This window comes from Neoarius graeffei, chromosome 2 (assembly GCF_027579695.1).
Source record: "Neoarius graeffei isolate fNeoGra1 chromosome 2, fNeoGra1.pri, whole genome shotgun sequence".
Lineage (NCBI taxonomy): Eukaryota > Metazoa > Chordata > Actinopteri > Siluriformes > Ariidae > Neoarius > Neoarius graeffei.
Window position 1 is genome coordinate 65,799,621 of NC_083570.1, and position 144,179 is coordinate 65,943,799.

The 144,179-nt window shown below is 42.0% G+C and overlaps 4 protein-coding genes across 5 annotated transcripts in view; 1 reads left to right on the forward strand and 3 right to left on the reverse strand.

The window, feature by feature from the left end:
• Window positions 1-1,270: 1,270 nt before the first annotated feature.
• tdrd12 (tudor domain containing 12) lies at window positions 1,271-76,515 on the reverse strand. The gene is made up of 32 exons (XM_060903159.1): window positions 76,468-76,515; window positions 76,017-76,064; window positions 71,003-71,077; window positions 62,996-63,160; window positions 62,715-62,851; window positions 60,243-60,362; window positions 60,051-60,106; window positions 59,874-59,959; window positions 48,994-49,216; window positions 48,836-48,906; window positions 48,649-48,728; window positions 30,976-31,044; window positions 30,837-30,885; window positions 30,624-30,697; window positions 26,451-26,537; window positions 26,300-26,360; window positions 25,740-25,847; window positions 25,375-25,560; window positions 24,967-25,120; window positions 24,749-24,876; window positions 24,465-24,656; window positions 20,958-21,086; window positions 17,522-17,639; window positions 17,285-17,424; window positions 16,886-17,103; window positions 14,673-14,754; window positions 14,333-14,514; window positions 13,301-13,508; window positions 5,164-5,256; window positions 4,885-5,057; window positions 1,492-1,710; window positions 1,271-1,349 (listed from the first exon to the last, which is right to left on the reverse strand). Exons 1-32 carry the CDS (start codon window positions 76,513-76,515, stop codon window positions 1,271-1,273), a joined length of 3,858 nt encoding a protein of 1,285 aa, XP_060759142.1.
• Window positions 76,516-93,478: 16,963 nt separating this feature from the next.
• Window positions 93,479-94,040, reverse strand: urahb (urate (5-hydroxyiso-) hydrolase b). The gene is made up of 3 exons (XM_060908919.1): window positions 93,919-94,040; window positions 93,672-93,807; window positions 93,479-93,577 (listed from the first exon to the last, which is right to left on the reverse strand). The coding sequence occupies exons 1-3, from the start codon at window positions 94,038-94,040 to the stop codon at window positions 93,479-93,481; spliced, it is 357 nt and encodes a 118-aa protein (XP_060764902.1).
• A 29,062-nt stretch (window positions 94,041-123,102) lies between these two features.
• On the forward strand, window positions 123,103-129,633 carry si:dkey-234i14.3 (fibulin-7-like). Its single transcript, XM_060914728.1, has 7 exons — window positions 123,103-123,258; window positions 124,276-124,450; window positions 125,329-125,499; window positions 126,932-127,114; window positions 127,433-127,570; window positions 128,028-128,163; window positions 128,327-129,633. Exons 1-7 carry the CDS (start codon window positions 123,193-123,195, stop codon window positions 128,685-128,687), a joined length of 1,230 nt encoding a protein of 409 aa, XP_060770711.1. The 5' UTR covers window positions 123,103-123,192; the 3' UTR covers window positions 128,688-129,633.
• Window positions 129,554-144,179, reverse strand: part of glg1a (golgi glycoprotein 1a) — a 68,469-nt gene continuing 53,843 nt past the window's right edge. The window contains exons 16-27 of one of the 2 annotated variants that reach the window (XM_060914724.1): window positions 143,174-143,262; window positions 141,410-141,527; window positions 141,141-141,233; window positions 139,465-139,602; window positions 139,204-139,327; window positions 138,254-138,396; window positions 138,047-138,148; window positions 137,854-137,961; window positions 137,642-137,762; window positions 137,457-137,563; window positions 132,668-132,831; window positions 129,554-130,333 (exon numbers count right to left, since the gene is read on the reverse strand). In XM_060914724.1, coding sequence (XP_060770707.1) covers window positions 130,264-130,333; window positions 132,668-132,831; window positions 137,457-137,563; window positions 137,642-137,762; window positions 137,854-137,961; window positions 138,047-138,148; window positions 138,254-138,396; window positions 139,204-139,327; window positions 139,465-139,602; window positions 141,141-141,233; window positions 141,410-141,527; window positions 143,174-143,262 — 1,377 coding nt within the window. In that variant the 3' untranslated portion in view covers window positions 129,554-130,263. Of the gene's footprint in view, window positions 130,334-131,566; window positions 132,832-137,456; window positions 137,564-137,641; window positions 137,763-137,853; window positions 137,962-138,046; window positions 138,149-138,253; window positions 138,397-139,203; window positions 139,328-139,464; window positions 139,603-141,140; window positions 141,234-141,409; window positions 141,528-143,173; window positions 143,263-144,179 lie in introns of those variants that run through there. The other variant, XM_060914725.1, reaches the window with a different exon arrangement.

A 144,179-nucleotide genomic window follows, 5' to 3' on the forward strand; every position in this document is an offset into this window, starting at 1 on the left:
GCGGATGTAAATGCAGGAAGTGTGTTTATTAGCAAGCATGATATTTACAAAAACAAAACGTGAGGCAAGGTCAGAGTAACAAAAGACAAACAAAACCAAAAGCAAAAAACAGAAAGCAAAGCCATAAACAGAGTCATATATGGCTAGAAACAAACGTGACCGTGATGATGATACTTCTTCACAAAGCCTCTGTGAAAACAGCGTCCTTGTATGCATGCGCTGACTGCACTCAAATCAACATCAGGCGTTTCCCATAACGGCTGGGTCCCAAGAGCGGGCACAACGGGGTCTGTGAGCGAGCGCGGCCACTCGAGCTACGCCAAGCTCAAGTGTGCAAAGGTGTGACAGTCAAGTGTTGGCCTGCTGTGTGACCACAACTTTTAGCTCGCCTATACATCATCACCACTGAAATGCCATATTTTCATCGATAACCTATCACAAAGCATCACGAGCTGTAGCGTGACTGTAGCTTAAAGCATTCTCTCTCAAGGAACAAAGTAAACATGGCCAACACTGGGGTAGGAAAAACCAACCTTATATTTAAGCAATGACTTCCACTCTCCTTTCTCTTTCTTCACCAATTTGATTACTGGTTCACTGCACTCCATTTTCCATGTACACTGCTCTGCGTTGACGTCATTGTGCAGCTCCAGATTGGCACAGTAAAAGTTGCTGTTAACATATGCACTGGACAGGGGTGGGTGGGGGGTTAAATAAATGATATAGATATAAAATAAATACATCATTTGTATTATTAAATTAGGCAATCTGAACACTGTATAACGGCTAAACTAAACAGAAGGCAGTACAGCAAAATATCTGTAAATAAATAAAAATATTACTTCTTTAAACCCAATACTAATTTAGGATTTAAGGTATACACTGACCTGTAAAGCACTCTGTCAGAGAAGAATTCACACTTCTGCATCATAGGGTTGGTAAGCTTTATTTTAAGAGTGACTGATTCTTCTTCTTGAAACCACTTAATCTGTGGGTGAAAACTAAAACATGCACAAAAAAAAAAAAAAAAAAGGACAATAAACGCTAAATACAAAATACATTCAGTTATACACCTTTAAATACCTGAACAGTTACAAAGTGTCTGGCATTTTAAAAATACCTTTTTGGGACAACAATCTCCTGTCTATGGCCAGTGTGCAAGACCTCACTTCTGAACTTTTGGTCATCTGTTAATTTAAAAAATATTCATGATCATCATTCATGACTGGTAATGATCTCGAACATAATGAACAACACCAAATATTCACTTCTAGACAGACTCGCCTTCATCTGAGTTGTTAGGAAGAGCAAGAGGCCAGTTCTCAGGTAAACATCTTACATCGGCAGATCTAAACGAGCACAGAATACAAAATAAAGCAAAAATCCAATGTAAAACTCGCATCAGCTCCTCAAGGCAAAATCAAAGTTGTAATTTATTAATTATATTAGCATTATTATTATGATGCTCATCAGTATTATCACTGCACTCACCTATCCATATGTTCAGGATCTATCAAGGCTTCCAAAGAGACGTTATTTTTTCCTCCATTAGGATCAGTGATCTGGTTTGTGTCTGGAAGATTCTGTAAGGGTTTACAGGGTTCAGTATCTGTACACACAACGATGTTGAGTCCAGCCTTCACCTGACTGGCCAGAGGTTCCTCAGCAGCTTGAACCTTCTGTTCCAGAGATGCCGTCTCACTTTCACGTCTGATCAGACAAATTACAGAATCAAGAACACAAAAGCTGTTAGTATTATTAAAACTTAGATGATGTAGACTCCGAAGTAGCACAACAGAAAAGCATTTTTCCTGTTGTCAGGAACTGAGAGTTTGAATCTTGGCAAAGCCACAGATATCCATGGCCAGGAGTCCAAGAGGGTAAAACTGGCTGTGCTCTCTGGGTAGGAGGGACAGGCCTTAGGAGTCGTTAGTGCTTTCACTTGGTTAGCTGACCAGTGGCACAGCATGAGCAGCAATTCAAAATGATTGGGTGGCTTCACCTGTCTTCACCAGGAAGAATGTGGCAACCCTCACGCTCCCCGGTGATTAGTAAGCCTGTGACAAAAAAACAAACTTGATGTGTCTACCATAAATGGTACCACTGAAAAGGGTTTGAAAGAAGCCTTAAAATTCTGTTTAAAATTTCTTTGTCACAAAAATGAACAAAAGTTTGGGGTCACCCAGACAATTTTGTGTTTTCCATGAAAAGTCACACTTTTATTTCCCACCATAAGTTGTAAAATGAATAGAAAATATAGTCAAGACATTTTTCTGGCCCCACAAATGTGATGCTCCAGAAACTCAATCTGCTCAAAGGAAGGTCAGTTTTATAGCTTCTCTAAAGAGCTCAACTGTTTTCAACTGTGCTAACATGATTGTACAAGGGTTTTCTAATCCTCCATTAGCCTTCTGAGGCAATGAGCAAACACATTGTACCATTAGAACACTGGAGTGAGAGTTGCTGGAAATGGGCCTCTATACACCTATGGAGATATTGCACCAAAAACCAGCAGCTAGAATAGTCATTTACCACATTAGCAATGTATAGAGTGCATTTCTGATTAGTTTAAAGTGATCTTCATTGAAAAGAACAGTGCTTTTCTTTCAAAAATAAGGACATTTCAAAGTGACCCCAAACTTTTGAACGGTAGTGTATGCCAGTTTGAACGTTGAAAAATCTGGCTAATTTCGACCAATTATTCTGCATTAAAAAAAACAAAGAAAAGCTGAAAAAGTGTGGCCACTTTCTTAGAAAGATACCCTTTTAAATGTTTGAACTTCTAAATCTTTTGACATGGCTCAATAAAATAAAAAGAAGCTACGAGGTAATTTAAAGTCCATGGAACTTATGTTAACCAATTTATTAACCACTAATTAACTAAATTAAAAACTCCGCGAAAACCAAAAATGGCCACAAATGATACTACTTGAAATTAATATTGGGTAGGCAGGATTTTGACTGTCCATCAGAATTTGATTGGTTTATGAAAAGTGGGCATTTTGACACGTGTTTCTATGACTGCTCACAGTTATCACAGTGACATAGTTACAAGTCGGGCCATTTAGAAGATGGAAAATACTGCTGCACCTGTGGCAGGTTAGGAATACTTAAGAAACTTCTCTTTTATGGGGCTATTACAGATTATTCATACCCAATCTGACCAAGGAGATGAGCCAAGTATGTGGGAAATTTAAATTCAAACCAGTGTACCACCATCTCTTACATAGTGAACAGTCCCATATGTGCACTGTAAGCTGTGGGTCAAATTGTGGGCATAAATTAACCAAAATGATGGCATTTCTTTTATTAATTTAGGGACTTGGAAATTAAATTACATGACCTAGATTTGGTAATCATGTTATTTATATAGGTACAAAATTGCAAACATGTAGATGGGTGACAAATTAAAGGGAAAACCCTGAACTGCAGAAACAAAAGACTGCTGATGCTTCACAACAGTATGACACAATTAATGGTCTGTGGCATGGATAGGAATGCTGAGCAGACCCAGGTGACCTCTATGACCAGGAGAACAGTACAGGTCGAAAAGCTACACTGAGAAGGTCCAGCGCCTATGTAAAATGCCATCTGCCCCTAGGGCGTAATTTTGGGTAGGGACGCGTCCCTACCAATATTCAGCCGCTACTGTGGAATCACGATCAATAAAACCGATGTCCTAACCTGAGCAATGATTATATGGCACACAAAGGGTTAAATGTACGACACTGCTAATAATCCCCTCTCTAACGTAGATCTCATTCTCTGATTAGCTACCTGTTTCTCGCCAACTTACATGGTTGGCTATCCCAGCTGTCACTCCATCTGCTGTAAAAGCAGCACACTTCCCACAGCAGCCGTGACTACCTGCCCATCAACCCCCCGTATCTCACACGTACACACCTGACCTACCCCACGCACCCCCCACTCTCCGTCAGCCTACAAATTGAGCTGGACTTCGATGTCCGTGCATGCTTGCCCTACGACTAGCATGCTGACTTGAGTATCATGGATGACGGCCCCCCTAACAAGAAACGAGACATTCGTTCATTCTTCTTCAAAGTCAAGGATGTAAGTGCAGGGTTTCCGTCGAGCTTTAAAAACTCAACAAAATCCTTTTGATGTACGGAAACCCTTCATAAAAGTATTGCTGCGGCTCCTTAGGCAGGTTTAGCAACGTGACAGGACGCATCAGAGCTAGGCTACTGCATAGCTGCAGAGAAAAGGAATGCTGGAGCAATGTAACTTGGTGTTGGATAATATCCTCAATGAATGAATGTTAAATTTGTAGACCTAATGGTTTTACAGAATGTAAGTAGTCAGATGTAGGCTACTGCATGGCCATGCAGATGTGCGACTTGCATTTCAGAATCAACAGCGTGACAGCTGCTGAGTCTGCTGTGTTCACCGTTTTACAGAGACCTCTTTCTACTACTACTAGGCTAGGCTAGATACAACAAATCCATGGTCCTTTACTGCCACCTTTCGGAAGCTCTGCCTTGGATCACTTTTGTGTCCCCACCAATGTCAAAATCAAAGTTACTCCCTCGATCTGCCCTTTTCCATATACATGAAGCTCCCAGGAGCCCAAAATTGGCTGATGTCACTGTAACTGACAGTAAGGAGTGGACATGCCACATCTCCCACCAGAAAATTGGTCAGAGCATGGCCAGTTTTGCTCCCCTTCACTCCCAGTCATGGATTTCTGGTGCACTGTCGTGATTCAAACTTACTGTACATTAATGCATTTTATTTTAATTGTCTTTTGTCACCCATTTGTGTAAGTTTGTGTGTGTGTAATATTTATACAGCCCTGGTTATAGGTCACACCTAATCACACAGAGACAGAAATGGAAACTGGAAGAGTGATAACGGATTCATTACCCATCACTCTCTCTGAGGTCCACTACAGCAGAGGCCTCATCTCCCTGCCACAGCAACTTCAGTAGCTCCAGATGCTGAGGGTTTGTGGTGCCCATCCCAGTAGCCATAATCTCTGCATGGACATTATACTCATTTATGAAGATCTTCAAACCTGGTAGGCGTGTCATGTATACCTGTTAACAAGTTAAAGAGAGTACAAAATAAAAAAATAAAAAAACCAAAAAAAAACCCCACCTTATTTTTACCAAAAAAAAAAAAGCTATAAATACCAAATCATACCATTGGATCAACCCATATAGTATTGCCCAGACACATCACCACCTTGGCATGGTGTATTTTTCCTTTTATTTTCTGACTGATAACTCTGGTAACCTGTTAAAAAAAAAAAAATACAGTGGAGAAACGCTTTCTATCAAAACTAAATCCTGCTTATGATCATTTTCACCTGTAAAGTAAACAATCCTAATTGTTTTAAATAATAGGAAATCATGATTTAAATGGAAAGGAAAATGGCTTTGGGATTGGACTAGCTAAATAGTAGATTGGAAATAGGGGATGCATGGATATTTGAATACCCAGTTAACTGTTTGAGGTGCCAGTCTTCAAACACAGGAATCACAATTAAATTATTTGTTATGCATAACATCCACATGAAATCCGGGGGGGGGGACCCAAAATTTACACACCCTAACAGTGCTGACCTTGCAGCAAGTTAGAGGTACAGCACCAGTGAAAATCTGACACATCCATTCATTCAAAGGTTATTCTGTATTGTGACCATTTTCTATATTGTAGAACAACAATAATAAAGTTCAATTTATATAGCACTTTTCTCACACCCAAGATTGCTTTACAATTATGGGACTCCCCCCCCAAAAAAAACCCAATACTGAAGCCATCAAAACTATGAAATAACATTTTAAACTCTTTTTAGTTTGCCACATAATTCCGTATACATTCCATATTTTAGAGTCTTCAAAGTAGCCACTGTTTACCTTGACAGCTTTGCACACCATTGCTGGGTTTCACATGATGTCACAGCCGCCTCATTAGTTATTCAAAACTTTAGCTGGTGGTCTACCAAAGCTCAGTTGAAAAAGCGTTTGTACAGAGAAGGTTCATTGCTCGCATGAAAACGCCTTACGCTTGCGTTGGTTTAGGTTGTTCGAATCGATCAAATCGTGAAACTGATCAGAGTTTCTTCAGGGTTCCCCGTGAACTAATAAAAAAAGGTGAACGAACACAGGATTTCACAAAAAGACGTCGAGAAAGGTGGCTTTTGAACCTCTCACTGAAATCGAAGGGAGCCGAGTTGAAGCACACTCGAGTTTGCAGTGATCACTTGGTGAAAGGTTTGTATCTCCCTCTCAGCTATGTCCTTAGTGTTTTCCAATTGCATTTCTTGCTATGTGTCGTTATTTTATGGTACTTTTTTTTTAATCACAAAGCGCTCAAGTCCCCAGCTGTTTCTTTGTTTACTCCTCACAAAGTCCATATGCGTGAAGGTCGCAACAAAATTCTTACCCAGCCGTACAGTTACAATGCGCTGGGATCACTTCTCCGTCTTGTTTAACTAAGATGCAGGTCTTTAAAGGGGTTTCTGATGATCTTTGTGAATGATTTACCTGAGAGATAAGAGCCAACACAAGTGAGAATCAAGCGAACTCTTTGTTTACACTTCAACTTGCAGTGCTTCGTTGTAAAGACGCGAATGAAAAGCTTAAAAAAAAAAACAAAAAACACCTAAATAGAACTCAACGCCAACGGCGTCGATGGGGATGCCTCTGCCCGGTAGACTACACGCCTTAAGTTGTGATTTGGGGATGGACATCTGACCTCACAGTAATCTTGACCTGGTGAAATTACTTGTATCAGCCTTGGAGATATTGTGTTCACAAGGTTTTCGGACAGACATTTGACCTCATAGTGACCTTGACCCTAGACCTTTTGATCTCAAAATCTAATGAGTTTATCTTTGTCCCCAAATGCACAAATGGTGAAAGTTTGGTGAAATTCCTTTGATTTGCCTTGGAGAGATTGTGTTCACAAGGTTCTCGGACAGACATTCGACCTTGCAGTGACCTTGACCTTAGACCTTTTGATCTCAAAATCTAATCAGTTCACGTTTGTCCCAAAGCGCACAAATGGTGAAAGTTTGGTGAAATTCCTTTCATTAGCCTTTGAGATATAGCATTCACAAGGTTTTGGGACGGATGCACGCATGGACAGATGGACAACCTGAAAACATAGCCTCCTGCACCTTATGGTGGCGGAGGCATTTAAAAAAAAAAAAAAAAAAAAAACATACTTAAACTGGCAGAAACAATACAGGATTCATTCGGTAGCGACTTGATACTGAGGGTCCTTTATCCAGCCACACACAAAAAAAAGTTGTAAGCCTCCGTACTCTTCCACGCCTTCATCTGTTTTGCGGTGTAGAAGGATGTCTGCAACACCAGATAGTTCGAGATGTCGGGGAACTCGACTGAAGGGTAGTTTTCGAGATCGTATGACAGATCCTTCTTTCCCAGACTGTAGGGGTCGATTCCATCACGCATAGCAATCTTCTGAATATATCTAAAGTGAACAGCGGCTTCTAGATTACGAGTATACTCTGATAAGTTATCGCTAGTTGTTTGTACTACAGCAGTCGTTCAGGCCACCAACTATTTCACTTCCGGTAAAACTGCTAAGAAAAGTCACGTGACTGAAACCCAACAATTTGTTTTATCTTAACCAGCTGGTCAAAAGTTAATTAGTGGAATTTCATGCCTTCAGAATGTGTTTGAGAGAATCAAACAGTAAATAATACAAGTACAGTAAATAGCCCTATTCCACAACTGTAGTTATCCATATTATATTGCCAATAACCAGCCAACTAGGTAAAGAGAAACGACATCCATCATTACTTTAAGACATGAAGTGTCTTAATAAAAATAAATAAATAAATAAATAAATAAACAAACAAACCCACACACAAACCAAAAGCCCACTGAATTAGGTGTACAAACTTTTGACTGGTATCAGATACTAGACTTTAAAAAAAACTGGGCAGTTTTTTCTCTCATGTGGGAAGGTGTGAGCCGTTGGATATGAAGCTTACAGGATGAAAGGGAGATAATTAATTTACTCTCATGGAGATTGTGTTTTTTCATAAATTTTTAAGTAAATCTACACATGTGCTGACTGCAAGATTATTACGAACATACATTCACACTGCTGTCAAATGAAGTTGGCCAGTTCAGTGAAGTTTCAGTCCTAAACTCTCTGGTAGTTAGAACTTGCACAAAGATTAAATTTTAACAGACATCAGAGGGCTGCTACAATCGGACTACAGGCTTAAATACGGAGCTGATATTCACTGAAGCTTTTGAGTGTGTGTAATATTTTTGCTCATTATTTCCAGTGGCGGATTTAGGTTTGGGCAACCACCCAGGACGGCATTTTGCATGGGGCACCTGCAAAAATAAATAAATAAAATCGGAATTGTGACGTTTGCGCGATCAGTTTTCTGTCGCTCATGTGCATGTCACCATGTGGGTCAGTTAACCTGTCATAGTGGGCAGGTTATTTCCTGGCCTTCCACTCAGAAGTATGAGATGAAGAGGTAGGTTGACCTCTGCTCTCCCCACCGAAAGCCCGAGGTAGGGGAAGTGGGGGGTGTCTATTAGCTCTAATTTTGTCCTGGACTAAGACAATTGGTTAGAGATGAAAGTGGAGCAAGGAAAAAAATCCTGAACTTTTGAAAGTCAGACTAAGTGTTTGATTAATAACAAACACGCAAAACCCTGCATTCTAGTGCATTTTAGGATGTATTTTCACTAAAACAAGTTATAACTTTTAAAGGTCCCATGGCATGAAATTTTCACTTTCTGAGGTTTTTTAATGTTAAAAGGAGTTCCTCTGACCTTCTTAAGTCACCCCAGTGGCTAGAAATGTCATAATGTGTAAACCAAACTATGCCCACCCTTTGTCAACATTTGAGAATGGCGTGTCAAAATGGCGCGTTGATAGGCTCTTCCCTTTACTACGTCAGCAAGGAAGATGATCCCCACGCCCCCCCTCTGGATTCCCACCCACTGTATGGATTGCCCGCCCAGCTCAAAAGTTGCCACCATAGACACGTCACTTCAATTTTGTAGTGAGGAGACCATAGAGGACACAACAACATGGCACCACCTAAGCGAGCGAAACATGGAAGTTGCGCTGTACATGGATGTGACAACACAGAAAGGAGTCCGTTTTTACTGCCGACGGGAGAGCCCCTGAAGACGCAGTGGCTTAATTTTATTTACTCCAATAATACGCCGTCGAGTCTACCTAAGACGGTGTATGTTTGTCGGAAGCATTTTCCTGAGGAATGTTTCCACAACTTGGGACAGTACAGGGCAGGTTTTGCACATCAACTGTCACTGAAGCCTGGGTCCGTACCAAGCATCCCTGCCGCATCAGCCACAAACACCGAACAAGTAAGTGTATAACTGTTAAGTCGTTTTGCCGTGTTTTAAAATCGGTGCGTTAGCCTAGCAATGGCTACATTAGCTGTGCAGCTAACCGCTTCCTGCAGGTACTCTGCGCTACAAAACCAAAAAGCATGCAGCATGCTCTGTTAAACTGAGTTTAGTCTGGAAATTGACTGTAACTTATGAGCTTATGTTTGACTATTGCTCCGCAATGCATGTCTTCTGTTGGATAAGCGATATGTTGCTGTAGTTGCTGCTTCTATCCTCTTTGGTTATGGAGTGCGTGTTCAAGCCTAGGGTATTATACGTTCGTAAACTACCACTCCGAACACTCTCACTCTCTGTTCTCTGCGTCACGTTGAGTTTACGAAAGGAGTCCGAGGGAGAACGGGGTTTTGTCTTAGCAGCGTGGCTACAGGCGCTGATAGCAGCGAGTATGTGTGCGCACAGCTTGGTCAAGCCCCTCCCCCCATGGCCCGCCCCCACCCTCTACCCTTCCCCGCCTCCATGCTTCTCATTAGCAAAACGATGCACTGGGAAAAGGGCTGAAATGGGGCTTTCTTCCAGGAGGCTATATCTACATGCCGAGGGTTCATTTCGAGAAAGGCTGCGGATATAACATCCGGAAGCCTCCACGAGCCCGTTTAAAGCATCAACAAACCACCATGCCATGGGTCCTTTAATCCTTTTTCTTTCATGTACAACCCCAATTCCAAAAAAGGTGAGACAAAGTACAAATTGTAAATAAAAATGGAATGCAATGATGTGGAAGTTTAAAAATTCCGTATTTTATTCAGAATAGAACATAGATGACATATCAAATGTTTAAACTGAGAAAATGTATCATTTAAAGAGAAAAATTAGGTGATTTTAAATTTCATGACAACAACACACCTCAAAAAAGTTGGGACAAGGTCATGTTTACCACTGTGAGACATCCCCTTTTCTCTTTACAACAGGCTGTAAACGTCTGGGGACTGAGGAGACAAGTTGCTCAAGTTTAGGAATAGGAATGTTAACCCATTCTTGTCTAATGTAGGATTCTAGTTGCTCAACTGTCTTAGGTCTTTTTTGTCGTATCTTCCGTTTTATGATGCGCCAAATGTTTTCTATGGGTGAAAGATCTGGACTGCAGGCTGGCCAGTTCAGTACCCGGACCCTTCTTCTATGCAGCCATGATGCTGTAATTGATGCAGTATGTGGTTTGGCATTGTCATGTCGGAAAATGCAAGGTCTTCCCTGAAAGAGATGTCGTCTGGATGGGAGCATATGTTGCTCTAGAACCTGGATATACCTTTCAGCATTGATGGTGTCTTTCCAGATGTGTAAGCTGCCCATGCCACACGCACTAATGCAACCCCATACCATCAGAGATGCAGGCTTCTGAACTGAGCGCTGATAACAACTCGGGTCGTCCTTCTCCTCTTTAGTCCGAATGACACAGTGTCCCTGATTTCCATAAAGAACTTCAAATTTTGATTCGTCTGACCACAGAACAGTTTTCCACTTTGCCACAGTCCATTTTAAATGAGCCTTGGCCCAGAGAAGACGTCTGCGCTTCTGGATCATGTTTAGATACGGCTTCTTCTCTGAACTATAGAGTTTTAGCTGGCAACGGCGGATGGCACGGTGAATTGTGTTCACAGATAATGTTCTCTGGAAGTATTCCTGAGCCCATTTTGTGATTTCCAATACAGAAGCATGCCTGTATGTGATGCAGTGCCGTCTAAGGGCCCGAAGGTCACGGGCACCCAGTATGGTTTTCCGGCCTTGACCCTTACGCACAGAGATTCTTCCAGATTCTCTGAATCTTTTGATGATATTATGCACTGTAGATGATGATATGTTCAAACTCTTTGCAATTTTACACTGTCGAACTCCTTTCTGATATTGCTCCACTATTTGTTGGCACAGAATTAGGGGGATTGGTGATCCTCTTCCCATCTTTACTTCTGAGAGCTGCTGCCACTCCAAGATGCTCTTTTTATACCCAGTCATGTTAATGACCTATTGCCAATTGACCTAATGAGTTGCAATTTGGTCCTCCAGCTGTTCCTTTTTTGTCCCTTTAACTTTTCCAGCCTCTTATTGCCCCTGTCCCAACTTTTTTGAGATGTGTTGCTGTCATGAAATTTCAAACGAGCCAATATTTGGCATGAAATTTCAAAATGTCTCACTTTCGACATTTGATATGTTGTCTATGTTCTATTGTGAATACAATATCAGTTTTTGAGATTTGTAAATTATTGCATTCCGTTTTTATTTACAATTTGTACTTTGTCCCAACTTTTTTGGAATTGAGGTTGTACATTAATGATTAACATGTCAAAAATATCAAATTTAATTCCCCTAGTTAATGAGTAATTTTCAGGAGTGCATTTAGAAAACGTGGTGATTTTCCTGCTACACAGTTCATTACTTTGAAAAAAATCAGACAGTTGAAGGTAAACGCCGCAAAATCCCAAAACAGTCCTTTTAAAAAGTAAAGGTCTGTTAGAGTTTCTAAAGCTTTCAGGTTTCAATGTTGGGGACAGTGAGCCTCGTTTATCAATCTTTTAGTAGAGCTGTGCGTTTGCAGAAGCTAAAGTGAACTAAACATTTCCAATTCATATTTATGCGAGTTGAAGCCAATTGTTTACATTAGTTCGTATTGTCTGTAAATTTAAACACACCAATGAATACCAAATTTCTCATGTAAATCAGGGGCGTAGCGAGGATTTTTCGTGTGTATGTCACACACTGACTGGCAGCCTGAGCGCATTATGTAACAAAAAATAAATTACCATTGCTAGTTTTAGGCAGCTTAGAAACCGGCTCTTCCATTATTGCTGTTTCTTCCACATTTTCTTGATGTGTTCTAGAAACGGCACTAAAACTTAGCTTCAAAGCCACAAACTGCAACTTTGATGGAAAAAATTATGTAATAAATTGCTGACCTCTCTTCACGTCAAAAGAAGGAAAGTTTTGCTTGTTTTGACATGGCGAATTATTAACACGAGGAAATATTTGTAATTCGCAACTAAAAAGACTGCAGCTACACTGGCAGCTAGAACATGCTTTTTAGTGCGATCGTGTTGTGCAGAACGGTGTCAGTCCTGCGCGCCTTAGCTCGTGCACCTGAAGGTGTGCCTTGGGCGCGTGCGCCTAACGAGCTCCGGCACGCGCCCCGTTAACAAAGAACACCTGCCTTTAATCAGTGAACTATGTTTGGGCTATTTAAGGACCACGCCCAGGCAAGGACGATGCGAAGTATTACGCCGCGTCTAGGAACGCGGAAAATCCGAAAAATAAATTCCTCCATGTGGAAAACCGGAGATTTAAGAGTTTTGTCAAATATCCGGATTTCCAGGTAAATCCGGAAGACTTTCATCTATAATTAGTGAAAAGTCTTGGGGATGTGCTTCAGAAGACTCAATAGAGTGATCTGACTCTCCTGTTATCAAGACAAGATCTCTGCGAAAAATTAATGCAACTCTGAATGGAAATAAATGTTGTGATGTTGCATAAAGCTGTTGAAAACAATGCACACTATAATCAAAGTTAAAGGTGGTCGAATGAAATATTAGACTATGCAACTTTTTTTTTTGGCTAGGCAGTGTACATTTCACTGTGCAACAAATGTTTTTAGGTTGTCAGACTCATATAAGCTCCTGTATTTCAATGGAAATTCAGGGTCACTTCTGAAATATTTTTGGAGCACGCTAGGAGTCTTATTTTTGTATACCCATGTCTTTATATAATTTTAAAATGTTTTGAGTATTTATTTGTGATGTGTTGTTTCAAATCTCTGAATAAAATGGTCAACGGTGCAAGCTTCCCCCCCCCTTTTGAAACAAAGCATTTTTCTCCTGCTTAAGTGAATATTAGATTATTAACTCTTTCAGGGATTTAAATATAAAAGTTTGGCAGAAGGCACATTTCTAGTCAGAATGTATGCAAGTATATAAAGTCACCTTTGGGTTCCAGTCCATCTCTCCATCAATAGGTTGGGCCCTGCACAAAATGATTTCAACAGCCTGACCCGGCAAGCTCTGGAACTCTGGGGGAAGCGGCAGTAGCTGATGTGACTTCACTTCCTGGGTACGTCCTTCATCCACAAATCGAACTTCGACACTGCTAAATAGCCGGTCTCCCTTATCTGGCACCTTGGTCACACACACCCTGACACAAACCGTCCACCTATGCTTAATTCAAGCATGTGTGTGTTTATGAAATAAAATGCTAGTTAATTATTATAATAAATATAGACAAAAAGTGCTGAAATTATACTGAGCAATATTCTTGTCAAGATTTTGGAAAGACTTTGAACTTGAGTGAAAACTTTTTAATTCTTTTGTGGGAAGAAGAGAAAAACTTGAAAAGGGCATGTTCTACTTCTTTTCGTTCTCCAGAAGAATGCTGAATATAACGCTTCAATCCTCCGGCTCCTATTAACACGCCTAATCAATGTTTAACTGTCTCTAGAACATGGGAGTGGCATTTTAATAGTCTGGCAAGTACAAGTGATAACTCTAATATGATGGCACATTTGCGCCTAGCTTTTAAGGAGACAATGCTCACAAGTCGACATGTAATACACAGAAATCCGACAGACAGCAATCTATGGGGGTTATAGCAATAGTGCACAGTACATCACTGGGGCTACTAATGCCATCGCAAGACGCTGGTAAAATACATTGCGTGGGTGTGGGCTCAATTCATGGCAAATATCCAACTGTTGTGGCCTAATTGTGTGAAATGATATTTATAATTAATAAGATTTTTCACTCAAGGAAAGTTTGAGTGGGAATGTTTATTTTAGGCTCATTTTTACGAAGGACACTGCATGTACCTGTGGTTCTACAGGCGAGTGGAGGACTGCCAGGCCACCCGAGTCACTCAACTGAAGAGAATGGCCAAAGTACACGTGTGATATAGCAGGGACCTTTTAAATACTACTTTCCATTTCAAAACCTACCAGTAAAGAGCAACAGACCACTACTTACCTATGATATACATCCTCTTCCTGCACTGCATAAAAGTCTCCTTCCACAATTTCCTTTGCACAAAGCCTCTCTTTAGCATAATGTGACTTCATCTCGGCAGCAAGCTTCTCATAGCCATTCTCTTTCTGGTCCACAATACGTCCATAGTACACATTCGCAGTCTTAATGTAAAGGGGCAACACCTTTCGGGGAAGTCAACATAAAAATATTTTACTAGTCCATCAAACTGGTAGTCCTGATAGATTAGTAATAATGTGTGATCATGGTTCTCTCTGAACTATATATACACTTTTTTTTTAAACTAGGGAACAAACCTGGTTAAAACTAGTAGGAAACTCACCAAAACAGTTCCAGAGTCTGGGTGTTGGGGACAATCAAGAAATTTATTGATTCGGTGTCTGTCCGGGCAACTTGTGCTGTCCCTATGTGCCAGAAACAAACACTAAGTAATAACACATACAATATTTTGACGTCACAGAACTACCCAGAATTAGAAGCAGAAATGGCTTTTCACTAATCTTCCTTAACAGAAACATGGACAAGAACTGGTCTTCTGAAATTAAGCTACAGCACTGCAAAAAACACCTAGGCATATTCTGAATATAGGCAAACTGACCCAATATTATTATGAGCACATTATACAACCCTGATTCCAAAAAAGTTGGGACAAAGTACAAATTGTAAATAAAAACGGAATGCAATAATTTACAAATCTCAAAAACTGATATTGTATTCACAATAGAACATAGACAACATATCAAATGTCGAAAGTGAGACATTTTGAAATTTCATGCCAAATATCGGCTCATTTGAAATTTCATGACAGCAACACATCTCAAAAAAGTTGGGACAGGGGCAATAAGAGGCTGGAAAAGTTAAAGGGACAAAAAAGGAACAGCTGGAGGACCAAATTGCAACTCATTAGGTCAATTGGCAATAGGTCATTAACATGACTGGGTATAAAAAGAGCATCTTGGAGTGGCAGCGGCTCTCAGAAGTAAAGCTGGGAAGAGGATCACCAATCCCCCTAATTCTGCACCGACAAATAGTGGAGCAATATCAGAAAGGAGTTCGACAGTGTAAAATTGCAAAGAGTTTGAACATGTCATCATCTACAGTGCATAATATCATCAAAAGATTCAGAGAATCTGGAAGAATCTCTGTGCGTAAGGGTCAAGGCCAGAAAACCATACTGGGTGCCCGTGATCTTCGGGCCCTTAGACGGCACTGCATCACATACAGGCATGCTTCTGTATTGGAAATCACAAAATGGGCTCAGGAATATTTCCAGAGAACATTATCTGTGAACACAATTCACCGTGCCATCCGCCGTTGCCAGCTAAAACTCTATAGTTCAAAGAAGAAGCCGCATCTAAACACGATCCAGAAGCGCAGACGTCTTCTCTGGGCCAAGGCTCATTTAAAATGGACTGTGGCAAAGTGGAAAACTGTTCTGTGGTCAGACGAATCAAAATTTGAAGTTCTTTATGGGAATCAGGGACGCCGTGTCATTCGGACTAAAGAGGAGAAGGACGACCTGAGTTGTTATCAGCGCTCAGTTCAGAAGCCTGCATCTCTGATGGTATGGGGTTGCATTAGTGCATGTGGCATGGGCAGCTTACACATCTGGAAAGACACCATCAATGCTGAAAGGTATATCCAGGTTCTAGAGCAACATATGCTCCCATCCAGACGACGTCTCTTTCAGGGAAGACCTTGCATTTTCCAACATGACAATGCCAAACCACATACTGCATCAATTACAGCATCATGGCTGCGTAGAAGAAGGGTCCGGGTACTGAACTGGCCAGCCTGCAGTCCAGATCTTTCACCCATAGAAAACATTTGGCGCATCATAAAACGGAAGATACGACAAAAAAGACCTAAGACAGTTGAGCAACTAGAATCCTACATTAGACAAGAATGGGTTAACATTCCTATTCCTAAACTTGAGCAGCTTGTCTCCTCAGTCCCCAGACGTTTACAGACTGTTGTAAAGAGAAAAGGGGATGTCTCACAGTGGTAAACATGGCCTTGTCCCAACTTTGAGATGTGTTGTCATGAAATTTAAAAAAAAAAAAAAAAAAAAAATCACCTAATTTTTCTCTTTAAATGATACATTTTCTCAGTTTAAACATTTGATATGTCATCTATGTTCTATTCTGAATAAAATATGGACTTTTGAAACTTCCACATCATTGCATTCCGTTTTTATTTACAATTTGTACTTTGTCCCAACTTTTTTGGAATCGGGGTTGTAAAACTACAAAAAGATTACTATGTCTATTTCTAGACCTTTTACCAACTTCATGCTTGAAATGGTCTTGTTCTACAAGCAAATACGGCATGTAATTCTACTAAATGTCAATAATAATATAAAATGTACCGGTATGTAATTTTATGTAATAAAACGTCGGTAAGGTTATTAACCCAGCCTTTTTCCAAAGTTACACTCTTACCCTAATAGTACCTGTTACATTTTAGTTCCAACATGCATTTGAAGTACAACGTTATACATCCCCCCCCACGATTGTAGAATTGTAGTATAAAGACCTGCAGAAGCCTAGGCTTTTCAGATAGTTGCAGAGAGCACTGTCAGCTTTACACTGTTCCTTTGCCTGCTGGACTCCCTGGGCAAACTGCAGGAGCTCTGATGGCAGTGGAGTGTCTGTACGCTTCAGGTAGCGCAGCACACCAGACACATGACGAGAATTCTGCTCGGACAGCAGCAAAACTGAACGCACCGTAGGAGACGAGCCCTCAGAGTGATTCTGACCCATCACAGATCACACACACACAAACATGCGCATATGCATTTGTAAACAAAGCAAAAGCACATACATCTTTACGAACACAAAAATACCATGAATATCATCTGTTCTCTAAATCACTAGAGTCAAGCCTTTTTGTCAAATCATTAAAAGTAAACAAACAAGACCATTTGATTCATACCTTGCAAGACAGATTCTGAAAGTTCTCAACCATGCAGAACATCCGGTTCCCAAACAGTTTAGGGGAGCTAGGGAAACCATAATGCACCACGCATGTAGCATCCCTGATACCAAGGGCCTTTAAGCAATCATTGGTGGTCACTGGGGTTCAAAAACAAACTGACAGTATTGAGAAAGTCTTGAAATATCAATTATAGATCAAACACCACATGGAAATTGGTTACAAAAGTACACATACCCAAGATAACCTGTGTACCTGGACCAACAGCTTTCTTCCACTGCTCCACCACAAAATCAAACTGGTAGGTAAGGCCCTCATGAACTTTGAGAGAAAATGCTGCTGTGTTGCTGAGAGCCTGAATTAATACATTACAGACTGTTAGTGCTGGAAACTCCTGGATATTTCTGTGACCCTCGAGTCATTAGTGACTATCTGCTCAGAACACACTAACAAACAATATTACTGGATATTATTTTTTCCAAGAAACCAATGCTTTCTAAAAAGGTACCTTCACACCCATTTGAACCAGAGAGAAATTCATGTTTTTGGATTTTCCCCTCGATTTTGGTTATTTGCCAATTCCCATCCACTAGTTAGGTTTCCCATATCACACATGATGTACTAACCAGGGAGCATGAAGGCTACTGCATGCGTCCTCCAAGACAATCGCTTCCTTTTTTGACCTGCCGCTTATATTACATCAGACCACACTGGAACACACTCAAAGAAAACTGCTAACTTTCCTCCTCCTCATACATAAGCTCACAGATTACCCAGGATTGGCTAGAATCATTGGATTGCCATACCTCCCACCCAGAAAGCATGCCCAGTTTTGCTCTCATGGACTGCTGAGCATGATCCCAACAATAGGGCAAACATTTTTCTGTTGTGCCACTTGGGAGCCTCCTATAAAATTCATTTTTTGGTCAGAAATCAAGATGATATTGGGGGGGGGTTTACAATACATGGACAACATTGCTTCTTCCTTTTTTTTTATTTTTTATAAAGTTGTAACATGAGCACAATGTGCTGCATCATAAAGCACACTACTTCATTACATTACAGGCATTTAGCAGATGCTCTTATCCAGAGCGATGCACGACAAGACCCTGACATACCCACAGCCGTGGGCAACCTGGGGAGCAGTTGGGGGTTATGTGCCTTGCTCAAGGGCACTTCGGCCATTCCTGCTGGTCCAGGGAATCGAACCGATGACCTTTTGGCCCCAAAGCTACTTGTCTAACCTTTAGGCCATGGCTTCCTCCATGCACTGCACTGCTCTGCTCTTATACTGCTGTACCTCAAGTGATAACATTCAACAGGGTACTGCTTTTATTAAAATAAATATACACTGACTCCACATCAGAAATGAAAGCAATTGCCTTCTGCATTGCATTTTGCCTACATTAGTGTGTTGCAGCAATGATGCACCGAAATGCAATCACAGCTCTAAGCAATACAAGAGGTGTGATTTGAAGGGCCTTAAAGTATAATTTTCCAGGAGGCATTCCCATTCATATAAGAAAATTCCCTGCATTACTAGATTAGATTCAACTTTGTCATTGCACATGTCACAGGTACAAGCCAACGAAATGCAGACTGTATCTAACCAGAAGTGCACAGCAGTAAATAAACATGTATAATATACATAAATATAAATATACAGGAATTACAGGGTATGGAATGGTATGATATTTACAGTATGTTCAAAACGTGCAATATGAATGAACTATAGTGCAATGGTATGATGTATAGATACAGTGGTGCTTGAAAGTTTGTGAACCCTTTAGAATTTTCTATATTTCTGCATAAATATGACCTAAAACATCAGATTTTCACACAAGTCCTAAAAGTAGATAAAGAGAACCCAGTTAAACAAATGAGACAAAAATATTATACTTGGACATTTATTTATTGAGGAAAATTATCCAATATTACATATCTGTAAGTGGCAAAAGTATATGAACCTCTAGGATTAGATGTTAATTTGAAGGTGAAATTAGAGTCAGGTGTTTTCAATCAATGGGATGACAATCAGGTGTGAGTGGGCACCCCGTTTTATTTAAAGAACAGGGATCTATCAAAGTCTGATCTTCACAACACATGTTTGTGGAAGTGTATCATGGCACGAACAAAGGAGATTTCTGAGGACCTCAGAAAAAGTGTTGTTGATGCTCATCAGGCTGGAAAAGGTTACAAAACCATCTCTAAAGAGTTTGGACTCCACCAATCCACAGTCAGACAGATTGTGTACAAATGGAGGAAATTCAAGACCATTGTTACCCTCCCCAGGAGTGGTCGACCAACAAAGATCACTCCAAGAGCAAGACGTGTAATAGTCGGTGAGATCACAAAGGACCCCAGGGTAACTTCTAAATAACTGAAGGCCTCTCTCACATTGGCTAATGTTAATGTTCATGAATCCAGCATCAGGAGAACACCGAACAACAATGGTGTGCATGGCAGGGTTGCAAGGAGAAGGTCACTGCTCTCCAAAAACAACATTTATGCTTGTCTGCAGTTTGCTAAAGATCACGTGGACAAGCCAGAAGGCTATTGGAAAAAATGTTTTGTGGACGGATGAGACCAAAATAGAACTTTTTGGTTTAAATGAGAAGCGTTATGTTTGGAGAAAGGAAAACACTGCATTCCAGCATAAGAACCTTATCCCATCTGTGAAACATGGTGGTGGTAGTATCATGGTTTGGGCCTGTTTTGCTGCATCTAGGCCAGGACGGCTTGCCTTCATTGATGGAACAATGAGTTCTGAATTATACCAGCGAATTCTAAAGGAAAATGTCAGGACATCTGTCCATGAACTGAATCTCAAGAGAATGTGGGTCATGCAGCAAGACAATGACCCTAAGCACACAAGTCGTTCAACCAAAGAATGGTTAAAGAAGAATAAAGTTAATGTTTTGGAATGGCCAAGTCAAAGTCCTGACCTTAATCCAATTGAAATGTTGTGGAAGAACCTGAAGCGAGCAGTTCATGTGAGGAAACCCACCAACATCCTAGAGCTGAAGCTGTTCTGTAGAGAGGAATGGGCTAAAATTCCTCCAAGCCGGTGTGCAGGACTGATCAACAGTTACCGGAAACGTTTAGTTGCAGTTATTGCTGCACAAGGGGGTCACACCAGATACTGAAAGCAAAGGTTCACATACTTTTGCCACTCACAGATATGTAATATTGGATCATTTTCCTCAATAAATAAATGACCAAGTATAATATTTTTGTCTCATTTGTTTAACTGGGTTCTCTTTATCTACTTTTAGGACTTGTGTGAAAATCTGCTGATGTTTTAGGTCATATTTATGCAGAAATATAGAAAATTCTAAAGGGTTCACAAACTTTCAAGCACCACTGTATTTGCAGTATATACAAAACACGGTATGAATAAACAGTAGTGCAAACAGTGATAGTGCAGTGAAGTCAGTTCAAGTCAATCCAGTTTGTTCGGGGGGTTGATGAGTGTGTAGGCTCATTGGTGAACCCTCACTCAGACAGCCTCAGACTGCTTGTTTTGTTCAGCACCTGCCCAAACAAACTGTAACAAGGGGTAAAATGCACCAAGGTTCAATTTATTAAAAAAAAAAAAAAAAACCCCACCCCTACATGCTCCGTGTATGACAGCACTCTAGAAGATTGTGTGTTTGGTAAGAGTTTATTGTACCTTGTACACATGCTCCACCTCTTCTGGTGAGTTAGTGATGAGAAGGGTTTTCTGGGGAACAGAGGGGCTAAAGTCCAAAGAGCTGAGCAGCACTGAGGTCTTATGGCAGTCCAGACACATCAGTATTGTCTGTAGATAACAAACAGGAATTAAAACAATCCACTATAGGAAGAAGTAGTGCATGCACAAGTGCAAATAAGAAAAAAAAAAAGCAGCTTATAAGCTTATGCAGTTTTGCAGAGATTCATCAAAACGGCAGGGAGGATACAGATCCATAGATATACACAGAATTTAAATCAATTAGACATTTAACAAAAGAGAACATCTGTTGAACATTCAGTACCTCATCCAAGCCTTGCTCCATGACCAAGACCCAGTGCAAGTTTTCTGACTGGCAGTGCACAAGTGATCTGTTATACTAGTTGTAATATACTATATGGCAAAAAAGTATATAGACACCTGACCATCACACCCATATATGCTTTTTGAACATCCCATTCAAATCAAATCAAGTTTATTTGTATAGCGCTTTTAACAATAAACATTGTCGCAAAGCAGCTTTACAGAATTTGGACGACTTAAAACATGAGCTAATTTTATCCCTAATCTATCCCCAATGAGCCAGCCTGTGGCAAGGAAAAACTCCCTCAGACGACATGAGGAAGAAACCTCGAGAGGAACCAGACTCAAAAGGGAACCCATCCTCATTTGGGCAACAACAGACAGCCTGACTATAATATTAACAGTTTTAACAGGTATAACCCTCAACTGTCCTCATGGGGCCGTCCTTCACAGGAGTGGGGCAATAAAACTCCGACCAGACACAGGACACCAGGATGGATCAAGCAGGTCCGAGGGGCAGAAGAGGCCAGCATCTCAATCCCAGGATCAACATGTAACTCAGAGGGACAGATGGGGGGGAGAGAGAGAGAGAGAGAGAAAGAAAACACGTTGTTAGGTATGCCCTAAAAATGACAAGTATTCATCCATTCAGTCTTGCTGTGAGAATATCCTCCACACTTCTTGGGAGGCTTTCCACTAGATTCTGGAGCATGACTGTGGGGATTTGCTCATTCTGCCATAAGAGCATTAGTGAAGTCAGGTGAGGAGGCCTGGGACAACATTCCAGTCGATCCCAAAGGTGCTCAATGGGGTTTAGGTCAGGTCTCCATGCAAGTCCACTCAAGTTCTTCCACACGAACATTGGCAAACCATGTCTTTATGGACCTTGCTTTGTGCACAAGCGCAACATGTTTGGCTTAGGCCCCTCGTTCCAGGATAGGGAAATCTTCATGCTATAGTATACAAAGACATCCTACACAAGTGTATGCTTCCAACTTTATCGGAGTATGTGAGCCTTCACCCAATAAACAGTTTAGGGAAGGTTCACTGTGGCAGCAGGAGCATAGTCGTGTGTCAGCTGTGGATGGAGAGTAGGCAGGCTGAACCAGCAGGTAACATGTGACAAATCTCACCTGTGCCAGACTGCCAGCTATTGATTTGTGTCTTTCGTGTGTTTGCAGAGAGAAGCCAGTAACCAGAGCAAGAGAACTGAGCAGCCCAACACCGTGTGCATGTGTGTGCAGGTATGCTTAGAGTGAAGAGAGTAATAAAATTGCTGAAAAGCATAATGACATGAAAATAAAATATGCCTTTGAATTGTCACAAGCCTGTCTCCCATTGGCCCCAAATCACAAGAGTGCTACACTGGTGCTAAAACTGAGGAAGAAGCACCATCATAGAGCCATCGCCCTCACTGAGATAGTTCACAACCTCACTAACATCCACAAAACCTACCATCAAGTCCTCGTTGTACTGTGCATGGAGCAAAAGCAGTGCTTCCAGGCTCTTCTCCAGACCCAGGAGAGGACAGGCAGGTGCTCCAGAGCCCCAGCCAGTGGGTACTCCAGCAGCAGGCTCAGAGATTCCCGTGGCCCTATCCCAGGCCACAGTCACTAAAAGGAGTCCACAAGACAAGCGTTTGTGGCGCTGCCTGAGCATGCCGCATATGAATGCGCTTAGCCACCCTTGCAGTGGATAGTCCACCTACTGCCGCTCCTGTCGGGGAAGCCTACTCACAGCCCAACAGCTCCCCATCACCAACCTGCTGAAGTACCCAGACCTCAAGCAGGCCATCTTGCAACGGGTTGGTCTCACCCCAGACCAGGATCAGGTGGTGGAGGGGTGTCTAACATTTGCAATCTCTTGTTGTGAGAGACAAAGTACAGCACGATAGAAGGAATGCCTGGCCATCAAGTGGGTGGTCCTCACCCTCCAATATGACCTACTGGGATGTGCTTTCATTCTGCTCCAATCACGCCTCACTCCAATGGTTCTACCTCATGAAGGATGCCAATGCACAGATCACTGTTTGGTATCTGGTACTTTAGCCATTTAAGTTTGAGGTGATCCACAGGCTGGGGGCACAGATGGTGGTGGCAGATTACCTCTCCCACCAGGGTGGAGTCAACTGCAAGCTGACTCATAACACATAGTAAACAATATCTGTTGTCAGATACTAGTAAACAATATCTGTTGTCATAGCAATGCGATTCTTGCTGTCGAAAAAGATCACTGTTCTCAGTGAATGAAAACAAAGCATGGTCACATAAAAATACAAGGAAAATTTTAAAACATTTTTTTGGGGGGGCGGGGGCGCAGCACAAAACCACTGCAAGTAGCCAGCAATGGAGCGTTTACAGGCAGCAGAATCACCAGCTGCTGGCAGTTATTGACAGAGCTGAACTTACCTTGGGATTGGGATCCCTCCCAAAGGGATCAATAAAGTTTTATCTAATCTAATGTGCATAAATCTGCTACTAATCTTGACACCTACTAATAATGTAGCAATGTTCATTCAATATTGGAGCGGTACAAGTTTTTGGCCATACTACACAATATGAGCTGGTTGCCCAAGATAAGATACAAGCTATACTAGACACTAAGATCCAAATTTAAACCAAAGAAGGATCAACAGGATACAGAACTTTTGGAAAACAAATATAGTTTAATCTGTTCGTCATTTTGTCTTCTGTTCTCTCTCAGGAAGGGTGGTATCTCACTGGGCTGCGACAGCCTGCAACTAGTTGGAGACAACAATTGCGATAAAATATGCGAATTTTCACTTGGAAATCACACCGAATTGATATTCGTATATTTTATCGCAATTGTTGTGTCTCCAACTAGTCGCAGGCTGTCGCAGCCCAGTGAGATACACTCGCACTTCCTGTCTCACGGAAACTGACTTGAGAAGAGTTCGTGACGGCTTTGCGACACCAGCGACACATTTGCGGCCATTTTGAGAGAAATTTTGTCGCACTAATTTTTTGAACATGTTCAAAATTTCAGCGACGAAGGAGCGACACTTTGCGACTCATGCGAGGAAACTGAGAAGCCCCGCAAATGTTTCAAGACACTTTTGAAACTCTCTTGCGAATGACGTTCGCAATTTGTCGCAAGCTGTCGCAGCCCAGTGAGATACTGGCTTAAGTGTGATCCGTCACTAACCTGTTGAACCCCACCGTATAATGCTGCCTCTTCTGGCACTGTGACGATGATGCATGGGTTAACCATGTGATTCCAGACCACAGTCTCCAGCTCCCGACACCAATGACTGCTTACAGCAACAAGTTGCCGCACACACATGGTTCTCTCCTCTCTGGACACCACTTTCTGGTAATGTTCTAAGATGGCAGTCATCTTCAAGAGAGATAAAGGGGAAAGAATTCAGGATTTTTCCTAACCATCTCGATTTGGGAACACTTTCATCGGTTTGGTTTGGTTTTTCTCACCTGCTCAGGAGCTCTTGAGAAGAGTTCATGAGCCTCATCCAGAATCAGGTGGCAGAGCCTATGAAAGAGGAAGAACTGCACCTCCAGCAACCTGGCCAGGCTAAAGGGGGTGGTAACCAGCAACTGACCTAACACACACACACACACACCACAGACTGGCTCCATGCTGGTTTCATCATGTGTTAAAGAGTAAAATTAAAACCAGCAAGGGGGCTTACAGTTGTTCTGAATCTTGGTTTCTTTGGCTTCATTCTTGCCTACTCCAACCAGCACAGCAGCAGGCTGTAGGTTCACTGCTGCCTTGCTCTCCTCTAGTAGCTCCAGCACTAACTCTACCTTTTCCCAACCTGGACAAATGATCACTGCTATGGGCTGAAAACAGGGGGGGGAAGAAAAAAAGAGAGAAAGCAATGAATGCCAAGAGCATATATACAAATCCATTAATACCGACTGATACTCAATACAGCACAAAAATGTAAAGATTAGGACTATAAGAAAAGTTGACCAAAATCCTAACAAAACATGGATTTTAACAGCTCAACAGAAAGAAGAAAAATGAGGGCGGAGGACAGATGGTAAGGTTCAGAGATTAGAAACAGGTTTAACAGTCGTCTTCTGTTTCTCACCCCAGTGTATGCAGTGAGGGCACGGAACAAAGAGGCTAACTGCAGTTGAGCCAGCAGTGGTGGGATGTAGGAGAGAGGATCTTCTCCATTGTGGCATATCAGCACTGTGTCACAACCTTGTGCCACAGAGGGCCAGCAGTAACTTTCAGCCAGGCCTGGTCCTGTATACTTTCGCCTCAACAGGAACTAACCCCACACACACACAAAAAGATATTCACATACTATTTTGCATCTAAATGACAGTAGATGGGGAAGAATTAATGCATTATAGACCTTCAATTTATGCTGACCAGTCAACAAGATATTTTGTCAATGAATATTTAAAATTACAGAAAGAAAGCCCAAACTAGCAGGATGGTGATTACTTTATGGAATTGCTCAGTGATGGGAGCCTGGCTCAGGGTTCTACAGGGGTTGATGGCAAAAGCTGAATGCACCAAAACGCCACTTTTGCTGGGTTCACAGCATGCAACCTGACACACAGACCAGACAGATCATTCACAGCAGTACATCACAGGGAATACCAAAAACGGTGATTACTGTATTTACTGCTGGAGAATTTTCCCTATTCCCCAAATAAAACCAGCAGACAAATTTTTATAGATTAAACAGTGAGAAGCTCATTTTTCCTCCGCAGAGGTAGCACACCTCAGCAATTCAGCAGCAGTGAGTTAGCATTACAGCTATACAACAGAAGTGAGCCCACAAATCACAGGACACGTAGCTCTTTTATAGTGAAGTCTAAACAACAGAACCATTTCTCATTGGTTACAAAAAAAAAAAAAGTCATAATGGTATAGAAAGGGCATAGTTTCTACATCTCTCAGGCTTCAGAAGGTGGATCCCTAGAACCCTAAGCAACTAATCTGCACAGTGATTAAAAAAAGACAATACACAGAGAAATGAATGAATGAATGACACTTACATGGTCATCAAGAGATTCTGAATCTGGATTTATTGGATCTGGGTTCAGCAACTGTAACAATCTGCATATAAATTCATACTTAGAAGCAAAACTGTGACATTTCTTTCTGAAGACAGCCAGGTGAATAACTGAATGAGAAGTGATGACCCACCTGGCACAGGCAAACTGGTCTCTGGTATTTGTTGTCTCTTGATTGAGAGCTGGTTCCTTCTGCACTGTGGGGATGACACTTGTACTACTGCAAGTTACCCACACAACCAAATCAGTAAATACTTCAGGCACACCAGTAAATATTTAAATATGCAGTTTAATATATCTGATAGACCAAGCATGCGTATGGTGGTGGGGTTTTTTTTGGTACTCAAACATCAAAATGAGTTACAGTTGTGGTCGGAAGTTTACATACAGTGACATGAATGTCATCTTGGATATGAATGTCAGGGCAATATTTGGGCTTTCAGTAATTTCTTTGAACTGTTCTTTTTCTGTGGCAGAATGTACAGCATACATCTTTAATAAAAAAAAAAAAAAACCTAGAATTTGGTGCACAAGTTATAATTTTCTTTGGGCTTTCTGAAATCAACACAGGGCCAAAAATTTACATACGCTCACTTGGATTATAAATTCAGAGGTGCTGAAACTTCCAAAATGTCTCTCATCTTGCCAAAGCCAAGGTCTCAACTTCCTGTTAGTGATCATGATTGACTACAGCTGGTAGCTTCTCTGTGCCTTCATAAAAAGGGTTTGTTTACAGCACTCATTGGATTGACCAACACAGTAAAATAGGAAAATCCAAGGAGCTCAGTGCAGATCTGAGAAAGAGGATCGCAGATATACACAACTCCGGAATGTCTCTTGGAGCCATTTCTAAACAACTGCAAATTTCAAGATCAGGTCAAACAATTGTATCCAAGTTACTGTGAGGTGTAGTCACTTTGCTAAGCCACTTTGCTTCAAGAAAACCCAAACTGTCACCCTCAGCTGAAAGGAAATTGGTTTGGATGGTCAGGAACAACCTGGGAACCACCATGGCACAGCCCTGCCATGAACTGGAAGCTGATGGATCACTGTCTACAGTTCAGATCACTATGGACCAAGCGGCTGCTATCCAAGAAATAACCCCCTGCTCCAAAATTGACACCTTCAAGTTTAACTAAAGTTTGAAGCTGACCACATGGACAAGGAAAAAAAAAAAGCCCTCTGGAGGAAAGCTGTATGGTCAGATGAGACAAAGATTGAGCTGTTTGGCTACAATGACCACCATGTACAAGAGGGACACTACCAGATGGTGGTGGTGGTGGTAGGATCATCATGCTCTGGGGCTGTTTTTCTACCAGTGGAACTGGTTCATTGCACAAAGTGGATGGAATAATGGAGGACTACCTCAGAATTCTTCAGCATAAATAATCAGAAACTTGAACATGACTTAGGAGTTACAACAGGACAGTGAACCCAAACACGCATCAGAGCTGGTTGTGGAGGATAAAGCAGGCTAACATTAAGTTTAAAACAAGCCCTGACTTCAACCCTATTGAAAATATATGGACCGTGCTTATAAATCGAGTCCATGGCAAGAAAAAAATAATTAATTGAACTCTACCAATTTTACCATGAAGAGTCGTGAAATATCCAACCAGAATTCTACCAGAAACTTGTTCATGGTAAACAAAAATGTTTAGTCAAGGTGAATCTTGCGAAGAGACATTTTACCCAAATATTAGGTGTGATGTATGCAAATTTTTGACCCCGTTTTGATTTCAGAGAACCCAAAGAAAATTAAAGCTTGTGCACCAAATTCTAGTGATTTTTTTAATTTAAGATGTATGCTGTACAATCATTCCACCACAGATAAAGAACAGTTCAAAGAAATTACTCAAAGCCCAAATATTGCCATGACATTCATATCCAAGATGACATTCATGTCTCTGTATGTAAACTTCCGACACCAACTGTAGGTGTGACAATCTACGACATCTGCTTTTTTGATGTTGGCTGTTGCCATGTACTGCTATCAGTGAACTCCCCATGCTCAGTTTTCTACTTAAGATGTTACAGCTTTTAAACAGTATCTTTAATAGAGAGCGTGATGGTGGACAAACTGAGTGCACAGAGCAGCATGAGCGCAAATGGCCATTAAAATGAGCACAAGGCAGGCTTGTCGGACTCGAGTCCAACTCGTGCCCTAATTTTAAGGACTCATGACTTGACGAACTTGAGCACTGATGACTCGGACTCGTGCATTAACTGCATTCAGACTCGTAAATTGGAGACGAGGACACGGATTTTTTTCTTTATTTTTTTGGTAACAAGCCATAACTATCTTATGCCAAATTATTATACCGACGTTAATTTTTGTACTAATTTTGTCTAAGAGTATCACACTTGTGCGCCTTGGCACGTGCATCAGATAGACTCTCGGGTGCGCTCCGGACAGCGCGTGCGCCAAGCGGACTCTTGTGCGCATGCGCCGTAAATGACTCGCACCTGCACAGGATTAAAGGAACAGTCCACCATACTTCCATAATGAAATATGCTCTTATCTGAATTGAGACGAGCTGCTCCGTACCTGTCCGAGCTTTGCGCGACCTCCCAGTCAGACGCAGTCAGACGCGCTGTCACTCCTGTTAGCAATGTAGCTAGGCTCAGCATGGCCAATGGTATTTTTTGGGGCTGTAGTTAGATGCGACCAAACTCTTCCGCGTTTTTCCTGTTTACATAGGTTTATATGACCAGTGACATGAAACAAAGTTCAGTTACACAAATCGAAACGTAGCGATTTTCTATGCTATGGAAAGTCCGCACTATAATGACAGGCGTACTAACACCTTCTGCGCGCTTCGGCAGCGCACTGATATCTGAGCTCCGTAATCAATGCGCTGCCGAAGCGCGCAGAAGGTGTTAGTACGCCTGTCATTATAGTGTGCACTTTCCATAGCATAGAAAATCGCTACGTTTCAATTTGTGTAACTGAACTTTGTTTCATGTCACTGGTCATATAAACCTATGTAAACAGGAAAAACGCGGAAGAGTTTGGTCGCATCTAACTACAGCCCCAAAAAATACCATTGGCCATACTGAGCCTAGCTACATTGTTAACAGGAGTGACAGCACGTCTGACTGCATCTGACTGACTGGGAGGTCGCGCAAAGCTTGGAGAGGTACGGAGCAGCTCGTCTCAATTCAGATAAGAGCATATTTCATTATGGAAGTATGGTGGACTGTTCCTTTAAGGTGCAATCAGTGCGCCTATATAAAAATTGTGAAAGCACACTTACTTTGTGAAGTATTGAGCTGCGTTGCAAACACATTACTAAGCCTTGTTTGGTTTCCTGATCCCTGATTTCCTGTTTCTCGTCTTTGATTCTGCCTAGCCTACGATAGCCTGTTTGTGCCTCACTCGACCTATTGCCTGTTTTACCATTTTACGATTTTGCCTGCCATTCTGGATTGTTTACCTGTCTTCACTTGTATTAATAAACACCTTCTGCACTTGCATCTGTCTCCCAACCATCTCCGACAGAATACTTTGCACTCCCTGATAAAGAGAATGCACGTTCACCTGTTCATTCGTCATGTTCAGGAACAAACTAATGTTAACGGTGCTAAAACAGCCACCGTCAAATGGTGTGGCTGGAGTGTTGGACTTGGTCTCGGCTCAAAATTTTCTTTAATGACTTGGACTTGACTCGAACTTGAACACTAGGGATTCAAGACTGGACTCGGACTTGAGGTTTAGTGACTTGACGACAACACGGGTCAAGGTTTAAATTATAGCACCTTGCACCAATGAGCAAGTTAGATGCTGGTGAAAGGAAGTGTGTATATCTTGGTGCTCGGTGCTTGCAGAACTGCTCTCATGGGTGACAGCTTTTCACTTGTTTCACAACTCCACGCTTACAAATACCTTTGCATGTGCACAAGTCACAGCACGGCACCTTGTGCTCGGTTTTTTTAATGTCTGCTGTGTGCACGGAGATCGGCTGCCCTTGCACAATCCGTTAAAGATGCTGTTTAAATGTAATAAGACCTTTTATGAGGTCAGTTACATGCTGAAGTACCTCCTCTTATGTGTTTTCAGAGCAGTTTGCTATCCGTTTTGTTTTGATCATTAATCATGAAATTGTCAAGATCTTTATCATTTCATGTCATATACGTTGTATCACGTGGCATCGGGTTTTGGTATAGGAACATTAAGAGAATGATTATGAATAAACAGGCACAGCATTGGACTGACACCTGGCCCCAGTATCAGAATCAAACGAACAGATATTTAAAGCACACAAGCAAAACAACTTGAAATTAACAAAAAGGTAGTTTTTATTACCTGACATCATTCTGCACCTCTGCGGTTTCATCAGAAATTCTTGAGGTCGTTTGATTATCTTCATTAATATTATGCTAAAACACATTTTAGCAATTGCTTAACATATCCACATTCTTCTCATAATGCTGTCCTTATATTGTGAAAGACATTAAAGGTCTGGTAGCAATGTAGACAAGACAGTTTTTAAATGTAGCATAAATGTCAAAGTCTTACTTTGGTACTCAAATTCAAATATGGGAAGGGGTTCAGAAACTTCATAAATCTGTTTTATGAGAGAAAGAGAGAGCTTCTATGATTCAGCTATCCAAGCCAAACAAACATTATTTGTCTCTGTAAAAATACATTACTGTACCTCAACAAGTTTAGTTTTTCAGACAACTGCTCTGCAAGGATACTCTCTGTATAAGATTCTTCACAGTCCCTGAAAGAGATGAATGTATTCAAGAATGTATTCAAGTATATATATGAGCCAGTAGGTATTTGCTTAACTTGACATTTGCTGAAATGAATGAGGCACCAAATCTACACTGGGGGGGGGGGATCAATCAAGAGAAACAAAATAAACCTTTAATGTGCAAAAGAGATACTGTGTGAGAGCCTGAATCCACCTAGAAGAGAGTGGAAACCAAGTGAGCGTGAGGTTCAGGTGTGGGTGTGCGCGCGTGCATGTTTGCGAGACCGAGAGACGCTGAACACTCAGACAGTCCCCTCTCAAAAGTACTGTAATGATAAGGCCAGTTGTTTTGTTTTTGCTCTACAATAAGGACATTTGGGCTCAAGATCAAAAAATGAATATCAGATGATAGATCAGAATTTCAGCTTTCGTTTGCCAACACTTACATCTAGATGTGTTAAACAGCTTAGAACATGGCAGCTTTGGTGTTAGACCACTCAATTTTTAAGTGAGCAAAGTAAATTAAAAGTAAACAACACTTATTTGGCTGCATATCTCTTGCTGGCAATAACTACATCAAGAAGGCAAGCCTGTGACATTACCAAACTGTTGCATTCTTCCCCCAATGAAGTCCTTTGCAGTAGCAGCTAGTGACTACATGAATGCGCACGCGCACACAAGCTATCCTAAGTGCATCCAACTACAGGATCAAAATGAATGAAAGCTAAAACCAGCGAATCTAAGGAAAATGGTGTGCTTGTTCAACACTTACAGAAGTCTCACCCACATACTAAACACAAATATCATTTGGCCTTTGCACCAAGGATACCATTGTTAATCAAAGCCAAAAAACTGCCGACACGAAAAAAGACAAGCATTAGATTACCCATCATAATGAAAGCACCAGCCATTAAAACCCACGCTACAATCTGAACAGGCGGCACAGTGGTGTAGTGGTTAGCGCTGTCGCCTCACAGCAAGAAGGTCCTGGGTTCGAGCCCCGGGGCCGGCGAGGGCCTTTCTGTGTGGAGTTTGCATGTTCTCCCCGTGTCCGCGTGGGTTTCCTCCGGGTGCTCCGGTTTCCCCCACAGTCCAAAGACATGCAGGTTAGGTTAACTGGTGACTCTAAATTGACCGTAGGTGTGAATGTGAGTGTGAATGGTTGTCTGTGTCTATGTGTCAGCCCTGTGATGACCTGGCGACTTGTCCAGGGTGTACCCCGCCTTTCGCCCGTAGTCAGCTGGGATAGGCTCCAGCTTGCCTGCGACCCTGTAGAAGGATAAAAGCGGCTAGAGATAATGAGATGAGACAATCTGAACACATGAAAGGCTGAAAAGCAATGCATCAGGCTATGGCAAGAAAATGTGATTGAGGGGAAAAACAAACAAACAAACATTCTAACTCACCAGTTACTTGTAGAAAGTTATTAGTCACGGACACCAACAAAAATAGTTTTTCCAGCACTGCCAAGCCTGCTAGCCATTCCACTCACAAGTAGGCTACATATACACATTGAAGCAGCATTAGCCTGCCCCTGTAGTCTTCTGAATTATGTTCAGTTTAGGAGTTGGTGGTCTTTATTTCTGTCGTTCAAATTCTAATTTCCAAAATTTATTGTCAAGGAGGTATCGCAGTACAACCCCCACCATTGTTTGGCAGTTGAACAAGCCTTAGCAGGCTGTAATTTTTGTCACTACAGTGCAATTTAAAAAAATTTGAATTGGGATTGGTTGAAAAGTATGACAAGGCCAGCCTCCATTGAGTTTTTTTTCCCCTCACCATTCTGGAACTAAAGAATTTTCCTTGATAACACGTGATGAACCCAATCCTACACACATGGCCAAATTTTGCTGGCTAGACACCCAAGTCAGAGCATCTCCAAAACGGCAGGTCTTGTGGGGTGTTCTCAGTATGCAGTACCGACCAAAAGTGGCCCAAGAAAGGACAAGCAGTGAACTGGCATCAGGGGCATTGATGCATGTGGCGAGGAAAAGCAAGCCTGTTTGGTCCAATCCCACAGAAGAGCTACTGTAGCATAAACTGCTGAAAAAGTTAATGCTGGCTATGATAGAAAGTGTGTCAGAATACACAGTGCATCACAGCTTGGTGTGTATGGGGCTGCGTAGCCACAGACATGCCTAATTTTGTACATACTACCACCTTTTTGTATAGTGCTTTATATTTTTATTATAAAGGTTCTATTTCCTAATGTTTTGGGTTTTTTTTAATAGTGTTTTATTTCCTAAACTGTTGACTCAGAGAGCCCTGCACAAAAATTCCAATGTGTCTGAACTGCTGGTTTATGTACAAATGTCTAGTCTAATCTAATCTAACCTAACCTAATCTAATCTAATCGGGGAAGCCATGACCTAACAGTTACAGAAGCAGCTTTGGGACCAAGAGGTCAGTGGTTCGAGTCACTGGACCAGCAGGGGTGGCTGAAGTGCACTTGAGCAAGTCACCTAATCCCCAAATGCTCCCCAGACTGCTCTGGGTATGTTGTACATCACTCTAGATAACAGCATCTGCTAAATGCCTGTAATGTAATCCTCAGTCATAACTCTGGTTTGCATGTAAACAAATGCCGTACATTTCACATCAAAATGGCAGCTGAACTCTTACCTTCCGACTGACCCCTCAATTGACCCAATAAAAGCTTCCAGGTCCTGTCCACAGCCTAAAATATCCAATGAGAGTCGGCGCTGAAAAGAAGTGCATTCTCCTCTTCTTTCCTGTTCAGACTGAACCAATTGGAACCAACTGGGCCGATGACTGGTATTTTGCGTAGCCAACAAAATTCTGAAGATGAGGATATGCAGCAAAGAATATACACTGCTGCAACAAGGAAGTATATTAAACGTATAAAGCACACGTAAAAATTTTAATTATTTTGCTAAGCCCACACAAAGCAGCAAATATGGTTTGTGTGTTTAGGATATAAACTCAACTGATACCCAAATGGGTAATTAGTACCATGTTCAGGCAACAGAAAGAGTTGCTTATTCACTCATCTCAGCTATATTACTCCTCCGGTGCCCACCAGGGGTATAAAGGGCCCCATGTTTCTTTTTAGATTGTGAGTCTCTCTCTCTCTCTCTCTCAGACACACACACAAATAAAATCAGGGCTTTCCCCAAAGCGCAGATACGCAGCACTCCGCTGTGCTGCACTGTCACTTGCGCGCGCGCGCACACAATCAATACCATGAATTGAATAATGCAGAGTACTTTCCATACCTAAATATTTCCTACTCCCCTCTGAAAATGAGCAATAACTCTAGAAACAGGAAGATAGTGTAATATACATATAGGTCTGAACTAGTGTTTCTCAACCACTGGGCCGCAGCCCACTAGCCATCTAGTGGGTCGCAAATTTTTTTCAAGTTTGAAGCCAAATACTAAATAGTTCAGGATGTCGTAGTGTCCCAAATCCGGTAGCTGGTTTGACATATACTTTTCAAGTGGAATAAATATATTTGTGAGTAAATTAAGAACAGGAGGTCCATTATTGTCACGTTCCTCCTTTGCATTTAACCCCCGTGCGCGCGCGCGCGCGTGCACACAGAGCGCAGTTTGCTAAATAAATAAATAAGGTTGTGGGTAAATTATATGGATCTGTGATGCCTGCTGGAAGACAAGCGCAGTGAGGATTGAGAATCGAACAGCTGTGGTTGGTTTACACCTGATACTAGAACTTCTAGCGTCTGAGCAACCATCACAAAGACGCATACAAAGCCCAGAAATTCCTCCTTACCCGGGCAAAAACGATACAAGATTTATCCTGTGGTGTTTTGATTCCCAGACCTTTAACCCAGCCACATATAAAAAGTTGTATTCCTCCATGCTCTTCCAGGTTTTCATCTGTGTGTCCATGTAGAACGATGTCTGCAGCACCAGGTAGTTTGAGATGTCAGGGAACTCAATGGATGGATAATTTTCCAACTCATAATGAATGAATGACTTTATTTAAACATGGTAAGTTGATCAGTAGAGCTGGTGGGGTTGGTGCATGTACAGATACAAATAATTACAAAATATGGAAGGCTAAAAATATACACAATCTTAAAAAAAAAAAAAAACCTTAATGTGTGGATTATCTGTTAATTATCTTCACATTAGGTTAATTAATAGTATACATAACCATCATCTTTGTATTTAGTTATGGCTACAATAGGATCAAAGTTTATTCTACTAATGTCAAATGTAGCTCATAAATTTTTCTTTCATAGGAAAAATCCTTCTTTGTTAGCTTGTAAGGCTCTATCCCGTTGAGTGGTTTCTATATCCACTTCTTTTGAGTGTATTTCTTGGTTTTAATAACTTGCTTGTTTTCTGTACACAAACATGGTAATAAGTTTGTGTTAATGGACCAGACTCCACTTTTAGATCATTAATCCCTTTTGACGGAGAATGCCCTGCATGCATGGTTGTATGTTGGCTTCTGGCACATCCATACAGTTTTAAATACAATACCTACAATTAATAACAGTGTTTTTATTGCATTTATTTAATTCCTGGGCTCCCATCCATAACAGGGAGTGATATTGCATTCCATTAATACACTTTACAATAGATTATTAGATTCTAATAGAACAGATAAGCCAAAATAATTGATCTTTTTTAATGGGCCCCAACTTGTTATAAGTATGAATAGGTGGGCCTCGAAGCAGAAAAGGTTGAGACCCCCTGGTCGAGACTATCCTGGTACTCAACTCAGAAGTGAAAATAAAGGTTTTCACTGCATACACTGACTACCACTCGCAGCCATACATAAAGCCATGTTCTAGGCACTGGTCACTAGATGGCACTGTTGCATGATTTGACCTTGATTCTGTTCCTTGCATCCTGGAACTAGAAAATGAAGAGGCATGCTACGAAGGGATTTCATTTCAAATCTAATTTTGCAGCTTGCATATTTCTCAAAGTCTCTTCCATGCCAGAATCTGGTCTTCCCAGGCAGTCTCCTGTCCCAATACTAACCAGCTCTCTAAGGTGCATGGGTGCAGAGCCCATCTCCATTTCCACAGCCCTTGGCCTCTCGCCTATACAGCTAGGATTACGGGGGGCGGGCTGATCTCCTGGTTTGACTTCCCTACTTGCATCTGTATTGCAGTGTGCCTTGCCAGATGGCAGTAGGTACCATTTTTATGATGGTCTTTGGTTATGACCTGACCACAAGTAGAACTCGTGATCTCCCAGTCGAGAGGTGGACATGCTAACCACTAGGCCAGCTCATTGTGCCTAAATCAACCCTAGATGCCACCAGAATGCACCATTTGAAGTCTCCAATTTCAAAATTTTCCAGGAGAGCATGTCCCCAGACCCCTCCTCACAGCCTTCAGGGCCCTCTGGGTTGGGTCAGCCCTTATGGGCTGGGCTTTACATCAGTCGCACCACTGATTTTTTTTTTTTTTTAAATGGGGAAAGCCCTGTGTGCACTAACTACACACACAATTTGTTTGAATAATTATAATGATTTAAATCTAATAATTTGACTTATTTGCACAAAGTTTAGTTTCAAAAGGGGAAAAGAGCCCTATAAATATGTTTATACTCCCTACAGGTATGGGACAGGTCACCTCCAAGTGTCACCTTTCATTCAAGACTAGCAGTCTTTTTTTTTTTATCCTAGGTATATGACCATGATTACCAAGGTTCCTTTGGAGTCTCCCAATGGAGATTTTTTTGAAAATCTTTGGAGACATACTGTGGCAGCGGGGGCGTGGCCAAGCAACAGTCTGTGAATGGAGGGCGGGGTCAGGGAAGGTAAGTGGCCAAGTCATTGCACCTGCTGTCAATTAATGTCTGTTTGTTACAGGGACGGAGCATAAAAGGAGAGAGAGAGCAGAGAAAAGAGGCTCCTGACTAGAATGCAAGTGTGTGTACATGCGCGTGTGGGAGTGAGGCTGAAAAGCTATACATCTCTCTTTAAAAATAAACCTTTGTAAGAACTTCAGCTCCCACCTGCCGTACTTCTGTGTCTTCCCCCCCTCAGGTGAGTGATGCCCCGAACACCGGTGCAGAGGGAAAGCCTGGGCTGGTATGCTGGCACGGCGGGGAGCCGGGGCATCTCTAGAACCAGGGTTCCGCAAGGGAGGTGGAAGCCGTGATCCGGATCCCCGATGTGCCAGAGACCGCCCCCGATCAGGCCGGGACGTATCGCATACCAGTAAGTGTTCAAGGGGATACATATCACGCTTTGGTGAATTCCGGTTGTAATCAGACCTCAATTCACCAACGCCTGGTGCAAATGCCTTTGCACCCCCTCCCTCTAATCAAGACCCAGTTTGAGCGAATTGGGATGGATCTCGTCGGGCCATTAGATCGGTTGGCACGAGGGTAATCACTTTATTCTAGTTCTGGTGGACTATGCAACGTGATATCTGGAAGCGGTGCCTCTCCGCAATATCACAGGACGCAGTATTGCGGAAGCGCTCTTCCACTTCATTTCCCGGGTCAGGATTCCAAAAGAAATCCTGACAGACCAAGGTACTTCATTTATATCACGCACACTGCATGAGCTGTATGGGTTATTGGGGATTACGTCTATCTGCACCAGTGTCTATCACCCACAAACGAATGGCTTAGTAGAGTGATTTAACCAAAAACACTCAAGAACATAATTCAGAAATTCGTAAGTGAAGATGCACGTAATTGGGATAAGTGGCTCGAGCCCCTGTTATTCGCAGCACAAGAGGTCCCGCAAGCCTCCACAGGGTTTTCTCCATTCAAATTATCATATGGGTGTAAGCTGCGTGGCATTCTGGATGTGCTACGGGAAAATTGGGAGTAGGGACCTTCGCCTAGCAAAAACGAAATCCAGTATGTTCAACTGCGCGCAAAATGCAAATACCTAATTTAATTTATCTAGAAGGTTTTTTTCCTCCATTTCTATTCTCTGTTTATCCTGTAATGATGCTACTGGAATTTTAATTTCCCTGAGGGAACCCTCCCAAAGGGATCAGTAAAAGTTCTATCTAATCTAAACTCCACACCCTCATGCACCTAACCCAGGAGAATTTGCGGCAGGCACAAGAACGTCAAATCTGGCTGTATGACAGGGGCACGCGCCTTAGAGAGTTCACACCGGGAGACAAAAGTGCTCGTATTATTGCCCACGTTGGGCTCCAATTTAGTCGCCAAGTGGCAAGGGCCCTTCGAGGTCACACGGCGAGTCGGGGACGTCAACTATGAGGTGAGGCGAACGGATAGGGGCGGGGCATTGCAATTTTACCACCACAACCTTTTAAAACACTGGAATGAGGGGGTCCCCGTGGCATTGGTAGTCCCAGAGAAGGCGGAGCTGGGGCCAGAGGTGAAAAAGATAACATCTTGGACCACTCCGGTCCCTTGCGGAGATCGCCTCTCACCGGCCCAATTCACGAAGGTGGCCAAGTTGCAAAAGGAATTTTCCGACGTGTTCTCGCCCCTTCCTGGGTCATACCCACCTCATAGAACACCACATCGAAACGCCCCCGGGGTGGTAGTGCGTAGCCGCCCTTACCGCTTGCCTAAACACAAGAAAAAGGTGGTTTGGGACAAACTCAAGGCCGTGCTCGAAATGGGCATAATCGAGGAGTCACACAATGACTGGAGCAGCCCAGTGGTCCTGGTTCCCAAGACCGACGGGTCGGTCCAGTTCTGTGTGGACTATAGAAAGGTCAACGTGGTGTCTAAATTTGATGCATACCCAATGCCTCGCATTGATGAGTTGCTTGATCGGTTAGGCGCTACTCGCTTTTATTCGACATTGGCTCTAACAAAGGGATATTGGCAGATCCCCTTGACTCCTCTATCCCGAGAGAAAACGGCTTTTTCCACACCATTTGGATTACACCAATTTGTCACACTCCCTTTTGGGTTGTTTGGGGCGCCCGCTATGTTCCAGCGGCTTATGGACAGGGTCCTCCGCCCTCACGCTGCTGCATATCTGGACGATATGATCACCTACAGCCATGATTGGCCGCGGCACATGAAACACCCGAGGGCCGTTCTAAAGTCGCTGAGGCGAGCGGGCCTCATAGCTAACCCGAAAAAGTGTGCAATTGGGCAGGTGGAAGTACGGTATCTGGGGTTCCACTTGGGTCATGGGCAGGTGTGTCCCCCAAATTAACAAGACTGCAGCGATTGCAGCCTGCCCAAGGCCCAAGACCAAAAAGGAGGTGAGACGGTTCCTGGGGCGGGCTGGCTGGCTATCATCGTAGGTTTATACTAGGGCTGAAACGATTATTCGAGTAACCTGAATAATTTGATTACAAAAAACGTTCAAGGCAAATTCTTTGCCTTGAGGCTTCGTTTAATTCATGTCACCAAAGTCCGTCTACTTTAAATGTCTCTGCTATCGTATCACTCCCGCTTTGTAGACAACTGCGCAGCTCCAGTATCATTTGTTTCACATGGACTGTAATAATTGACATGCATCAATCCCAAATACACCATTCCCTCAAGAACATATTTCACAAATATGATGGAGCAAAAGTACTCAGAAATAACAGATACAGTGCCTTAAAGTATTCATACCCCTTGAACTTTTTCCACATTTTTCCACCTTACAACCATGAACTTAAAAGTTTTTTATTGAGATTGTGATAGACCAACACAGTAGCACATAATTGTGAAGTGAAATGAAAATGATAAATGGTCTTCAAAATTTTAAACAAATAAAAATCTGAAAAATGTGGTGTGCATTAGTATTCAGCTCCCTGTACTCTGATACCTCTAAATACAATCCAGTGCAATCAATTGCCTTCAGAAGTCATCTAATTAGTTAATAGAGTCCTACTGTGTGTAATTTACTCTCAGCATAAATACACTTGTTCTGTGAAGGCCTCAGTGGTTTGTTAGAGAACACCGAAGAACAAACAGCATCATGAAGACCAAAGAACTCACCAGACAGGTCAGGGATAAAGTTCTGGAGAAGTTTAAAGCAGGGTTAGGTTATAAAAAAAAAATCCCAAGCTCTGAACATCTCAAGAAGCACTGTTCAATCAATCATTCAAAAATGGAAAAAGTATGGCACAACTGCAAACCTACCAAGACATGGCCGTCCACCTAAACTGACAGAGCGAGCAAGGAGAGCACTGGTCAGAGAAGCAGCCAAGAGGCCCATGATCACTCTGGAGGAGCTGCAGAAATCCACAGCTCAGGTGGGAGAATCTGTGCACAGGACAACTATAAGTCGTACACTCCACAAATCTGGCCTTTTTGGAAGAGTGGCAAGAAGAAAGCCATTGTTGAAAGACAGGCATAAGAAGCCATGTAGGGGACACAGCAAACATGTGGAAGAAGGTGCTTTGGTCAGATGAGACCAAAGTTGAACTTTTTGGCCTAAATGCAAAGCGCTATGTGTGGTGGAAAACTAACACTGCTCATCACCCTGCACACACCATCCCCACTGTGAAACATGGTGGTGGCAGCATCATGCTATGGGGATGCTTTTCTTCAGCAGGGACAGGGAAGCTGGTCAGAGTTGATGGGAAGAGGGATGGAGCTAAATACAGGGCAATCCTGGAAGAAAACCTGTTGGAGGCTGCAAAAGACTTGAGACTGGGAAGGAGATTCACCTTCCAGCAAGACAATGACCCTAAACATACAGCCAGAGCTACAATGGAATAGTTAAGATCAAAAAATATTCATGTGTTAGAATGGCCCAGTCAAAGTCCAGACCCAAATCCCATTGAGCATCTGTGGCAAGACTTGAAAATTGCTGTTCACAGACGCTCTCCATCCAATCTGGCTGAGCTTGAGCTATTTTGCAAAGAAGAATGGGCAAAAATTTCACTGTCTAGATGTGCAAAGCTGGTAGAGACATATCACAAAAGACTTGCAGCTGTAATTGCAGCAAAAGGTGGCTCTACAAAGTATTGACGCAGGGGGGCTGAATACTAATGCACACCACATTTTTTAGATTGTTATTTGTTTAAAGTTTTGAAGACCATTTATCATTTTCGTTTCACTTCACAATTATGTGCTACTCTGTGTTGGTCTATCACATAAAATCTCAATAAAAAACTTTTAAGTTCGTGGTTGTAAGGTGGAAAAATGTGAAAAAGTTCAAGGGTTATGAATACTTTTTCAAGGCACTGTACATTAAAGTGTGTTCTTAAGGAGACAGACTGTGTTGCACTGACAGACATTTGGACGAGTGTGGCCACAGGAGGCTTATCTGGGGGTCACATGTCATTTTTTGGGAGATGATTGGGAAATGAAGTCCCTCTCCCTTACTACAACGCCTCTAGAGGAGAGGCATACAGCCACAAACATTGCAGATTGGCTGGAGGAAGCTGCCACCAAATTTCACATTCCTTTTGAAAAAGTGAAGGCAGTTGTCTATGACAATGGGGCCAACGTAGTGGCAGCTGCCAGAATTCTGAAAGAGAGACACGGATGGGCCTCTGTTAGATGTGCAGGGCACACACTGAATTTGGTTGTGCAGAATACACTGAAAAATAACAAAACCATCTCAAGTTGTGTGGCCTCTGCAAGATGCCTGGTGGAGCACTTTTTTTTTTAAAGAAAAAGAGAGTGAACCGGCCTGCATAAAACTTAAAGAAAAGCAGCAGCAAATGGGAGTGCAACAGCACATGTTGGTACAGGATGTCAGTACTTGGTGGAACAGTACACTTCATATGCTATCCAGGCTCCTTGAACAGAGATGGCCAGTGACTGCAGCTCTTTCCGATCCTGCAGTCAACCCACGGGGAAAACATCACTATTTGGATCTGAAGCCAGAGCAGTGGATCTTGACTGAAGAGCTGACTCAGATTCTTGAACCTTTCGAGGGGGCTACAGCGTTCCTGAGTGGGGAACAATATGGGACCCTGTCTGCGCTTCCTCAGCTGGTACAGACCCTCAAGAAATCCACCATGAGTTCAGCTTTTGAAACTGCACCAGTAAGGGCATTTCAGGGTCTTGCAGCTGAACAGATCACTGACAGGTGGGAAGACCTGTTTGTATTTAAACCTGAGGACCCCAACACTGCCCTCCTTGCTGCTGCCTTGGACCCCCGGTTCAGAAAACTTAAGTTCTTGCCTTCTGAAGAATCATTTAAGGCCCAAAGCACAATTCAAACAATGGCACTAACTGTCAAAAGGCAAGACAGACAGTCCAATGAGCGGGGAAATTAATCCACCACCAACATAGACCACCCAGCTACTCAAGCCCAGGGATCATCTCTCAGTGTTCTTGGATCATCATCAGACTCCAATAGCAGTGATGAAGAGGATAAGAAGCAAAATCAAGAGGTGCAGAGGGAGGTCTTACAATATTTTGGTGAACATCCTCTCTCCAAAAAAAGAGGATCCACTGCCATGGTGGAGAGCAAATGCAGCAAGATACCCAACCCTGGCTAAGCTTGCAGTCTTTTCTGGGTATTCCAGCCACCTCAACGCCCTCAGAGCGTTTGTTCTCTGCTGCTGGGAACATTGCCTCAAAGCGTACGGCAAGCCTTACTTCTGACCATGTCAATATACTGACCTTTTTGCACTGTAACCACCATTTGCTCTTTTAAAGGCTTGCACATGCATTGCACACACATGCACCAAGACAAATTCTCTCCCTCATGCATTGCTCTAAGACAAGCACTCACTATCTTGCACAAAAACACAACATTCTACTCTACCTACCTACCTCAACTGGATACAATTGGAAACTGAACTATACTGTTTAAGTTGGATTATTAGTAATACTTGAATTATTTATTTATTGAGGCAATTTTGTACCTTTTATACTTTTATTTATTCTTAGATGGGCTATTGCAGGGGTACACCCCTTTTTTCCTTTTTTATTAAGATAAAACTAAGGACAAAAGATTGTATTTCATAGGGTTTTTTTTTTCCATGTACATCATAAATGTTTCACAGACAGGTTTATTAAATGGGCTTAGTTCTGGAGCCAATAAGCCAAAGGTTTTAAGCTTTGATCTAATAAAAGTGTTGAGTTTGAATAAAAACCTTTTTTTGGGAAGAATAACAGCCAATTGCTTGCTCATTTTAAGAGGCCTTTCATGTTTTTCATGTTGCATAACACACTATTGATATAGTTGTTTAAAAACAAGTATAATTTATCAGATTACTCGATGAATGAAAAAAAAAAAGCGACAGAATACTCGATTCCAAAAAATATTCGATAGCTGCAGCCCTAGTTTATACTTAATTATTCGGACATCACCAGCCTGCTAACCAATCTCACTAAAAAGGGGGCTCCAGATCTGGTCCAGTGGACGGAGCAGTGCCAAGAGGCCTTCTCTGAGGTAAAGGCTGCACTGTGTAGGGGGCCACTTTTACAGTCCCCTGACTTTTCTCTCCCCTTTATTTTACAGACTGATGCATCGGGCAGAGGGCTGAGGGGGCCGTTTTTGTCCCAGAAGGTGGAAGGCGAGGAGCGCCCTGTGCTGTACATCAGCCGGAAATTCTCGATGCGTGAAAGCAAGTGCAGCACCATCGAAAAAGAGTGTCTTGCCATCAAGTGGGTGGTCCTCGCCCTCCGATACTACCTGCTGGGGCACCCTTTCACTCTGTTCAGACCACGCGCCCCTCCAGTGGCTCCACCGCATGAAGGATGCTAATGCGTGGATCACCCGCTGGTATCTCGCCCTCCAGCCATTTAAGTTCGAGGTGTTCCACAGGCCGGGGGCACAGATGGTGGTGGCAGACTTCCTGTCCTGTCGGGGGGGAAGTCAGCTTCAGGCCGGACGGCTCCCCGGCCTGAGTCAGGCGGTGGGGCTATGTGGCAGCGGGGGCGTGGCTGAGCAGCAGTCTGTGAATGGAGAGTGGGGTCAGGGAAGGTAAGTGGCCAAGTCATTCCACCTGCTGTCAATTAGTGTGTGTGTGTGTTAGTTACAGGGACAGAGCATAAAAGAAGAGGGAGAGCAGAGAAAAGAGGCTCCCGACCAGAATGCATGTGTGCGCGCGTGCGTGCGTGCGGCTGAAAAGCTATATATCTCTTTAAAAATAAACATTTGTAAGAACTTCAGGTCCCGCCTGCTGTGCTTCTGCACTCCACCCACATCAGGGATTTGCTACACATACCCTTTGTAAAACATGCAAAATATTAGCGTTCTGTTATAAAAATTGATCTTGGGGTAGGTAAGGCTTCATGATGTGGTCCCATTGTATTTTCCAGCTAAAACATCCCAGCTACCATATAGTCATCTCCAGGCATCTGTTTCCACCCGGCATAGGAGTAGTGTTAGAGAAGGCCGATGCTAGCTTACCTACGACTTGGTGCTGTTAGCATGGCAATCCAGTTAGCTTCCACCCGGCGTAACAGTAGCATTAGTGAAGGCCAACGCAAGCTTATCCACGACTCTGTACTGTTAGCGCAGCAGTCCAGTTAGCATCCAGCCCGTGTAGCAATAGTGTTAGCAAAGGCCAATGCTAGCTTACCCGTGTAACCAACCATCCATCCATTATCTGGAGTCGCTTTATCCTGTACAGGGTCACAGGCAAGCTGGAGCCCATCCCAGCTGACTGGGGAAAAGGTGGGGTACACCCTGGACAAGTCTCCAGGTTATCGCAGGGCTGACAAAGACAGACAACCATTCACACTCACACCTACGGTCAATTAAGAGCCACTAATTAGCCTAACCTGCATGTCTTTGGACTGTGGGGGAAACCCATACAGACACGGGGAGAACATGCAAACTCCACACAGAAAGGCCCTCACCGGCCGCTGGGCTCGAACCAAGAACCTTCTTGCTGTGAGGCGACAGTGCTAACCACTACACCACCGTGCCGCCCTCTCGTGTAACCATCTTTGAGCCTACCTGAGCTAACTGCTAAAGCATATAACACAATCTGTGGAAAATCTGTAGTGGCACTTGTGTTTTGGAATGAAAGGGGATATACAATGCACAGAACTGTGGCAGATATCGCGTTTTACATAAAACTGATTTAGGAACTTCCAACAGTGAACAAATGGCAAACTTCTGGTGGTAACCTGGTTTTTCTAAAAATGGTGTTCATCACATTTTGAAACCAAACTCTTCAAATTATTAGAAAATGAGAAGCAAGACAAAGCATGAATCAGCTGCAGACGTCTGAAAATTTTTAGGCCGGGCCTCACGTCTGGTTGATTAAGGCCAGATCTCCATCAGGCACTTGTGTAATACAAAGGTGAAGAAAGGCATTTGGCTCACAGCTCAACCATGAACTTGACAGTGTAGATAATGATTTGCAACTATTGCTGCTATACCCGTGCACGCAGGAGACGGATCAAAAAGTGGTCTCAATCACCCAAAAGACAGCTCATTTGATGGCAACAAGATGTCAAATCACAACTTTATTAGAGGAGAGCTGTACAGCCTTCTCTTAAGCAGAACAAAATCTGGACATCTCTGTCATCCTTCAGTTCACTCACAACAGATCTGCAAGTAGTGCAGCTTAGAAGATGCATCAAAAACAGTTAAGGACACACTTGGATTTCTTCACAAATCCAATCATGAAAAAACTCAAAATGACGTGACTGTAAATTTGCCTGATAGAAGCTCTGCTATCATGTTTTTATGCTGCAATCTTACAACCATTACACAGTCTGTTTAAAGGCTATACTGGACAGCATGACATACACTGAAGCAGTCAGTCAGAGTCAAATGCCTGCACTCAATACACACCAAGGTTGTTTCACCAGCTACAGCTTCTCAATGGAGCAACTGGCACATATTTTTGATCTCTCCCACTGTTGTGATTTTAAAAAGCACCTACAAAACAACTGCTCCTTGTTTAGGATGGACTCAGGTACAAAGTTGCGCCAGACAATATTTGGATCAAAGAGATAAAGTTCTTTGCACATGAATGACTACTTCCTTATCTCAAATTCCATCTCTAGAGAACACAGAAGTGGGAAAAAAATATTCACAATCATATGCCGCTTTTCCACTACCAACGCGGCTGAGTCGGGCTGAGCCGTGCCGTGCTGAGTTGGGCTGAGTCGAGCTGAGTGGGGCTGTTGGAGTTGCATTTCGACTACAACCGCGCTGGCTGGAAGTGGGTGGACACATCGGGTGGAGTTAGCGAAAGTGGGTGGACGTCAGGTGATGTCGTTAGGCGGCGCAAACAAACAGTGACATCAGTGAGCTTTTAAGCGGTAGTCTCACGACCCGGATAGTAAACAATAAACATGGAGGACATGGAGTCGTTAGTGTTGCTGGTCTTGGTGCCGTGGCTTGTTGTCGCCGACAACGCCAACAGATACTGGCAAGAGCGTATAGATGAGGCGAGGCGCATAAGGCTTCATAATTCTCGTAATTCGTAATTCTTCTTCTTCCGGGTTTACGGTGTTTACAGATCCCAGCGTGCTCGCGGGGCGTGTGTGGGCATGTGAGGACACTCCTCCTCACCAATCAGTGCACAGGGGAGTGTCTCCTCACGCCCCTAGCCTCACTCAGCTCGGTTTGGCTCGCTTCAGCCCCACTCCAAAACCGTGCGAGTTTTAGGGGCTAAGCAGGGCTGAAGCGAGCCGAGTCGTGCTGTTCTTAGATAGTCGAAACGCGAGCCGTGTCGGGCTGAAGTGAGCTGAAAAAGGGTAGTGGAAAAGGGCCATTAGTGGAACTCTTTCAGAGAATAAGATTAGTGGGTCATGGTAAGAAAAAGTGATAAACAGACATTAGAACCAAGGTGGGAAGGTCCCGATCAGGTCCTGTTGGTTAAACATGGATACAGGTTTCCCACTGTTACACTGTACTGCCACCTCAGGAAGGAAAAGTGAGCACATCAGTGAGCATGCTCTGAGAGTATCTAATGATGCAAGTATTCAGGTGTATAAAACAGAGTGAAGCTTCCCAACACCCTCTCATGCATCTCGTGCCCCTTCCTCTCCTGATGTGTCAGGCCCAGTGGCAGGAAGGGAAAATAGCAGTCAGTCAAACAACAAAGGACACACATCCATAAACTACTGGCATGAAAGGAAAATTTTTAAAGCTGTGTCTTGAATCTATTATCAAAGAGGGACAGATAGTAGATGAAAGCAAGGAAAACCAACAATGACTGAGACGAGCACAAAAATTTTGAAAAAACACACACACACCCAATTAGCAAAAACTGCCACAGTGGGTGGAACAGTTCACTGTGTATCTTTCTTCATTCTTGTCTCTGAGCTGAAAAACCAGATGATATGATGTTACCTGTGAGATGAAACCAGGAAGGGAATTAAGTGGAGGACACCGAACGTCTAATAACCAGTAAGGATGGGACGGACCAAGGTGCTGGAGCTTATTGACTCAAGCAAAGACCTCATGGACATTCCTAAGGACTTGACTTCGCATCATTACAAAGTTGTCTTACTAGACCATGCTCCAGGATGGCTTACTCAGTCTTTCTGACACAATGTTGTTGGGATTGGTGTATTCATTGTCTCCATCAGTGGTTATTATTGTATGTCTGTTACTTAAACTGGTGATATCTTGTTCATTTCTAGTTCTAATAGTACACTGAATGAAGAGTTGATGATCTAGAATTTCATCTGGGTAGCTTTTGCTATCACCACCCTTCATGAACTTGGTTTAGGTTGACTAAGCTTGTTTTGAAATACTCCCTTAAAGTGCATATCACGGGTAAATTCAGGAGCAAGATCAATGTAATTCTCCTATTTTATATTAAACTTTGGTCAAATATCTGTCACATTTTGTGCAATTTTTTTTTACCTTGCACAATACCAGAAAAATTCAGTTGAAATCAAGCTACGGTATTTGAGGCGAATTGGTCCGCCTCTGAAAAAACTTGGCATTCGGATTTCCCGGCAAACAATGATTTTTGTGACGTCGCGTGCGGGACGCCTCCCTCTGAATCCTACGTCAGCGCTGGTTTGTTTATGAGAAAACGATCTGGTGGTTTTCTGCAAATTTCTTCAACGTTATCGTGTAATTATTAAAATGGTTAACAGATGTATCGTAGGAGGGTGTAGCAACACCAATCTTGATGGGATTAGTACTTATTGTTTTCCAAAAGACCGGACAAAGAGAGAAATGGGAGCGCTTGGTCTACACAGGCTGTGCACTGAAACCGTGCAAAGCTCTCGCAGCCTGCTGGCGCTTCCGCAGGTGACGTCACGAATCTGGCTCTAGACTCACTTGGGATTTTTCCAGACGCGTTTTATTTTATTTTTTTCTGCTGTAGACAGATGGCCTTGTGCAAAATTGCCCTTCTGGATGAGTGTGTAAAGGGACATACTTTCATATTAAAACAAAAAATGAAATTGGTCCAGGATATGCACTTTAAGGACCATCAGATGGGGAATTGAAATAGTCGCCTTTAATTATTTACTTTTAATTGTTTGCTTCTGACTCTGTGATCATTTGCTGAAGTTTCATGTTCATCTCTGACTCGATGTTAAATATGCTGAATAGGTCATATTTCTGAATGACAGCAGGAGCCTATCCATGCTTTACATTCACCAAGACAAGTGGTGGAAGGTCAGCAACCTACCCAACAAATGTAGGTGAACTCTGCTGGCCAGTGTTAATTCTGGGATGTGCACATGGGCATGTAAATCACCAACACTTCAGTTCTACCCTTTAACTACCACTTCACAAAGCAAAGCTGGTATTTAAAGAAGTAACTAATAAATGTAAAATATAAACATTATCGAGTTAAAAAAAAATTAAAAAGCTGCCAGAAAGTAGTGGCAAAACCCTCACCCAGTCTTTACTTTTCTTTCCTCAGTGCTCTTGGGGACTGCGTTTTTGTCATGTACTCCACATATCAACTGTCCATCAGGCTCCCCATTTTCTAGCTAAAAAAAGATCAAAGGCTGTTAGAGTGGCACAAACCATTGTGACACACTGCTTACTACACTCCACCTAGAGTTGTATAGTCAGTCAGTACAGAAGAACTTACAGCAGAGCTTTCTCCAGTGGGAACAAATGACTTCACTGGACTCCGAGACTTCACCCTTTCTGAACAAGAAAGGCAGAGAGCCATGAAACATGCAAATAGCAACACACCAGGATTAATGCGTGTCTGACCAGGAAAGCAGGACTTACGTGGCATGAACTCATCTGTCTCATTCTTCCTGGTTATGAAGTGTGAGGGAGCAGACCTCACTGTACAGCAGCCGTTAATTTTAAGAATATGTTGAGGATTGCTGAAAATGTCCCAGGGCAAGCTGACAGGATAGTGATCAACACACCCACTCTGATCCCACAGAGCCTTCTCACTTGAGTAACATGCAAACTTATTCACCACTAAATCATCATTTACACAGATCTGCAATGTAAAAAGAGTTAAGTGTAAAGAGTTGAAAATGACAAAAAAAGTAACATTTTTAATCAAAAGTGAAGAGTTAAAATGTGATAAAATGTCTCAAGAATGGCCATCATTTATATGTTTTGATTTTAAAGTGCATATCATGGGTAAGTTCAGGAGCAAGATCAATGTGATTCTCCTATTTTATATTAAACTTTGGTCAAATATCTGTAACATTCTGCATTCTCTGTAATTTTTTTTACCTTGCGCAATCCCAGAAAAATTCAGTTGAAATCAAGCCATTTGAGGCAAATTGGTCCGCCTCTGAAAAAACTTAGCATTTGGATTTCCCGGCAAACATTGATTTTCCTGACGTCACGTGCGGGACGCCTCCCTCTGAATCCTACGTCAGCGCTGGTTTGTTTATGAGAAAACGACCTGGTGGTTTTCTGCGAATTTCTTCGTTATCACGTAATTATTAAAATGGTTAACAGATGTATCGTAGGAGGGTGTAGCAACACCAATCTTGATGGGATTAGTATTCATCGTTTTCCAAAAGACCGGACAATGAGAGAGAAATGGGAGCACTTGGTCTACACAGGCTGTGCACTGAAACCGTGCAAGCTCTCGCAGCCTGCTGGCGCTTCCGCAGATAACGTCACGAATCTGGCTCCAGACTCCCTTGGGATTTTTCCAGACGCATTTTGTTATTTTATTTTTTTCTGCTGTAGACAGATGGCCTTGTGCAAAATTACCCTTCTGGATGAGTGTGTAAAGGGACATACTTTCATATCTCATTATCTCTAGCCGCTTTATCCTGTTCTACAGGGTCGCAGGCAAGCTGGAGCCTATCCCAGCTGACTACGGGCGAAAGGCGGGGTACACCCTGGACAAGTCGCCAGGTCATCACAGGGCTGACACATAGACACAGACAACCATTCACACTCACATTCACACCTACGGTCAATTTAGAGTCACCAGTTAACCTAATCTGCATGTCTTTGGACTGTGGGGGAAACCGGAGCACCCGGAGGAAACCCACGCGGACACGGGGAGAACATGCAAACTCCGCACAGAAAGGGCCTCGCTGGCTGCTGGGCTCGAACCCGGACCTTCTTGCTGTGAGGCGACAGCGCTAACCACTACACCACCATGCCGCCCATACATACTTTCATATATAAAAAAAAAAGCAGAAAATTGGTCCAGAATATGCACTTTAAATGTCTTTTTAAGTTAAAGGTAGATTACCTTTCAAGTTTAAGTCATAAAAAGAATTTTCCCGGACACCCAATTATTTTTGTTTAGTGGACCAAAAACTACTGAATTCAAATCATAGACTTCCAATTTTATTATTATTTTTTTTAATAAAACAATTAATTAATTTAACGCCAGGTGGTCCTAAAGTTACTGCTATTTTTTTTTTCTTGCTTCACCATGACCCAAATCAAGACGCTGTCATGCGTCTTGGTGGGCTTTCCCCATTTGCACAAGGCATTGTGGGATACAAATTTGAAACAGGAGAGGAAAATGGAGGAGACGAACGAAACGTGAAAGACCGACTACAGTAACGGAAAGCAAGAAGAAAAGATGTTATGTTGCGAAGGAAAGGAAACGCAGGACCAGACTAATAAATATTGGCAGTCAGCGAGCACCTCTGTGTGCACGGTCAAGGTAAACCTGTAGATGGCAGTAATGCAACATTGTGGATCCCAGCTGCCATAAAACCCAAAAGAAGAAAGAACGGGTAAACCTGAGCATGCACACACTGGACTTCCTCCGTCTGCTTGACTGCGTGAAGCGAGCGATTTCATGCACATTTGTGAGGGAATCTCCTCAAATTAAATAACTTCCCAACCGCAGAACAGCTTTTTTTTTTAGATATTGCAGAAATAAACATATAATCACAATGACCAAATTTCAGAGAGAACTAAATTTCACCGATTTTATGAAATCGAAAGGCCATATAGCTTTAAACAACATATTTTTGGAAATTGTAGAAACTAAAGTCCCTGATACTAGAGTTAATTTGGCATAATTACTCATCATATTCTTATTTACTCCAAGGCTGAGACTTGCCACTTTATTGCCCATCATTAATAATATCCATGAACTAGATAGATAAATCATTTTTTCCAGTATTGCGTGTTCCAATTCACTGCCTTTTAAGGCGCCGTTTACACATACCCGGGTATTTTTAAAAACGCAGACCTTTGCCTTCGTTTGTACACAAACGGAGTTTTTTCCTCTGAAAACGATTCTTTCTAAAAACCCGGCAAAAGTGGAGATTTTTTGAAAACTCCGTTTGGCGTTTGTGTGTAAAGAGACCAAAACGGAGTTTTAGGCAATCTTCGCGCCACAAAAGAGCGACCATTGTACATATGACAAGCATGGAAACACTCAGAGTAGCAGCATTTCTGTTATTAAGAGCTATATTCGCCTGTTTGCTTTTGAGAATAAAGCTCATTGACCTCGTTGGTCTCCGGTGGGTACTTGTCCAAAAATAACGACAAAATGTCAGAGTATTTCGCTTTACAGGACTCCCAATCAATATTTTGTTGTGCTTTAGTAGCCTTGTAGTCCTGCGCAACTTTAAGAAGTAACTCCACTTCGCTGTCGGTCCAAACAAATGACCCTGGCGCCATGTTTTCTTCTTTGAAAGGAACAGGAAGACGTTCGTGTCGGCGGTTCTCGATGAGGCTTCTGATTGGCTTGTGTGGAACTGTCATTCTTCTAACACTGCCACCGACAGTCTTGGCGTAGTTTAACAGCTCTTGACAGCGTATTTATGCGGATCAATATAAACGTAATTTAAAAAAAAAAAAAAAAAAACGCAGCTGTGTGCACGAAGTTATTTTGGAAAACGGAGTTTAGAAAATACGCGTTTTTAAAAATACCCGGGTATGTGTAAACGGCGCATAAGACTGCGTTTTACAGTACAAGTGAGCATCACACTCACTACAGGCACTAGCTTTTAAACAACGCTATGAAAATACCATCTGCAATGTGGCACCTTTTTGAAAAGTCAGAGGAATAGAATTCTCAGACATGGCAGCAACTCATATCAGCAAAATTTTCCCAACATTGATGGGATAACCTGGTCAGCTGACTTCATTTTATTCATATAACACTGCTGAGCCTAGATCTGATCGACTGAAGCAACCCCAGATCAGAACACCTTCTCCAGAGGCTTGTACAGGGGCCACGATGCATGAAGGCTGCATCACTTCATGTGCTTCCCTTCTTACCCTGACACGCACATTGCTCTGGAACAGGGTAAAAACCTGGGTTCGTCAGACCACATGACCTTTTTCTACTGTTCCAGAGTCCAATCTTTATTCTTCCTAGCAAAATGAAGCCTTTTCTTCCAATTAGCCTCATTAACAAGTGGTTGTCTTATGGCCACACAGCTGTTTATTCCTAATCCTTTGAGCTCTCATTGCACTGGGTGTATGGAAATGTTCTTACTTTCACGATTAAACATAGCCATTAGTTCTACTGTCGATTTTTTGTGATTCAACTTCACCAAGCATTTAAGTGCTTGATCACAGTCGGTCAAGTTTCTTTCCAACCACATTTCTTCCATAAAGAGGATGATTCATCACCATCTTTCCAAGCTTTAATGATGTGTTGGACCGTTCTTAACCCAATTTCAGTCATTTCCTCAGATGTTTTCTTTGCTTGATGCAGGCCAATAATTTGACGTGTATGAAACCCAGCAACATCTTTTCCACGACCATGGGATACTTCTTCTGACATGGTTGCTTAAGAAATGAACTCACTGCATCAGTTACGGTTAAAAGAATTGTTGCCAGCTGAAACACATTAATCACTGCAGTAATTTTCTAATCAAAGGCTCTTAAGTACAGTGGATATAAAAAGTGGACACACCCCGTTAAAACAATAGGTTTTTCTGATGTTAAAAAAAAAAAAACACGATAATTAATTTAAAAACTTTTCCCACCTTTAAATGTGACCTACAGTGGTGCTTGAAAGTTTGTGAACCCTTTAGAATCGCCTATATTTCTGCATAAATATGACCTAAAACATCATCAGATTTTCACACAAGTCCTAAAAGTAGATAAAGAGAACCCAGTTAAACAAATGAGACAAAAATATTATACTTGGTCATTTATTTATTAAGAAAATTATCCAATATTGCATAGCTGTGAGTGGCAAAAGTATGTGAACCTCTAGGATTAGCAGTTAATTTGAAGGTGAAATTAGAGTCAGGTGTTTTCAATCCATGGGATGGAAATCAGGTGTGAGTGGGCACCCTGTTTTATTTAAAGAACAGGGATCTATCAAAGTCTGATCTTCACAACACATGTTTGTGGAAGTGTATCATGGCACGAACAAAGGAGATTTCTGAGGACCTCAGAAAAAGCGTTGTTGATGCTCATCAGGCTGGAAAAGGTTACAAAACCATCTCTAAAGAGTTTGGACTCCACCAATCCACAGTCAGACAGATTGTGTACAAATGGAGGAAATTCAAGACCATTGTTACCCTCCCCAGGAGTGGTCGACCAACAAAGATCACTCCAAGAGCAAGGCGTGTAATAGTCGGCGAGGTCACAAAGGACCCCAGGGTAACAACTTTTAAGATTTTTTGGGGGGCTTTTTCCACCTTTATTGAATAGGACAGTGTAGAGACAGGAAATGAGCAGGAGAGAGACGGGGAGGGATCGGGAAATGACCTCGGGTCAGAATTGAACCCGGGTCCCTAGATTTATGGTATGGCACCTTATCCACCTGAGCCACGACGGGGTCTTGGGGTCACTGTCATGCTGAAAGATAAAATTCCTCTTCAGCTTTCTAGCAGACACCCGAAGGTTTTGGGCCAAAATTGATTGCTATTTAGAACTGTTCATAATTCCCTCCACCTTGACTAAAGCCCTTGTTCCAGCTGAAGAAAAACAACCCTAAAACATGATGCTACCACCACCATGCTTCACCGTGGATCAGACATGTGGACTCGAGTCATGTGACTTGGACTCGAGTCAGACTCGAGTCACCATTTTGATGACTTGAGACTTGAAATCCCTAGATGAGGAATGACTTGCAACTCGACTCGGACTTGCACGCTGTTGACTCGAGACTTGACTTGGACTTGACAGTTTTAGCTTGCAATGACTTGGCGTATCAGGTATAAATATTCTTCCCCCCCGATTTTGAATCCAAGTACACTCGTTATTATTTGAATGCGATGTAGCTCCTTGTCCTAGGCTACGGCAGCTCAATCCACTAGCACTAGGTGTCACTCAAGCACAATGCCGGGGTGGCCCTATATTTAGCCGGGACCATCCCCGGCCCAAACCATCAATGGTGGCCTGCTTGGAGCATGGGGAAAATAATTTTCACTAATTTTGGTCACTGATCTTATTCTTGCATTAATCATCAATTCAACTGCACTCTGCATTTTCACATGGCAGCCCAGACGCCGACAGCATCGCAGCAGATTAAATAGGCGCTACCAAATAAGGAAATTCTCCCCTCCCCTCTATTGCAGTTGGTTTGGTCCAAGACTCCTCCTCTGTATTGCGGGGAACTTAAACAACATTGGCGCGAAACAGCGCGCGTCAGTGATGGAGGGCTGAAAGAGGCCAGGTGGAACCGAAAGGGCGAAGCTTAAAAAAGGTGGCAGCAAAATGTGCCAAATTGACAGATATGTTCTCAAGACCAGCTGGTAGGTTACGAAAGATATGGAGTATGATAACCCTGTTTGTCGATTTTATCAGTCTATGCTAGGCCTATAATGTGTCGATAGTTTGCGATGTCAATTCAGCTTTTTGATGTCGTGTGAAATCTCGCAATTTACACGGTATAGATGTGGTGTATGTCTTAATTCTAAGAAGAACCGGACATTGCTTTACATCCCAGTTATTAACAATTTTAGATGAACAGGTCCCAAATGTGCTGTTGCGCGTTATTTCCTCATCCAGCCTATTTCATCTCGCTGTCACACCGTGCATTTCCACAGGCGTGCGCACATTGTGGTTATGAACACATAGGCCTAGAAGTCATAAATTTGATGTTAAATAATTGTTAAATATATAACTTAGAAGAGGTGTATGCCAATATTCTAAGCAGAATCGAACACTTGCTTTAGCCTACATTTCATTTAACCATTTTTGAGTTGCCTAATGCGCCCTCACGCTTTATCTGCCGGTTGCTGAGTACCCAGCATTGTTGATTTGCCATTATTTTCGAGGCGTATGCGGCATGTAATGCACAAGCATTGGTTCAAATGCACGCGAGATGGGTGCTTTCGTTATTTTAAGACTATGTGACTAAAAATGTGTTGTGTAATTCGTCTTAAATAACGCGAAACAATCAGCCATACTCGCTGCTTTGCTATTTGGAGTGGCAGTCAGCTGGATTTCGCCCCCGACGTAAAAGTTCATTCCCACACCCGGGCCGAAGATGCCGATTTCTGAAGATGCATGTCCTTTGGATGTGTTTTCAAATATTTTCACTAAGGAACTTTGGGATGTTGGTGACAGATAAATGCGGATTAGACACGCGGCCACACACCATCCAATTTTAAGTGGAGCCCCGTCTCATACTAGATTAAATCGTTCGTCGGTCTCTGCATTACGTTTGTGGTCATTAAACTACCGCGTAATGGAAGTTTTATTAACCCTAAAGTAAAGTAATTAACCCTAAAGTAATGCAGAGAACGACGAACAACATACATTGTCACTACCTGAATTTAAACCAAATAAAAAGCATTGTGAAAGAAGTTATTTGTTTTATCTTTCTTAATGTACTCAAATTCTTCCTCCATTTCAAAGTGGCCTGAATGTGAATTAAACTCCCGGAGTGAAAACAGGGCCCACTCCGGCCCTGCTCAAGCACTTCAACTGGTTCAAATGAAAAACCAAACGGTGATGGGCAACGAGGACGCTGAATGATGAACGGACGGATAAAAACATGATTCCCCGCGTAATTTCCTTTGGATTTAAAGAATACTCCAATACAGATGACAAACGCATTGCTACGTGCAGAACATGTGGAGCCACAATTTCGGACAGCCAGTCAACCACATCAAACTTCGCTCGTCACCTGAGGCTGCATAAGGACAAGTAAGTAACAAAGCCAGGTAGCAAGAATCTGTACAGGCTAGTTGGTGGCTAGAAGTGGAATGTGTTAATGTATTAACGCTGTCAAGGATTTGTTTTGCTTTGCTGAATATAAAATAGTGAAGATTTTTTTTTTTTATTGGATTGCTTTTGTGTTCAGTCTAGTGTTAGATTATGTGGGCTAGACTGTTAACACACATTGGGAAGGCATAGCCAGAAGGTGGTGATTTGGTCAGAGCAGAGAACGTTTACAAGATTGTTATAAAGGCTCTGGTCAGAACGACACAGACTTATGATAAGAACCGGACAGCAAAGGATAAAACTTAAATCAAATAAACAGTTACCCAGGCTGCAAACTAAGTATGTAAAACAGAAGTTCACTCTTTGCAATGGGAAAGTCAGTGCTTGTCATGAAAGGCATTTAAACCACTGAGACGAGATGACTAGCAATGCAAGTTAAACCAGGCGTTTAACTGTTTGCTACGTACTGCACCAAGTCGTGGACGCTGTGCGATGTGTGTTATTAGTGCTGGGATTACGCGTCATCAGAGACATTCAATTCTATTCTCTTCCTCTCTCTGGTGTCATGTAGGCAATGTGAATAATGGGCCATTTGGGCTATGTAAAATGTAAGCTCAGCTGACGTTTTATAGCGCAGTACATCCCGACAGATTGGAGTGTAGCCTACTCCGACGCGAAGCATTATCCCACAGTCTTTTACCCAAACGACAGGGCACACAATGCCTCTACATAGCGTGGCTTTACCAGTGCATTTATTAGTCTCTGGCGAGAAACCAAATTCGCCAAAAGCACGCAACTTGGATCTGGAGGATTCCGCTGAACATTCTGAAATTCACAACAACTGTTTATTCTACTTTATTATACGGCTCTCTAGAATGTTGCCAGGGCTTCATTCTCACATTCTGGCCAGAGCCCTAGAGGACTCTGATTCTGGCTACATCGTCACAACATTCTGTGTTTACTGAGGCTACCGGTATTTTAGCGAGTGTTTAGTGAATGCATTGTGGTCTAGCTAAACTGCTTAAGGGAACATCCTGGCTGGCTTGTATTAAACATTATACTGTGTATAAACAAATATGTTCAGATTAAATGAACTCAGACTTTGATATTGAAAATGATAAAAACATGTTAATGTCTACATGATTAAAAACAGAAAACAAGTAGGCCTACTAATTTTACATTTTTTTTTCCTTGTTTAGATTTGCAGAATATCTGAAGAACAAGATCATCCCAAGTGAGACAGAGCAGCCGTCCATTTCTGGATTCCTTACTGCAAAAGATAGACAGTACAATGCTACCCACCCACAACAAAAAGCCATCACAAATTCAATACTAACAGATTTGGTCATTGGATGCAACATCCCTCTCTCAGTAGTGGAGAACAGATATTTCCGGAATTTTTTGTCAGTTAGTTGGTCTCTCTCACACACACAAACGTACTCAAGTCACATTGTATTGTGTTAAAGGCATGTCATGTTGTATGTTGGGACAGTGCCTAACTTCAGAAGGAAAACCATTCTTTGATTCTAAAAGTACACAGATCATCTGTTAGCTTGGACTTTGAGTTTCATGTCTTAAAATGCACATGAAAAGCATTTTTATGTGAAAAATGACATGAATGAAATGAAAAGAAAATGATTGTTACACAGTACCAGTACTAGTTTTGTTTAGAATTTTGTTTTAATTTCTCACTAATTTTCCAATAAAAAATTTAAGGAAATGGTCATACTTTCACTCATTCTCACACCCTTAGCCTCAGATGTACACTGACTCACTCAAACTAAACTCACTGAAAATTTAGGATGCTTTACTAACGTTAACTAACTAATCATTGTCTCCTCTGAGATTCTTTGATTGTCTTGGGGCACAAGCTCTAAAACATTTTAAAATGGAAAAGAATGGGTGTACTGTAGTTACTTGTGCTGCCTCTATGAATCATTGACATTACATTACATTTAGCAGACATTTTTATCCAAGGTGACTGGCAAAGGAGGACATACACTGCAGTGTGGAGAGGTAATACATTTGTGATCAAAAATGTGTTGATTGCCTGTAGAATAAATGGTGACTTGTTAGGGACTTGGAAAAAAATGAGACTTGGACTTGGACTCGACTTGGCTTGGGTAGGACTTGGACTTGGACTTGACTTGGTCAAAAGTGCCTTGACTTGTGACTTGACTCGGACTTGAGTGGTAGGACTTGAGACTTACTTGTGACTTGCACATTAGTGACTTTGTCCCACCTCTGCCGTGGATATGGTGTTCTTTTGGTGATGTGCAGTGTTGTTTTTGCACCAAACATACCTTTTGGAATTGTGGCCAAAAAGTTGGCCACAACTTTTCATCAGACACATTTTCCCACATGCTTTTGGGAGAGTTTATTTTTTTTTTGCAAAATTTACCTGGGCCTGGATGTTTTTCTTTGACCCTACCTCATAGTCCAGACATATGGAGAATATGGGAGATTGTTGTCACATGTAGGACACAAACAGTACTTGCCAGAAATTCCTGCAGCTCCTTCAGTGTTGCTGTCGGCCTCTTGGCAGCCTCCCTGACCAGTTTTCATCTTGTCTTTTCATCAGTTTTGGAGGGACGTCCAGTTCTCAGTAATGTCACTGTTGTCCTATATTTTCTCCACTTCTTGATGACGGTCTTCACTGTGCTCCGTGGTATATCTAATGCTGTGGAAATCTTTTTGTAGCCTTCTCCTGACTGATACTGTTCAACAATGAGATCCCTGTGATGCTTTGTAAGCTCTCCATGAACCCTGGCTTTTGCTGGAGGATGCAACGGAGTAAATGTCTGAACTTTATTTGGGGTTAATCAGAGTCATTTTAATTGATGGCAGGTGTGAACCCAAAAAGACTGAATGCTGTAATTAAATCAAAAGGTGCTTCAACAAAGTATTAGTTTAAGGGTGTGCACACTTTTATGCAACCAGCTTATTGTACGTTTTTTATTTTTTCTCCCCAAACAGATTTTTGTTTTTCAGCTGAATTGTACAGGTTATAGGTCACATTCAAGGTGGGAAAAGTTTTGAATTATTCATTGTGGTCTCATTTTTTTTACATCAGAAAAACCCATCATTTTAATGGGGCGCGTACACTTTTTACATCCACTGTACTTGCTTATTTAAATCCAAACAGTGACCATTTTGGGGCCTGTGTGTGTAGGTGTGCGGCGGGCGGGCAGGCAGGTAGAAACAATTTTCCTGAACAGGTGCGGTAATATATACCGTTACAGACTCGGATAATATTATTCAACAATACTAATAATATTGTTCAAGTATATTATTTTTTCTTAGTTGCTTATTGTACCAATCTTAATTCTATTTATGCTTTATCATCAGTTTTATCACACAGCATTGGGATTTAAAAGTAACCAAACAAGAATGTGGATAATAACAGAAATGTAATGATCCTATATTTAAAAACTGAAAATAATTTGGGTTTCTAAGATCAAATAGCATTGGCAGATAAAAAATGTGGGTTAGGAATAATTTAGATATGAATCTAGGCTTAATCAACTGCAAACATCCATCCATGAACACAGTGATGTCTTAAGTACTATAAAAATTACCTTCACATTTCTGATGGTCAGGTACAGCTCAATGATGGTGCAATCATCATGTGTTTCACAAATAACAGCCTCAACCAGTGTAGATGCTGCAATGATTGAACATAGGGATTACAATTCCAATATGGATATGTATAAAATTAGAAAAAGCCTATGTAAATATGCTAAATAAATTCTGACCTTGTAGAAGATTGTGGAGGTATTTTGTAGCAGAGCTGTCCCAGTAAAGGGACGGACTGAAAGTGGGCACCAAAGAGAAGATCAATAAGCCAATGCTGACACAGTAATTAACAGACTGATCTATATTAGTGCACCTAATATTTATAATTTACAGTAAAAATTTAAAGCTTTCTCGTCACTGTGACATCTTACACTAGTTCTACTGTCTCACTGCAGATGTGCACTTTGAGTTTCACTGGGTGAATCCAAGCCAGTTTGAACCTGAACACCCGGAAGGGCAACCGCAGGAACTTTTCAAGAGGAGCCCTCACCCTGCAGGAAAAATGGTTCATATTATTAAAAATACACAAACTGCACGCAGTAGAGACTTGAGATGAAACTCCAACCAAACAAGAGTCCAGTCATGCACCATTTTTTAAAAATTGTATTTTAAACATTTAATAAAATAATTTTTTAATGTGGGGCGGCGTGGTGGTGTAGTGGTTAGCGCTGTCGCCTCACAGCAAGAAGGTCCGGGTTCGAGCCCCGTGGCCGGCAAGGGCCTTTCTGTGTGGAGTTTACATGTTCTCCCCGTGTCCGCGTGGGTTTCCTCTGGGTGCTCCGGTTTCCCCCACAGTCCAAAGACATGCAGGTTAGGTTAACTGGTGACTCTAAATTGAGCGTACAGTGGGGCAAAAAAGTATTTAGTCAGCCACCAATTGTGCAAGTTCTCCCACTTAAAAAGATGAGAGAGGCCTGTAATTTTCATCATAGGTACACTTCAACTATGAGAGACAGAATGGGGGGAAAGAATCCAGGAAATCACATTGTAGGATTTTTAATTAATTAATTGGTAAATTCCTCAGTAAAATAAGTATTTGGTCACCTACAAACAAGCAAGATTTCTGGCTCTCACAGACCTGTAACTTCTTCTTTAAGAGGCTCCTCTGTCCTCCACTCGTTACCTGTATTAATGGCACCTGTTTGAACTCGTTATCAGTATAAAAGACACCTGTCCACAACCTCAAACAGTCACACTCCAAACTGCACTATGGCCAAGACCAAAGAGCTGTCAAAGGACACCAGAAACAAAACTGTAGACCTGCACCAGGCTGGGAAGACTGAATCTGCAATAGGTAAGCAGCTTGGTGTGAAGAAATCAACTGTGGGAGCAATTATTAGAAAATGGAAGACATACAAGACCACTGATAATCTCCCTCGATCTGGGGCTCCACGCAAGATCTCACCCCGTGGGGTCAAAATGATCACAAGAACGGTGAGCAAAAATCCCAGAACCACATGGGGGGACCTAGTGAATGACCTGCAGAGAGCTGGGACCAAAGTAACAAAGGCTACCATCAGTAACACACTACGCCGTCAGGGACTCAAATCCTGCAGTGCCAGACGTGTCCCCCTGCTTAAGCCAGTACATGTCCAGGCCCGTCTGAAGTTTGCTAGAGAGCATTTGGATGATCCAGAAGAGGATTGGGAGAATGTCATATGGTCAGATGAAACCAAAATAGAACTTTTTGGTAAAAACTCAACTTGTCGTGTTTGGAGGAGAAAGAATGCTGAGTTGCATCCAAAGAACACCATACCTACTGTGAAGCATGGGGGTGGAAACATCATGCTTTGGGGCTGTTTTTCTGCAAAGGGACCAGAACGACTGATCTGTGTAAAGGAAAGAATGAATGGGGCCATGTATCATGAGATTTTGAGTGAAAACCTCCTTCCATCAGCAAGGGCATTGAAGATGAAACGTGGCTGGGTCTTTCAGCATGACAATGATCCCAAACACACCGCCCGGGCAACGAAGGAGTGGCTTCGTAAGAAGCATTTCAAGGTCCTGGAGTGGCCTAGCCAGTCTCCAGATCTCAACCCCATAGAAAATCTTTGGAGGGAGTTGAAAGTCCATGTTGCCCAGCGACAGCCCCAAAACATCACTGTTCTAGAGGAGATCTGCATGGAGGAATGGGCCAAAATACCAGCAACAGTGTGTGAAAACCTTGTGAAGACTTACAGAAAACGTTTGACCTCTGTCATTGCCAATAAAGGGCATATAACAAAGTATTGAGATGAACTTTTGTTATTGACCAAATACTTATTTTCCACCATAATTTGCAAATAAATTCTTTAAAAATCAGACAATGTGATTTTCTGGATTTTTTTTCTCATTTTGTCTCTCATAGTTGAGGTATACCTATGATGAAAATTACAGGCGTCTCTCATCTTTTTAAGTGGGAGAACTTGCATAATTGGTGACTGACTAAATACTTTTTTGCCCCACTGTAGGTGTGAATGGTTGTCTGTGTCTATGTGTCAGCCCTGTGATGACCTGGCGACTTGTCCAGGGTGTACCCCGCCTTTCGCCCGTAGTCAGCTGGGATAGGCTCCAGCTCGCCTGCGACCCTGTAGAACAGGATAAAGCGGCTACAGATAATAAGATGAAGTTTTTAATGATTTCAAATGAATGATTCCTTTAAAGCTTAAAAACGACTCTAAAACCATTTCAACACAGCTCACCTGTGTAATTCTGTCGTATTAATTTTTTTTCAGTTGTTTATTGCACACATTTTAGAAATACTATACCACTGAAAGCCTTATAATCAGTACAACATGTAGATTAAAATGTTCTGATATAAAATTCACCACTGAAAACCCAGAAAGACTGCAATTTCTCCATACTCATCTGTGTTGACAACAACACGCTCGCCATGGTCAACTAAGAAGCACGTGGCCTGACTCCTTGCTGATCCCAGACACAGAGACTCCACTCTGGCCCTACACCAGCTCCGTAGTACTGGCCAAAACACTACACATATCTAATAAAGCAAAACAGAGACACACAGACTGACTGATTTCAGTCATTAAAGAAGGCAAGCTGCTAAACACCGCAAACCTGAATATGTATCAAATGCAGTAGCTTTAACCTAAATTCATGCAGCATTCATTACTGTGCATCATACCTGTTCCTTCTCCAATGATGATGGCTTTACTTTCTGCACATCCAGGTTGACCTTGTGATAGAAGAGGTTCATTTTAACCTGCAGGTTCTCATAGTCTTGAGGACTCTCGGCCTTCCCACCAGGTCCTTTCACGATTCGACCCCAAATACATCCTGGATCCTCAACCTCACAGAGAAAAGGAACAAAAGCATGTGTCTATATACACTCTTGGGGGAAAATACAATACGGTACCATTTACTTAGAAACACCTGGCTTGATACACATTTGCCATTTTATCATGTAACCCATAAATGTGCAATTGTACACCATCTACTGCTCTGTAAAATTAGTAAGCCCTCCTCTAACCAATCCACCAGTCGAACAGGACCAACATAAAACAACCACTGACCATTTCAATGCCACTGCTGGGTTGAGGATGGGATAAAATATAATATACAAAATAATATTTGCTCAGCAGGGCTCCTGTGGTACTTCATTTCTACTGATGGAAATGGGGGACTGACACATAGTTCATAGCAACACACTGGCTATGGTCAGTAACTGTATAGCTACAACGTGCACCTGTATGGCAGGTAGGCATACCTGATAAAAAAGGGCCAATTATTGCCGTTAGAAGGTAACTGTACCTAAAAACTTGGCAACTGTTTGTTAGACATCTAATTTATCACAAACTAGATAGAACTCGACGCCAACAGCGTCGATGGGGATGCCTCCGCCCGGTAGACTACACACCTTATTAAGTTGTGATTTGGGGATGGACATTTGACCCCACAGTAATCTTGACCTGGTGAAATTACTTGTACCAGCCTTGGAGATATTGTGTTCACAAGGTTTTCAGACAGACATTTGACCTCACAGTGACCTTGACCTTAGACCTTTTAATCTCAAAATCTAATCAGTTTATCTTTGTCCCCAAATCCACAAATGGTGAAAGTTTAGTGAAATTCCTTTCATTCGCCTTGGAGATAGTGTTCACAAGGTTTTTGGACAGACATTTGACCTCACGGTGACCTTGACCTTAGACCTTTTGATCTCAAAATCTAATCAGTTCATGTTTGTCCCAAAGCGCACAAATGGTGAAAGTTTGGTGAAATTCCTATCATTAGCCTTTGAGATATAGTGTTCACAAGATTTCGGGACGGATGCACACACGCACAGACAGACGGACAACCTGAAAACATATGCTGCGTTCATGTGCTATGGGAAGATGATATTTTCCAGTTGGGAAGTGGTATTTACCAGTGTGTTGTGTTCACATGCTTTTGTTGTTGTTGACAAATTAAAGATGGTGGACCAGATTCAAGTTAGCAATAGTTAGTTAGCTAGCTATCGTTAGCAATAGCGTCTGCTCTGGATAGGTAAAAACAAACCATAACACATTTTTAAAGGAAACGGATTTCTAACGTATTATATTACACTTGTTAATGACGCAACATTGCATAGACACAAAAAACTACCCACTAATACTAGTAAAAAAAAAAAAAACTTTAGTAGCATACAATGCTTAACATTCAAGTGTCTTGTACCGCTCGCCGCCATGTTGAAAAGGTTAAAGTTCATCTCATCTCGGCAACTCGTGTATCAAAATTTTCTACGAGTTGCCCAGTGGAAAACACCACAAGAGGGGGCGTTCATGTGTGCTTTCCATGTCGGCGTTTGGTATTTACCATAATTCCCATAGCACATGAATGCAGCAATAATACCTCCTGCACCTTACGGTGGCGGAGGCATAAAAAAGTGCTGCCTTCTATAAGCATACAGTGAGTCCACTGGTCCTGCAGTAAAACTGCACTGCAGTTTAGAAGAGGGCTGTATGCAATATGACAATATAATGTTGATATAATTAGAAACTGTGTCTCAACACATTTTTCTGCGATATCAGGATATATTTTAAGGTAAAAATTTGGACTGAATCTTTAAAACAGGGATGAGAATGAAAAATATTTTAAAAGTCTGAAAAAACCGGGGCGGGGCAAGGCCCATGGGGCTAATTATTTTTGGCTATTTTTTTTTTTTTTACCCCAAAACCATTAATTTTATCAGCAAAAATTTGCAATTTATTTGGAAATAAATTCCCCTTCTTGGTGGACTCCCAGGTGAAAATGATTAATAAGGTACAAGAGACTTGTTTTTAATCAATTCACATTTGATGATTTCAAAAAAATCAATGCACCTTTTAATATAAACGAGCTCTACAGTATTATATTTCTGCATTTTTGTGATTCATCTTTGAATACTCCAATCCTTTAAAATGAAGTGCAAACCAGAAAAAAGTTCCATCATATAATTCTCTTAAGCTCTCTTCTGATGTTATCATGGTAGCAGGAGGTCTTGCATATTAAGCAGGCAACATTCAACACCACTTATCACTTCCCTTTCAACTGCTGTGTGTACTAACTAGGATTTAACTTGGCCAGGATGTTGTGTAATGTAATGCATATACCATATGGTCAATTTGAAGATCGAGATGGTGATTTTGAGTTAAAGAACAGGCATGTACAATGCGCATTACAAATTGGAATTTTTTTTTAAATCAAAAACTATAAGTTCATCTCGGCCTAAAAAATGTGGGCAGACGCTCCTGCGCGGCACGTGCCAGCAATTCCCCTTATGAAATGAGCAATAAGTAGGAGAGTTATACATGCTATCATACCTAAAATTTTATCAGAAATATAGATATGATACTATGATTCTCCCCAACATGCTACATTAGATAAGCTAACCCCATTAATAAAAGATACACACTTATATATGACGTGTAATTGATATATATATTTTTGGGGCGCGCGCGCTCGCTCTCTGCCATGCCGATCCTGTAGGCTGCACTGACTCAAACTCCGGTCCTCGAGAAAAGGGATAAAAGCCCACCCACACTGAAAGCTGATTGGCTTATTTTGCTGAGTAACCCAATCAAGATGCTCTTTGTCTGGCATGCGCTACATGAACAGGCACACAGGCAGTGTTGCCAGATTGGGTGCTTTTAAGTGCATTTTGGCAGGGTTTTGAACATATTTTGGGCTGGAAAACGTCAGCAGTATCTGGCAACACTGCACACAGTCTCCCTCGCGCGCGCACATTCTAAGATGTGCGCGCACGCTCTTGCTCGCTTCTATCAATATGCAGGAGACTCCCGGAACTTCCGGGAGACTTGGGATGTCTGCGTTATAAGGTGACCACAGATCGTTAATCATCCCCCCCCCAAAAAAAAAAAAAAAAAAATTCTCAACGGATTTACATCGATCTCAAAAACAATCATTTTGGTCTGAAAAAGTCGGAAATTCACCAATCGGCGGAAAATTCTCATCCCTGTTAAAATAATAAAATGAGGCTTCCAAGCAGCACGCTATCTTCAAGAGACAACATGAACGCAAGTTGAATCCCAACAGTCTCAAAGCCAACCGTGGCCAGGAGTCCAAGAGAACAAAACTGGCTGTGCTCTCCAAGTGAGAGGGATGACATGACTCTCCACGGTCAATCACAGTGGCACTAGCCAATTGTGAGCATCTGTGAATTCATATGAAGAAAATGTGTGTGCATATATACCTGAACACACTCAAAGGAAAGCACTAACTGCACACGTTTTTACATTCGGAATGGGATTAGGACACTTCGTCCAATGACCATTTCATCCAACGCCATTTCGTCCGATAGTTGAGACATTTCGTCCAAAGCCTTTTTCATACACACTATCAAAGCCTTTTTTATACACACCATCAACTATTTTCTACGTGGTGGCAATAGATTAGATAAAACTTTATTGATCCCTTTGGGAGGGTTCCCTCAGGGAAATTAAGATTCCAGCATCATTACAGATAAACAGAGAAAAGAAATGGAGAAAACTGCTAGATAAATTAAAATAAATTATTTACATATACAAATATAAAAGAATAAGATATGGGGAAGAGAGGAAGGGGGGAGAAGTGGGGTTAGGGTGTGAGAGTGTGTAGCAGGAAAGATATTGCACACTGTCTGGTATTGCTTATTGTTAGGCTAGGCTACTGCTCCTTCCCATCCTCTGTCCTCCTGTTACCCCTCCTCCCCCCCAGAGAGGAGTTGTACAGTCTGATGGCGTGAGGGACAAAGGAGTTTTTGAGTCTGTTCGTCCTGCACTTGGGAAGGAGCATTCTGTCACTGAACAGGCTCCTCTGGTTGCTGATGACGGTGTGCAGAGGGTGACTGGCATCGTCTGTGATGTTCAATAGTTTGCCCATAGACCTCTTCTCTGCCACCGTCACCAGAGAGTCCAGCTTCATGCCGACCACAGAGCCGGCCCGCCTGATCAGTTTGTCCAGCCTGGATGTGTCCTTCTTGGATGTGCTGCCCCCCCCAGCACACCACGGTGTAAAACAGGACACTGGCGACCACAGTCAAGCCAGAAAGTCTGCACACCCCTTTCACCTTCTCCACATTTTATTACGTTACAGACTTATTCTACAATAGACCGAGTTAAGTTTGTCACAAAATTCTACACAAAATAGCCCATAATGACAAAGTGAAAGCAGGTTTTTAGACATTTGTGCTAATTTATTCAAAATCAAAATGTAAAATATATGTACAAAGTGTGCACACCCTTTGATATGACACCCAAAAGTGAGCCGAGGTGCATTTTGTTTCCACTGATACTGCTAGAGATGTTTCTACAACTTAATTGGAGTCCGCCTGTGGTAAATTCAATTGATTGGACATAATTGGGGGATTGCCAGCATCTGCCTATATAAGGTCCCACAGTTGACAGTGCATGTCGGAACAAACTCCAAGCCATGGGGTCAAAGGAATTATCTGCAGAACTCAGAAACAGGATTGTGTCAAGGCATAGATCTGGAGAAGGGTACAGAAAAATTGCTGCAGCTTTACAGGTACCAAAGAGCACAGTGGCCACCATCATTCGTAAATGGAAGAAGTTTGGAACCACCAAGAATCTTCCTAGACCTGGCCGCCCAGCCAAACTGAGCAATCGGGGAAGACGGGCCTTGGCCAGGGAGGTGAGCAGGAACCAGAGGGTCACTCTGACAGAGCTCCAGCGTATCCTTGTGGTGATGGGAGAATCTTTCTGAGGATCAACCATCCAAACAGCACTCCACAAATTAGACCTTTATGGTAGAATGGCCAGACAGAAGCCATGAAGACATGACAGCCCACTTGGAGTTTGCCAAAAGGCACCTAGAGGACTCTCAAACCATGAGAAACAAGATTATCTGGTCTGATGAAACCAAAATTGAACTTTTTGGCCTGAATACCAAGCATCACATCTGGAGGAAACCAGGCACCGCTCATCACCTGGCTAATGCCATCCCTACAGTAGCAGCATCATGATGTGGGGATTTTTTCAGCAGCGGGAACAGGGTGACTAGTCCTGATAGAGGGAAAGATGAATGCAGCCAAGTACACCAAGATCCTTGAAGAAAACTTGCTCCAGAGCGTTCTGGACCTCAGACTGGGGCAAAGGTTTACCTTCCAACGTAACAACAAACCGAAGCACGCAGCCAAGAGAACAAAAGAGGGGCTTTGGAGAAAGTCTGTGAATGTCCTTGAGTGGCCCAGCCAGAGCCCAGACCTGAATCCAGTTGAACATCTGTGGAAGGAGCTGAAAATGGCTGTGCACCAATACTCCCCATCCAACCTGACCGAGCTTGCAAGGATATGCCAAGAGGAATGGGCAAAAATGTCCAGAAACAAGTGTGCCAAGCTCGTAGCTTCTTTCCCAAGACGCCTTGAAGCTGTAATTGCTGCCAAAGGTGCATCAACCAAGTATTAGGCTAAGGGTGTGTACAGATATGTTACCCCTAAATAACCTCTTATCAGTAAAATAAAATTGCATATATTCTAAAAACCTGCTTTCACTTTGTCATTATGGGCTATTTTGTGTAGAATTTTGGGACTAAAAATGAACTCAATCTATTGTAGAATAAATCTGTAACATAATAAAACTTTGAGAAGGTAAAAGGGGTGTGCAGACTTTCTGGCTTGACTGTGTGCGCGTCAAGCTCGAGATATAAACAAACCATAATTCATTTAAGGGAGTGCATTAAGCAGGTTTATGACCGCGTCTCCCTGTAATAAAACGGAAATGAACAAAAAATTAACAGCACCTGTGCGAGAGTCTGCTCGGTGTGCGCATCCGGAACATGCCCGAGAGTCCTTCAGGTGCGCACGTCAAAGCGTGCAGGACTGACACCCACATAATAGTTGGGGCCCCAAAAAAGGATATCTGGCAAGTGGGAGTATGGATTTTCTATGTAATTTGGTCTAATAAAAACAATCTCTCCCCACAAGTGGCCCCAGCCAAACGTGCCTGAAGTTGACACTTGGTGATTCCCATCATGACCGGTTTTGTTTCCATTTTGCAACGGCGGCCCCCCAACACTTCTTGGATTTTACATGAATACTAGGTAGAAACCCATTGTTTTGAAGACGCTCGCCGAGAAAGGCGAGTCTGGGGCAATCTTTACTCGCCATTAGATTTCACAACTCTCGTTTGGCGAGTGGTTAAATTACATGCTGCAAAAACGTGTTTTGCTTTGGTCATATTCCATTCAGAATTCCTCCTTCTTATGAACAAACAAATACCTGAAACATAAAATAATTGATAGTGCATATGAAAAAAGCTTGGGACGAAATGTCTTAACTATTGGACGAAATGACCTGTATCCTTCGGAATACATTCTTTCCGATCAGCCATTCTGAAGGTGCTGTTTACATAAAAGCAATCGGATAGATGTACGTGTTCATATGTATCAAGCATACAATTGGAATGGAGTTTTTATTACCACATGCCGCCATATTTCTCCCATCCATAAAGCATCACAGCGTTATGACTGCACGAAGGCATACTGAACATGTACAGAAGACAATCCAATCGAGTGTTTACATGGCTAATATTTTCCTATCCAACAGCTCATCAGGAGGTCTACACCACCACTTTCAATCCGAACCCTTTGGTGACTGACCCCTTGAAAATGGTTCCTCCAGGAACGATGACTTTTCAGTTGTCAAGACAACGGAAAAACTAAAATACAAAAACAAAGATACATCACAATGCTCTTGTGCACAAAACAAAATGCTCTTGTATTTTAGTTTTTCCGTTGTCTTGACAACTGAAACGTCATTGTTCCTGGAGGAACCATTTTCAAGGGGTCAGTCATCAAAGGGTTAAACTCTCAATCGGAATGGGGCATTTCATTCTGAACGAGCTGTTTTCATGAAGAAATTTCATTCTGATCGAGCTTGAATCCAATTATTAACAGATCATTCAGGTCCATGTAAATATAACTATCGTGTGATAATTGAGAGCTAGAGAGTGAATAGAGACTGGCGAAATGAAAAAAAAAATTCAATAGTTTTAACGTCTTTAGTATTTATCTCAGTACACATTAAATATCATCATCAGGTCTCAATTTTTTATTAACACTACTGTTTTGCCAGCATTTCAGCGTGGGAAATAAGATCGGACCAGCAGACGTTTACCAGTAATTTTCGCATTTGTCCATCTGCATTTCAAAAGCATCGGACTGGATGGCCTATAAAAAAAAAAAAATAACTCGAATGTGTCCGTATGCATTTCAAAATCATCAGACTGGATGGCTGATGAAAAATTGTAAAGATATGGGTCTAATTCACTTCTAATTTTCTTCCAAATGTTACACTGGGTGAATACATTAGGTTATAACGCGGCCTGTGAAACAGCAGCCCCCGTGGGTGCACTTCTTAAAAAAAAAATTCATAACTCTGCTACTGACAGTCCTAGCTCTGTCAAAATTTACAGGCACATCCCTCTCCCCAAGACCTTTCAAACCAGCCCAGGGACAGCCCACTACAACCCCACTTCAGCCTGTTATTTGCCCCCGAAACCCACATGTGACTGATGCTTGCCATGGCTCGAGCCAGCTTTTAAAAATTCATAACTCGGTCACCGATGGTCCTAGCTTCGTCAAAATTTACAGGCACACCCCTCTCCCCCAGATCTTTCAAACGAGCCAGGCTCAGCCCGATCCGACATCAAGAACAAGCACGTATCGCGTTAAGCTTTAGCACAAGCCCTGGTTCCAGTCGCTCACACGTGGGAGGATTTAAAAATTCATAACTCTGCCACCAAAGGTCCGAGCTCCATCAAAATTTACAGGCACCTCCCTCTCCTCGAGTGACACACTAAATAAGACAATAATAACAATCTGAGTATTCACTGTTCTTATTACACAATGCAGTTGAACTAATGTTTTAGCGTTGACAGTATCTGATTGATCCAGTTGGTTGATTAAGAGTTCAGTTTACATGAAACCTTGCAGTACAGTATTATGTTAAATGCCAAACTGCCAATCAGTGGTTATGTTATTATTATTATTATTATTATTATTATGTGCATTTTTTTTTCATTCATAATAAGAATGACAGTCATAGGCCAAGTTTACATTAGACCGTATCTGTCTCGTTTTCTTCGCGGATGCACTGTCCGTTTACATTAAAACGCCTGGAAACGCCGGGAAACGGGAATCCGCCAGGGTCCACGTATTCAATCCAGATCGTGTCTGGTCCGGTGCTGTGTAAACATTGAGAATACGCGGATACGCTGTGCTGAGCTCTAGCTGACGTCGTCATTGGACAACGTCACTGTGACATCCACCTTCCTGATTCGCTGGCGTTGGTCATGTGACGCGACTGCTGAAAAACGGCGCGGACTTCCGCCTTGTATCACCTTTCATTAAAGAGTATAAAAGTATGAAAATACTGCAAATACTGATGCAAATACTGCCCATTGTGTAGTTATGATTGTCTTTAGGCTTGCCATCCTTCCACTTGCAAGTGGTAAGTGATATGCGCTGGGATCACACACACAGCGGCTCAGTCCCGAATCACAGCTTGTTCACTTCACTCGCGCGCTCTGTGAGCTGCGCAGGGCCGGAGTGTGCACCCTCCAGAGGCCACTCGCTGTTCAGGGCGGAGTGATTTGGAGCGCAGGATGCCTGCGGAGCCGAGCGTATCCGTGTATTGGTGTTGCTGTGTGCACGCGAATCGTGTATTGGTGTTGCTGTGTGCACACTAATCGTTTTAAAAGCGTTAATCTGATGATCCGCTGATACGGTCTAATGTAAACATGGGCATAGTCATTTGCTTTGGAGGATGTAGATTTATATTTTAAACAAGTTTTTATTTTCTTCAATTTTCGAAGTTCTAGTCCAGCAGATTTTAGTCTGAATGCCAAATGATATTACCGTGTCGAGTTTTGAGTCATTTTGTTCCAGTTACTTGGAATCTCGTACTCAAAATTTTAATTCTATTATGTAAGAATTATTTACCAAATTTCTTATTAGACTTATTATAAACATAATATAAAAAAAGTCATTGTTGACAATGTTTCCTGAGTGTTATTATAGTACCTATATATGAGTACCAGTAAGTTGTAACCAACTGGAACATCCTTGGCCCCCCATACTTTTTTCTAGACATGGAACTGACCTGTGTGTGCGCTACTGTTTTCTCAGGTTCATCTTGACTCTTCTGACATTTTCTTGTAAATTATATTCAATTTGGAGTGTAATTAGCAACTAATACCTAGTGTAATTTGGACTTTGAAGATCACAAAAATGTGCCTGGAAATAGCGGAGAAGCCATTTCCAGGCATCTGAAGCCCTTCAGCTTCTGGGGCCCTAAGGCAGGCCCCGGACCCCTGGCCACATTGTTCCGTGCCTTTGACCTGTCATTCGGACAGGCTGAAATTTGGACAGACAGACAACATTTCAGACTCGTCTGTCCTGTGACAGTCTGCTTAAAAATTCCTTATTTCCCCACAATGGCATCTTGTTAGTAATCCTATATCTTGTAAAACATAACTTGTATTATCTTCAAGTATAGTGACATGATTAAAATATCCTGTCACCCAACCTTAGCTTACGGTCATATATACAGATAGACTGACAATTTTACAGTGCATGAAAAAATAAAGTGCAGCGGTACTGTAGGAAACAGGATGAACTCCATGTTCCCAGGTACTTAACAGTTATTCCACAAAATCCAGTCGTACATGAGCCGATGGCCAACGAAGCGTATAGCACCGAGTCGGCTATAAGCCATGTATGGCTTGATTTCATGGAATAACTTTTTTTCTATCCACATTCACTGGATTTTGAGAAACAGCATTTTTATTTTTTGCAAATTCAATAAATAAATAATGTTATACAAAACATCCAACAAAATCACTTCCGCTTCTTTTAATATGAAAGTATGTCCCTTTACACACTCATCCAGAAGGGTAATTTTGCACAAGGCCATCTGTCTACAGCAGAAAAAAATAAAATAACAAAACGCGTCTGGAAAAATCCCAAGGGAGTCTGGAGCCAGATTCGTGACGTTACCTGCGGAAGCGCCAGCAGGCTGTGCGAGCTTTGTACGGTTTCAGTGCACAGCCTGTGTAGACCAAGCGCTCCCATTTCTCTCTCATTGTCCGGTCTTTTGGAAAACAATGAGTACTAATCCCATCAAGATTGGTGTTGCTACACACTCCTACGATACATCTGTTAACCATTTTAATAATTACGCGATAACGTTGAAGAAATTTGCAGAAAACCACCAGATCGTTTTCTCATAAACAAACCAGCGCTGGCGTAGGATTCAGAGGGAGGCGTCCCACACGCGACGTCACGAAAATCAATGTTTGCCAGGAAATCTAAATGGCAAGTTTTTCAGAGGCGGACCAATTCGCCTCAAATGGCTTGATTTCAACTGAATTTTTCTGGTATTGCACAAGGTAAAAAAAATTGCAGAGAATGCAGAATGTTACAGATATTTGACCCAAGTTTAATATAAAATAGGAGAATCACATTGATCTTGCTCCTGAATTTACCCGTGATATATTGCACCTGAGTTAAAATGCATATGTATATAGGAATCATTGTATATACAGTCACTTCATTTTGCTTTTACTTAAGTTATTGAACTTATTTAAATTTATTTTATTTATTCTTTTTTCAGATGATTTTATCTTCTATTTTTAGACATCTTTACTACTTCTCTGATTCAGGAGCTTGGTAGCAAATTTGAATTTCCCTCTGGGTATTATTAAAGTAATTCTGATTCAATGCTTTTATTCCATATTTTGTTGCGCTTTTTGGGGGTTTTGTTTGCGAGTCGTCTTTATTTCGTCCTCAGTTAGTTCTGCAGTTCCGGGTGGCACGGTGGTGTAGTGGTTAGCACGGTCGCCTCACAGTAAGAAGGTTCTGGGTTCGAACCCAGCAAGGGCCTTTCTGTGTGGAGTTTGCATGTTCTCCCTGTGTCTGCATGGGTTTCCTCCACATGCAGTTAGGTTGACGTGGGGCAGACTTGGGCTGAGGTGCCCTTGAGCAAGGTACTTAACCCCTGACTGCTCCCCGGGCGCTCTAGTGTGGCTGCCCACTGCTCTTGGTGTGTGTGTTAAACGGGTTAGAAGAAGAAACCTTTTTGTCACTTCAAGCACAGTGAAATTCATCCTCTGCATTTAACCCATCTGAAGCAGTGAACACACGCGCACACACACACAGAGAGCAGTGGGCAGCCACACCAGAGTGCCCAGGGAGCAGTCAGGGGTTCGGTACCTCGCTCAAGGGCACCTCAGCCCAAGGCCGCCCCACATTAACCTAACTGCATGTCTTTGGATTGTGGCGGAAACCACAAGGAGAACATGCAAACTCCACACAAAAAGGCCCTCGCCGGCCGCTGGGTTCGAACCCGGAACCTTCTTGCTGTGACGCGACTGTGCTAGCCACTACACCACCATGCCACCGTTAAATGCAGAGGATGAATTTCACGGTGCTTGAAGTGTGCATGTGACAAATAAAGGTTTCTTCTTCAAACCCGTTCCGCCACTCTGTTTTTCTCTACTCACAGTATAGACCCCTTTCACTGACATCACCCGAAACCGGAAGTAAACAGACCCTGCGCCATTGTGGAAGACCAACAAACTCGTGATTAGGGGAAAATAACGGCAGCGGTATGTGAACCCACGAGAATAAAGTGGAGTGGCAAACGACTTAAACAAACAAATCTGAGCTGTTTTATTTATGATTTATTGGCCCAACAGTAGACTTGAAAGAAACCTGTGTGAGACTTGGCAAAAAACTGTGGATATAATGGATAAGTCTGTGCATGATCTGCGGACACTTTGAGGTAAGCAAACGCAAGAAATTCAGATTTAAAACATGCTAAATTGGCTCCAAGTTGATAACTGTATGAAGAGCAAGCCTCCCAGACTTCTACAATTTAATAATAATAATAATTTAGGATGGTTTGGGGCTTGCTCGCTGCTGCCAGGTTGGTTGTTGAGTAGCCTGACTGTTTTTTTTTTTTTTTTCTTGCATGTGGTATCATTGTTGATGCGAGGTTGTTTTTTGAACATGCCAATGCGGACACGATTTCCCCTGATGAGTTATGACTTCAGACACGATGCGTGTGTGGAGGTGTGGAGTCCGCGTGATATGTGCGTAAGATAGGCTTCACATGTGTTTGGAGATCCGCGCTCCGAGACAAGCGCAAGCGCACACACCCCCAAGGGAAAAAAAGGGGCCCCCCGAAAATATCGGCATAGTTTGAACACCGAGTGTAGGCACTGGGTGTAAACAACAAATAGCTTACAATGTCTGGGTAGCAAACAGATGGCAGAATTGGTGTCCGGTCCTCCTTATGTTTCTATTCTCCCTTGCCCCGAGTCTTATCATATGGGTCAAACCCATCAATCACAGCCAGTTTCTCCACATACCGTGCCCTTTCTGCAGCTGGTAATGTACTCACATAACCCGAATTATCAGCCATCGTGTCACTTTACTCTCGCTCGTACTTTGTTTTATATTGTGAGTGCATGTACTTGGTCTTCCAATATGGCGCCTAACAAAATCTCACGGCGCGGTGACGTCATGTGAAAGGGGTCTATATGAGCTGATATCCTAGTAGTACAGCAGCCAATCAGAGCACGCAATTGCTCATATCCAGTGAATGTGGATAGAATAATACATATTTTGTACAAACATAATAATACAGTTACATAGTGTTAAAACTGTACCTTGATTATTGCCAACTCTAAAATTCCTCCATCTTCCATTTTCCAAACCTGAGAAACACAACACAATAATTACAGTCGGATGTAAAATGAACCAAACCGTGCCTTCAGTAGGGAACTACCTCAACAAAACACCCCTTCAGTGACTGATCGCGCTTAATTCTTGAACATTATCGAGTAAAATAAATATTTAAGGTCGTAAACAAGTAGAAGCGCAGAGAGGTGAAGTCAGTGTGGCCGGTTTAAACATGGCGGCCGCTCAGAGCGCCTCATCCACAGTGACCCAGGGTCTGAAAGAGCCGGGGAAAACACCGAGGAGAAACCTCCGAGGTCTTTTCACCCCTGCTTTAATCGTTCTATGGGATAAAATACTGAATTTGACAAACACTGTAATGAAGAAGGGGGAAACAAACCCTGTTTAGAGGAGAAAACGCGGCGAGTTTTGCTGAGTCACTGTTGCCATGTGGGCCTGTGGTGCATGTCCGGAGTTGAGGATCTCCATGATGGCATAAAGTTTAAACTTAGGACTATTTACTTCGGCAACAGCATCAGCACATACCTTCCATTCAGGTCCACTGATCCTAGATAACCTTCTTTAAGTGTTTGGAGAAAACATGGCCGAAATCTCAGCTCTTCCAGCGGTAGCTAACCGTGATGTTAACAACACAGTTCCCTGAATTAATGGTTGCACACTGATTTACACCTTCACAAGTGTGCATTAGTCGGTGTTTATCCCGGGTTCAACACCACGAGGACCGAACTGGTGGATATGAGGCGCATATTTTTAGTTAAATACGAAGTAAATCAATACATACTCTTTCAGTTCATCATTACTGTGTTGTTGTTTTATGACTGGACGTACTGTACCTTAGTCCCAGTTGAACCTCAGTCGACTACTTAATGTGAACCCACAGTGTACAAATCCAAATAATAAAATTAGTGACTTTCTCATCTCTCTCTCTCTGTGTGAACTTCACCACACTAGTCAATCACCTGCCGCTCGCCCCGCCCACACACCCAGCTCACTAACTGTGAGTGATTTCCAGAACTTTCCCTGACAGTTAGGATACCATCCATCCATCCATCCATCCTTTATCCTGTTCTACAGGGTCGCAGGCAAGCTGGAGCCTGACACACTGAGACAAACAACCATTCATGGTCACCAGTTAACCTAACCTGCATGTCGTTGGACTGTGGGGGAAACCGGAGCACCCGGAGGAAACCCACGCGGACAACATGCAAACTCCGCGCAGAAAGGCCCTCCCCGGCAGCTGGGCTCGAACCCAGAACCTTCTTGCTGTGAGGCGACAGCGCTAACCACTACACCACCGTGCCACCTGATGTCATCGTCCATCCATTATCTCTAGCCTCTTTATCCTGTCCTACAGGGTCGCAGGCAAGCTGGAGCCTATCCCAGCTGACTACGGGTGAGAGGCGGGGTACACCCTGGACAAGTCGCCAGGTCATCACAGGGCTGACACATAGAGACATTCACAGTTAATTTAGAGCCACCAATTAGCCTAACCTGCATATCTTTGGACTGTGGGGGAAACCGGAGCACCCGGAGGAAACCCACGCGGACACGGGGAGAACATGCAAACTCCACACAGAAAGGCCCTCGCCGGCCACGGGGCTCGAACCCAGGACCTTCTTGCTGTGAGGCGACAGTGCTAACCACTACACCACCATGCCACCTGATGTCATCGTCCATCCATTATCTCTAGCCGCTTTATCCTGTTCTACAGGGTCGCAGGCAAGCTGGAGCCTATCCCAGCTGACTACGGGCGAGAGGTGGGGTACACCCTGGACAAGTCGCCAGGTCATCACAGGGCTGACACATAGACACAGACAACCATTCACACCTACGGTCAATTTAGAGCCACCAATTAGCCTAACCTGCATGTCTTTGGACTGTGGGGGAAACCGGAGCACCCAGAGGAAACCCACGCGGACACGGGGAGAACATGCAAACTCCACACAGAAAGGCCCTCGCCGGCCACGGGGCTCGAACCCAGGACCTTCTTGCTGTGAGGCGACAGTGCTAACCACTACACCACCATGCCACCTGATGTCATCGTCCATCCATTATCTCTAGCCACTTTATCCTGTCCTACAGGGTCGCAGGCAAGCTGGAGCCTATCCCAGCTGACTACGGGCGAGAGGCGGGGTACACCCTGGACAAGTCGCCAGGTCATCACAGGGCTGACACATAGACACAGACAACCATTCACACCTACAGTCAATTTAGAGCCACCAATTAACTAAACCTGCATGTCTTTGGACTGTGGGGGAAACCGGAGCACCCGGAGGAAACCCACACGGACATGGGGAGAACATGCAAACTCCGCAAAGAAAGTTGTTTGTCTCTATGTGTCAGCCCTGTGATGACCTGGCAACTTGTCCAGGGTGTACCCCGCCTCTCGCCCATAGTCAGCTGGGATAGGCTCCAGCTTGCCTATGACCCTGCACAGGATAAGCGGTTATGGATAATGGATGGAGTAAATGAAGTTGTTTTTACTTAAAAATACATTACAAATAGATTGGTTAAAACATTATATTGTTATAGACCTTTGAATCATGTATAAAATCAGAATAAAGTCTTGTTTAAATGGTTATTTTAGCTAGCTCAGTGTGGCCTTGGAAATATTGGTAGATCAATACCTGAAAGTATCTTTTTTTAAAATGACATCAGTGCCACGCTGGAAATATTGGTGGAAACAAACTTGAAACTCAGAGGGTTTATATGGCCCAATAGAAAATATTGGTGGAAACGAGGTCTAGTATGGTGAGATGTGTGAACCAATCAGAATTCATTATACTTGGTAAAACGTATCAAATTCTATGTTAGAACACTATAAAAATTAATGCTTTGTACTTTGGAGTCAGATCTCTCTGCAGACTGACTCAGCTTTTGTTAGTTGATTTAATAACGTCAAAACTTTTCTGCAAACTCTCTGAATTATTCTTGCTTGAGAGAGTTTCTACGACAGGATGATGTTTGAGATATTGTCAATCATGACAATCAAGGAACACACTGTAAGAGTTGCCAAACGAGGCAAGGAAATACAAATAACTCTGACATACTAGATTTTTCGTTGAGGTGTCATGGGGCATCCCAGAAGCCACATTGCTGTTCATCAGTTATCTCACAGTACAGTTTGTTGTTCCTGATGTTCATATCCGGGCCAGACACTGGAAATTTGTCAGCCGCAACAATATCATATCAAAATGGGGCTGAATTTTTTGTGCAGTCTGATCCTGGAATTGCTTTCAGGTTAAAGCATCCAGTCAAGTTCATCAGTGAAGAAAAAACTATCCAGGACGGTGCCAATTCGTCTTCTGCACTGACATTCTTATGCTACACAATGTGTTTAGCACTGTAGCTATCTGTGTCCTGAAGAGGGATAAGCCGCACAGGACTGCACTGTTGAACCTGAGGATGAGTGCTCTGGCCCTACCTCAGTATCATGTTTCAGTATGATGGTTATGGTTCATATAAAAGAAGGCATCTTCTTTGTCTCCTTAAAAGGCATGGACTCCAGCTAATTAAAAAAAATGAATGTGAGACAAGTTATTATGTGACCAAGAAAACCCATTTGGAAAACTGTCTTATGTTCCAGAGGGCTTGTTTTGGTTGGATTTTATCGACACTCCGCACTGCCTGTTCACTTCATCCCCATCTCAATGCCAAAGTATAAAATTAGCAAACACAGTGCAGCCAAATAATTCTTCCTGTGAACAAAAAAACACACTGTGCTTTGAAAAACTTAATGACAAGAAACTTGGAATAATTTATTACTGATGAAGGGATGAAGTTGGATGTAGAATTCGTGATGTTGCTCCTGGAATCAAGTAGATGTGCATGCTAATGCTACTTGAGCCAACATAGGTTCTGTGGGCCTACCAATAAGTTCACTTTTGCTGAGGATTACTTTTTGTTCACTGTTTTTAAGTTAGGGAGGCACAGAGGTGTAGTGGTTAGCCCTATTGCCTCACAGTTAGAAGGTTCTGGGTTTGAACCTCGTGGCCAAGTGAGCCCTTTCTGTATGGAGTTGCATGTTCTCCCTGTGCCTGCATGAGTAACCTCCAGGTGCTCTGGTTTCCTCCCACAGTCCAAAGACGTGTGGATTAGGTCACCTGGCTACTCTAAATTGCCCACTGTGAGTGTGAATGGTTGTCTGTGTCTATGTGTCAGCCCTGTGATGACCTGGCGACTTGTCCAGGGTGTACCCCGCCTTTCGCCCATAGTCAGCTGGGATAGGCTCCAGCTTGCCTGCAACCCTGAACAGGAAAAGCGGTTACGGATAATGGGTGGATGGATGGCTGGATGGAGTGTGAATGGTTGTTCGTCTCTGCGTTAGTCCTGAGATGGCTTGGTGACCTGCCTAGGGTGCACCCCACCTTTCGCCCAAAGTCAGCTGGGACTGACTCCAGTTTCTCCCCCGTAACCCTGATGGATAAACAGTATAGATGATGTATATATGTTGGATGGATGAATTTTTAAAGTTATCAGACTGTTTTTAATTTCTTTCTGCTATAATGGTAGTAAGTTGAAGTCTAACAGAGTCAGAATACTTTTATATGACCTGCACATACTTCAGTGACTATGAAATTGATCATGATTTTGCACATTATTTTATGTTACGTTTTGTGTACTTTCCCCTGTATTATTGCTTTTAATTCATTTAATCTCATGTCATTATCTCTAGCCGCTTTATCCTGTTCTACAGGGTCGCAGGCAAGCTGGAGCCTATCCCAGCTGACTACGGGCGAAAGGCGGGGTACACCCTGGACAAGTCGCCAGGTCATCACAGGGCTGACACATAGACACAGACAACCATTCACACTCACATTCACACCTACGCTCAATTTAGAGTCACCAGTTAACCTAACCTGCATGTCTTTGGACTGTGGGGGAAACCGGAGCACCCGGAGGAAACCCACGCGGACACGGGGAGAACATATGCAAACTCCGCACAGAAAGGCCCTCGCCGGCCACAGGGCTCGAACCCGGACCTTCTTGCTGTGAGGCGACAGCGCTAACCACTACACCACCGTGCTGCCCACTTTTAATTAAATTCCTTCAATTCCATTTCATCTCCTTCTTGTGCTTTTTATTCAGATGAGCATGTGAAGTCCACGGACCCTGTGGAACCTGCCTGGACATCTCTGCCTATGTCAGAGGTACAGAAAAAAAACAAGACCGAGCCATATGATGTAGAACAGTCACACAGTATTTTTACCCTTTTTCTAGATGCTGTCATTTCAGTGCTGTTGCTTGTACTATTACTTTAATTTAGAAACATTATATGATTAATCTGTGTTTGTTTTCTCCCTGACACCAGAGCCATGCAATCTCAGCAAAACTGACACAAAAGGCCATGTCTACCCCCCTTCTTTATCCCTCCCATTTTGGACATTCAGCAGAAAAAGAAAGCCAGCAGAGAAGAACGAAAACAAGACTGAGCTTGACAAAGTAGAACAGTCACGTAGTGTTTTCGCCTGTTGCTATTTACAGACACAGTGACCTTAATGTGCCATGAAGCTAAAGGCAGAATGTTACTCAATATGTACAATGTTGTTTTGATTATATTTCCAGTGATTATAGTGCGGGCGGCACGGTGGTGTAGTGGTTAGCGCTGTTGCCTCACAGCAAGAAGGTCCGGGTTCGAGCCCCGTGGCCGGCGAGGACCTTTCTGTGCGGAGTTTGCATGTTCTCCCCGTGTCCGCGTGGGTTTCCTCCGGGTGCTCCGGTTTCCCCCACAGTCCAAAGACATGCAGGTTAGGTTAACTGGTGACTCTAAATTGAGCGTAGGTGTGAATGTGAGTGTGAATGGTTGTCTGTGTCTATGTGTCAGCCCTGTGATGACCTGGCGACTTGTCCAGGGTGTACCCTGCCTTTCGCCCGTAGTCAGCTGGGATAGGCTCCAGCTTGCCTGCAACCCTGTAGAACAGGATAAAGCGTCTAGAGATGATGAGATGATTATAGTGCTGTTGCTTGGACTATTACTTTATTGTAATTTAATTTTGAAATATTATGATGAGGGGTGGCATGGTGGTGTCGCCTCACAGCAAGAAGGTCCGGGTTCGAGCCCCGTGGCCGGCGAGGGCCTTTCTGTGTGGAGTTTGCATGTTCTCCCCGTGTCCGCGTGGGTTTCCTCCGGGTGCTCTGGTTTCCCCCACAGTCCAAAGACATGCAGGTTAGGTTAACTGGTGACTCTAAATTTACCATAGGTGTGAATGTGAGTGTGAATGGTTGTTTGTCTCTGTATCAGCCCTGCGATGACCTGGAAGAAGAAAATTAAATAAATATTTATCCAGAAAACTTTACAATCATATCTCTTCCTTCTTTCAATACTGAAATCTTGCACATCAACAAAAATAACTTAGATTGTACAAGACAATGGTAACAGCCTAATGTCAAGTCAAGTTTATTTGTATAGTGCTTTTAACAACAAACACTGTCGCAAAGCAGCTTTACAGAAAATTATAGGCTTTAAACATGAGCTAATTTTATCCCTAATCTATCCCCGATGAGCAAGCCTGTGGCGACAGTGTCACGGAAAAACTCCCTCAGATGACATGAGGAAGAAACCTCAAGAGGAACCAGACTCAAAAGGGAACCCATCCTCATCTGGGTGATAACAGATAGTGTAATTATAAATAACTCACTTCTATAACAGTGTCCTATATAGTCACAAAGTAAAACTGTGAAACCAGGAAGATCATTATATACTGAACAAAAATATAAAACGCAGCACCTAAAGATTTTATTTATTTTGTACATCCGATACTGATTTTTTTTTCTGCCCACATCAAATGATAGTATAGCATACCAGTAAACATTTTTTGAAAAAAAAAAAAATGTCCCTCTACTCAAGTTCTGAGCAGTGCCCAGACTTGAGATAATCCATGATCCAGTCGGGTGTGACCATTGCAGACAAAAATTTCACTGAGTAATGCATGTCATGACCATCCTTTATGTGGGGCCAATAAAAGGCCACCCTAAAATGACAAAAACGTTCAAATGTCAAGATGCCACAGATGACCAGAATCAACCGGGAACGAGCCATTGGCATGCTGCAGGCTGGAATGTCCATCAGAGCTGTAGGGCGTCAATTGGGGGTGCTATTCCACGATAGTCCGCCTCCGACGACGATTTCAGCAGCATGGCACCACAGACAACATGCCACATGCACGCAGGCCACGTGTCACCACTCCAGCACAAGACCGACATATCTGTCTGACCCACCTACGTGATCGGTGCCGGACTGCAACACGGACCGCAGATGAGATCATGGGGAGACACAATCGCAGGGTCAGCAGTCAAACTGTGAGAAACCGACTCAGAGAAGCTGGCCTCCATGCACGTAGACCTCATCGAGGATTGGACCTGACTGCTGGGCGACGACGTTCTCGTCTGGACTGGGCTCGGGCACATAGAAAATAAAAATGAAAATGAATTTCTATCTGAACATTTGTATTTCATAAAATATGGACCGCTGCGTTTATATTTTTGTTCAGTGTAGTTTTAACATGAAGTCTGTTTTGTTGAAGTTATAAACTCTTCATTGATGGAGACTTGAGTGCAAAACTGTTCATGACAAATGCAGTCCTAAAGTTAGCAAGTCAACTGTAGTCCTCAGCCATAAAAGCATTACTGTACAGTGGGGCAAAAAAGTATTTAGTCAGTCACCAATTGTGCAAGTTCTCCCACTTAAAAAGATGAGAGAGGCCTGTAATTTTCATCATAGGTATCCCTCAACTATGAGAGACAAAATGAGAAAAAAAATCCAGAAAATCACAGTCTGATTTTTAAAGAATGTATTTGCAAATTATGGTGGGAAATAAGTATTTGGTCAATAACAAAAGTTCATCTCAATACTTTGTTATATACCCTTTGTTGGCAATGACAGAGGTCAAACGTTTTCTGTAAGTCTTCACAAGGTTTTCACACACTGTTGCTGGTATTTTGGCCCATTCCTCCATGCAGATCTCCTCTAGAGCAGTGGTGTTTTGGGGCTGTCGCTGGGCAACACGGACTTTCAACTCCCTCCAAAGATTTTCTATGGGGTTGAGATCTGGAGACTGGCTAGGCCACTCCAGGACCTTGAAATGCTTCTTACGAAGCCACTCCTTCGTTGCCCGGGCGGTGTGTTTGGGATCATTGTCATGCTGAAAGACCCAGCCACATTTCATCTTCAATGCCCTTGCTGATGGTAGGAGGTTTTCACTCAAAATCTCACGATACATGGCCCCATTCATTCTTTCCTTTACACAGATCAGTCGTCCTGGTCCCTTTGCAGAAAAACAGCCCCAAAGCATGATGTTTCCACCCCCATGCTTCACAGTAGGTATGGTGTTCTTTGGATGCAACTCAGCATTCTTTCTCCTCCAAACACGACAAGTTGAGTTTTTACCAAAAAGTTCTAGTTTGGTTTCATCTGACCATATGACATTCTCCCAATCCTCTTCTGGATCATCCAAATGCTCTCTAGCAAACTTCAGACAGGCCTGGACATGTACTGGCTTAAGCAGGGGGACACGTCTGGCACTGCAGGATTTGAGTCCCTGGCGGCATAGTGTGTTACTGATGGTAGCCTTTGTTACTTTGGTCCCAGCTCTCTGCAGGTCCTTCAGTAGGTCCCCCCGTGTGGTTCTGGGATTTTTGCTCACCGTTCTTGTGATCATTTTGACCCCACGGGGTGAGATCTTGCGTGGAGCCCCAGATCGAGGGAGATTATCAGTGGTCTTGTATGTCTTCCATTTTCTAATAATTGCTCCCACAGTTGATTTCTTCACACCAAGCTGCTTACCTATTGCAGATTCAGTCTTCCCAGCCTGGTGCAGGTCTACAGTTTTGTTTCTGGTGTCCTTTGACAGCTCTTTGGTCTTGGCCATAGTGGAGTTTGGAGTGTGACTGTTTGAGGTTGTGGACAGGTGTCTTTTATACTGATAACGAGTTCAAACAGGTGCCATTAATACAGGTAACGAGTGGAGGACAGAGGAGCCTCTTAAAGAAGTTGTTACAGGTCTGTGAGAGCCAGAAATCTTGCTTGTTTGTAGGTGACCAAATACTTATTTTACCGAGGAATTTACCAATTAATTAATTAAAAATCCTACAATGTGATTTCCTGGATTCTTTCCCCCCATTCTGTCTCTCATAGTTGAAGTGTACCTATGATGAAAATTACAGGCCTCTCTCATCTTTTTAAGTGGGAGAACTTGCACAATTGGTGGCTGACTAAATACTTTTTTGCCCCACTGTAAGTGTCCAGAGCATCTTTTAAGTGCGACTTTCGACTGTCCATATGGGGCCGTCCTCCACAGGGGCAATGTGAAGAGACTCCAGCCAGACGTAGGGCATCAGGATGGATCAGGTGGGTCTGAAGAGCAGAAGAGGTCAGCATCACTGGTGTCTTAGGATGCAACTCAACAGAGAGGGACAGATAGAGGGAAGAGACGGGGGGCGGGCGGGTTGTAAGGTATGCCCAATGTCACCTAAGGAGTAAGAACAGGATACATTTTGTGCTGAGTGCAAGCAGGGACTCTGGCAAGACTAACTATGACAGCATAACTAAAACTTATGCATTTCACTCATGTTTCTTTTTCCTTGGTACGTGTGATCCAAATTTTATGATGATTGGACAATGTTTGTAGGCATAAACCGAGAAAAACATTTTGGTTAAAACTCATAGTGGCTGACTTTCTGTTGGTAAATCACAAATTCATGACACCAAGGACATTTGGCACTTTTCAGGGAATAAAAAAAAAAAAGAAGAATCATGATTTGATATTAAATATCTCAAAAGTTATGATCGGTTTTACTAATTTGTGATTAATAGGACCCCTTAGAGGTGAATTTAGCCAAACTTTCCTGGAGTGCCTTGGTCCTGGTTCTAAACTCATGTACAGTATTTGCTCTGAATACGTTACACTGGTGCAGAGAAATTAAACTTCCTGTTTACCAACTTTGCCATCAAATCTGTATGTGTGCGAAGGATGAACTGTCCTGCATATCAAAAATCCAAGAAACAAATTTTCGGTTCAGTTTCAGGTGGCACGGTGGTGTAGTGGTTAGCACTGTCGCCTTACAGCAAGAAGGTTCTGGGTTCGAGCCCAGCGGCCTTTCTGTGTGGAGTTTGCATGTTCTGCATGGGTTCCCTCTGGGTCCGGTTTCCCCCACAGTCCAAAGACATGCAGGTTAGGTTAACTGGTGACTCTAAATTGACCGTAGGTGTGAATGTGAGTGTGAATGGTTGTTTGTCTCTATGTGTCGGCCCTGTGATGACCTGGCGACTTGTCCAGGGTGTACCCCGCCTTTCGCCCGTAGTCAGCTGGGATAGGCTCCAGCTTGCCTGCGACCCTGTACAGAATAAGCAGTTATGGATAATGGATGGAGGTTGGTTTCATCATTCTGTGATCCAAATTTCATGATTTTTGTAGGAGAAGAAACAGAAAAGCTGTCTTTGAAAAATTCAAAGTGGTGGAAAATCCAATATTCATATTCAGTAATAATTAACCGAATGGTATTCGCTGAACTCGGCATGACTCCCCAAAAATCAGAGGAATACTATGAACACAGACTTGAAATTGAGACTCTCAGGATCACCCATCAGACACAGAGTACTTAGAAGTACTTGCATTAAAATAAGAAAGTTAGCAAGGAAGTAAAGTTTATGTACAAAGCACTTTTCACAGAGACGTGTCACAAAATACTGTACAGGGAATAAATAAGAGGAAACGTAGGACAGGAGTCACAAGACACAAGAAAAGAAACAAGAAACAGCAGATACAGACAATCTATAGAGGATATTACATGGCTGTGCAAAGATATGAAGTTTATCTTCGAATGGTGAATGTATATTTCATGAGTGAATGAAGCAAATGAGTGAAATATTTTTCAGCCTGAGAAGATAAACTTCATATCTTCGTGCTACCATGTAATGGTCTTTATTTTATATGGACACATCCACCAAAAAAAAATACACAAGTTACTCAAAAGAATTTTAATTGTGAACCAGTTCGCCATTTTGACAACATGTGTCTAGTCAGCAGGAAAACACGAAGTGACGTCATCGGAGTGAAATATCGGAAAATATGTTACTCAGATCCACGATGTATTTCATATGAAAAATGCGAGTTTTTCAACACAAGATCATCAACTTCATATCTTCAAGCCAACATGTGATTTTCTTTTTATTATATAGACACATTCACAAACAAAAAGTACCCAAATTTATCAAAACAATTCATTGATTTCCTCACGAGTGAACACATTGAAAAATATGCTACTCCATGTCCTGGATGTAGTTCGGATGAAAAATACGAGTGGGATATTTCCTAGTAAAACACTCCTGTCGATATAATAAATAAAAGTCATGAAGCACAATGCATAGAAGTACAATAATACATAAAGGACAAAAACGTAACAGTTACTCAAATACCATATTGAACAAATGTTTTCAAGTCACCGCTGTTTAACAGCTGCAGCTTAGAACAATGACTTCATGAACGCAGAGGCCATCTCATCTCATCTCATTATCTGTAGCCGCTTTATCCTGTTCTACAGGGTCGCAGGCAAGCTGGAGCCTATCCCAGCTGACTACAGGCGAAAGGCGGGGTACACCCTGGACAAGTCGCCAGGTCATCACAGGGCTGACACATAGACACAGACAACCATTCACACTCACATTCACACCTACGCTCAATTTAGAGCCACCAGTTAACCTAACCTGCATGTCTTTGGACTGTGGGGGAAACCGGAGCACCCGGAGGAAACCCACGCGGACACGGGGAGAACATGCAAACTCCGCACAGAAAGGCCCTCGCCGGCCACAGGGCTCGAACCTGGACCTTCTTGCTGTGAGGCGACAGCACTAACCACTACACCACCGTGCCACCATGCAAAGACCAATGACCGTGTATATGCCACATATCATACTTAGATATAATACAGATCATTTCAATTAGCCACTTTGCACAATGTGTGAACAATATTTTTCTTGTGCTCATATTATGCAACTATAGCACTGTAGTCAGTCATCACTATCGACACATTATTTTGAGAAATGTTCTCCTAGCATGTGGTTTTCTTTTCTTTTTTTTAAATGGTGGAAATTAGTTTTCTTCACATAATCCACTATTTTAAGAAAGACAAAAAAAGTTATATACCGTGAGATATTTATTGGTTATTAAAATCATTACTCACACGCGTGTCATTAGATACAGTATATGCTACAAAAGTTCATTCATATTCATTAACTGCTTGATCCTATTATTTAAAGCTAGACGGCCTTTCGATTTCATAAAATCGGTGAAATTTAGTTCCCTCTGAAATTTGGTCATTGTGATATATGTTTATTTCTGTAATATCTCACAAAATATCAGGCCATTCTGTGGTTGGGAAGTTATTTAATTTGAGGGGATTCCCGAGCAAATAATGTGCATGAAATCGCTCGCTTCGCACAGTCAAGCAGACGGAGGAAGTCCGTGTGTGCATGCGCAGGTTTACCTGTTTCTTCTTCTTTTGGGTTTTACAGCAGCTGGCTTCCACAGTGTTGCATTACTGCCATCTACAGGTTTACCTTGACCATGCACTGACTGTTACATTATTCTGTCGCTAAACAAACAGCTGATCACACCGAGGTGCTCGCTGACCCCCGATATTTATTCGTTTGGTCCTGCGTTTCCTTTCCTTCGCAACATAATGTCTTTTCATCTTACTTTTCATTACTGTAATCGGTCTTTCATGTTTCATTCACACACTCGCGTCCTCCATTTTTCTCTCTTGTTTCAAATTTGTATCCCACAATGCCTTGCGTAAACGGGGAAAGCCCACCACGTGATGCATGACGTAGCATCTTGAATTGGGTCACGGTGAAGCAGGAAAAAATAGCGGAGAATTTAAGGCCACGTGGCCCTAAATTCATTAATTGTTCTATTTTTAAAAAAACTAATAAAATTGGAAGTCTGTGATCCGAATTCAGTAGCTTTCGGGCCACTAAACAAAAAATAATTGTGTTAGGGAAAATTCTTTTTATAACCTAAACTTGAAAAATCTGAAAGGCAGTCTACCTTTAATACTGACCTTTAGAGTACCCAATACAGCCACCTGCTTTTTTGGGAGATGGGAAAAGAAATTGAAGTGCCTAGAAGTAACCACACAAACGTGGAAAATCTGCAAAACTCCATACAGACAGAAACCAGAGTTCAGGATTGAACTCTAAAGCTGTGAGGCAGAAACAACACCACTGTGCCAGGTAGATAAGTTTGTTTATTCGTTATTTTCAGTTACTATTAGGGCTGGTACGGTTCACAAAATCTACGGTTCGTTTCGTTTCACGGTTTTCGGTTCGGTACAGTTCTTGTTATTTTTTCTTTTAATCTTTAAAACTCCAGAAATATACTTCAGCATATAGCTTAATTATCCACAATTTGGAATACAGACCATCACTGAGGAAAGCTAGGTGAGATTTTGATACAGCAAGAGGGAAGACATTAATGATTTCAACATGCTTTTCATTTATTTGGCAAAAAAGGAGAATGTGTATTGCCATTTACAGGAACTTATGTGCCTTTTTAGCATTTATCAAACTGCCAGCTATAGTGTAGCTCTTACAAAAATTGTATCCCTTAAAAGAAAAAGAGAGGAATTCTCAGCTCAGGCTTTTGAATAACCCAAGTCAGAATATGTTAAACAAAATTGCCTATAATGAGGCCATAACAAGTTAAGTTAAGTTAAGTTAAAGTCCTTCCCATGCCATGTGGCGCCGCCGCCGATCTCCGTTTCCACAGCCCTCGGCCTCTCGCCTATTACATACAGTAGCTAGGGTTACAGTGGGGGGCTAGTCCTCTGGTAACCACGAGAGTTTAACTCCCCACTCACATCTGTATTGCAGCGTGCCTTGCCAGATGGTAGTAGGTACCATTTTTATGATGGTCTTTGGTATGACCTGACCGTGAGTAGAACTCATGATCTCCCGATCGAGAGGCGGACACGCTACCACTAGGCCACTAGCCGGTGAGGCCATAACAATAGCAAAGGCTATAAACATAAAGTGGAGCATAAATTCAACCAGCTCAACACAAAAATAGTATTCCCTGAGAGTGAGATACATTTTTTCACTTGAAATTAAAGTGCAGTATTTGGAAACATATGGCTGGATTTCTTATCTAAACTTAAAGTGCCACTGTAATATTTTAAATATTAAAAACAAAAGGGCTGGCTATCAATATAAAATATTGCATAAAAATTAAACACACTGCACTTTAAAAACAAACTCCACTGTTCACTTTATTTTCATATTCTTCTGCAAGAAAATCAGTTTGTCCACATTTTCTGCCAAGAGGCAAGACCTACTTGCAGTGACTATGTCCCCTGCCGTTGAGAAAACACATTCACTTGGCACAGATGTACCTGGGACCGCTAGGTTACGTTGTGCCAACTAACTTAGCAATGTGAGGATGCTTATGCTCATTGTTCTTCCACCATGTGAGTGAGTCTTTATCCACAGAGATGCAGCCTGTGGCCTTGTATGAGGGGACCTCTTCACGAATGATGTCTGACAAAGGCTTTGTGCTCCTTTCCTCTGCTGTAAAAAAAAAAAAAATCTGCAAATACCATTGCCATGTAGGGCTGCACGATTCTGGAAAAAAATGCGAATCATGATTTTTTGCTTAGAATTGAGATCACGATTCTTTGGCACGATTTTTTATACAAAATGTTTATTGCACTGTTTATAACATCTGCATTGCTGAGCTTATTTATTTTTTATTTATCCTGTTTGTTTATTAATTTTATAGGCCTAGTTATTCTGCTGAATTTATTTTTGTCTAGATCCATGTATTTTCTTCATCTGTTATCCTGATTTTTGTGGATTTGTTAGATTGTACCCGTTTTATATACTTCAATTAAAAAAAAAAGTTAGGTTAGGCTACGATGCATAGCTGAATGTAACATGAGAAGAGAAAATGGAGAATGGATTGCGTCACTTATTTACTAGTTTATGTGTTCAGTTTCTGCACTACATTACATACATTCATATTAGTCTTACAGATACATCGACTTTTTTTTGTTTAAATAATACTTAATGAGGGCGGCACGGTGGTGTAGTGGTTAGCGCTGTCACCTCACAGCAAGAAGGTCCGGGTTAGAGCCCCGTGGCTGGCGAGGGCCTTTCTGTGCGGAGTGTGCATGTTCTCCCCGTGTCCGCGTGGGTTTCCTCCGGGTGCTCCGGTTTCCCCCACAGTCCAAAGACATGCAGGTTAGGTTAACTGGTGACTCTAAATTGAGCGTAGGTGTGAATGTGAGTGTGAATGGTTGTCTGTGTCTATGTGTCAGCCCTGTGATGACCTGGCGACTTGTCCAGGGTGTACCCCGCCTTTCGCCCGTAGTCAGCTGGGATAGGCTCCAGCTTGCCTGCGACCCTGTAGAACAGGATAAAGCGGCTAGAGATAATGAGATGAGATGAGATATTGGCTCATTTGAAATTTCATGACAGCAACACATCTCAAAAAAGTTGGGACAGGGGCAATAAGAGGCTGGAAAAGTTAAAGGTACAAAAAAGGAACAGCTGGAGGACCAAATTGCAACTCATTAGGTCAATTGGCAATAGGTCATTAACTAATTCCTTCTGGAATACTTCAATTTTTTTCAGTCACGTTTTGACGGAATACTTTTTGTGAAAATCACCAATTTAATAGGTACATTCAGTTAAACGTCTCTATCTCCATAACAAATTATTTTAGAGGTAGAAAAGTATACATTTACCGAATCCTTGAAACCTAGCCTTTCTAAATATGGAATTATTTTTCTATAATTCTGAAGTAGGTAGGTTTCACAAGCATCAGTCATAATATTATATTATAATATTATAATACTATAATAATATTATAGCAGTCTATCCCTGCCCTAGGCGTGACTTCTGGGGTTTTCCGCTAATTATAATATCCAAATGTGGTCTATGACTCTGATTGGTCAAATTCACATGTACTGCTTTATTATGGGAGTTTCCGAGGGAATTCCGTATGACGTCACCAAAGCTGATAGTACCGGCTTTACGTGGGAATGGGAAAATTTGCCAAGCCACTGTCAGCGGCTTGCCGTAGGGAATGAGTCAACATGACTGGGTATAAAAAGAGCATCTTGGAGTGGCAGCGGCTCTCAGAAGTAAAGATGGGAAGAGGATCACCAATCCCCCTAATTCTGCGCCGACAAATAGTGGAGCAATATCAGAAAGGAGTTCGACAGTGTAAAATTGCAAAGAGTTTGAACATATCATCATCATGCCATCATCAGGGTCAAGGCCGGAAAACCATACTGGGTGCCCATGATCTTCAGGCCCTTAGACGGCACTGCATCACATACAGGCATGCTTCTGTATTGGAAATCACAAAAGGGGCTCAGGAATATTTCCAGAGAACATTATCTGTGAACACAATTCACCGTGCCATCCGCCGTTGCCAGCTAAAACTCTATAGTTCAAAGAAGAAGCCGTATCTAAACATGATCCAGAAGCGCAGACGTCTTCTCTGGGCCAAGGCTCATTTAAAATGGACTGTAGCAAAGTGGAAAACTGTTCTGTGGTCAGACGAATCAAAATTTGAAGTTCTTTATGGGAATCAGGGACGCCGTGTCATTCGGACTAAAGAGGAGAAGGACGACCTGAGTTGTTATCAGCGCTCAGTTCAGAAGCCTGCATCTCTGATGGTATGGGGTTGCATTAGTGTGTGTAGCATGGGCAGCTTACGCATCTGGAAAGACACCATCAATGCTGAAAGGTATATCCAGGTTCTAGAGCAACATATGCTCCCATCCAGACGACGTCTCTTTCAGGGAAGACCTTGCATTTTCCAACATGACAATGCCAAACCACATACTGCATCAATTACAGCATCATGGCTGCGTAGAAGAAGGGTCCGGGTACTGAACTGACCAGCCTGCAGTTCAGATCTTTCACCCATAGAAAACATTTGCTGCATCATAAAACGGAAGATACGACAAAAAAGACCTAAGACAGTTGAGCAACTAGAATCCTACATTAGACAAGAATGGGTTAACATTCCTATCCCTAAACTTGAGCAACTTGTCTCCTCAGTCCCCAGACGTTTACAGACTGTTGTAAAGAGAAAAGGGGATGTCTCACAGTGGTAAACATGGCCTTGTCCCAACTTTTTTGAGATGAGTTGTTGTCATGAAATTTAAAATCACCTAATTTTTCTCTTTAAATGATAAATTTTCTCAGTTTAAACATTTGATATGTCATCTATGTTCTATTCTGAATAAAATATGGAATTTTGAAACTTCCACATCATTGCATTCCGTTTTTATTTACAATTTGTATTTTGTCCCAACTTTTTTGGAATCAGGGTTGTACATGAGAATCAACTCACCAGTTTTTATTTTTTTAATTAATATACCAATTAGCCCATGAAGGTCTTTGCAATTAGCTGGTAGGTGCCTGCTACTGCCGACAGGTACTCCTGTAGACACTGTATGTGTATCTGCTGAGATGTAGAGGCACATGAAACCTCTGGTCCAGGTCTGTTATCGTGAAGACAATCTAGGTTGAAAACATTTCGGTATGTTACTATGATATTATACACTGTTATGTTTAGTGGCGCTGTTGTTTTTTTCCCAACTCAACTTTCACTTACCTCTACATATGGATAAAAGCTGGTCTGGCCCAAACTTTCCCAATACTGTCCAGTCTCAAAACGTAATTTGTACATCCCTACAGTGAACTTTTGCCTGGTGATGAGCCTTGAACAGTAGCCATTCTCATCTGTAGTTCTAGAAAGGATCATAGAAATGTATGTGTTTTTTATTTTTTACGCATGGTCACCGCATCACTGAACATGATAGTGAATTTCCTGGCAGTGTCTGTTATGAGGAGGTATGTACCCAGTACTGATAAGGTTCCAGAGAGTCATCCGAGGGTCTAGACGATGTAGACTGAGGGCCATGCGTGCTGCAGGAATCCCATCTATAGTGTTCAGTACGTGGGTATCAACAGGACTGTCCATCTCAAAAGTATCTGGTTACAGATTGATACAAAAACAAGTTCATTGAAAAGAAGTGTTTAGAATATTAGTTATTCATGTTGGAGATGTATTTTGTAGTTACAGCTTGGTGCTCTCCATAGTCAATAGCGCTTTAGTTCGATATAGCCGTTTAAAAAAGTGTTAAAGATGCCTTTATACCATTTTTGCACTATTAGCAACTATCTTGTATTCATTCATTAATTTATTCCAGACTACAGTGGTGCCTGAAAGTTTGCGAACCCTTTAGAATTTTCTATATTTCTGCATAAATATGGCCTAAAACATCATCAGATTTTCACACAAGTCCTAAAAGTAGATAAAGAGAAGCCAGTTAAACAAATGAGACAAAAATATTATACTTGGTCATTTATTTATTGAGGAAAATGATCCAATATTGCATATCTGTGAGTGGCAAAAGTATGTGAACCTCTAGGATTAGCAGTTAATTTGAAGGTGAAATTAGAGTCAGGTGTTTTCTATCAATGGGATGACAATCAGGTGTGAGTGGGCACCCTGTTTTATTTAAAGAACAGGGATCTATCAAAGTCTGATCTTCACAACACATGTTTGTGGAAGTGTATCATGGCACGAACAAAGGAGATTTCTGAGGACCACAAAAAAAGCGTTGTTGATGCTCATCAGGCTGGAAAAGGTTACAAAACCATCTCTAAAGAGTTTGGACTCCACCAATCCACAGTCAGACAGATTGTGTACAAAAGGAGGAAATTCAAGATCATTGTTACCCTCCCCAGGAGTGGTCGACCAACAAAGATCACTCCAAGAGCAAGGCGTGTAATAGTCGGTGAGGTCACAAAGGACCCCAGGGTAACTTCTAAGCAACTGAAGGCCTCTCTCACATTGGCCAACGTTCATGAGTCCACCATTAGGAGAACACTGAACAACAGTGGTGTGCATGGCAGAGTTGCAAGGAGAAAGCCACTGCTCTCCAAAAAGAACATTGCTGCTCGTCTGCAGTTTGCTCAAGATCACATGGACAAACCAGAAGGCTATTGGAAAAATGTTTTGTGGATGGATGAGACCAAAATAGAACTTTTTGGTTTAAATGAGAAGCGTTATGTTTGGAGAAAGGAAAACACTGCATTCCAGCATAAGAACCTTATCCCATCTGTGAAACATGGTGGTTGTTAGTGTCATGGTTTGGGCCTGTTTTGCTGCATCTGGACCAGGACAGCTTGCCATCATTGGTGGAACAATGAATTCTGAATTATACCAGTGAATTCTAAAATGTCAGGACATCTGTCCGTGAACTGAATCTCAAGAGAAGGTGGGTCATGCAGCAAGACAATGACCCTAAGCACACAAGTCATTCTACCAAAGAATGGTTAAAGAAGAATAAAGTTAATGTTTTGGAATGGCCAAGTCAAAGTCCTGACCTTTGCCATCAACAAAATATTAAACATATATTTATTCACAAAACCTTTAACAGTGTCAGGTCTCACCCTGAGATATAGTGTTTTGAAACCGAATGGAATTGCCACTTCAAATACCTTTTCCAGAATAGTATTAATTTGTTTCCAGTAACTCAGGAGCAGTGGGCAGTGCCAGAACACATGGAAATGATTTGCCTTTGCCTCTCCACAGAACCTCCGACACAAAGTGTTCTTGTTGAAGAAAGTCTGTTGTACATGTGTTCTAAAGAATCTTATCAGGTGCTTCCACCCAAATGCTCTCCAGGACAGGGCAGATGTACTCCTCCATTGTTGTTTATTTAGTTTTTCCCATGTATCCATTTGCAATGTGATATTACCTTCTTTTTCCCCATTTTTTGTTTATATAAACTGTCTCTTCCCCGCTTAGCCAACTATATAACTTTGAAATATTTCTAAGACCCGGATCTGAGTTATATCCCATTAAAAAGATCTTTACAATGCCTGAATCTGTCTTGTTTAAGTCTTCCTTACTTATTGTAAGTAATGGGCCTATTCTCTGCCCATTTCTTAAATCTTGTATCTGACCTGTTAGGTATGAAATCTGAGTCATAAGCTATCCACCTCATCAAATGGTACGGTTCCTTGGTTTGGTGTTCTTTTACCACCTGAAACCATATTTTGAGCGATGTCACAACCTAAGGATTTGCCTCTTTTACGTGTTTGATCAAAGCACTGTCACATATTATGGCTTGTACTGGAATGTCACTTGATATCCTACATTCTATCTCTTTCCACTGAGCTATATATAGGATGGATTACATACATCTACAAGGACTTTAATCTGTACAGCTCTGTAGTAATTTCTAATATTTGGAAGGGAAAGACCGCCTTTCTCCTTAGATAGCTGGAGTCTTAAACCTTATCTGAGGTTTCTTTCCCTGCCAAACAAATCTTGAGATCATTCTATCTAGTTCTAGGAATTGACCATGTGGGGGTTCAGCTGGGATGGTTTGGAACAAATACAGGAGTTTTGGTACTATATTAATTTTTATTGCTTCCACTCTCTGGGCTAAACTTAAGAAGGATGATAGATTCCATCTTGATAGGTCGGATTTAAAGGAGAACTGATGTCATTTTTAAACTTGCTTTATTTCTTAATTAACGTGTTATTCAATTACGTTTTCGGTTTTAGTAACCTTATATCATGACTCGTATTGGTAACTAATTGCAGTTAAATATTATACTTTTCAGCCTGTTCGGTTTTTAGCCATGTTGAATTTAGTTTGTTTGGTCCACAGCAGGCGTCGCTTATCCGCGCGATCTTCACGAGACTTGTGCAAGACTTTGAAGTGTCAACGCCGCCATTTTGAAAACTGTTTTCCAAACGAAATATTGCACAAAAATGAGTTTAAATGATGATGATTACTGCCTCCTTTTTTCAAACTTTCCTGATTGCTATCAAAATAAACAAAACTTCCGGCTGGATTACATCAGCATTCGAAAGAGGGCGCGCGCGTCTTTTGACAACGTTGGCAGATGTCGGTCACTTTGATTTCCGCTGTACGTTTTACTTCTGTCCTACGTCTCACACAGGTCTCAACGAATCTCGTTTACGGCCATTGCTTTGACATATGGACTGATATATTACAGAGCATATTTCAAACACTCATAACTTGCTATAGCAGTGACAAAATAACTATTAAAAATGCATTCCTATATTTAATAAAATGAGATACATAGAATTTTGATAATAAAAAATTTGCCTTCAGTTCTTTGATCTTCAAAACTAAGGGAACATGATTTAATGATATAATTTTGTCCAGGTTTTTGGTTATATTCACTCCCAGATATATCATCGCATCAGAATCCCATTTTATTTTGAACATGTCTCTAATAGACTGACTGGGAGAGTAATTAAATGTTAGTACTTGAAATTTGTGAGCATTTAGTTGATAGCCGGACAATAGTTCATCATCTGTTAAGGTCGCAATTAAGACCAGGAAGGAAGTATCAGGGCACCCTTGGTATATTAAAATGTCATCCGCAAATAATGCAATTTTTTTGTTCTCCTTGAGCCATCATAATTCTGTGTATTTTGTCTTTCATAGAGTGGCTCTATGAAAACCGTAAATAGAAGAGGGGACATGGGACAACCTTGTCGGCAGCCCCGCTGCACTTCGAAAGAGTCTGATAATACGCAGTTAATCTTTATCTTTGCTGATGGTTTGCTATAGAGGGCTTCTACTGTCTTAATAAATTATTCATTAAAATTAAACCTAAATAATACTCTGCATAAGAAAGACCAGTCTACAGAATCAAAAGCCTTTTTTGGCATCTAATCCTAATAAGACAACTTCCATACTGTTTTGTTTAATGTGGTTAATTACGTGTAGGGTTGTCTTATATTGTCCCGGGTTTGCCTCTGTCTAATAAAACCTGTCTGGTCTAAATTAATGTCTGGGAGAATATTTTAGTCTTTTTGCAAGGACTGAGGCAAAGAGTTTATAGTACTGATTTAACAGGCTAACTGGCCTATAGTTAGAGCAGTCTGACCTGCCTTTCCCTTCCTTTGGTAGTGTTATGATAACTGCCTCTCGCCATGATGGGGGGGGATTTCTCCATGTACAAGCACCCAGTTAAACGCTTTTAGTAATACTGGTGTCAATAACTCTTTGAAAGTTTTGTACCATTCGGCAGTAAATCCGTCAGAACTTGGAGATTTATTTGCTTTGAGTCTTGTTATTGCCTTTTCCAGTTCATCAGTTGTTACATTAGCCAGCAGAGTTGTGTTTTGTTTGTCTGAAATTTCAGGGAGATTGAGTGTGTTAAGGAGAGAGTCTGGTGTACTATCTCCTTTCTGGGTCTTCTTAGAATAAAGGTTTTTGTAATAATTTTCAAAGACACTTTGGATTTCCTGAATTTTCATGTTTTATTTGTTTGGTTATTTGGACCCTTAATTTTGCGTATTACTCTCTCTTTGATTGATGTTTCTTTAGTTTGTAAGCCAGGAGTTTAGTTGATTTGTTGCCAATTTCATATCTTTGTTTCAAAAATAACAGTTTCTTTTGAATTTCTAGTAAGTGTAGTTCATTTATTTGTTTTTGAATCTCTTTAATTTTTTTGGATAGTGTTTATTTTTCCTTTCTAGATTGGTCAGTTCTTATTCTAATTTTTTTTAGGTTTTCATGTCTAAATTTTTTTGTTTTTTTACTAAGTGCCAACTTTGCTATAATTTTCCTTCTCAGCACTGCTTTACAGGCATCCCACAGTACAATGGGGGAAACTTCCCCATTGTCGTTGTCTTCCAAGTATGTCTGAATTTCTCTCTGCAGTTCCTGTTTCATTGGCCCTTTAAGAATATTTGAGTTCAAGCTCCATAAAGAAGTGTTTGTCTTTATCTTAATATCAAGGTCCATGTAGACAGGGCTATGGTCAGACATATCCATTATTCCAATTTTACAGTGTCTTATTCGACTAATGTCCTTGTTGTACATGAAAAAATAGTCAGTCCTAGAGTAGGATGAGTGAGGAGATGATTAGATTAGATTAGATAGAACTTTATTGATCCCTTTGGGAGGGTTCCCTCAGGGAAATTAAAATTCCAGCAGCATCATTACAGGATAAACAAAGAATAGAAAATAGAGAAAACTTCTAGATAAATTAAATTAAATATTTACATATACAAATATAAAAAAGAATAAGACATGGGAAAAGACAAAAAAAGACAAAAAAAGACAAGAAAAAAAGCCCAGCGGGAGAGGTATTGCACATTATATATGAGAAAAAGGTATAATCTCTAGTGGTTGGGTTGAACTCCCTTCATACATCACAAATTCCCATTTCCTTTAATATCCCTCTCACTTTCCCGCTCACTGGGTTATTCTGATTAAGGTAGGTTCCTCTTTATCTTTAAATTCTGAGTCTCTATCAAAAACAACCCTTGTGGATATTAATGTTGCTACACCCCTCCTTCACCCTGCAACATATGATGAAAAAACTTGGTTGAAGCCCAGTCTTTTAAGTTTGGCATGTTCTTGCTCTGTTAAATGGGTTTCCTGTAGGTATACTATTTCTGCCTTGTCTTCTCATTTTATGCAGGATTTTATCTTCTGCTGGATTATTATAGAGGTTTTCTCCTCTCAACTATTCACACTCACAATATAGGCAATTTAGAGTAGCCAGTTAACCTAACCGCATGTCTTTGGACTGTGGGGGAAACCAGAGCACCCGGAGGAAACCCACACAGACACGGGGAGAACATGCCCCCATCAGTTGCTGCGCTCGAACCCAGAACCTTCTTGCTGTGCTAACAGCGACAGTGCCACCCACTGTCACAATTACTGAGAAAAAAGAGCAAGAGTTCTCAATAAGAGATTGTCTTTTAGCAGCCATTGGCCAGTTAGCTCTTATTGTGACTGCCTGATCAATCAGCAGGGCTCCTGCATCAAGATATGGCAGTGTAACTATTCTCATTCTCGAAGATTATAAACAGCACAAACATACAGAATTAACTACTCAATATTAGTTCTGGATTCTCCCCGGATTGTCAGGCTACAGGCTAATTTTAATTGCGTAATCAAAGCTCTGAATATCTCTGGCACTGTTAAACACAGCTAGTTTATTAACTCTATCTAGTCAGCTAAAATATAGTGTAGAGAACAAAACTATAATATCTGGTCATTTCTAATGTGTGGTGTTTTTTTTTTTTTTTTTAAACCCAGTCTGTGTAAACTCTGCATTTAGTTATCAAATCGGTGTAATTTGTTCTCCAGCCTGTAAAAAAATGAAAAAATGTGGAGAAACTCACCATCTCTCGATACCAGCCATCATGAATTCTTTGGCTAAACAGCTTGTCAACTGATCATCTATTGTTCACTAGCTTCCCAGCAATTTAGAAAACAAATGAATGTCTAAGTCTGTGTGGGTTCTCCTCTGGGGTTCTCCAGTGTTCTCCCACAACATGTCAGTAGATGGACTGGCTAAGATAAATTGTCCTTGGGTGTGAGTGAGCAGGTGCTTGTGTGCGCATGGTGCCCTGCAATGGACTGGTGTCCCATGCAAGTTGTAGTCCCACACTGGACAGGTGTTATAAAAACAGACTCAGCATCCACCACAACCTTGACCAGGATAAAGTGTGAACTTAAGTTGAATGAATGAATGAATTAATTATTTACCTGTTCAGCAAGACAAAAATAAATAAAATAAAAAAAAATCCCTAAATCAGTCTTGAATCCTTTTCCCTCTTATAGTCCCCTGACATGGAGGAAACTCAGTGTAACTAAAATGGTGTATGATATTTAGATATAAATTTTCAGCCAGATTCATGCTGACTGAAACAGACTGTGAATTACTTTTGAAGAACTGTCAGAGCAGCTCAGAGTTCTCAAGAATATTATAAAGTAGTAGTTTTCCTCCTCTTACTCAGCTTTTTTCTTCATATTTTGCAAACAATCCGTCACACTGTCACTTTAATAAAGGCAGCACACTCATGTGTTTAGGAACAGCACTGTCCATGGTGCTGAACCCTCAAAACAATAGTAGCAGACAAATAAAATAAATTAAAAACCCCCTCTAAAGTAACACCAGTTCTATGAATAGACCAAACTAAAAGAAAGCAACTGAAGAAAAATACAATACCTTTGTCGTGTGGAAAGATGCAGTATTGGATCTCACCAGTGTTCCTGCTCACTCAGAAATAAAGGAGATTTTATCTGTAAACTCTCATTAATAATGCCCTATGAGGAGACTAAACAGAAAGAATACAACTGAACAAAAACACAATACAATAAAAAATACAATTTTTACCTCACCAGCTTACCTGTTCACTCAGAAATGAAGGAGATTCTGACTGAACTGGCTGTGTATTTATCCTCAAACATGGCAGCTTGATGAGTTAATCAATAACAACAATCCTTCGGCTTAATGTTTAAAGAAAAAGAGAGGACTGCTGTGTATTTTGGTCACATGTTACCATCAAAATAGGGATTTGATCGTTTTAGTTTAAAGTCTAAGCAAATCAACACAAAACGATGAATGCTCATTAATTACGTACTATGACCCGTTATCTCACTCAAACTCGACTCATTGTGTAACATAGTACCAGTCGAAGTGCTAAGGTCTGGAAATTAACTTGTAACAAATTAACCACTATGTTAACAATTAACCTTTACTCTGGCCAAAAACACAGGACAAAAAAATTAATCATTTAATCATAGTTTACATTTTAGTTTTGATATACTACACACAAAATAATTTCAATGAACCTCCCCTTTTATAATGTTACATGAGTAAATAAAAATATTACAAAATAACAGGAATAAGACACTGATGATCGTGTCCGAATTTGTTGTTGGGTGTAAGAGAAACGTGTAGGAACTGTGGAGGATGTGCGGTTCCCAGGACCAGAGTTGAGAACTTTTACTTCACTAGACCTCCACAGTAAAATGCTTATAAAGAACTTTAGATGCTATTGTCTGTCATTTCCATAAACAATGCACCTCAACCATTATAGTTCATTCACAAATGGATAAAAAGTAAATTGTAAAGCTTCTACCTTCAGGAAACAACCAGTGTGAGTACACTGTAAATGTCATATGCATTAAATAAATACAAAATGCAGAATGTGGATTTAGCTGATTAAAATGATAACAGCAAATGCTTTCCATTTAAAACAGGCTGAAATTTGTTTGATGAATGACCTCATGACTTAATTGGCTTATCTTATCACAGTCACTGTATCCTGATAAATGCTTAGTCATAAAACTATATAAGCAGAAACTAAATGAAAATTTTGGTAATATACACATCTAGTGTTTGTGTAGCTCTGTTTAGATAATCTTTCCACAGTTGTGCTAGATTAAACACAAGTCTATTGCATTGAATCTTGTAATCTATGATTCCATATCAGCCCCAATTACTGTGAAATCATCTCATTAGTCCAAATATTGATGAACAGCAAAGAAAGACCAGGGAACTTTACAAATAAAATGATTACTGAGTTCTGTTGGATTCAACGTTTATAGTTTGAAACTTTGAAAACACAAAGACAAGTCTTTTTCCATTTCCAGTCCTATGTCTCTTCAGATCACCTGTCTGAAAAGCATTAAACTACAGCTTAAAGGTGCTGACTGCAAAGTCAGCTGAAATTTTCCTACGTCTTGCAAGAACAATATCATGCGGATGAGATGTGATCATTTTAATGTGCTGAGGGCTGCTTTTCTCCATTTTGGGACCGTTTTCCTACCTCTTGAGGTAAACGGTCTAGCCTTATGGAAACAGCCAAACAAGAGGAGTTTTAACTAATTAGCATAATTATGAAACCGCGTCACACCAAGATGGCGACGTGTGGAAAACGTTGCGACTCTGCATTGACCTCAGAGAGTTTTGAGTCGCAGGGATGTAATTTGTGGTTGACATTTGCAAATAGATCCATGAAACAAAAGATGAATACATCTTTTCTCCATTACTGTTTTTGTGTTATCGTTTCTTTCTCTGTAAGATCAAAACATTAGGTGTATAACTCCATACTCGCTACCGTGGAGTCAGGCTTGTAGTACTCGAGTCCAGGACTCAACTCGAATCCAACTCATGCCCTAATTTTAAGAACTTGTGACTTGACTTGAGCACTGATGACTCAGACTCGTGCACTAACTGCATTCGGACTTGTAAATTGGAGATGAGGACTCTGTTTTTTTGTGTCATAATAATTTGTCATAAGATATTTATATCTACATTAATTCTTGTACGAGTTTCGTGCAAGTGTGTCACACCTGCGCACCTTGGCGTGTGCATCAGATAGACTCTCGGGTGTGCTCCGGACAGTGTGCATGCCAAGCAGACTCTTGTGTGCGCTGTAAATGGTTTCACATAAAGGTAGCAACAGCCACCGTGAAATGGTGCGGTTGGAGTCTTGTTCTCGGACTCAACTCAAAATTTTCTTTAATGGCTTGGACTTGACTCAGACATGAACACTGGGGACTCAAGACTGGACTTGAGGTTTAGTGACTCAACAACAACACTACTGCGTGGAGTCGAGCCCATGCATTCTAAGGCTAAGATAGCTAAGTGCTAGCTAGAATTATTTAGATACCTGTCCAGAAAAATGACGTAATCTATCCTTGCTCTATCTTGAGCTGCACTCACTAGGCAGGCTTTCCTTTTCTTTTCCGCTGGCTTTGAACTGGCGGGAGAGCGGAGTCCACCATGTTTGCCCATGCCAACATGTTTTGGTTACAAGTAGGTCAAACACACCCCACAGTGGTCACGTGATATTGTTGCTCACTTGCTTCGGCCATCTTCTGAATCATAAAATGTGGGATGCTTTTTATCACGGCAAAACATATACACATAAGATATACGGTGTATATAACAGCGAAACATCTCGAAACTTCAACAGCTACAGACATAGAACATTTTGCCCAGAATTCAACTTTGCACTCAAAACCTTTAACTCAAATTATAATTAGTCTCAATTACAGATTAATGTCATGCTTATCAGGATTATTTCAAAATATTCTACATTTTTACAGTTTCTACCTCGAGTGCAACGTGAATCGGATTTCATGTGCTGACCTTATGAACATTCCAGATTGTCTAGTAGTATAACACACTTTGAAAAGCGTTCCTTAAGGTTTCTTTGAATATTTGAGTCCTTTGCTTTCCAGGCCGGGGGGTTTAGGGGGCAGTTCTACTTGGAATCTTTTAACAAGTAGAACCTTTAAAAGCAGGACATACATCCTAAAGGGTGTGAACTAACCTACAAATTACATTTGCAACTGCTATTACTGTTGTCAAAGACTATTGGGATAATCCCATTTAATGCAGTGTGTCTATGCAGTTAAAATGGCAATGTTTACAAAAACAGTGCCTTATTTATGTTTGTGAATGTCAGTTATGTCCAGAACAGTATCAGTTGTGTCTGCTCCAAAATGAGGCTGATCAATAACTACGATCTGCTTCGTTATCACCTTCAGCTGCCTTTAATATACTACAGCGCCTCCTTTTTCTCTACACACAGCAAGAAGAGTGTGATGGGGCTTTTCCTATCACAACTCCGACTCTTACTATATGACATTATGACTGGCAAAGGTCTTGATCCTCCTTCCACATGTTAATGCTCATCACACCCCTATAATTCTATCATAGTAAAATCCCTTGTCAGAACAGCAGCGAATAAAACATTTTGACCTCCCAGATCCAAAGGCAAACTCATTCCCCTCTTTTTTTTTTTTTTTACCAGTATTAAAAACTACTAGGGCTTGGGATTAAGTAATATAAAGCCTCTAAATGGGTTATGCACTATTAATTTGGTAAAATGGCATAAAGTTTTATGATCAAAGGAGGAGTGGGGGACAAAGTTTTAATGAAGGAGCATCTGGACCTGCACAACACGCACACACACACACACACCAGGCCACAGGAGACTTAATTACATGATAAACATGTGCAATAAACGAGAGAGACAGGAATGAGTGATACAGTATGTTTAAAACCATAATATTTCTGATAATATTACTTTCAGAGATCGCAGCATTGCTAATTTGATTTTGATTTGCATGCTGATCTGCTTTGGAGTAGCTAACCCTGGGGTATACTTCTGCACTTGCGCAGTGGGTAGTGTTGCCACCTCACAATTCCAGAGTCCTGGGTTTGATCCTGAGCTCAGGCTATTGCCTGTGTTGAGTTTCCGGTGTTCACATCAGTTTTCTCCAGGTTCTTGGGTTTCCTCCCACTGCCTAAAAACATACAGTTAGGTGGATAGGTTATGCTAAATTGTCAATAGGTGCGAGTGTGTTCATGGTGCCCTGTCATGGACATGTGTCCCACCCCGAGTGAATTCTCCTGCACTGTACCCAGGATTCCACTTGTGAAAATGAACGTTGCTGCTCTGTATTGGTAAACAGGAAGAGGAACATGCTTAATGTGGAGTGCTCATTTCATGACGTTGTTACTGAGACATGCCGATGGCAAAAAAGTTTTTGAAGGATACATTTTATAACTTAACTGATTTTCTTTCAGGAATAACTTGCCAAATTCATGTTCAAGATCTACCAATTGCTGGGTTTCAGTCATGTGACTCATCTTAGCAGTTTTACCGGAAGTGAAATAGCTGGTGGTCTAAACGGCTGCTGTAGTGCAAACAACTAGCGATAACTTAGAGTATACTCGTAATCTAGAAGCCGCTGCTCGCTTTAGATATATTCAGAAGATTGCTATGTGTGATGGAATCGACTCCTACAGTCTGGGAAAGAAGGATTTGTCATACGATCTCGAAAACTACCCTTCAGTTGAGTTCCCCGACATCTCGAACTATCTGGTGTTGCAAACATCCTTCTACACCACAAAACAGATGAAAGCATGGAAGAGTATGGAGGCTGACAACTTTGTGTATGACTGGGTAAAAGACCTCGCTATCAGGTCGCTGCCCAATGAATCCTGTATTGTTTTTGCCCATGTAAGGGTTTTGTTTTGTTTTTTAAGCTTTTTGTTCACGTCTTTACAACAAAGAACTGCAAGTTGAAGTGTAAACAAACAACAGTTCGCTTGATTCTCACTTGTGTTGGCTCTTATCTCTCAGGTAAATCATTCACAAAGATCATCAGGAACCCCTTTAAAGACCTGGATCTTAGTTAAACAAGACGGAGAAGTGATCATGGCGCATTGTAACTGTACGGCTGGGTAAGAATTTTGTCGCGACCTTCATGCATATGGACTTTGTGAGGCGTAAACAAAGAAACAGCTGGGGACTTTAGCACTTCGTGACTAAAAAAAAGTACCGTAAAATAACGACACATAGCAAGAAATGCAATTGGAAAACACTACGGACATAGCTGAGAGGGAGATACAAACCTTTCACCAAGTGATCACTACAAACTCGAGCGTGCTTCAACTCGGCTCCCTTCGATTTCAGTGAGAGGTTCAAAAGCCACCTTTCTCGATGTCTTTTTGAGAAATCCTGTGTTCGTTCACCTTTATTAGTTCATGGGGAACCCTGAAGAAACTCTGATCAGTTTCACGGTTTGATTGATTCGAACAACCTAAACCAACGCAAGCGTAAGGTGTTTTTCATGTGAGCAATGAACCTTCTCTGTACAAACACTTTGTCAACTGAGCTTTGGTAGACCACCAGCTAAAGTTTTGAATAACTAATGAGGCGGATGTGACGTCATGTGAAATCCAGCAATATCATTCACAAGTTTGTCTTTATTATCTCTGCCCTCCATTCATAACCTATAAAAACGCAGACAATATAGCATTATTCCATAGCTTCTGCTGCTCATAAAGTCCCTTTACATAGGTACAAGGCATTACAATTCTCCCATGCTTTCTGAATAAAGATAATTCATGACTCAGAAAAGCATTGGCCCAAAGATTTAGGAGCTTTCAGAGGTTTTAAATAACTAGTGAGGTGATTGTGAAGTTTGAGAATACCCCTCTCAGTGCCTTTTACACTGAGACTAGAGTCTGGTCCAAGCAAAACAGGATGATATCTGCTGATAACGATAAGTAGATAAAACATAGGCAGATTAATCTAACACACTATGTCCTCATATCAGTGAGCTGACAAATATTTGGTTTCAGTTTGCCCTGGTCTCAAATTAACAGAATGGAAAAGAGTGCTGTATAGAGTGTTGTATAAACGTATCTATAGTTGTAACTTTACAGTAAAAGCACAGTCTGATGATCATTCTCTGGTGTGATGGACAACCTTTATAGAAATTGTCTTGGTAATAGCCATATTTGATTTCATCTTAATTTCTGCAGAGAAAGACAACATGTTGATGAACTTTGTGTAGTAATAACAGAACTAATCGCGTGCACGGAACAAGGCCTCAGACTTAAGAGAATATGCTCATGCATCAACCTAATTTTTGATGGCTTTCACCACCGTACAATGTCCGTATGAATGATAAATGTACCAAAACAGGGAACCCGATCATAAGTGCAAGCACTCAAACACTTGACCACCAGCCAACAAAATTTGTATCTGTATTTACATTAGATGGGTTTTTATTCAGCTCTTATTTTTAATTTGCTTTTTAAAAGATAACATAGGATTATTCACAAACACATTTTATGTTCATGACAATTTCATATAAAACTAGTTAAAGGCAGACTGCCTTTCAGATTTTTCAAGTGTAGGTCATAAAAAGAATTTTCCCTGACACCCAATCATTTTTGTTTAATGGACTGAAAGCGGGGGCGGCACGGTGGTGTAGTGGTTAGCACTGTCGCCTCACAGCAAGAAGGTCCGGGTTCGAGCCCCGTGGCCGGCGAGGGCCTTTCTGTGCGGAGTTTGCATGTTCTCCCCGTGTCCGCGTGGGTTTCCTCCGGGTGCTCCGGTTTCCCCCACAGTCCAAAGACATGCAGGTTAGGTTAACTGGTGACTCTAAATTGACCGTAGGTGTGAATGTGAATGGTTGTCTGTGTCTATGTGTCAGCCCTGTGATGACCTGGCGACTTGTCCAGGGTGTACCCCGCCTTTCGCCTGTAGTCAGCTGGGATAGGCTCCAGCTTGCCTGCGACCCTGTAGAACAGGATAAAGCGACGAGAACAATTGATTAATTTAGAGCCACATGGCCTGAAATTCTCAGCTATTTTTTCCTACTTCACCATGCCCCAATTCAAGATACTAGATCATGCATCACGTGGTGGGCTTTCCCCATTTGTGCAAGGCATTGTGGGATACAAATTTGAAACAGGAGAGAAAAACAAAGGATGTGAGTGTGCAAATTAAATGTGAAAGACCGATTACAGTACAAAAAGCAAAAAAAGCAAGAAAATACATTATGTTGCGAAGGAAAGGAAATGCAGGACTAAACTAATAAATATCGGCGGTCAACGAGCACCTCGGTGTGATCAGCTGTTCGTTTAGTGATGGAATGATGTAACTGCCAGTGCACAGTCAAGGTAAACCTGTAGATGGCAGTAATGCAACACTGGATGCCAGCTGCTGTAAAACCCAAAAGATAAAAGACGATGACGACGACTTACATAAACCTGCGCATGCGCACACAGACTTCCTCTGTTTGCTTGACTGCGCGACGTGAGCAATTTCATGCACATTATTTGCGAGGGAATCCCCTCAAATTAAATAACTTCCCAGCCACAGAATGGCCTGGCTTTTTTTTTTTTTAGATATTACAAAAATAAACATATCACAATGACAAAATTTCAGGGGGAACTAAATTTCACTGATTTTATGAAATTGAAAGGCCATCTACTTTTAAAACAGTGTTATTAGTCCAGTAGCTTGCTGGACAGTTGACAGTTTCTGTAAAGGCAGTAGATGGCTGTAAGTGCAGGAAGAGTTTTATTGAAAGTACACTAGCAAACAGATACAAAACAGACAAAGGCAGAGTCGAAAAACAGGCAGTGGTCGAGTGAAGCCCAGACAGGATATCAGAGGTAATACCATACTCATAGTCCAAAAAAACAAACACGGTCAACCCCAGAAAAGCGAAACAAAATCCAAGGCTTTCACAAAGTCTTTGTTAATGAGAGTCCTTATATTTATGTGCTGTGATTGCGCTCTAATCAGGAACAGGTGCATGCTAATTAACTCCAACAGTGTGCACGCACTTTACAGTCTGCGGCTGTGTGCTCTGAGCTCCAAAGCACATGGATGTGAGAGATGTAACCGGACAACTGTTTGGTGTATCATGTTTGATACTGGATCGTAACTATACAGTAATGATGTAAAGTGAAAGCACTGGTTCACTGCTGTTCACGAGGCACCCAGCAGAGTAAATGTCATGGTGTTGTTTCTGGAGCATGGCATGCGGTGTCAAAGAAATGAATAAATATGTATTCATAACTGTGATGCGTATCTCATTATTGGTATCACTGTCACAGGACAATGCAGCAATTTATTGATGCGAAATACACAAAACTACATAATTCGATGGTTCATATGCTATATTATTATTATTCTATTCAGGTTGATTTTGTGCCCTTGCAAATATTTTGCTCATACTCTCATCAGGAGCTTCGCTTTTAGGCAGTGCATAAATATCTACACTATATTATGTCAAGAACCGCTCAACTAAGTAAAGAGAAACGACAGTCCATGATTACTTTAAGACAGTGTCTTTTAATTCATAAAAATAAAGAAAAACCATCGAATTAGAGGGCGTGTCCAAACTTTTGACTGGTACCGTGTGTGTTTTGATAATAGGTCTTATATATTTATTATGATGCAATGTCTTACTTTTTGCATTTTTTAATCTACACGGTAAACTTGATTTAATTGTTGAGTGTTGATAAATGACTGTGCATTATTACCGTATTAATTAACAGGCAAATATTATAAGACAAATCATTTACGCGTACGATTCATGACTCAAAGGCAGAAAGGCTGAGACAGAAAGAAAGGGATGAGAATGGGAGAGAGGGTTTATAATGAGAGAAACTCTCACAAACCTCCTAACCCCCCGATATGGAAACACACGTCATAACTGTGGTAGTTACAGTCATGCCAGACAGTATCAAAATAAAGCAGGATTATTTTAACAGGTGCACCTTATTATTCCAGTTCATTTCAGATTGCACAAATGCTAATGCTGCCAGACTAGAAGAGAGTCTACAGGAAGAAAGAGTAGTATTTACGACACACACACAAACACCATGAAGATATGCATCATATATATATATACACACACACACACACACACACACACACACACATATATACATATATATGTGTGTGTGTGTGTGTGTGTGTGTGTGTGTGTGTATCAGATACCCATAAATTAAACAAGCGCAAACAAAATTATGGCACAGCAGAAAGACTGGTGGGTGGAACGTGTATTGGCAGCAGGATGCAAGTGCAAAAAACAACATGCCTTTCATTTGAGCATGAATTATTGAATTATTATTCATATTCCAGGACTGGATCAGAGAACAGGCAGCCAACACATTGAGCGTCATCTGTAATCATAAATCAAAAAAATCAAGCACAGGTCAAAACTAAGAGGTATTTGGAATTTGAAGACAAAGAACTAGGAATAAAGGAAACTAAGGCTCATTAATGAGGAGGGTATAAACAAACAAACAAACTAATCAAGCGCTAAGCACAGAACACCTGGAAACAGTCAGGAAAACAATGACCGGTCACTCTTTGTGACCATGCTGCGCGCTGAGAGTGGGAATTCACCACAGTGGGATGGAGCTCGTTATCTCATCACTTACTTCATGCTGGGAAATAAAAGCTAAAGTATCGGTTTCTGCCACTCTGTAGGTGTTCTCCCAAGAATGTTTCATTCGTGCTCATTACCTGCAGGATTACAGATCACCTGCCATGCTCGTATTTTTAAAAAGTACACAGTGTTCTTGTCAGTAAAAAAAAAAAAAGCGCAGAAGAAAATGCACCCCAAAGTATGCTGGATCCCACATTGTTTTGTTTTTTAGACTCAATTATATGACTCATACAAATCATTATTTTTCTCTTTTGTGTAAATACATTTTTATTGACAAGAAACTTTGTTGAAGTAGGCCTCCCACAATAACAGTGTGTAGATTTGCTCAATACACAGTGTCTCAGAAAACAATCTCTAGACTGCATGATCTGTGTTTAGTATAAATAAACACGCAGGTGACTATAGGAAATTCGGACTATTTCTCGATAATCACCTTGAGCGACTCAGCAAAATGCAGCCAATCGCTTCGTCACCATAAGTAAGGAAAAATGACAAATTATGAAAGAAAATGCTGTTCCTAAAAGCACCAAACATGCTACAAAGTTTGGTCTCAAACTATTCAAAGGTAAGGTGGAATTGTCCATCCATCCATTATCCATAATTGCTTATCCTGGGCAGGGTTGTAGGTAAGCTGGAGCCCATCCCATCTGACTATGGGCGAGAGGCGGGGTACACTATGAATAAGTCGCCAGCTCATCGCAGGGCTGACACATACACACAGACAACCATTCACACTCTCCTACAGTCAATTTAGAGCCACCAATTAGCCTAACCTGCATGTCTTTGGACTGTGGGGGAAACCCACGCAGACATGGGGAGAACATGCAAACTCCATACAGAAAGGCCCTCGTTCACCACTGGGCTCGAACCCAGGACCTTCTTGCTGTGAGGCGACAGTGCTAACCACTACACCACTGTGCTGCCCAAGGTGGAATTGTGATTCATTTTATCCATTTCAAAACAAAGTATTTTATGTGACTCGGCATAGATAAGTGACAAGTCTGCGCCGCACCGTTATTGCAGCTGCATGCTGCTTCTAAAGTTTGAAATAAATTATTTTTTAAAATATGATTTTTTATATTTTTTAAATAAAAATCACCTGTGTATTTATATGAAAACAATTATCCGCCTCAGGCTCAGTGAATATCGGTGAATAATAACCTTGACTTTGTCTTCGGCGAATAATTGTTAAATATAGGTGTGACAGCGGGGGCGTGGCCTAGCATCAGTTTGTGAATGGAGGGCGGGGCCGGGGAAGGTGAGTGGCAAAGTCAATGCACCTGTGCTTAATTAAATGTTGTGTGTCTGTGTTACAGTGACGGAGGATAGAAAAGGAGGGAGAGAGCAGAAAGATGGGAGCTCTCCCGACCACAACATGTGTGTGCTGTGTGTGACTGAGTGAGTGAAGCTGAAAAGCTAAAAATAAGTAAAATAAAAGTGTGTGAGAGAACGTCAACTCCCTTCTGTACTCCACCCGCATCAGGGACTTGTTACAGTGGTGCCGAAACCTGGGACATACAGAAGGGAACCACCGCCTGGAGTCCTCCTCATTCAAAGAGCTCATCCATGCCCTCGCTACCGCCCAGCAGAAACAGCATCAAGTGCTGACTGCCCTCTGGAAGGAACAAGAGCAACACTTTGAAGCCTTGATGCTGGCCCAGCGGGAAGATCACCAGGCATACCGGCATCTGCTCGCATCGGCAGGGGCTTCAACCGTCACCACAGCGGACCATCCTCATGTCACCCTCTCGAAGATGGGCCCGCAGGATGATCCAGAAGCTTTCCTCACTCTCTTTAAGCAAGCAGCCGAAACGTGGGGGTGGCTGCTCATGCAGCATGTGGCGCGCCTCCTCCCGCTTCTGACTGGTGAGGCGCAGCTCGCAGTACTGCAGCTCCCTGCTGACAGCCGGCTCAGGTATGCTGACCTGAAAAAAGCCATCCTGCAGCGTGTCGGCCACTCCCCGGAACATCACCATCACCAGCGCTTCCGGACACTAATGTTAGAGAAGATCGGCCAGCAACTCTGGGATGCCTGCCAGCAGTGGCTGAGGGCGGAAGACCGCGATGCCGACGGAATCATTGATCTGGTGGCACTGGAACAGTTCACCTCTCGACTTCCGGAAAGAACAGTGGACTGGGTCCAGTGTCATCGCCCAGCATGACTAGAACGAGCCATCGAGTTGGCGGAGGATCATATGGAGGCAGTTCCGACGGCAGGCGGACGAGGCGCCTCTCCTCATTTTCTTTCTCTCGCTCCTTTTCCCCCACTCCCTCTCCCCCCCCACCGCAGAGGCCGGCTCCCCCCCCCAGCCAGCTCGTCGCACCTGCGGTGTCCTCCCATCTTCCTCTTCTGTGTCTGTCTCTTCTCCCCCTCAGGTAAGTGACACCCATAATGCCGGCGCAGAGGGAAAGCCTGGGCCGGTGTGCTGGTGGGGCGGGGAGCCGAAGCATCTCCCAAGTCAGGGCTCAGCAGTGGAGGCGGGAGCTGTCATCTGCATCCTCGATGCACCACAGTCCGCCCCGATCGGGCCGGAACGTATCGCATACCGGCAAGTGTCCAAGGGGATACACATCATGCATTGGTGGATTCCGGTTGTAATCAAACCTCAATTCACCAAAGCCTGGTGCAAGGTGAGGCACTGGGGAGGGCACAAGCGGTGAAGGTGTTGTGTGTACACGGAGATGTTCACAATTATCCTCTAGTGTCCGTCCATATTCTATTCCGGGGCCAAAAGCATAGAATTAAGGCAGCGGTTAATCCTCGTCTCACCCGCTTACTGATTTTGGGGACTGATTGGCCAGGGTTTCGAACCTTAATGGAATACGTAGTAGGGAGTGGGTCCTGCCGTAAAATGTCATGGGGGGATCCCGGTGTGGCATTGACTGGAGAAGCTGTCACAGAGCCGTCCACTTCATCACCACGTCAGAACAATACAAGGAGTGAGGAGCAGCCCTCCCCTCCTCCCGCTCTTGGGGATTCCCTCGAGGATTTCCCTTTAGAGCAGTCACAAGACGAGACTCTGCAGCATGCATTTGACCAAGTGAGAGTAAGCTATGGTCAAACTCTCCAGCCAAATGCAGCACCTGTCTTCCCGTATTCTGCAATTATTAAAGATAGACTGTATCGAATGACGCAGGACACTCAAACCGCGGAACAAATAACCCAGTTGTTAATCCCTAAGAGCCGTAGGGAACTCGTATTCCATGTGACTCACTTTAATCCCATGGCTGGACACTTAGGGCAGGATAAAACACTAGCCCTAATAATGGCCCGGTTCTACTGGCCAGGGATTCACGGGGACGTTTGTCGGTGGTGTGCGGCGTGCCGTGAATGCCAATTAGTAAATCCCGCAGCTACTCCAAAAGCGCCTTTTTGCCCTCTCCCTCTAATCAAGACCCCCTTCGAAAGAATTGGTATGGATCTCATTGGACCATTAGATTGGTCAGCACGAGGATATCGCTTTATTTTAGTTCTGGCGGACTATGCAACACGATATCCGGAAGCGATGCCTCTCCGCATTCTCTCAGCACGCAGTATTGTGGAAGCGCTCTTCTGTATTATCGCCTAGGTCAGGATTCTGAAAGAAATCCTGACAGACCAAGGCACTTCGTTTGTCATGCACACTGCATGAGCTGTATGGGTTGTTGGGAATTAAATCTATCCGCACCAGCGTTTATTACTCACAAACAGATGGTTTGGTAGAGAGGTTTAATCAAACTCTTAAAAATCTAATTCAGAAATTTGTAAGTGAAGACACACGTAATTGGGACAGATGGCTCGAGCCCCTGTTATTTGCAGTACAAGAGGTCCCACAAACCTCCACGGGATTTTCCCCATCTGAATTATTATATGGGTGAAAGCCACGTGGCATCTTGGACGTGCTGCGGGAAAATTGGGAGGAGGGACCTTCGACTAGTAAGAACGAAATTCAATACATTCTCCATCTGCACACAAAGCTCCACACCCTCATGCACTTAACCCGGGAGAATTTGCGGCAGGCACAAGAACGTCAAGCCTGGCTGTACGACAGGGTCACACGCCTTAGAGAGTTCACTCCGGGAGACAAAGTACTTGTATTATTGCCCACGTCAAGTTCCAAATTAGTTGCCAAGTGGCAAGGGCCCTTCGAGGTCACACGGCGAGTCGAGGACATTGACTATGAGGTGAGGCAAACGGATGGGGCGGGGCTTTACAAATATACCATCTCAACCTATTAAAAGCGTTGGAATGAGGGGGTCCCTATGGCGTTGGCATCGGTAGTTCCGGAGAAGGCAGAGCTGGGGCCGGAGATAAAAACAACCAAAACCACAACCCGAACCATTCCGGTCCCTTGTGGAGACCACCTCTCACCAGCCCAACTCACAGAGGCAGCCAAGGTGTAGGAGGAATTTTCTGACGTGTTCTCACCCCTTCCCGGCTGCACCCACCTCATAGAACACCACACTGAAACGCCCCCAGGAGTGGTGGGGCGTTGCCGTTCTTACCGCTTACCCGAACACACACAAAAAAAAAAGTGATTCAGGAAGAACTTAAGGCCATGCTTGGCATAATTGAGGAGTCACACAGTGACTGGAGCAGCCTGGTGGTCCTGGTACCCAAGGCCGACGAGTTGGTCCGGTTCCGTGCGGACTATAGAAAAGTCAACGCGGTGTCTAAATTCAATGCGTACTCAATGCCTCGCATTGATGAGTTGCTTGATTGGTTAGGTGCTGCTTGCTTTTATTCGACACTGGATTTGACGAAGGGATATTGGCAGATCCCCTTGACTCCTCTATCCCGAGAGAAAACATTTTTCCACACCATTTGGATTACACCAGTTTGTCACGCTTCCTTTTGGGTTGTTTGGGGCTCCCACTACATTCCAGTGACTAATGGACAAGATCCTCTGCCCCCACGCCACTCACGTGGCAGCCTACTTAGACGATATAATTATATACAGCAGTGACTGGCCGCGGCACATAGAACACCTTAGGGCCATCCTAGAGTCGCTGAGGTGGGCGAGTCTCACAGCCAACCCGGAAAAAAAAAAAAAAAAAAAAAAAAGTGTGCAATTGGGCGGGTGGAAGTACGGTATCTGGGTTTCCACTTGGGTTATGGGCAGGTGCGTCCCCAAATTGACAAGATAGCAGCGATTGCTGCCTGCCCGAGGCCTAAGACCAAAAAGGGGGTGAGACAGTTCCTGGGGCTGGCTGGCTACTATCGTAGGTTCATACCTAATTATTCGGACGTCACCAGCCCGCTGACTGATCTCACTAAAAAGGGAGCACCAGAGCCGGTCCAGTGGACGGAACAGTGCCAATAGGCTTTCACCCAAGTAAAAGGCTGCACTGCGGGGGAGGGGCCACTCTTACACTCCCCTGATTTCTCGCTTCCCTTTATTTTGCAGACGGACGCATCGGACAGAGGGCTGGGGGCTGTTTTGTCACAGAAGGTGGTGGGCGAGGAACACCCTGTGCTGTACATCAGCTGCAAGCTCTCGATGCGTGAGAGTAAGTACAGCACCATTGAGAGAGTGCTTAGCCATCAAGTGGGCAGTCCTCACCCTCCAGTACTACCTGCTGGGGCACCCCTTCACTTTCTGTTCAGACCATGCGCCCCTCCAGTGGCTCCACCACATGAAAGATGCCAATGCGCCGATCACCCGTTGGTATCTAGCCCTCCAGCCATTTAAATTCGAGGTAATCCACAGGCCTGGGGTGTAGATGGTAGTGGCGGACTTCCTGTCCCGTCTGGGGGGGGAGGGAGTCAGTCCCCGGCCTGAGTCAGGCGATGGAGGTATGTGGCAGTGGAGGCATGGCCTAGCGTCAGTTTGTGAATGGAGGGCGGGGCCAGGGAAGGTAAGTGACAAAGTCAATGCACTTGTGCTTAATTAAATGTGCGTCTGTGTTGCAGCGACAGAGGATAGAAAAGGAGGAAGAGAGCAGAAAGAGGGGAGCTCTCCCGACCACAACACGTGTGTGTGTTGGGTGTGTGACTGTGTGAGCGAGCGAAGCTGAAAAGCTAAAAATAAGTAAAATAAAAAGAGTGGGTGCATGAACATCAACTCCCACCTGCCGTGCTTCTGTACTCCACCCACATCAGGGACTTGTTACAATAGGATATAGGATGTCTATTTAAAAAAATTTAGTTGAAAGACTTCATCTAATCGTGTAGGTACATGCCGTCCCTTTTAGGACTATAAATCCCATCAACCAACTTCCGCGATGACCTACGTCACGCCTGGGTGGGATTAACTACGTCATATCCTCACTGACCCCATAAGTGATTGAGCCACGCTTCCACTCACTCTCTCTCGTCTTTTGTTCATTATAAGTAACGTTACGACTGCCGCCCAAAGCAGTTAATTAAAAGTTAGAAGCGACCGGATTCCTTCTGACTTAATCGCTGTGCACATTATTGAGCAGAGACTCTTCTTCACGAACGACGAAGTGTCGGACCAAGAATTCTCTGCGTTTTCACAGAAACGACCCACATGCTCCTGTGAACTCCAAAAGTTTCGGAACACCTCTGCATTCCTATATAGGAGCAAAATTACTAGAAGTAAGACTGGCATTTTGGGCAAAACTAGTCTTAGGAATTAGCTTTATGAAGTAGTGTGAATTTAAACTCAGGAACTGTTTAATTATGCACACTGTAGATACTCAGGGTGTTGAATTGATTATTGTTCTATTTGTTCTCTCAGTTGTTTAAAAGATAAGCATTGCATACTCTTTTCTCTATCCTTTCTAACACTTTAATTTCATTATTACACATATTTTGACCTCATCAAGATTTCAGTGGATTTGGTAATGTTATAGGCTAGTGGGTTAGCTAGCAACCAGAGCTAATCCTTTTGTTCTCCTCAACACCACGTGGTGACCCCCTTCATCCTTTATCACGAGGTCCTTTGTCTCAACCACATAGATGAAATTCCAAACTTTATAGCCCCCCTCTCAGAAACACACACACACACACTCCCCCCCCCCCCCCCCAAACACACACGCACACACACACACACAGTATCTCACTGTTTTGCTATCATTTTTTTTTTATCATTGTTATAATAAATTAAATTAATTGTTAAACTGTGTGTTGCTTCTATATATTTTTGAAGTCATCCAATCTCAAAGAATTCCAAGGTGTATCAGTGCTATTGGCTGTAGCTTGGTAAGTGATACATTATTGCTGCATTGGAAGTGATCATAATTTGGAATATACCATAATTTGGCTGTTTGGTAATTTATTATTAAACACCAAAATTAATGGTATTATTAATGAGACTGATTTAATGAGACTGATTTAATGAGATTGATCACTTAAGACCAATTGCACCCTACAATAGCTATGGAAAGCTCATTAATTCAGCTGGATATTCCTCAAGTTCAGTCTCATTTCCACTCTACTCAGTAAAATCTTCGGAGTCTAACCCAGTGATTACAGTGCCTTGCAAAAGTATTCATCCCCCTTGGCATTTGTCCGTTTTGTTGCATTGCAAGCTGGAATTAAAATGGATTTTTTTGGGGGGTTAGCACCATTTGATTTACACAACATGCCTACCACTTTAAAAGGTACACAGTTTTTTTTTTATTGCTACACAAACAATAATTAAGATGAAAAACAGAAATCTGGAGTATTCACCCCCTTTCGTAAGAAACCCCTAAATAAGAGCTGGTCCAACCAATTCACTTCATAAGTCACATAATTAGTTGATTAAGATCCACCTGTGTGCAATGATCTGTCACCTGTCGTCTGTATAAATCAACCTGTTCTGGAAGGACCCTGACTCTGCAACACTACTAAGCAAGCAACATGAAAATCAAGGAGCCTCCAAACAGGTAGAGACAAAAGCCCTATTCGCACGGGATAAGTATTACCTGTGGACCTCTGGTAATTCGGAATAATTGCAGAGAATGTCTGAGTTCTTAGTCCCGTGCGAATGCGCCATGTCCGTAATTTGCCAAGTAATAATTCCGCTGCGAATTACCTACTGTGTTTCGGCAAAACGCAGACATCCAGTGGTAATACAAGTCCTGTGTGAATGCGCATGTCTGCGTTTGTAATTATTAAACGCGCGTCTCTTGTACTTTTCTGGAGTGAATAATGGAGGATACGGGCGAAATTTTGATAAACAGCATTTCAGGGGCAAGTGGTAGTAGGCCTATCCCGTATTTGAACCAGATAAGCATTTTGAACTCCTGTCTACTAGTGTTGTGACGTTCGCGAACGAACCGATTCTTTTGAACGGCTCCTAGGCATGAACGATGAGAACCGAGTCTCGAGCTGGGGGAGCCGTTCTTTCTGTCGTTCTTTTTCTGTACTGTTTCAGATGAAAAAGCTTTTGCCCAAGGACAAGAAGTAGGCTAAACAGCATTTGCCTTTTATTTATTCAAGTTTTATCTGTTTGCCTAATAGTTCAAGTTGTTTTGTATATAGTTTATAATGTTGTTGTGTGATATTAATGATAATATTGTGGGAAAACTACTTTGCACGGACGTTCATTTAATTTATTCTATCGGCATTTTGTTTGTTCTATTTTTGTGTATTTTATTTATTTGTCTAGTTGTATCTATTTTTCTAATAATAATATACTTTTTGCATTAATAGTTTGTTTTTTCCTATTAAAATAATCTTGTGTTCTTGTTATAACTATCTATTTATCTGACTGTTTAGTTGCATCTATTTTTGTTACAATTTCAATATTTTTGATATAGAAAGTTTGTTTTTTTCTATTAAAATGTTCTTGTGTGATAACTAGTTCTTGTGTTATATTTATTGTAGTTGTATCTATTTTGTATCTCAGACTTAAATATTTTTGTAAAACAAGTGTTTTTCTATAAAATATTCTTGCGTTCTTGATAACTGTTCTTGAGTGGGTTCTTTTTTTTTTTTTTTACAGAAAAGCCATTCTGCATGGACATTCATTGAAGCCCTCATTGTTTTTTAATGGTTATTTATGAGCGTTTAGGGGTTACAATAATATAAGTCTAGGTTGCTTTATATAAAAGGTATGTCCAGAAATATTGATGTCACTGTCTAAGCAGAGGGATCTGGCTTCTTTAGACGCTGTCTTCTTAAAACTGAATAAATATTTAAAAAGAGCCAAATGAGCCAGTCTTTTGAACGGCTCTTTTCAAAGAATGGATCACAAAGATGCGGATCCCATCAAAGAGCCATAAATCCCATCTCTACTGTCTACAAGACGAAACAGGATGCTGTGAACTTACGACACATCCGGTCACAATGTCTGTAAATTCAGTGAATTACAGACTTTTGCTTATCCCGTCCGAATGTGCCACACAATAACACAGAGGTGCGGGGGTAATTGTGAATTACCAGAGGTCCATAGGTAATACTTATCCCGTGCGAATCGTACTAAAGTTGTGGAGAAGTATAGATCAGCGTTGGGTCATAAAAAATATCCCAAACTTTGAATATCCCAGGGAGCACCACTAAATCCATTATAGCAAAATGGAAAGAATATGGCACCACTACAGACCTGACAAGAGAAGGCCGCCCACCAAAACTCACAGACCGGGCAAGGAGGGCATTAATCGGAGATGCAACAATGACACCAACGATAACGCTGAGGGAGCTGCAAAGATCCACAGCAGAGATGGGAGTATCTGTCCATAAGACCACTTTAAGCCATACACTCCACAGAGCGGGGCTTTATGGAAGAGTGGCCAGAAAAAAAAGTCACTGCTTAAAACAAATAAATAAAAAAATAAATAAAATCACGTTTAGAATTTGCCCAACAGCATGTGGCAGACTCCCCAAACACATGGAAGATGATTCTCTGGTCAAATGAGACAAAAATGTATCTTTTTGGCCATCATGGGAAATGCCATGTGTGGCACAAACCCAACACCCTGAGAACACCATCCCTGCAATGAAGCATGATGGTGGCAGCATCATGCTGTGGGGATATTTTTCATCTGCAGGGACAGGAAAGCTGGTCAGGACTGAAGGAAAGATGGATGGCACCAAATACAGGGCAATTCTGGAGGAAAACCTGTTTGCGTCAACCAGAGGTTTGAGACTGGGACGAAGGTTTATGCTCCAGCAGGACAATGACCCTAAACATACTGCTAAAGCTACAGTGGAGTGGTTTAAAGAGAAACATTTAAAATGTCTTGAAATGGCCTAGTCAAAGCCCAGACCTCAATCCAATTGAGAATCTGTGGGATAACTTCAAGATTGCTGTACACCAATGTAACCCATTTAACTTGAAGGAGTTGGAGCAGTTTTGCCTTGAGGAATGGGCAAAAATCCCAGTGGCTAGATGTGCTAAGCTAATAGAGACATATCCCAAGAGACTTGCAGCTGTAATTGTAGCAAAAGGTGGCTCTATAAAATATTAACTTTGTTTTGGGGGGTGGGGGGGAAACTTATGCACACTCCAGATTTCTGTTTTTTTCATCTTAATTATTGTTTGTGTCACAATAAAAAAAAAAAGCGCGCACCTTTAAATTGGTAGGCATGTTGTGTAAATCAAATGGTGCTAACTAAAGCCCTGCACTCCCGCGGGACCCGACGCAAAGCAGTGCGGCGCGGGACAAATTTTGAAAGCTCATTGCGGGCGCGGGCGGGAGGGGGAGTGCACAATGCGGGCGTGGGCGGGAGAGGTGATAAGCTGCAGTCCCGCTAACTAAAAACGTGTTTAAAATAAAATTTATAAATTATTAATTTTTGTCTATCGTATATAATTTGTGCTGGATATTTTATTTGGCATTAATAAAAACATTTTAAGATGCCTAAATTTGCGGATGTGGTCTAATCTCGCATACGTTTCCGATTCCTTTCTGCTCTTCCGTGTTTGAGATCTCCAATCATGGCAGAAGAGCAGAGCTCCTCTAGTGAAGCTCACAGTGCTTCAAAAGTAAGTGCTGCTTTAAAAAGAGGTACATTTACCGTTAAAAAGTCAAGAGTATTAGTCCCAAGTATTAAAAAGTATTAAAAAAAATTAACTAGTATTAAAAAGGACTGTATCGCACAGATTGTTCAATTTAAAGCTAGAAATAGACAGTGTATAATCGGAGGAGCTGGTTGTGGTTGCGCAGCACTTCATATGAGAGGAGAATGAAATCGCGGTTGGAATCATAATGCCACAGACTCGGAAGTGGGAGTGCGAGTGCGCAAAGCGAGAGCTGTCAAAGCGAGAGCTGTTAATCAAAGCGAGAGCTGTCAATCATGAGCGCATGCAGCGCTCAACTTGGAATGTGTCAGCAGAATGTCAGAGTCTAAACAATAAACTTACAATAAATGAAGGATCGGTCAGTGGAGAGCTCAGATAAGCTCAGCATGTTTAATTCCCCAAGCCAATGACAAGAACTTTCGTGAGAACGCGAACGTCTGCATCATGCGGGATTTGCGGGCGGGAGCGGGACAAAATATGGCAGGCGCGGGCCTGCACAATGCGGGAGCGGGACTGAAAATTCTGTCCTGCGCAGACCTCTAGTGCTAACCCTCCAAAAAAAGGTGCATTAAAGGTGCATTACCGCCACCGACTGGACTGGAATGTAGAACAGGCAATGGGGGGGAGGGAGGGGGATGACACGACTATATTCTTTTAGCTATTTCTGTTTCTTTTAAATACTTGATAAAGTGATATCTGACTTGATGCGCTCTGCCATTTTGTTTTTCTCTACTCACGGTACATGAGCTGATATCCTAATAGCAGAGTAGCCAATCAGAGCGTGCAATTGCTCATATCCAGTGAATGTGGATAGAATAAATTGAGTTAGATGCAAGTTGCTCTGGATTAGGACGTTTGCCAAATGCCAGTCATGTAAATATACAGTCACTGCTCTGGCTACGCCTGTAGAGGGGGAAACGGAACATTAGCACCATCTCGTGGACCCTGAACACATTGTGTACACGTACACACACGTTCACTTCAGTCATGTGACACAGACCCCGAAATATATATTATATATAGCAACTTGAAATTAATACAAAGCTTATTTATAACGTTATTCATCGCGTATTAGCTCCTGCAGTCTTTATTCTGTTGTCTTTCTGCCACATTTAAAATGGACTCTGATAGAAATTTGTAGCACCATTAAGTATTACAAGGCAATAATTTGCCTGTTCCTAATCCCAACTATCACATTTCCAAGTTACCTCATAAAATCCGAGCCCATATTAAAGATAGGATGTGAACTCTGTTGGAGCTAATGACAGAGGGTAGTGTGTCATTCTCTTTAATTCATGCCATTCCTGTGTTTGGTTTGCCACATTAAAGCACTCAGACAAAAACCGCACGCTTCCCCACTAAATAGCATGTCAGAAATAATAAGCCATTTATATTTCTACATGGCCCTTTAGTATGGAGGTATGCAAGTTTGGACACAGTCTGGACACTTGCCAGATGTACAGAGCAGTCTCACTGAGGTGGGCTTTCCCCTTTGAAGGTGGGCTAAATATAATGCTCAGAGGGGCTTAAAGTCTAGAGCTGTGCTCAACATACTTCTCTCTCTCACACACACACACACACACACAGAGAGGAGAGGTGCTTCAGTTGACATCAACACTTACAGTCCTGGGAAGAGAGCATTTCTGCGAGGATGTATCGCCGTGGACTATTTTTGATCATTTTTATCACATGCCAGATGCTCGGATCTCAGAGCCAGGTATGTTCAAACCCAAATAACACATTCAAGATAGCCTATATTAATAAACCTGCATGAATAAATTATATAGCACTGACTTTATTGCAACATTCATATGCAGAAACGATCCACGTGGTTTTCAGACTTGTAACCAGGGTTTTTTTTTTTTAAACATGTATATTATATTTTCCCTGCATTTACAGATAGAATAATCACATGAAAGCACATAAAAACAAACAAAAAACCTTAAAATATGTATGGAAGGTAGGCTACATGTGAAATAATACAGCCGAGTGCAAATTTGAAATCCATGGTGTTTTTTTCTGTTGGGGTGATCCAGAATAATTCTAGCATTCTCTCTATATCTGCTTTTTGTACTTTATATATCATTTGTGATGATCAACATAATTACCCTTCCAGCTGCCTGTTAAACTGATGGAAAACAAACCATGCAGAATTAGTATTCCCCGTTTGGGATGGTTTTTGAATTTACAGTGGGGGGGAAAACACAGACCAAGGAATCTTAGAGTCCTAAGAAATAGGTTTTCTCTCTCTCTCTCTCACACACACACACACACACACTATTTCCACTCATGTTTCCTGAGGGTGGGGTGGGGGAGTCCTGGCGTGCATACATTATGCAGATTTAGGATTTTTAAACCTAATACACGAGTGTCCCAGACATGGGCATGAAAAACTGCATGTGGAGCAGTGAAAGACAAGTGGTCGGGAGTTTTGGATGTTTTAATGGATTTTTGTTTTTTTACACCTAAAATAAATACAAATATTATTTCCCAGACTTCTTGCTGATGTTAGAGTAAGAAGCATTGCTAAAGATAGTATCCCACATGTGAAGGGTCTGAACCCCTCCACAGTTCTTTTGGTTTGTGTCATAAATAATTAAAATCAGGCTTTTAAATGGCACAACTGTTTCATGATTTTGGTCAATGGACTGCAGACAAATGAGCAACTACACCACTATTGCCACTAGTTTTCTGTTAAATAAACATCCTTGACTCCATAACTGGAACTGCACAGGAGTGTGTGAGCAGGCAGACGGTCCAGAGCACTCTGCAACATGTCCATAAGTTGCTCTCAGCGCACGAGACCTCCTTCTTACAGAGTGCACGCAGTCTGCGCAAGAAAATCAACCTGCTGCTCAACAACACAGTCACGCACAGCAGCAACATCAGCACAGGCAAGAACAGCATACGTGAGTACAGCAGCAGACACATTATTATATTGCGTTGCACAATATTACACAAAACTGGGCTCCTCAGGGATTCTTTGGCTGGTAAAACAGTTCCAGCTTTTTCTTCATGGAATCTCTTCTGAAAAGAAAAGCCACTAATGTCGAGGTCTACAGAGAACTTTAGGTGATCCCTATGAGGGACCATGGTAGGACAGTGAAGAACTGTTTGGGGTGTTAGGTGGAACTGCTAGTCACAAGTTACTCAGTGCACAAAACCAAAAGAAAAGTTTGATTGTCATGAGAAGAAGGAATGTATGTTTGGACATGTTGACAAGTCCTGGTGTTAATTCTGGCCTTCATGTGCACCTAAATACAAGGTTAGTCAAAATTATGTTAACACTTAAATGGTAGAAACCAATCGGATCTGTAGTGGAAGCTCATCAGTGGCGTACTGCTGTACCATCTGTAAGTAGACGTCGGACGTCACTGTTGGGGTGTCAAAAAAGTAGGGCCCCATTACGCCAGCAGTGGTCACGGCGCACCACACATTCAGGAGAAAAATAATCCATTAGTGTTAACATAATTTTGACTAACCCCGTATTAAGGGTTCTTCTAGAGTTCTTTGGTTAACAGTTCTAGGTTTCTCAAAGTGTTTTACTTGGAGCCTTTTCTGAACTTAGGGAAACACTAAGGAGGTATTGAAACCTTTAAGGGCTTCATTAAAGGGACAAACCAAAGGACACTAAAAAGGTATTAAACAGAGCCAAGAGTTTACCATTGAGTCAGACCCGTCTCTGAAAACGGAAGTTGATGGAAGTCTTGTGTACATAAATCTCATTTTTCCCCTCATAACATCTCAGCATAAACAAACTTTCTTTATGTTGTCCTTTACCCAACAGCAATGTGCCTGCCTCCAAACCCACCAGCCAATGGCAGAATACTGGGTCAAGTGTTCAGAGTGGGCCATGAGGTTCACTTCCTCTGCAACCCTGGTTTCCAGCTGTCAGGGCCAGAGACTAGGGAGTGTCTGGATTCCCTCAGCTGGAGTGGAGAAGAGCCAACCTGCAAGAGTACTTATTGAATGATAATCCAGAATTTTAAAACTCCATCTCTAGTTACACATCTGTAGAACAAAAATGTCAGTGTTTTTTTTTTTCTGTACTGAGAAAAGAAGCAAAAAGTCTGTTGGCTTGAAATGTGCTTATAATAATAACAACCGTCTATGGGCAATTGTCGAAGCAGGCAATAATTCATGAGAAACACTTTTTATGAATTCTTCACTGAAAGGTATTTGTGATGGAGTCACATTTTCAGACAGAAGAATTTGTGGTTACACTTTAGTAACTGTAGTCGTGGATCAAAGACAACAGAATTGCTTCTACACCATCAGAAATAGGGGTACAGTAGGAGTCCATTTCTGTCCCTCATGGTACAATCTACACTAATGTAACCCCCTAGGGCTCATTATTGGACCTCAACATAACTGTGTGTACCTTTTTAGGGACAAAAAGGTACATACATGTTCCCAGTCAGTATACAAATGGTTCAAATAAGTACCTTAGAGGATACTGTCCCAGAGACAAGCCATGCGCCCCCTAAAAGGTACAGTAACGTAATTTATTTTCTGAGAGGTGTATTGTATTGGTCCAATGTTGAAAAGAATTTCAAATCAACAAAGTTTGGCAAGTCATTCTTTCATATCTGTCTCATCCATATTGACTGCAAAGGCTTCAGACAAGTTCAACAACTGCCCAAAGGCTTCCAAGTGTGTTTTCAGTCAGTGGATTGGAAATGTACTGAAAATTATTTTCTGTGGTTACAGCACTTGCGCTACGGACACAAATAGAAATTAGGTTGAAAAGAATGAAGCATTCATTCAATTCAGTATGCTTTATTTAACATCTATTGCATGTTTGAAATTTGTTATTTCTTGTTTATAAAGATACTTAACAGGTTATTTCATGAAATAGAGTCACACATGAGCCGACAGCCGACGAGGCATGTCGTGCCGAGTTGGCTATAAGCCATGTACGATGAGATTGAGTGGACTAACTTTTATCCTGTCCACATTCACTGGATTTTGAGAAACAGAGCATTTTTATTTTTAGCAAATTCGATAAATTAAAAAAAAAAAAATTATACCAAACGCCGGACAAAATAATTTCCGCTTAGAATGTAAACAAACCAGCAAAATGACTATCAACTTGTGAAAAATGTGATCGTTCTTGGGGGGGGGTTCTTACCATCAAATACTTTCATTCCATATTTTTTTTGCATTCCTTGGGGTTTTGTTTTCAAGTAGAGTTCTTATTTCATCCTCGGCTGGTTCCGCAACACGTTCCGCCATTTTGCTTTTCTCTACTCACGGTACATGAGCTGATATCCTAGTAGTCGAGTAGCCAATCAGAGCACACGATTGCTCATATCAAGTGAATGTGGATAGAATAAATATTTTTATTTTAGATCCATTTTGAACAATAGTCTACCCTGTTCCATCTTCAGTGATGGATGCTGAAACACACCATGTCCCAACTTCCTCCATGCCCACATCTACTTCAGCGACTTCTCCACCTTCAGTCCCAGCCTATGTGCGTCCATCCCGCTGTATTGAGTTCCAAGGCTCCATGCAATGCACATGCGAGCAAGGCTACAGCATCTCCAGCAAGGAGAGAGGCTTGTGCACAGGTAACATCTCCAACCAGGTAAACACTGGACTATGACTTGATGGTGTACAACTATGAGCTGTGATCTAGGCTTAACATTTTCCTGTCCACATTATCATATTGCTTGGGACATGACGGGCGTAACATTCACAATCAGTGAGCTCCAGAGAGAGATGCTGATTTAAATAATTTTAGCTGATCATTGGAATACATTAAAAATGTTCTGACTTACAGTTTCATTCAGGGGGATAGATGGGGCTTTACCATTCAGTTACTGTATATACATTTGGCTGTGTGGTACGTATACTTAAACTTTTTTTTTTTTATATATATATAAAAGATGTCGATGAATGTGAGCTCTTCCGTATGACCCAACCTGGCCGTCTATGCATGTACAAGTGTATTAACACAGCTGGGAGCTATTACTGCCAATGTCCCACTGGGTACAGCGTCAGCAAAGACAACAGGAGCTGCCAAGGTTGGTATCCTACTTTACCTTTTTTCCTCTCTCTCAAAATCTTTGCAGAGATGCTTTTCTTGCAGACGATCTACATCTCAGATGTTACACTGTTTCGGACCAAGGATATAGAATTTAATTCTGCGTTTTCTTTAGGTCTTTATTTAATAGCAATTTTAGAGCCCTCTGCTGTCTCTGAAGCAAACTATAATTATTATGTATCTACTGAGACACTTTCTCACCAGCTGACCCCAAACCACTGTTCTATATCGAAATTATGAGCTTCACCTTCTTTCATCTTATAGCTCTCTTCTCTGACTCCAAGAGAAAAGGAAACGAGGACCGAAAGAACAAAAGGCAAACGTGTGCCAAATGATGCCTCAATTACTGCATCACAACAAACTGATTTATTATTGGCCAGTTAAATGAAACCTAAATGAGAAACAACTTGCTGAACTGTTCACCATTTTCCCTGCAGATATTGATGAGTGTGAGAGTGGAGCTCACAACTGTACCAAAGAGCAGGTGTGTGTGAACACTTTCGGAGGTCATAGATGCATGGTCGTCGAATGCCCTCGCTTTCGCAACGCTTCCTACATCAAGACCTCGCCTCTGTAAGTGCACGACCTTCATTTCCATGAATACAATACACTAGGAATATTACAGCACAGGCTGGACACCAGGGCTTGGTTATGACTTGAAGCTCAGGATTAAGTCAAAAGCTGAAAATCCAACTTCCCATCTCTAAAATTTGGACTTCCGACATCTGTGTTACAGGCAATGTGAGCGTAACCCCTGTGTCAAGAGGAATAAAGCTTGTCTCCACGCTCCCCTCTCCATCAACTTTCACTTTATGGCAGTGGTGTCGAACATGAGCACTCCTCGCGTCCTTTTCCGGGTTTCAGCGGCCCGCGTTCGGGGAGACGCCCTGCGCTTTGGACTGCTGGGAAATCGTGGGGCAGGACATTTCACCCTTCAGCGTTCGAACAGGCAGAGTGGGGAGCTGCTGCTGGTGGAGTCGGTGCAAGGCCCTGCCACACTCGAGGCTGAGGTGGAGATGAGCGAGCTGGAGAGGAGAACGCTGCTGGGACGATACATTACGAAGGTTACACTCTTCGTGTCTCCATACAGCTTCTAAAAACACAGCGCGAGGAGGAAACAGACTGGAGAATAAAGTGACTTTGCTACCAGAGACAACTGTTCCAGTTGCCTTACAAACCCAGGAGCGACAATCAAGTACAAGAGATTTCCAGCTCAGCAAATCAAAAACCTTTATTACGAAGTTATTAAGCATCACTCTTAATTTTGTTTTTACAGCCTTTTATGTATTTAAAATGACAGTCTAGTTTTATTTCATAACCTAGTGTGTATTTTATCTATCTTTAAAACGTATACATTTCATTATATCTTTTTTTTTTTTTTAAACGGCGATTTTAAAAACAACGACTTATCTTTCTGCTTAAATATTCATAGTGAAGCACAACGGCATCTTCCAAGATTTTTAAGTCCTTACCAACATGACTGAAACGGTCACTGGCGCCAAAGCAAACATCCTTCTCATGATTCTGGGCTACTACAAATCAATCACAGGCACTCTTCAGAAGGAGAAGGACTGTCTTCAGTGACTGACTGAAAAGCATTCCCACGAAGAATTCATCACCCTAATGACAGAATACCACGGCAGGACCTCACCAACCTCTCGTCAATGCGCATCATTTAACTGTGTCGAGCTAGAAAAAGTATTCAAACACAAAAGTCACCTTTCTTACACACACACAGTATCGAGAGAAAGGCAACAAGATAACCCTACTATTATATATTCAGGGGGAAAAAAAAAAAAAAAAGGCTTATAGATACGAAAACAACAAATGATCGTCATATTTAGCCTTCCACAAGAGAGAGAATAAAACGAGGGTGCAGTTTAGCTTTGTGTTACAAACTCTCTAGCTAATGTACTGAGATCTATGGAGAATTTTCAGGAATGGTTTAAAATTGAGTCCAAAATACAAACCAGCAAATTGATTTTATTAACAATTTTCCAAATCACTTTGTACATAACAAAAACAACCAATAAAAGACAAAAAAAAAAAAGAGCCATTTTATATACGAATAATACATGGCTTAATCAGATCTGAGGGGGAAATACTTTTAAATCAGTTTGTACAATGGAAAAACGCATACACAAAATGCATCATTTTTTTTCTCCTTTAAATATTTTTACCGTGTGCTTACTTGTAGAAAGGTCACACAGCAGACAGTGAGCACTTGCAGCATGACTTCACATTTTTTCCTGTCTGAAAGGAGGAGGAAATCAAGCAAACATGAAGAAATCTTTCCAGTGCTACATTCACTTGCTCAATCATTGGTCCACCAAAAATGCCCATGGTTTCTGGGCTGGCTGAGAGTCGTGACCACGCGTTTTATCGAAGCGACCCACTGCTGGCTTTTGTAGCCAGACTAAAAATGCATGTGAACGTAAGCAATGAGCTCAAGCGAACCCAGATTCATACTGAAGAGCTGTGACACGGAAAGTTGAACATTTTCTGTGGGCCCGTCCTTTGCCATTGGACAAATTATGCTTAACTTGAATCCCCCCCCCCTTCTTTAAACATGAATGGAATTTTGAATGAATTGCTAGACGGGTGGATTAAATAAGCATCATTTTCAACCAAGATTACGTAAGGCCATGGCAATTTCCCACGCCAACATTCTCATTACTTATTAGTAAAGGTGGGTGAAGGGTGAGTCCATCTGCTTCCTGTGAGTGCCATCCAGTAACGTTTTCTACAAGAAAGAAAGCAAGACTGAATCAGAGGTCTCTGTAAAACCACAGCTATATACACACTACACGGACAATATTTTCCTACTTCCCATTGGAACAGAACCTGCTATGGTTTATACAAAAATGTTTAAGTATGACACTGGGGGGAGAAGGTGAATGGAGATCATAGTAAGGCTCTTTTTCTCAAATAACAATTAAACTGTTCCCACTCTAAGCATATAACAGATATATAGTTATTATTTGGGGGGGGAACTGTACCATTGTTTCAAGCTTTTGACAGTGTTGCAGATTCAATTACCAACAAGGAGTCAAAGGGCTGATTTGCTAAGATACTTGTAAATGAAGCAACAGGCTCGGTAACTTGAGAAGGACGGCAGGTGATTATGGGGTGCATGCAAGAGAAAATGGAGGAAAGGACATGATTTTCAGAACAGGATTTGAGCTGTGCAGGCAGGGACCTAGTTCAAGAAACACAAAACATTGACTGAATTAAACAATGTGAGTAAGTATTTAAAACAAAAAATAAAAAAACCAAAAGTTATTCCTCTCACCGTGGTTGGTGGAGTACAAGATTAGCCCCAAAACAAAAACAATGAGGCATCCAGAAAACTTCCCAAACCCAAAACCTTCAACCTACAATAAATTAAGGCCTTCAAAACTGAAATTCATTTATACACTGCTACGCAAGCACAGACAAAGCAACGCGTCTTGAAAGGCCGAGTGTGAACTAATGCTATTAGCAGTCTTTAAAATATGGCACTGCAAGACTTCCAGTCGCTAGCACACTTCTACAAGTGTGAAACATCGAACAAGCTAAACTGAAGACATCTGAGCACAGGAAGGGACCTAACTTGTGTAAAAGATAACTCCGCATCACACTGGTGTCTGTCTCTGTGCAGTGTCGTTGAAAGACTCAGTCAAGTTGCCACGTAGGAACATCATTTTTGCCTGCCTGAGCTCCAGGAGTGCCTTGACATCCTGTCTGAGGCCACTTGGTAATATTTATCAAGCATCTCGATCAGAACAAGAGCGCTGATCTAAGGTCACCTACCTCTTGTCCACATAATATTCAGAATTATTTGAACGCTTATAAGCATCCTACCCACAGATGCTTGTCTAAAAAGTTCAGTTTCTGACCCCTAGATCCTGAGATTCTCTGGCTCAGATGTGAATAGCTCTTCCTTCACTGTTCAATGGTCTGTTAGTATCTGGGAGTACAGTAAGTCGGACAAACATTAGATCGGATGCCTTTATTAATCAACAACCCAAACCTGCAATAGCAGACACAAATATCCCTGTGTACAACATAAAACTTAAGCTTTCTTGATGAAAATAAGTAAACTCGGACAGGATATTTAATCTTGAACGTCTCATTCACCCTCACAGGAAATCTTTCACTCACTCTCACACACATTCATTCCAATAATTTTTTTTAAACCTCTGTAATTAATCAAATCACAAAAGGCTCTATTTAGTAGTTTGTAGCCTACTACATCAACGTCAAGCATGTTATTTATAAATAATACTATAAAGCAAATGATGGCCTTATCCTCCCATTAGATGTTCTGCAAGTTAGTGGATAAATCACAGCCGTGACCTTATTAAAAGAACAACCCATGTCAATGCTAATGAAATTACAAGATCAGTTAATAATAAAAAAACATTATCAGACCTGTGCAAACTTAATACCACAAATATCCTAGGTCGCCATGTGGAACTGAATTGTATGGCAACCACCCACAACCACACAATTATTTCCGTAATTTACTAGGGAGAACCTGCTGCCTCTACCTCGCTGCCTCAGTAGACCACAGGGGAGTACAACAAAGCCCAAGCATACGTAAAAACTCCCACCACAACGTTCAATACAACAAAAGCATCAACAATAAATACATGACCTGCAAATAAACAAGAGAAATGGAACAAGAGCTCCAGGAACATGGAGAAAGCTGAAAGGGGAGAAACAATGTCTCAAAAGATGCTGGCACACTGTACTTAGAAATGTGCAAACACACACACAAAATGGCCCAAATGTCCACAGCAGGCAGGTTCAATCACAGAGAAGCAGATGATGCAGGAATACCGCAATCAGAAAACATGGACAGCGTGAAGAGGGTAAAGTCAGGTCCCAACATGGCTGCTGCCAGTAGCAAGAAAATCTGCACAGTTTCAGTCTTGCTCGTCCTCTTCACCGTGTCATAGCCAGGGCCCGGGGTGAATGAGGGATAGAGAGAGAAGCACTGCTGTCTTCTCCACTCCCCCTTATGTGGAATGGGGTAGGGGGAAGGGAGGACATTGGGTCTCCCCCTCCTCCTGCCCCTGGCAACACTCTTTACCTGTCCTTCAGCTCCTGCGTGACGCGCTTGGTGATGCGGCCGCACAGCAGCCCCATGAAGAACAGCAGTACCACACACATTGCCAGCATGCTCAGGATATAGTTCTTAGCAGGAGAAGAGAGGACCTGACCAGCCAAGTCTGAAAAGCCTTCTGCTGGTGCCACCTGGAGGCAGGAAGCACAAATGTCAACATGGAAGGAAACTGCATCAAAAGCATTGCATGAGAATATCTCAACTTAATAATAGCCATGACAATGGAATCACAAAAAATGTGCACAGTGCTGTCTTACAACTTTAACTTTGCATTTTGTTTGGTAAGCCTCAAAAAAAAAAAAAAGCTTATTTATTCAGCAGGTTACAGTCTCTTATTACTCATGTCTTCTCTCTTGGCACATGATTGGCCTTGGGGTGCAGCTGTTTTAGGCCTGTAAATCTGCTCTCCAGATTATAATCAACAACAAAAAAATAATAATTACTGCTGTCCATTACTAATCACGGTACATACAATTCGTGACATTTTGAGCACAAACATGCAGGGATGCTGTAGAGGTTTTTCTTTAAAACAATATTTTAACAACGGAACAAAGCGGTGACATTTTTCCGCAGAACATTAGATTCAGAATTATTGGGCCCCTTCAAAATTCACATCTGCTGACAGTATCTCCCTGGAGAGAATAAGAGAACTGAGCCTCTTTTTGTAGGTGAGACAGACACTTAACAGTTATTCCACGAAACTGAGTCGTACATGAGCCGACAGCCGACAAGGCATGTAGCACTGAGACGGCTATAAGCCATGTGAGTGGAATAACTTTATGCCCACATTCACTGGATTTTGAGAAACAGAAGAGAGTTTTATTTTTTTGCAAATTCGATAAACAAAACGTTCAACAAAATCATTTCTGCTTAGAATGTAAACAAATCAGCGAAATGGTAGCAATTTGTGAAAAATGCTATCATAATTATTGGAGCATAAAATGAAAGATACAGTCTTACCAAGAAATACTTTTATTCCACATTTTGTTGCCTTTTTTTTTGTATTTTTGGCGGTTGGCAAACCAACTTAAAGGTGCGTTACTGCCACCAACTGGGCTGGAGTGTGGAACAGGCGATATTGGGGAAATTGGGGGGGGGGGGACGAACAAAAAAAAAACAAAACAAAACAAAAAATCCTATTCTTCTAGTTATTTCTGTTTCTTTTAAATATCTAATCATTTTTGGGGTTTTGTTTTCGAGTAGAGTTTTTATTTCATCCTCAGTTGGTTTAGCAACACGCGCTGCCATTTTGTTTTTCTCTACTCATGGTATATGATTGGCTACTCTACTACTAGGCTATCAGAGCACACGACTGCTCATATATTCAGTGAATGTGGATAGAATAATTGTAGATATATCTTGGTCCACTCCTCCATGCAAAGTTCCTCTATCTACTTTCCTCTATGCATGTGGGCTCCCCTTTTCTAGGTCTGCCTACAGATTTTCATTATCTTGTTCAAAGCTTGTTCTATGGCCAAGTTTGAACCTCTTGCCAGAGGCAGCCAAGATGCAACATCCTGGTAATTCCATCCTGAATTCATTATGCCATTAATCTTCCCAAAAGCCCCTGGAACAGTAGCCATAAAACAACCCCAAATTAGGAACAATCTGCCTTCATATTTTATTCTACTTATTTTTTTGGCTTGTATGCAGTTCTTCCATTTTTTGGCAAAAATACTGGTGTGACCAAAGGAAAGATGTTTCTCCACCTGAATTAATGTGCTCTATTACAGGGTGTCTACAGGTTTGTCCAAGTTAAATTTAAGACTTTAAGACTTTTTAAGACCATGTTCCAAAAAAATTAAGACCAAATCTAAAGTCACGCAAAAACGTACTCTTTTGAAAAAAAATATATATATATATAATTTAATGTAACTTATTGTTCTTGTAAACATTCACCAGAAAACACTATTCTAGTAGAAGTACTTCATTTCTTTTCCTTGACAGGCATTCACACACTCAGAACACAATATAAGGATCGGATAAACTTGTAACTATGTGACAATCAGAATGCAGTCACAATGTTTGAATCCAAGGCCATCCTTAAAAAAAATCTGTTTCCTGTCCACCGGGTGAGCAAAAAAATTTTCAGTAGGGAGGGAGGGATTTTTTTTTAATGGATGGATAAGAAAATCACAATGCTGTTTGCTTTTTCTTTCAGTACTTTTTTATTACAAAAGCAGACACATTTAATAATATGACAGTTTAATCAACTGAAACTTGTACAAAAACTAAGTTAGCATTTTAAATGCTGACTGCAACATTTGCAAAACATTTACAAAAGGTACTTAAAATGTCCGACACACGGACTTTTTGTAGTTCTAAATCGAGCGTTAGGCCGAGTTCGGATGAAATTACACTATTAAAATGATCACTGAATGATTTGTTTTTCTGAATCTTTACTATTTTGTTGTTCGCTAGAATACCATTTTGCGATTTCACACTTAAGCAAATGTTTGAAAACTCCGGATCTCCTTCCTTCATGGTGGCTGCCATTTTTTTGTGCCGCACGGCGCATGCGCAGAGCTGATTTGACAGGGCTTTCCACAAGCGCCGGCTGCCGGCCATACAGCCGACTACACAATTAAGTCCAGCCGGCTACTTTAATGACTATTATTTTTGTAGCCCACAGGCTCTAAATATTAATTTTCGATTTTAATAAAATTAAATGTTTATCTAACGGACTGACAATAATGTCAAACTGAACCGCACTCATTTAAGTTGCGATTTGCGCTGTTTGTACCGATAATAACCACAAATTCCCCGCCGACTTCGTTGATCAAGGGAGAGTAACTCATCCGCGGCCCCGACATGCGGTGTGCGTGCGCGCACTCGGTGGAGGCAGTAGTGTGTCGGGGCCATCGGAGGCGACATCAGAGGGAACAGAAGCAGAGATTACGCTTATTCTGTCTCCGGTAAACCAGTCTTCTCTCGTTCAATTACGTGCTGGCATCAAAAGACACCGCTGGTTGTAAATGAAACCAAACTGAGTCGTTGGAGTGTATTTTCATACACAAATGGAGAAATGTTCGCTGAGTGTTTGTGTAGCCGCCACTGCAGACCGCTGTCGTTGTTAATTCATAGCATGTTCAGCTGCGTGAATGTGTCATGCACCGAAAATAAGAGATTTACAAGCCAGGAATGCCTCATGATGCAATACACAAGAAAAGAAAGATGATTTACTGCCATTTTACTTTGTATTTGAGTAAAGTGAATAAATAAATGGTCTGTGGAAAATATATTTAATCCTGGGAACTGCGTGCACAGGAGTTTATTATTAGTGATGCAGTGCTATGCATTGCAAACTATTGACTCCCATATAGGGAGCAAAGCACAGCAAACTCTTGTTCTTCCGTTTTTCATCTTCTGTACAAATTTCGATTTCGAATAACCCAATAACCGTACATCGCACACAGACAAACAATACATCAAAACGTGCGGCTCGATCGGACTCGCTATGCTATTACTTTGTTCAGCATTCTACGATTTTTTTCGCGACATAGTCGCGAAAAAAATCACACAAAATTTCCCATTCATTTTCTATGGAATTAATTGAAAAAAATCGCACATTTTCAATGTTTTTCAAACATCCGCTGCTCTGGCATGCTTTCACCGAGAGACATGACTCAAACTTTAAAATGGAGACAAAATTCTCCTGTGTGGATCTGGCATTCAACTTTTTTCCTAGGTTCTATACTTTTTGATCAGTCACAGATCAAACACCATGAGCAAATCTGGAGAAATTCAGGCTTTATAATGGGTGTCTATGGCGTTACACACCAGTGGAGCTCAGGAGTTTAGAGTGTAGAGAGCTTGAAAAAAAAAAAAAAAGCTCTAACTTTCTCATTTAAACTGTGTTTTCAGCCACAATTTTCACTTTACACACAATTTTCTCAAAAGTAGTAGCCACACTTGTCTTGATTCACACAATTTGTCTACCTGAGCGATAGGATTTACAGTTTTTGAATGAGAAGCCTGAAAGTAAGGAGAGGACAGGCGCGCTGCCCCATAGACTCCCATTATAAACGTGGCAGCGCTTTTACTGCAAAATCAGAAATGTCACTTGTTTTTAACTCGCTCTAGTGTCCACATTTTTTACACTAGGGACAAAAAACTTACATCAATGTGTTTATGGGAGCCTTGTAGCGCTCAATGTGCAAGAATTTTGTGAATAGCTCCTTTTGTTTCCATGTAAATCAGCGTTGTTCAAGGAGAGGGAACTCTGAAAAAAAGCGCTCTTTGCTTGTCATATTGTGTCTCTTCCCTGCACCTGCGAGCACCGTTACCAAGGCGACGAGCTCCACTCAGGGAGCAGAGAGGGGCAGGGCTGCTCTCTCTCTCAAACGATAGGACTTACACAACAGATCAGGCACTGAGTGGTTGTCAAGCACGCGTGTGTCTAGCAACCGGTGGATTCGGAGCCTGTGCGGTATAATTGTGAGCATCAAAAACGATTAAACTTTTTCCCCATCCAAAGTGTACCACATTTTAACGATATGACTGAGTAAAATCTCCATAAATTTAAGATTGAAAATTTAAGACCACGGGGTTTGAAATTTAAGACTTTTTAATGGCCTTATTTTAGGAAAATTAAATTTAAGACTTTTTAAGACTTTTTAAGGACCCGCGGCCACCCTGTATTATGTTCAACTATTTTGCTGATTATTTTTAAATATGGCAATAAACCTGGACTTCACCTCAACTTCCAATAAAGTTGGACCACTACCTACAAGTAGTAATAGTAGTAGTGTGTTACCTTGGCAGCGTAGCTCCACATGTCTATCCGGTCTTGCAGTCTCTTCTTACACTCAGGCTGGAGTCTCACTCTCTTATCCTGAAGCGCCTCCATCAGACAAGACATCTCTGAGAAGCACACACAGCGGAGTGAATATCCTCTGAAACCTCTTCAGGAATATACTGACTGTGGTGTTAAGTACTCACGTCTTCCTCTACCAGGTGGGATGGCAGCGCACTGATGCTTAAGGTCAAGCGCACATGCTGTGTGTAACACTGGATCCACAAAAATGTCTGCCTTACTCTCCTTGAGGATATTCAGCACTTCCTACAAACATACAACAGGCATGAATTAAAACTGGACGACATGGTTGAGGAGAATTTTAGACAATTTTATAGTCGGACAAGTAATGAGGCACCTTTTTGCAGCCCTCATTTTTAATCTTGAGGAGATTCACTTTGAGACATTCCTCCACCTGACCCGTCTGTTCCTGGGCCGCTACTTCTTCTGCACACAGTCGTGGGATCTAAGACACAAATATGTGACATTAAACCACATAGTACTACATATAATTACGGTGACACTTGGAGGAAGCTGGAGGAGTAACGGACCTCCTCACTGCACTGCATCTGTAACTGAGGGTCCAGTCTGTAGTCCAAGGCAGACTCCTGCAGAATGATCCTGATCTGGTCCTCACAGTCTGAAGAGAGACGCTGCACACACAGTTCAACAATGGTTACAACCACAGACCCAGTCATAACCAGCTACACTGTTAAACTGCAAAGTAACAGAGCAGAGTCGAGTGCTGTAGAACAGACCTGGTCAGCATATTTGAGTTTGAGGCAGGAGATGACCTGGCCCTCTAACTCAATGTCATCTTTTGCTTTGTTCAGAATGTTCTGGCAGAACTTGGGAATGTCAGCCTTACAAGCCTTCCTCAGAACTGGGTTCAATCTGTAATCTGGACATGTGAAAGAATCCACTTAAACACAGTCTAATTATAATTATATCTAAACAGTGCTTGGTATATCTAACACTACGTTCACACTGCAAGGCTTAATGCTCAATTCCGATTTTTTTGTGAAATCCGATTTTTTTGTGAGGTCGTTCACATTAACAAATATATGCGACTTGTATGTGATCCTCAGTATGAACGAAAAGCGACCTAAAAGTGTTCCGCATGCGCATTGCAGGATACGACGACGTCACACGCAGTGAGCATGGCCAGTGTTTACGGAAGTAACCTGAAGTTTCCTGTGTATGACAGTAGCCAGCATGGAGTACCTGGCGATGATGCAGTTGTTGTTGCGACGGAGCCAGAACATGCACAATAGCCTGATGTTAAGGAGGAGGTTGAGAAAGAAGAGGGCAAGGGTTTTGTTGTTGAAACTTTTTTTGAGAGACCCGCCGCCTACTTCAGCGCAGAATAGTGACGTTTGTGGCTTGTTGATGACGTGCAAGTCGGATGAATGCGACCTGGCGGTTCAGACTGAAGTCGCATATGAAAAGATCGGATAGGAATCGGAATTAGGACCACATATCCAAACGGCCTGGGTCGGATTTGAAAAAATCGGATCTGTCTCGTTCATATTGTCAATAAAAGATCGGATACAGGTCACATATGGGCGAAAAGATCGGATTTGAGTCACTTCAGCCTGCAGTGTGAACGTAGTGTAATAGTCTCTCTAGAACAGCATGAAGTACGTTTTTGACATGGATAACAAAGAATTAAAACAGATAATGTATAAGTATGTCTGTCAGACTATACCCGTGTTCTGGGTGATCTGTCTCTTCGTGATCATCTGTTTGCATTTCGGGTCCATGAGCTCACTGTTCTTGTTCCGTTTCAGGCACTGGAGCATGTCCTTAGCATCGGCTTCAGAGCAGAAACGCTACAACACCAAAAAGCATGTTATGATATACCACGCACTACTCCACTGAACATGCAGACTCCATCTACAAGTGCTGTTTGGAATCAGGTGATTCACTGCAAATTAGGTAAAAGAAACACCGGTTTATGATCACTCACCCTGATCATCTGTTTACACACTCTCATGAGCTGAAAGTCAAGTTCAGGGTCAATCATCTCAGTTTCCTGCAGTTTAAAGATCTTCTGGTGACAGCGCTGGGTTAGATGCTTCTTATTGTCCTTCAGGCACTCAATCACCTGCACACATAAAACCAAGCATATTATACAGACGCTAATTTAATAAGGTATTAATGTATATTAGCAAATGCGCAGGTGATGACAGAAGAATCGCGCGCGTTGATCGACTTTCTTGACCAATCTCTTGATCACCACCTAGAGCGACTCGGCAAAATGGCTGTCAATCGTTTTATCGCCGTACGTGAGGAAGAATTACAAATGATGAAAGAAAATGCTGTTCCTAAAAGCTCTAAAGATGCTACAAAGTTTCATCTAAAACTATTCAGAGGTAAGGTGGAATTGTGATTTATTTTATCAATTTCAAAACAAAAAAGTATTTTATGTGACTCGGCAGAGGAAAGTGACAAGTCTGCGCTGCGCCATTATTACATTTGCATGCCACTTTTGGAATTTAACATTTTTTTAAAAATTTGAATACGATTTTGGAAATAAATAAATCAAATCACCCATGTATTTATCTGAAAACAATTATCCGCCTCAGGGTCAGTGAATATCGATGAATAATAACCTCAAATTTGTCTGTAATTATTCATTGATCTTCACCTTCAGCGAAAAATTGTGAAATGTCATTTTAAAATTACATGACCAAATCAATTTCATCTTCCCAGTTTAAAGGAACAGTCCACCGTATTTCCATAATGAAATATGCTCTTATCTGAAATGAGACGAGCTGCTCCGTACCTGTCCGAGCTTTGCGCGACCTCCCAGTCAGTCAGACGCAGTCAGACGCGCTGTCACTCCTGTTAGCAATGTAGCTAGGCTCAGCATGGCCAATGGTATTTTTTGGGGCTGTAGTTAGATGCGACCAAACTCTTCCGCGTTTTTCCTGTTTACATAGGTTTATATGACCAGTGACATGAAACAAGTTCAGTTACACAAATTGAAACGTAGCGATTTTCTATGCCATGGAAAGTGCGCACTATAATGACAGGCGTACTAACACCTTCTGCGCGCTTCGGCAGCGCATTGATACGGAGCTCAGATATCAATGCGCTGCCGAAGCTCGCACAAGGTGTTAGTACGCCTGTCATTATAGTGCGGACTTTCCATAGCATAGAAAATCGCCACGTTTCAATTTGTGTAACTGAACTTGTTTCATGTCACTGGTCATATAAACCTATGTAAACAGGAAAAACGCGGAAGAGTTTGGTCGCATCTAACTACAGCCCCCAAAAATACCGTTGGCCATGCTGAGCCTAGCTACATTGCTAACAGGAGTGACAGCGCGTCTGACTGCATCTGACTGACTGGGAGGTCGCGCAAAGCTCGGACAGGTACGGAGCAGCTCGTCTCAATTCAGATAAGAGCATATTTCATTATGGAAATACGGTGGACTGTTCCTTTAAGTCAGTTAATGAGTGTAACGCAATCTCCTCATCCATAATATAGATGTGCTTGTATTTGTTTAGAATTCACACCAAAATCTGTGTTAGTATCGTCTATGAAACATTACTAGTTTCTTTACTGAGGATTTTGCCCCTTCTGAACTGTAGAGCTGGAGCAAATGATCCAGAGTACTGTATTTCAGAAAGACAGACCTGTGCATTGCCGTACACCACGTTCTGACAATGATCCTTTATGTCCTGCTTGCAGTTCTCGTACAGATCTGGGTCCAGGCGGATATCCTCTGACTGGAACAGAGCACAGCACCACAGTCACGCTACAGTAAGGACAAACAGAGCTGTGTAGTATAAACACACAGCAAGGTCACACCAATCCAACAGTAAATGTACAGTAACATTACATCACAGTTTCTGTATAAATATTTACAACTGGTATGTGGACTCCGATTTGTGAATTAACCAACCATCTCCAGTTCCTCGACTCTGAGCTGCCTCCGGCACTTCATGGAAACACGTTGGTCTTTCACCTCCTGCAGTGTATCATTCCTGACCATGGTGCTCAGACAGATGACCACATCCACCCTGCACACACAAATACTCCATGAATGATTCCCCAGCCCCCGATCTGGGTTAAACTAGCCAAAAATTAATTAAACAAGATCAACTGTGAGCTACTGCTCACTTACATAGTCCCCTGCTCTTGCTTATATCAGAATGCAAGCAATCGAAGGAATAGGACACTTATTATGAATGTTGACTTCGACAAATAATTAACCCTGAAACAAGGAAGTAAAGAGAAGTGTTTTCTCCAGGTATTTCAAAGAGCATCCTGGTAAACTGTCATTTTGAAATAGGATTTTGCTTCTTGAAACAGCGTCAAAATCCACCCTGAGTGTTTCCTAAATACATTCAGTTGGTAAACAGGAAATCGATGTGTGACAGACCATAAAACAGTACAGAACCCCAAGCTGAAGTTCAGAACCAAGTATCAAGCAGGTGTGATTTGTAGTTGCTGAGAAAAATGTTACAAAAACTTTGCAAATCCACCCATGTTTCGTAAATACATACAGGAAGTCGATGTGCGACAGACCTGAAAACGGTATGCACGGTAGGACTGTGCTCGTTTGCCATCAGTTGCTCACAATATCATGCGATATATCGAGTTAAACGATGTCTTTAATGTATTGTAAGCAGAGGGCGCGAATACGTTTGGCGCCAAAATTATTCGATCAATGAGTCTCGAGACGAGGCCATGGAGACATGGGGGACGTAATTAGCGGCTTGCAGCGTCTGTAGCAGAGCCCATTGAAACTTAATCTACTGATAACAACATACCGATTGAGCCACTTCCAGCTGATATTATCCAAGCAAACTTCAGATTTGGGTCACCAAATGTCTAAAGATGTTATCTATTTCGTCATTTGTTGTGTTTCTATAACAAAAGTCGGACAATAAAGGCACAAATGACAGAGATATTGGATACTAATTAGACAACAAACAGCCATTACGGCATGTTGCTGCCTTAAGACACTGATTCTGATTGGCTGGCTTATAATACACCAGCCAATCTATTTATAATCTATTTATTTTAACTATTTGAATGTTAAAAGACGCCAAATAGGATTCCAGAGAAGGGTCAAGGACACATTGGGATGCTTTAAAAGCATTCTACTAAAATATAAAATCATGATACTGTGAAACAAACCGACTAGGCATGCATCCAGGCCTGGCCTAATTTCTAGTGCGCATGCCCTGAAGCGCCATTTGTAAATAAAAACGTTTTTGGTTGGAACAGGTTGCAAGCATGAATTTCCGTCAATTTCTGGCATGAAACATGCTTTAAATCAAGTGAAAACTGATGACAACCTGCTACAGAACCGGGAGATATGCATGAAGTGTCATATATGGGATTTTCGATTTTCAAGTGAGTGAACGATATCGTATCGTACCCCCGAAAATCGTGCATGGTCGAGTATCGCGAGCTGTGAGCACAGCCCTAATGCACGGTATACAACCCCAAGCTAAAGTTGGGTACCAAGTGGCTATGATTTGTGGTTGCTGAGAAAAAGGGTGTTTTGGACAGACGGAGATACGGACGGACGGACAGAGGTAAACCAGTAAGGATAAACGACACAAATACTGCTTTGCCAGTTTAAGGAAACAATTGCGTTAGCAAGTAATTCTGTTTTAAATTTGAATTAGTACATGACCATTAGCTCCACGCTCACTTCTTTTTGATGTTGGGGCAGAGCTTGAGAACATCCTCCTTGCAAGCCATCTTGAACTTGTACGAAAAGCGGAAATCTTTCATTTGGACCTGAAGAGGAAGATGAGAGCAGCAATGAGAAATGAGGAAATCAAAACATGCAAAGCATTAGGGATGCTCCCTCAGAACCCAGTTCGAAATGGGAACTGTGCTTTACAAATTTACAACCAGAGCACTGACGCACAACACAGCAAACAGCTGGAGTAACTTAATATAATTAATATACTGTAAATGCTGTGAACATAACGCCAGTCATAATACTACTAGTCTTTACACAAGGGGTGAGGTTATTGTTTAAGGGCTTACACACAAAACGTTTGGACAGGTATTTTACTGTTAATAGCCAGACTGGTGTGGAGACAATCACACACAAAGAACTGAAGTACTGATAAAGGCAATGCACACAAATACTACAACTCCAACTGATAAGGGAGGTGTGCAAAAAAAAAAAAAACCTAGATGAACAAACAGTTTAAATTTACATAAATGAGACTGGTGACGGTGGCAGAGAAGAGGTCTATGGACAAACTACTGATCATGGACGAGGCCAGTCACCCTCTGCACACCGTCATCAGCAACCAGAGGAGCCTGTTCAGTGACAGAATGCTCCTTCCCAAGTGCAGGACGAACAGACTCAAAAACTCCTTTGTCCCTCACGCCATCAGACTGTACAACTCCTCTCTGGGGGGGAGGAGGGGTAACAGGAGGACAGAGGACGGGAAGGAGCAGTAGCCTAGCCTAACAATAAGCAATACAGGACAATGTGCAATACCTCTCCTGCTGGACTTTTTTTTTTCCCTCCTCAGATCTTATTCTTTTTTATATTTGTATATGTAAATACTTAATTTAATTAATCTAGAAGTTCTCTATTTTCTATTCTATGTTTATCCTGTAATGATGCTGCTGGAATTTTAATTTCCCTGAGGGAACCCTCCCAAAGGGATCAGTAAAGTTCTATCTAATCTAAT

Coding starts and splice junctions, on each gene's coding strand:
- tdrd12 (XM_060903159.1), bottom strand. CDS start 76,515: ATGGAGATCCTCAACTCCGGACATGCACCACAGGCCCACATGGCAACA. Junction 63,161..71,002: donor TAAAGCTTAACGCGATACGT/GCTTGTTCTTGA, acceptor TTTCTCTGTGAG/GTTGAGGATCCAGGATGTAT. Junction 1,711..4,884: donor GACCTCAGAGAGAGTGATGG/GTAATGAATCCG, acceptor TTGTCTGATCAG/ACGTGAAAGTGAGACGGCAT.
- urahb (XM_060908919.1), bottom strand. CDS start 94,040: ATGGACAGTCCTGTTGATACCCACGTACTGAACACTATAGATGGGATT. Junction 93,808..93,918: donor TGGAACCTTATCAGTACTGG/GTACATACCTCC, acceptor GATCCTTTCTAG/AACTACAGATGAGAATGGCT. Junction 93,578..93,671: donor GCTTTTATCCATATGTAGAG/GTAAGTGAAAGT, acceptor TTTTCAACCTAG/ATTGTCTTCACGATAACAGA.
- si:dkey-234i14.3 (XM_060914728.1), top strand. CDS start 123,193: ATGTATCGCCGTGGACTATTTTTGATCATTTTTATCACATGCCAGATG. Junction 123,259..124,275: donor TGCTCGGATCTCAGAGCCAG/GTATGTTCAAAC, acceptor GGAACTGCACAG/GAGTGTGTGAGCAGGCAGAC. Junction 127,571..128,027: donor AGACAACAGGAGCTGCCAAG/GTTGGTATCCTA, acceptor TTTTCCCTGCAG/ATATTGATGAGTGTGAGAGT.